The 116,757-nt window shown below is 41.8% G+C and overlaps 2 protein-coding genes across 2 annotated transcripts; both read right to left on the minus strand.

Moving 5' to 3' along the window:
- Window positions 1-1,713: 1,713 nt before the first annotated feature.
- On the minus strand, window positions 1,714-61,345 carry PRDM5 (PR/SET domain 5; the record flags this gene model as incomplete). Its single annotated transcript, XM_082282602.1, has 14 exons — window positions 1,714-1,878; window positions 16,049-16,134; window positions 27,478-27,571; window positions 29,023-29,183; window positions 30,201-30,294; window positions 35,146-35,303; window positions 36,565-36,649; window positions 40,128-40,207; window positions 42,299-42,420; window positions 43,495-43,669; window positions 44,394-44,586; window positions 49,265-49,387; window positions 56,498-56,581; window positions 61,253-61,345. 14 exons carry the CDS (start codon window positions 61,343-61,345, stop codon window positions 1,714-1,716), a joined length of 1,713 nt encoding a protein of 570 aa, XP_082138728.1.
- Window positions 61,346-80,447: 19,102 nt separating this feature from the next.
- NDNF (neuron derived neurotrophic factor) lies at window positions 80,448-94,820 on the minus strand (the record flags this gene model as incomplete). Its single annotated transcript, XM_082282580.1, has 4 exons — window positions 80,448-81,838; window positions 82,647-82,771; window positions 83,725-83,919; window positions 94,753-94,820. The coding sequence occupies 4 exons, from the start codon at window positions 94,818-94,820 to the stop codon at window positions 80,448-80,450; spliced, it is 1,779 nt and encodes a 592-aa protein (XP_082138706.1).
- Between the last annotated feature and the right edge of the window lie 21,937 nt (window positions 94,821-116,757).

Consider the following 116,757-nt stretch of genomic DNA (forward strand, 5'->3'; position numbering starts at 1 on the left):
CAACAACAACAAAGTCACCCACCCTACACACGTCAAAAAATTCACCAACCTAATTCTCCTTGGAGATGATTAAGAATATATAGCTAAAAAACCATCACAGAACTTAGTACATGATACTGGTTGCTTTTGCTAACTGAAAACTTAAAATTATATTACTTTTTAAAATAACTATTTGTAAATTAAAGTTTTCTGGACCTAGAAATAAACTGTTCTGATAAATTGTAACAAAATCTCTAAAAATAAGAAGAGGAAGTATTGTCTACTCAACTTGATAATGTTTATTTCTACTACATTTTCTTACACATAGAATATACTTGATTCAAATGAACAAATGATTTGTGGAATGGAAGTGGCAAAGTCTCCAAGTTTCACCTACCTCTCAGGAAGCAAATAGGGCGTGAAGGCTTAGGATGCTTTTACACATAGGAGGTTGTCACAAACAAGAGAATTATTCATAATTACACTTCTCTAAAATCTGCATTAACCGTATATAGATGTCCCAGTTCATTGTGCAAAACACTTGACAGATCCAAATGAATCTGAACAGTTTGCTAATGCCAGAGCCTTAATATTAACTGCTGATAACTCAGGAATTCCACATGCAATCACCCTCTGAAGTTACAGTTTTACTGTCCTTGTAGATAAGAATTTCTTGGTTATCTGGCTGTACAAGAGGGTCTGTGGGAACTCTTTTGAAGAGTCTTCTGCAGCAAACAACTCACTCTGATAACAAGAAGAATTTGATTGTTACTTGGTTTTAAAGCAGTATTTTTCCCAGTGCTCATGAACAGAATTAAGAAAAAAAAGAAAAAGGTAGTTAAGTGGGATGAAGAAATCCAGGATGTCTGATTCAGCAGGAAGAAACACTATGGGAATCAGCTATTCTCCAGGAAATCACATACATGTAAACTCAACAACTCTAGCTGCAGCTCAAGCCACTCTGTTCAGATGTCTTTCCACTTGCCTTGCCAGCCACAGTGATGGGTATGAACATAGCACTTAAAACTAAATTGCTCAAAATTTTTGCTTCAGTCTTGTTTCATGTAACCAGAAGAAATAAATCCTCCCCAGTCTCATACAGGAATACTGAACGCTGATAGATTTCCACAGTTCTCTACCCACATGTTTTGGCATCTCAAGAACCAATTCAACTTAATGAGTTTCATACAGTAATGAGAAAGCTGCAAATAAAATGAGACAAAATTGTGTTACAACAGAATGCAGAACTATGATATAAATAAAACAAGCCTGGATACAATCAGCAGTCAATTACAATGACAAATTCTGTGTGGTTTCAACTTAAATAATTTTAATGAAGCCTTGTAGATTAGATACAGAAATACAGTTGCAGACAGCCAAGAGTTCAGTTGCAAGTGTCCAGGATTTCCAGGCACTGCTACTAATATCTAAGTTTCTAAAAATGTAATTAACAAAGACAAGTTTGCTTAAAGCTTTTCTTTTAAATGAGGATACAATTTTTCTGAAGTTCTTGTATCTTCCAATTTTTATTTTCAAGCTGTTTTAAACTAGGTGAATGTCTTTGGTTTGGTTTTTTTTTCCTACTACCATATTTTCAACAGAAGTGGGAAAAGTAACACGTGTAGGCATTACAGTTGTTTCTCCTGACTGTGCTTACTGGCCAGGTGGAAAGTCTGGAGTTTGTACACATACAAATGCACCACTTTGGATCCACTCTTCTCACAGAGGCCGTATTTAGCTGTCAGTTTCTCCATGGACATTTTCCATGTGCACTTTGAGGTAGTCATTTCTTGTAAACTTCTTGTGGCAAAGCTGGCACTCTGCCATGGGGCGGTTGGGGTTGTGAGTCAGCTTGTGTCGGATCAGCATCTTCTTCAGGCTGAAGGACAGATCGCAAACCTGAGGCAGTGAGGACAAGACAAAGACAAACGAAGTATTGGAATTTTAAGCATGTATAGCACTCCTTATGCTACCATCACTGAGGCCACAGCCACACATACCTGCAGTACTTAATAAATGAGCTGGTCTTTGGAAGAGTAACTCCTTCTATCAGAGAGCACCTGAGAGATTTTTACTCTGGCTGGTATCTTGTAATGTTGTACATTAGCAATGGTACCACAGGCACAAGGATGCTGTCCGCCTAAAAAAGACCCAATCTTCAAAACACCAACCCCTTGAGGTGTCCTGGTAATGTTGTGTTGGTTTGTTCAGGTTTTTTTAAAGCTATGTTCTATCTGGGATGCAGCAAAAATTATGACAAAACATCACGAGCATCCATCAGTTCAAATGAACTATTTTCTTCCTGACCTCCAGAATGACACATGCAGCTTCCAAAAGAATGAGTTCCAATCGCTCAGTTACAAGGAGGGAGGAGTGAGAATAAAGAGGTTCTGAAAGAATGCAAGAATGCATGAATACATGCAAGAAAAGTTAATTATAAAGGAAACCTCATTGTTCCAGCCTTTCTCTGCCTGGCCAAGAAAATGGAAGACATCTGCCAAATGAAGGTGTAATTCCTTTGCTTTATTATCTGGTGTGCTGCTTTCCTTCCTCCACTGTACTCCAAGCAGTCCAGTTCATTCTTCCATTTGAATAAATGGATAGAGGCATGAGGGACTCTGCCATGCTAAAGCCATTGCTTTATAAAAATCCCTGTACTGAAGTTAAAATGAGAAACGTGAACGGTTAAGAACAAGCTCAGCAAAGAAAAGTTAGAATTAAAAGTTAAGGCAAGACACCAACTCAACAGAAACTGTGCAGTTTTATTGTCACGTTCACCTAGCACGCAAGGAAATACTGTAACACGAATTTCACAAGGAAATGAAGAAAGTAAGTAAAGGAAGCAGCTGCTGATTTTACAAATGAAATAGGCAAGAGTCATATAATTAAACAAGAATGAACATCCACAGGCTTGCACTCTTAAAATTCCATGTTCGTTCCAGACAGTATCTCTTTCATGCAGAAAAAAACTCAAGGAACCCAGGACAATCCCTCTTTAGAAAAACGAAGCTTTTAATTTGTGTTGGCATCGAACTACTGCAAATGCTGAATGATGACTGATTCCTTTTGAAACCACGACAACAAGAGCTGACTATCCAAGGAGATCATCTTGACCTCCAGCATATGTACTTTATGCCAATTAAGGCAAAACCATATAACGACCATAAAATGGCAATGGCCAGAGGCAAGTTTTGTACCCAAAATAATTTCTCCCCACACTGTGTGTGCTGTTGCAATAGAACATTTTTAACTTTATGACATGATGTAATGCTGAGGACTGTCATACAGCAACTGCAGCTCTCCAGCTTTTCCCTCACTGAATAATCACCTCTTTGAGACCCAAGCAACAGCCCCCCTTTTGTTACTGACAGTGAACCCCAATTACAGCACCCATGGGTCAGCTCTTAGCACTGCTTTTGCCAAACACCAGTTTCTGTTTCTCCTCCACAGAGCACATAAAGGGAACCCATAACATTTATCTAATCACAGCCACATATCCCAGCGTGCTGGAAGTGTCACACACTTGTAAATACTCCATGTCTCTTGAGAGCCAGGAAGCCAGTCAGGGATATACACACATACAAGATGCGTGTGTGTTCTGTGTATCTTACACACACCTCTTCACTTTCCCAAAATAAACAGCTTATAACACAGCCTCAAAGTACACTTTTTCATTTATACTGCTCATTAACTAATAGAATGTGTCCTTCTGTTCCTCCAAGGCTCTAGCATGTGGTGCTACCTTCCTTCTTCAAAAAGAACATGGAACACACAGGATTATTAAAGATATGGCACATCCTGTGCAGTGCTTACGCAGAAAAGTTTTGGGTATTTTTTTTCAAGAGTTTGCTTCGTATATCAATTTTGTAAGCAAGACTGGTATTTTATAGATTTACAACCACTCTTGCTGATGTGCACTTGCGCTCTAATCAATCTCTTCAAAATGATCAAAGTTTTGGTCAAGTAGGGAGGATGGAAAAGACTGACATTCGAAAGTAAGTGTAAGGTCAACTAGAGGCAGAGTGGAAGGAAATACTGTACTGGAAAGAAACCAGGACAGGCAGTACTTGACCTTTCTGGCCCTCAAAAATAATCTATTGTCTCTGAGAAACTGAAGTTCAATTGGCCTTCCAGTAAAGAACAGGCCAGTCTGGAGAGGACAGATAGATATCTAATTTACTATGAAAAACTGCATTTCTATTTCCACATTTCAGTTATTTTCACTTTCCTAGATGACATGTACTACAATTGCCATCTTAAAACAGTAATATGCAATTTCCACTATTATCCGTGGGATGTGAGAGCTTTGAGACATTAAGGTCTGAAAATGCTTTTTCTGACTGAAGAGACACAGGAATAGACACAAAAATAAACTGTAGCGCCTTCCTCAAACAGAGTACAAGGATTAGTTTCACATATAACTCAATCCTGCACTGTAATGACTGTTCCATGTGTCTGAGAGAGAGAAGAGTGAGACAGGAAGAGAAGACATGACTTTTATTTCTGATTCTGGAAAAAAAAAATCTATTTTAAAGCAAAAATACAGACTAAAAGAATTGGTATGTGGTATTCCAGAGATAAGAACTTCTGGAAGTTGTTGCCATAAATTATCACTCAAGTCATTATAAGAAAAACAATGTGAACACCTACAGCTATCTTGAGCAGAACAAAAAATTGTAGGTGAAAATATTTGAGTGTAAAAAGGAAATTTCCTATTGGGTAGCCCACAATAAACATCCCCCATAGGGACATTTTTCTGTAATTGTCCACTACTGGTTTTCCTGTAACTTCTGCTAAAACATCTGGAATCATGCAATGTGCAAGAGAGCTCTGGAGGAATGGTCTGCTCCAGGTGACATTTACTGTGTCCCCAGCATGCACAGAACAGGAGCCCAGGTGAAATAAGGAGTAACAATTGAAAACATCAATTTTAACTCTCTCCAAGTGTTCATTAAGCAACAGAGCACAGTGGGCACCTGGCTGACTGAGGAGTGCAGGAATGAACAGTGGAGGCGACTGCTCTTATGTCCAAACCCCAAAAGGTCAGCAGTCTCTGCAGCATGCAGCCAGCAGAAGGCTCCTTCTGAAGAGTAATTTTGGTGAAGCAAGGCAGAAACTTGAAGTACAAAAAAATATCTCCAGTAACCGAAGGCAACCAAAAATTCTCAGAGAAGGACTAGGACTAGACACAGACTATAGCTGTTGCTAGAAATGCTATGGTTTGGGAAAGTACAGCTCTATTTAGTTCATGAGGAAAACTGAAGGAAAAGCTGAAACAGGGAAGTATGTTTTCATACAGCTCCTATTTTTAATTAAAGCAAGGAAAAAGGATAAAATAGAACCACCATACCAAGTCAGTCTGCAAAGCACACTGTGAATCCAAGACCAGTGAATCTTGGATCCACAGTGTGGGAAAAACTGCATTTACCCTGCAAGCTGGCCAAGAACTGATAAACAGTATAGCGATCTGAAAGCTGAAAAAGTTATTGACAATGATTTGGAGTTAGAGAAATCCTCAAGGTACTATCCAGAGCCAGGCTGAGATTATCCCAAAAGAATACAGCAAATCTCCTAACTTGGAGACATCAGCAAAATATCTTAGCTGAACTTTTTCGTGAAATTAATATATTTTATTCTCAATGAAATGACATCAGATCATTCATTAAAAACCAGAACAGTTAACAGACCCTTGAAACTTTCCTGCCAAGCTGTTATTCTAATTTTGCATCTAAGTATATGAAGTTCTGAGCGAATTTACAGCTGCTCAGACTGAGCTATCTAGGATATAACTGAGAGCTGGCAGTCCCCTTGTGACTGCCTCATGAAGAGTCAGTATCACAAAACAAAACACCTACACTAATTCTACACCCACTCTGATGCTTTTCTCTAAATCCTTGAGCAGCAATTTTGGCATTTGATAGTTCTGAAAGACACTATTCCCCAACAGTTTCTACACATTCAGCCTTCCCACCTACCTCCCAGAAGCTGAGAGATGGTGTATACAAGGGGGGCAGGCTGCATAAAAGGTACCCGACAATGATCTATGAACTGTCACAGGATACGCTACATTTCAGTGCTGCGAGCGTGCACAGCATCCCAGATTTCCTCACTGAACAACAAAAAGAGGCTGTGAGCAGATGTTGAAAATATCAGACCAGATTTCACGAGAAACAGGCAGTCCTGAATTCATATTCATGTCATTCAACATCAGAAGCATTCAGATTCCATGTAATAAATGAAATCCTTTTTCCTACACAAGCTAATCTCCAACTATTAACCTGTCATACAATTCATACAGGAACCCAACCAGCATGAATTTGTAAATGGTAACATCCAAATTGCATTACTAATGGTGAAAATAACTCTTATGGGATCCAAAACCATAAAATGAAGGGGTGTGCAAGGCTCTTGGCAAGCAAAGAGGGTACATAAACCTCCCTGAATGGTCTTTCATTCCTTGGACAATTCAAGCCCATGTGAAGTGTAACTATGCCGCAACCAATAGGTGCAAGGCCACAATATCCCTGCAATTAAATCCTGCTGCTGCACTGAGGTTGAGAAGACAAAGGGAAAGGAGGAGAGGAACTCACATCACACTGGAAGGGCTTCTCCCCGGTGTGGGTCCTCATGTGCTCGTCCAGGCCTCGCTTCTGACTGAAAGCCTTGTTACACTCCGAGCACTGGTACGGTTTTTCCTGCATAGAATGACAACAGCGAGTGAAAGTGAGTCAACACAGAGCCCAGGTCATTAAAGGGGTGGAATTCCATGCTGGATGGTGCAAGTTTTATATTCTCTCCAAGGGATTAGAGTCAGTGAAAACAACAGAAAACAACTTTCAAATGATTAAGTGAAAGCTGGGAAAGCTGTGGCCTGACAGTTTCCACTTCAGCACCCACTTATGAATTAATTATCTGTCCCAGTCTTTCAAACCCAGCCATTTGGGGAGTCTGCTTTTTGTCACGTGAAAGGTACAGAAACATAAAATTCCAATGTACTTTCCTTTATCCTCCACAAATGCTTAAAGCATACAGACAAGTAAGATTATCCACAAAAACTTCAGGTTTGTTTGGAGGTTTCCAAGCAGGGGAAGAGGTGAGGGGACAAAGAGGAGGTACAAGGAAAGCTAGTGATAGCAGGAGAACTTATTTTGAAAAGTGGTGACAGAAGGTTAATCACATATTCATTGCAGAATCTCAAAAGAAGTGCAGATGGCAACCAAGCCATCTGTATTTTTATTAGAACTTTTTGTTAGCAGCTACTGTAACACATGATGTTAAAAAGTCGCAATTTCACTGACCTCAAACAAATAATTACAGATACATAAGGAAACCCACTTATGTCAAGACCTGTTCTTTGAAGTTCTTCCTTCATATAGAAATTTATATAGGTGTAATTCCTTCTTGATTCCACTAAAGTTACAAAAAAACCGTATAGAAATCAACAATTAATAAATCAATTAAATGTAAGAATTAGCATTATGGCACTGCACATGGCCTCATTAAAATTTTCATGTCCTAGAGGCACCCTTATTTTTGAATCAACTATAGTTCTTTCACTCTCCTTCTACTTTTTTCTGTGGTTTCTAATTCTGTACTGCTTAAGTTCTGAAGAAGGGTATTTCAAGAAAAGTAAACACTTTTTACTAAATTAAATTGAGAGCAATGACTATAAATCAGTAGGCAAAAAAAAAGAGATAGATCTATGAATTAACAAATAATAGGCAGTAATCAAGTTCTTCTGGGAGATGATGTGGGATCCAAGGATAAGTGAGATGGAACAACTCAGGCATCAAAGCAACAAAGAGAATAGGCTCTGGTTATTGAATTCCTACTCTCAATCTGTGGGAAGCATCAGGTGTCCATATATTGCTGAATCCTGCCAGGGCTCACCAGCATTAACCATACACCTAACACAGTGCACCATCAATTAGTGCCTGGGTATGTCCCAGTTTCTCTCTTTAGGGCAGCTCTTTGCAGGTCCAGACACTTCAGCAGGGGTGAAAACAGGGTTGTTTCATTTCAGAGTCTCCTCCAATCAAGTTTCCTAGAAAACGCAATGTTATTTCCATGATTCTTCAGTAGACAGGAAAACATAACAAATTACCTAAAAAAGATCTGAACCAATCTGTGAAAAAAAAATTATCATCATCTAGACCAAAAAGTTCATGTCAAAGGGAGCTTTGCTGCCCTGACTTCGTGGAGTAGGGTCTGCATTTTTAAGGCAAATGTATGAATAAGCCATACGAAAAGCAGGTTTCTGCAACAAGCCCTTAATTGGTTTTGCATTGTGGTTAACACAAACCACATTTCTGCGAGTTGTCCAAAAGCAGCCTTTTTGTGTGCAGGTTGTTCCCCAGAAAGTGCAAAGTGAAGTATACGATGTGCACATCTTAAACACCTATGAAAGCATTCACTACTGCAAACTGCACCAGGTGTACTCGCTCCCTTTTGATTATCTTGGTCTTCGGCTATCTGAAGAATTGACTTGATAATGACCAGGTTAATCATTTCAGTGCTAAATGGATTTCAGGATTCCAGTTTGGACAAAGAACCATTTTAAACTCTGGGAAGCTGGAGTCACAAACCTGGGCTGCATTATCTTCCCACAGGTTATGTTTGGCTATTTGTATTATTCTCTGTGGCAAAAAAGGGTGTATCTAACATCCCCTTGGCATTTGTATTGAAATTCACATATGTAGTGCATGAAACACATCCAAAGCTGTCTTTGATCTAATTTTAGATCCCTTCATCTGTATATTCCAGTGACTTCAGCAGACATGACTCTGATTCACACCAGCCTCCTCTCCCCTGAGTGAAGCTGCCCTCCATTCACATCTGTGTCTGTTTCAGGAAAATCAGTAGTGCTGTACAGAGCAAAACTTGGCCCTCGATTTATCTCCAGAGAAAGACTTTTTTTTGTTGTTGGTTTTGAAGAAGACATCATCCTCACAGACCAGTTTCTTCAAAACAAAACATTCTGTGCTTTTCCTTTTCTCTCTCCTCCTTCTCCCCCTCGTGTCAAATTTCCATTGCACAATGTTTGGAGAAAGCAACACTTGTAACATGGAAAATATGATGTTTGCTTGGCATAACCATCACTGCTTTAAATGTGAGCAGAGAAAAAAAAAAAGATAAAAAAACCATGGCAACAGGTCTGAAAAAGTTAATACCACCACAAAAGGACAAAAGGGGCCAACACCGAGATGAGAAAAAAGCTGGACAGATGCAAAACATCAAGCAAAGAGAAAAACCTGCTAACTGTCAACAAAACAGGAGCTCACTAGGAAGATCATCCAAGTCTGACTTCAGAGGAGTTAGCAAGTGCTGGTACTATAAATCTGCCCTCTGTTGAAGAAGCATCTGCCAGGCCATGGGCTATGGTGGCAGCCAAGCTGAAGGATTACATGTGTTTTCTTTTATTGATGATCTAAATGACGAAGGGAGCAGGGAGAGCGAGAGGGACAGGACGTGGCTGATACTGCAGTGATTTAATATCATAGTTTTAAGCATGCCAGGTATGAACAGAAATATGCAGATCAGGATTTACAACCTTCCTGCCTCTGAACAAGGAAAGGCCAAGCAGAGCCCAATGGTACTCTGGAAGGTGTAAGCCTGGCACACTAACTCAAATGCTCCCATCTCTGATGGGTTTCACCATTAAAACTGAGAGAAATTCAAGATGTCAACAACTATGTCAAATAAAAAAGTGCCTGCAGTGCACACTCCTGTGTCTGAGGACAGCTGAACCACAAATCACACCTTGGATTCTAAGCAAGTTGTGCTTTGCATTAGGAAGACCTCACTCAGAACATGACAAATCTCAAGGCCATTTGATGGCACCTTCAACAGCTCGACAGAAAGTGTGCACAGAGTGTCCTGCAAGCACAGCAGATGGAAATACTTAAATGCAGAATATTTGAACTGCAAGCTGCTGTTGCAGTTGACTGTACGTCCCTTAAGAAATATGAATACATTATTGTACACTAACTTAGCACTTGTACACGTGGTTGTTTCTGTAAACCTGGTAACATGGGTTACACAGGTGAAACGTCAATGAGTTTGGTAGGAGTGTCTCCAACTTGCTTTCTAAATCTGAATTTAGAATTATTACATGAGCTCCACGGTTACAGCAAGACAAACATAATTTAAACACTATTATTACCAAATAAATCATAGCTCAAGATTAAAATAGGAGTTAAGAACACAACAATCAACTTGATGGATCTGTATTTTCAACATGCTGAAAACTGAACTTTGAGAGAAGTTCAGAGAAAAAAGGAAAAGTTTGACGTGTCGTATTACTTGTAAACATTTACACTTGTCACATGAACGTGAAAATTGACAGACATGAATAATGGTGATGTAACAGGACACAAAAGAAATTTTTTTTTAAAATATTCTTTCTTTTTATTGTTCTAAAATAAAGCTTTCCTTTAGGAGTAGCTTCATAATGCCTACTCATGAGATATAGACACAGTAACACTATCTGCTTTCAAACTGCTTTTTATGAGGCAATTTTGGAAATATCAGTATTACTCTTAATAAATATCATTTGCTGCTACACGTACTTGCATTATCGCCTGAACAGAGGGTTAACAAAAACACTGTTTTGGAAAAAAAAATTTAAAAAAAAAAAAAAAAAAATCAGGAAAATGGAAAAATGTGGCCTCAAATGAACAAACATGACCAGCCAGATAACGTTAAAATATACCAGTCGTGTTTGCACCTACCAGGAGCTCATTACTCTCAAAGAGAAATCTGGAAATCCTACAGCTTTGCCAACCTGAAAATGCAGGAAATCTGCTTACACTTAAAACCACACATAGCCCAAGTTAATGGAGTCCAGTTTTGTATCTAAGCGTGAAAAACGTGCAAGAACTAACAAGATGCTCTCTTTGTAAGTGGAAAGTTTCTGCAAGTTACAGCAAGTGGCTGACCCAGAGACAGAGGCCGACTTAAATTACTAACATAACATTGACACAGGCAGACAAAGGGTGATGAGAATTTACAACTCTATAGAAGTGGTAGGGATTTGAAACTTATAATATTAAACCTCAATTAAAAATCACTTTACAAGTACATGCTTCCTCTGTTGAAAAGCAAAATCCTTTAAAAAAATATTTCCAACAATTAGAGCAGGCCAAGAAACCTTCCTGTTAAAACAACTGTGAAATAATTTTGGCAGATTTAAACAAAAATGTGACTTTTATTAGAAATGGCTAATGTTTTTGTTAGAACAGATCTCAATTAATTCAGTTTTAGGAGTATTAAAAAAATAATCTTTTTTTGCAATAAAATTTGTAATTAAAACAAAAGCATGCATCTTCCTCTGAAATGCCTGCCAGGGAAAAAAAGTGCATTTCTTAAAAAAGATAGAGTATATGCAATTAGCTGGGTTTTACCATATCATTAACTTCCCATTTTCTATGGTACCCCTGCCTATTTGCTACCCATAATCTGAAAAGTTCTTATTTCTTCGTGGTTTTTTTCAGCTGCTGAGGTAATTTCTGCCCCTAAAATTTAATGAAGGAGGGTTTATTTAATCAGCCATGATGAAAATTCAATGGATGTTCACCTGCTCCTGGAAAAAAAATAGTATTGATATAGAAAAAGTACATTTTCACTCCACGAGGAAGGGATGATCATCAGTCAATATTATGTAAAAAAAGTATGAAAATATAGCTGCAGTGGGATTCAAACCTTCCACATTCTGAATGCAAACACAGATTCCAGAGGCAAGGAAACCACAGCCCTGGCAAAGTCATCATCCTCAGGCAGATGTTTGGGAACTCACTCCTATCTCACCGACAGGGAAATATAAACAAAAACCAATATGGAAAAACCCCTCCAAATTCAATCAACACATCATATTATTTCATTACTCACTGTCATGTGCACAGAAGTCTATATTTAGTACAAAAAAGTGATTTTTTTTTTTTGACAACAGCATTCTATGGTGCTTCTAGAACACATGACCCTTGCTCAAACTTTAAAGCCCTAATATTTCCTGGGAAACACAGGAGAAGTGAAATTATGTCAATATTGTCCTTGCATTATTTCTCATTTACTATTATTTTAATATTCTTTTGGGTTAAAAAAGAAGGTGCACTATAAAGTTATAAATGAGTGCCTTGGAAACCCTGTTTAACTCAGGACCTCTTTTTGTACTGTCCTAGCAATGAGCTCAAACACTGATGGGAAGGATCCTCTACAAGAGACTGCCTCACTTCTATACTTACCATGATTTTTCCCTATTCCCACAAAATTCATAAATAAAACCCGAAATTAACTCAAGGTTGGTTAATTCCTGCACACACTGTGGTTTTCAATGTATTTAAATAATACTGTGTTTTAAAATAGTAGGCATTTATGCATGAAACAAAAATGATACACTGAAATTTCTCTACTTTTTAAATTACCTCAGAAATGTACCATTTGAGCCCAGGCTGGCAGCTCCCACCCACTGGAAATCAGATTTTTAAGCAAGCTATAAAAATTAAATATACCTGCTATATGTAAATATGAAAGATTTAAATCAAGTGGTGAAAAGCCTTTTTCAAATAGCTTCGACTCTTTCTGTTTTCCATCACTGAAATCAACTGTAATAAAATCACCATTCTCAGAAGTAATGAAAACATCAATTTAACATGACAATAACTCTGGGCACCTATCAATGGCCGTATTTTCAAACATTACCAATTCTATTGCTGTACCATAAAATAATTTTTCTGCATGTTTAAGTTCAAATGATGGAATGTCAAGTCAGGCACTGAATAAAGCCTTAGGAAGGAGCTGATGTTTCCTGCAGTGTGAGGGTTGGAAGCGTGCATGTATTCCCCCTCAAAGCTGATAGGGTCTGTAAATTCATTTCATCAACAACTTCAATGAGTTCCTCATTTATGTTTTCCTAGGCTGTTATATTTCTCCGTAAGGGAAAAAAAAAAAACCCAAACCCATCAAACCATAAACCAAACACATTTACTTTCATAGAAACAAATCAGTACTCAGGTGACATTTTAATGTCAGGTGGGTGGTGTTTTCTCCCCCTGCCCTGGCCAGCAGGGGTTTGGCCTTACCTTCTCTGTTTACTCCAGAACTGGAGCTGACACCTGTGGCCACCCAGGCTGTGCTCACTTTAGCAGCTGCCAGACCTTAATCAACTTTCTACAATGATTTTTCCAGCAGCCTTCCCTGATCCCCAGCATCAGGTTTGGCATTTAAGCTCACTGGTAAAATACATGGAGATTTAATCTCTCCTGTCTTGGTGAGTGTCACAGTATTACTTTTAAGCTACTTCACAAACTTTCTGGCCAAAAGACCAGATTCTTTTTTTCAAGATATTTATGAGAATAGCCCTTGCATGAGGGTGCTATGATTGTGTTTATTTCCACATTGCTAGGCTCAGCTGATACAAAAATACCTTCAGGATTTATACATCTCACTATTCAGTCCTTGAATAATGATTTTGCATGCAAGAATAAATTTCAAACAAAACATATGTGTAGGAAAGGGTAAAAAAAGGAAGAGCCAACAACCCTACACTGTTTTGAAAAGTCAAGAGCATGGGATGACCGAAAAGAGAAATTTGAAGAGTGACTTCCTGGCTTTTCTTGTTCTTAGAACTGACAAAAGGACCCAGACCTTTGGCAAACAGTACCTTTTTTATTTCCTAATCTTTTGTTTTGTCTTTGTTTACATAGCCTAGGAGCACAGAACACCTTCTAGTGCATTAGTACCGTGCTCAGGGGTTTCAAACTCTTTCTGCACAGGTTTCTTTCCTCGCTGGAGAAGTCCTTACACTGTGCAGTTAGAACACATCTCCTTCAGAGTCAGGATTCAGATCATGAGCACTCACTTCAAAAAGACTCATCTGAACAGCTCAGCAGCTATTTCCTCTGTTGAAAGGGGTTTTGTTTGGTTCCTGTACCCTGCATTACTGACAAGCATCAACCTACTACTAAGATTAACTAAAACTTCACATTCTTGCCAAGCACACAAGTGTTCTTGTAAATAATGGTGTCTTCCCCATTTACCTCTCAGTATCACCTGCTCCCTCTTCCCCCCGTCCAATTCCCTTCACCACTCTGTTCTTGCACTTACATTTGAATCACATCAACTAAAATACGTATTTATACCCCTGTACCTGCACTAATATTTACTCACCTGAACAATAAAATACAGCTCATTATCATACAGTACTGCATGGACAATGTTCAGAACAGACCCAGAATAATTCCTCCTTCAGGCTTGAAAATCCATGGAAATTGGTAATAAACTTTCTCTTCTACTGTTTTTATTAATAATTCTAGCCCATTTTTTCCCTGCTCCTACTAAGACCTCCTTTGATTTTTTTAGTTATCCAGTTCGACTGTAATATTAAATACGGTGAACTGTGAGGAAGAGGGAAAGTTGGGACATACAAGATCATAGCAACAGGCTTCAATTTTAAAATTACTGGTAATGTAAATGTTACCAGTGCTGATTCTTGTTGTCTCAAAGTAAAATAACATTTACATGGAGATAAATGAACATGGAATGCCATTCATATATGAATGTGCCTCACTGTCAAGTTTTGGAATAGGAGCAGCATGACCACAAAAAAACCCAAAAACCTAATCAAGTCTAAAAACCATGTTTTGGCTGCATATTTTAATCCTATAGCTGTGGGAATGACCAGCGGTCTGTGAAACACCTTCACACACAAAAATAGAAAAATCTGAAATGTGACCTTTCACATGTAGATGACCAAGAAATCTCAAGTATATGGAGACACTCAGTGTGAACTGAGTTCTTTGTACCTCTAAGGGTGATACTTGACCTACACAGTACAGCACAGCATTTCCTGAGACATTTTAAACCAAATTTTATTATGTTCTTAGTGCAACACAAAGCCTGTCTAATTACAGCATCTACATATATTAAAAAGAAATGCACTCCTTAAAATTTATTTTCTTAACTCCTCCCTTTCCTATTAACTAAAAAATGCTTAGAAGAAAGACACTTTACACTTGGTGTAAATCACTGTAGACTCTAAAAGCCTACTATTATTATTTTTTTCTCTATTTTTCTCCTACGGAGGCTGGGGGTTTGTTGTTTTTACTCAAACCATATGAAAAATCAGGAAAAAAAATTAAATTTGGCACTGTTTCAGAGCTTGTTTACCCCTCACAGCTATGCAGAACTTAGATGGGTCATGAAATTTCTCCTAGAGGGGACAGTAACAACAGAAAAGAATTTATAGCACTTCTTAAAGTGATTTAACAGCTGGAGAAAAAGGAGAAACAACTAACAACACGGGACTAGCCTGTTCCCAATGAACTACCAAGAAGCATTGCACAAACTACTGCTTACTTGGATAGTTTGGGGTACAAAAGCTAAAACTTCATCTAGGACCTCATAGTTAATATGCTTAAGACCCACATAGAACAGCAGAAATTTAAACAAACAGTTTTTCTTTTTATATTTACTTATTCAGAAAGCAATTCTGTGTGCCCATTTGCATATGGAGACTACTAAGTTAAATGCCACTCTTCCTATTTCCCAATAGATGCAGAACTTTCTTGGTTTGGCCTCAAGGCTTCACTGATCTCTGTGAGCTGTAACAGCTCCCAGTTAAATAAAAGTTATATAAAGTAATTTTGCATCTTAAGAATTGTCATCAGTTAGTAAAGCAGAGCCTCTAGAAAAGCTCAGAGTGACTGGATTTTACAGGCACAGTATGAATCAGAACACTGGATATTGAAGCTTCAGTAACAGTGAAGCCTTTACAGAACCGTTTACTCAGTAAACAACATCAATTTATATCTATAAATAACCACAGGTTAAATGAAGAGGTTAGTACAGCTATTATTCCAACATGAAAGAAATCAAATACAGAAAAAACAGACACTAAGGGAGTCCTAATTAGAATTTATAAGTTAATGACTTGAATCTTTGCCTCTTATTTTGGTAAGTATAAAATACCTTGGTTGGCAGAGCCTAATCTCTACACAAACAGCAATTAATTACTTTTCACCACCCACGAGTCACAGACAATCCTCAAGTAACCATAAAATTGTGGGGGACTTACCCTGGTGTGGGTACGAATGTGCATCTTCAAGCCATCATTCTTGCTGAACGCTTTGTCACAGTAAGGACACTGGTAAGGACGCTCACCTGAGAACAAGAAAAGCATCAGAACCCAGAAATGTGCCCTCAGAGGATGAATGCTTTGCAGCACAGCTCTTTGTCAAACTGAACTACTTTACTCTGGCCTCATCTTCACACTCTGTTCGAAGAACAGATCAAACTTTAGAAAAATTACAAACAATCCTGCCTGAGCAGGATGCAGTGCTGGATCAAAATATTCCTCTTTGCTGACTGGTTTTGCACTACAATATATGAATACACACAGACAGCCTTGGGGGGGGGAAAAATAAAACCAAAAAGAAAACACCTAACGCCCTTGCTCAAACCACATTCTACAGTGATTTACACATGGTCACTTTTATGGTTAGGCACTAAACTGCTCCCAAATAGTTTTTCTATTTCACATCTGGTCATTATTAGAGGCCTCTGGGTGTCAGAATCCCATTATAATATAAAAATAAAATCCACTCTTTTATAATGCTGTATCTGTATTAGAAGGTTAATCAAAAGTTTCTGCAATATTTGTGTCACAATTTATGACTGAAATAGAAACAGAACAATCTTAGCAGCATCCCATATCTGAAAGGTATTTGTTTAATGCTCCATTACCCTGGTGTCATTTGGCATCGATTTTCCCAAACTCACATTAGTGTAATGTGGATAGTGAGCTGTTCAGAGACAAACAGTAAAGAGTTTCTGAGCACCACCATTTGGAAGAAATGCATTTTAATTTTTAACTCTTCAGGCAATGTACTGGAATCTGAGTCTACTGCCTCCTGTTCCTGTATACAACACTTTAAAAGATCAGGTTGTTTCCATTACAAAACACAGATGATAATTTTCTGTTAACAAATTGGATTTTGTTCTACACAGCCGTAATGTTGAAGGTGTCTTCTCAAGTAAAGGTTGGTCACAAGTTAAGCAAAGCCTACTTTATAAAGTCAATGCACAGCTTTCTGTTCACAAAGGCGTGTATATACATATATCTCTCTGCATGCATAGATTTAACATAGACGAAATTTCAAGCACTTATTAACACTCATCCTCAATCTTCTAAAATAGGCAAGTAAGATTAAATACATTTTACAGTTTAAAAAAACCCAAACCAGACTATTTCACCAATATCCCAAAGATACTGACTAGGAGTCACTGCTGGACATGAAGTCTCCATATCCACACGTTGTGTAGAGATTCAAGGGCACCTGAGGTGAGATGATTATTTAAGGAAGAAGATGTACACCCTCCCCTATTTTGTAGACAGATTATTTTGTTGTCTTCTGTCTTTTACTCCTGTATAAATAAGTCAGTGAATGGCAGCTGCACAAGATAGTGCAGCAAGGCACTGTCTGTGAACACTATCTGTGTTTCACTATCTGTGAAACACAAATATTTTTCTCTCTTGTGTTCTGTCATCTCTCAGAAAGCAAAACTGTGTGAATTGGGGTTTGGGGTTCTTTTTTAAGACGATGACAACAATCTCTGTGTCAGAGCTGTGTTTTCACTGAGCAGTTTGATATATGATCCTCCCTCTCCTGACCCTCGATGCCTTTAATTCATGCCTCTGAAATTCAAACACTCCAACAGTTGTCAGTACTCAAATATTTAATTAATTCAGCTGACATTTTTATGTTTGGGGGCTTTTGAATGTAGAATTTAAAGCTTTCAGCAGTTTGTAAGCAGATGAGCGATGACAAGTAGGAGTTGTACCCTACTCCCTCTCTCCCCCACCCCCAAGTCTCTTTAAAGAGAATGACTTTTGCCTTCAAAGGATGGGCTTGAGTTTGTCTGAAACAGATTAACAGTGGCCCTCTGAAATCAACCACGGACACCATGGTGCTTGATGAGTAAGGCCTTAGGAGCTTTCAGCAGATGCCAGCAGAGGGCAACAATATGACTCCACATGAACGTGTCACACCTGAACACGTCAGGCTTCGAGCTGCTCTTACAAACTGTCCATCGTCAAAAATCTTCACTGTTCCGAAAATCAAGTTTACTATGTAACACAGAGTGCCAGCTCTGACTTGACATTCAATCTAGGAGCCATCTTGTTTTTCTAAATTATATGTATTTCTCATGCGCTTGTGTCAATAGCTGCCAGTAAAACTATTTAAAAGATGTTCCCAAGTAATTTTACTGTTGCTTTTATTGTTATTTTTCCTTCACCTAATCTTCACAGGTTGCATGCTTAAAATTTATACAAGTGTCCTAGTGCTTATACAAGCAAGTGTCCACCCTGTGCATGCACATCTTTCAAATGTATATCTTCTTATCTTCTACCTCAAAAGGTTTTAGGATTTTACAAAATTAACAATGGGGCACTTAAAACACATCTGTGCTAGCAATACGTTTCTTAGTAAAAATTTCTTATGAATGGCTCTCTGGAAAGGGCCTCTGTTGTCTGTCTCAGAAGTGAATAAACTGCCCTCTGACAATGCATCTTTTGTGCTATTTACTGTCTCAGGAGCCCAGATAACTAACTTAAGATTAAATATCTGATCTTGTGGACATCAGATCTGGCAAGATTATTACAACCCTACATATTACCTTCTCTACCTCTGGTAAAAATTAACTTCCTTCCTTGCTTCTGAGCCAGGCTAGGCAAACATTATTCATGCTACCAGGCAGTTTCTCATCAGAATGATTCCAGATTCCTCACGGAGATTATTGGGAAGCAGGTTCCCCAAGAGAAGTCTTACACACTCTGTCCCACTCTAAGTCCTGTATGATAAAAAGGAACAGTTTAACTTTCTCTTATCCTGTGAGAAGCAAATGGAATAAGATGCCAACAGGGGAAAAGGGAGATTTGAAACAATGAATGCTAAAAATATTCCTCCCACACATGAAGGCTTGCTGAAGAGCAACATTTCATACAGAACTATGCCAAATGTCCACAAAGGAGAGGGGTTTGTGCTTCCCCAAAGTTCAGAATTGTCAGAGACAAACTAGAGCAAGGCCATGTGATAAAAACTCCTGGGAAGGTGACACTATCTATCAGGGCTTTAACATCCATCCACAAAGACCACTAAAACCCAATTATAAACACTGAAGTAATAAACCTCAGGTCAACTTCTACACAAGAAATTGTAGAGAATTCCAGATGATAAACTTCTCTGATCAGAAAATTAATGGATCCCTAACACAAGATTAAAAGTAAAAATTACTAAGACCACCAAATGAAATATCTTGCAAGGCACAAACCCGTCTTTCTCTTGTTTTCACAAGAAGGAGTTACTAAGAATCAAAGTGAAAGAAAGTGATTTCCCCTACAATAAACTACAATTTCTTCTGGGATTTGCTGCTAGAAGCACATTTTTGAGATGGTGTGAATTTGTGATAACACCGTACTAAGTGGGGGTGCACCTTAGGCAAAGTCAATGCCAATTAAAAACTATGGCATTTCCACTCTGCGGTTTTACATAAACATTTTTTTTATATAGATATATATAAAATATCAAAATATTTTTATGTTTGGGTGTTTTTAAAATCTGCTTTCTAAACAAAACTATTGCTTTCATTAAAATAACAGAACACCCATGCAAGTCAAATGTAACAAATGTCATGTTCACCCCCGAGTTACAGCTGACTCTCATGTCCCTGCTGTCCCAGAACGAACTGCTCAACACATTAATGGCACTTCTGTACAAATAACCCCAAATAAATAATCCTGGGATGGATTTAGCATAATTCAAAGTCTAGACATTCTACTTCCAGATTTTGTATGAACAAAACCCAAAGCTTTTAACACAATAAAAATATATTTAACCTTAATACAAGGATTATGAAAAACAATTCCATGATTGAAAAACATATGAGATTTTGATCTGAAACCATGTCATGACAGAACTGACATCTTTTTTTTTTTGCCTTGATCTCTAGGCTGAGATCACAATACCTAGTGGTATTAATGTAGCATAAGAAGTTAAATACCAGGTCCTTCCATTCCAGTTTGACTCAGGACAGTTTCCTATGAGACATCTGCAATCACAGGTGCTATAAAGCAGGACTTACACTGAATTTAGCACACAGATTTCCCAGACTCAGATACAAAACAATTAAGAAGCAAATCCAAATATACATTAGTTTTTGAAGATTTCAAGATTTCAGTGGCTACAGCTAGACATTTAATAAGGACTTTGATACAGTTAATCAAACTGGTCATATGCATTGCTATTTTCACACTGTATTCTGCATTCCCTGTAGCCAGCCGAGCCACAAAAAAAGAGCTGTTTCTCAAGTTAGGTGGAAACCTGATATAAGCTCCGATGCTAGCGATTACTTCAAAACAATGACCTCGAATAAGATTAGGCAAATATGTACTTTACAGGTGAGAAATAGGTTCCCATCCAATGAGACAAAACATACAACCAAGAAACAGTCCTAATCTGAACAGACTGCAGCAAAAGTCTGAATAGCCCAGCAAACCAAAGCAGCAATCTCACTGCTCTTTCAAACCATACACAGGCATTACTTCTATTTCATCTGTGAAATCTGCAGCCCTGGTTACTGTCCCCGTTCTCCTGCAGCTTGCTTAGTCACCTGAACACAATTCTCAGGTATTCATGTTGGCCTTCATGCAGGAATTCCTTGGCTTGCTGTCTTTATTGGAACTCAACTGCTCTGTTAAGGAATGAAGAATTCTAATAATGCAGCAAAATTATCAAGGTGAGGGTTTTTTATATACTTTTTAATACGTCTCTGCCTGGTCAGCTGGGATATTCAGCATTAATGGTTTTGGTCAACACTCATAAACATCAGAAAAACACCTAAGACAGACTGCAGTGAACATCAGATCGTGTGCAGCATATACAGCTTCAAGAAAATTCCTGTCTTCAGTTTGCTTAAAAAAATTAACAAATATAATTTCAGCAATGTGGTCCCTCAGACTGTTCCACAGGCCATTTACCATGCTCTAAATATAGCTCCCTTTCAGATGGTAAACTTATTATCAGGATTAGAAGATTGTTTCCTAAATAAAAGCTAGGTTTTTCTGTATAAATACATATATACGTGCATTATTTCAAAATATCAGCTTTCAAAACCCTTACAGCAAACTACAACCCTTTTTCAAGTCCTAACTCAAGACTGGGGTAAGGGAGAGGGTTAGAAGGGAGCCTCCACCATCGCCCAACTGCGGTGGAATGAGCACAGTTCACCTGGGGAGGAATTTGGAGGCCATCTGGATCACACATTTAACACTCCTTACCAGATGATCCACAGGGCAGCCCAAAATGGGAATTGCAAAAGGGCTTTTTTAGTCAGAGATAATCTGGGGTGATGACAGCATTCAACAGCAAGTAAGGATGGGCAAAAGGTTAACGGATGTAACAAAATTATAATCTGTGACATCTGCTTTAGAACACTGCTCGTAGAGGGCACCTGGCAGCTTCACACATCTATCCTCAGCTGCTCTTGCCCACAGTGTTTCCATTAAATTAAAAACTTTGTGTCCTTAACTGAACATAATTCCGTTAATGCACTATGCAAATGTGTACACACAAACATAAATAAACCTAAAATACACAGACCTGAATTTCTCCCACATGAAAAGGACTCCATTAGGAATCAAAATTAAATTAAACAGGAACTCAATGAACCCAGTTTTTCCAACAGAACTTAAAGTAGAAGATGCCAGAACACCAATCACTGAGTAAAGATCAAAAATTCACAGGTCAAGGAAACATTCAGTAAATTTCACCACTTTGGTGTTGCAGGCCCCTGAGAAAACAAACACCTCTTCAAAATAATAAACTTCCTCCCATGTAGAGGTGACAATTTTCTACATCCTGAGTAGCATCTTCAAAAGCATTTAGTACCGTGCATCTCTCAGGCATTTCTCTAATTTTGACCAGGGATTCCAGGGAGGGAAAAGAACGGAAGAGTAATCAAGAAGCTTGGCCAACTGCAGCAGCGAGCTGCTTTCTTTATGACATCTGCACTAGTCTTAATCGGGACGAGACAATAAAAAGTGATCTGGCCTGTGCAAAATTTTGGCGTGCCTCCTTTTCAGCCACTAAACACTCAAAATTTAGCACTTGAGAAGGTACAGAAGTCCCCACACAGGAACAGCTCTCTCATGCCAAGAGCTAAGTAAGTTTGTGATCTGAAAGAAAAAATACTTGAGGACATCAGCTGAGACAAGACCCAGAAACACCAAAAGCACAGGTAATTTTATACTCATAGTAGGCCAGATAAAGAAAGGAATAGCTCTGACTGCTCTGAGAACAGTCCTGTTCTTTGAGAAACAGTCCTCAGGTATGGGGCAATTAAGAGATATTTCTTACTTCCTTTTAACCAACATTCAAATCTGGCAGACTCTGAAGACAAGAGATGAAATGATGAAATGCCTCTGTTTTTTCAGATGGTTTCTTTCCTCACTGATGATGAATAACTCTAAGTTTGTGTATTTGTGAATGCTTTCTACCAAAGCTCCAACACTCATTTTCCAGGCACCAGGGAGAACTGGTATTGGTTTCATATAAATCAACTACGTGCATTTCCCACTCACTAAAAATAGTCACATATTTAATAAGAAAAAAACTCAAATCCTATTCTTTCAAAATAAGGGAAAACCAGAAGGCCTGAAACATTTTTTTTCTACTCCTTGTCTTTTTCTAAGTATTTAGCCAGGTTTTAATTTTTGAGATATGGAAGTGGTACTTTCATAGCTGAGGTGATTTGTTTTCTGCAAAGTTTAGGGTTTATTCAAAGAATTCAGATTGTTTCTAGTTAAGACCAATAAAATTTTTGTTCTATCTGGTCCATCAAAATTATCATGATATAATTGAGATATTGGCTATTTGCCATTAAATAAGTCCTAAAGACTAGTAAAAAAACGCTACAAAATAAGAAAGCTATCTGCATCCATGGAGTAAAGCATGGACTACCATTATTACTTATAGACTCTCATCAGTTCTACAGAGATGTCAAGATTTTAGTAATAAATAAAAAACAGACACAACTTTAAAGAATAAACCAGTTGCATTCTTTGCAGCTATCACTGGAATTAAACAATCTGATTTCTCTGAGTGGAAAATGTAACATCTATTACTTCAGTGAACCTAATGGTGAACCGAGTCTTTTCAAGAACATGCATTAATCAATCAATACTCATTTGATCTTGAAATTTCTCATTCAAACAATCTACCCCTCAAAAGAACATTTCCTCATTCATGGGTACAGACAACAAGAAGCTGACAGCTGCATGAAACTTCACAGGTATTTTAAAGATTTAACTGTTGTCTGGAGACGAACAGGACAATGATGTATAAACTGAAAAGTTTAGAAATGCAGAATCCTTACCTCTGAGGCCTTCTGCAAGCTCCTTTTTAAACTGGTTAGATAAAAGAGGGATCATTTATAAGTTATTGAATAGAAAGAACCTATCTGTAGACATCTGCAAGCTGTTCACTGACTAGACACAGATACATTCCTCCACATACTTCATTGGCATATGAGAGGAAGTTCCTTCAAGCTTGCCTTTTATCTTTTCTCCTATGTAAGAAAACATAAATTACTTGTAAGGTAATTTAGAAGAAAATCTGCTGGCATGAGGATCCTGGATGTACATTATTATGTACATGAACAAACAGTTGCTTGTTTAGACATATTTTACACCACAATAAATTAAAAGTTATACTGTACTTGAACTCATTACTTCCTTCAACTACTTTGAAGTCTTCTCTGTTCAGAGATGACTGAACTACATTAAAAACCAAAGATTTTTATTATTATAACTCCACCACTAATATTTTGCTTACTCAGAAATTTGGTCTTAGAAGTGCAGAATTTTAACTTAGACTTTTATATAGTTGGGACTTAAATATGATTTTAAATATGCTCAAAATCTCAGTTAAGTTGTAGATATGGGACTATAATGGCAAAATTAGGTGCATTACATCAGGCTCTCAGTGCAGGAGGCATTTCAAGAAGGCAACTAGCACCAAAAGTTATGTGTTTTTGAAAGCTTATAAAGCAGTTTTTACTTATGGAAGTTGAAAAGGTAGGATTAACTGTGTTGGCACAAAGGATATAGAAGTCTGTTGTTCAAAAGCTTTTTGCTGTTTTAATGTAATCTCTTGGTATTATCTTTTACTTTTACTCATGTATATGGAAGTAAATTTGCAAAGAACCTTCTTAACTCGTGCTTAAAAAACAAAGCTGCTTTTTGCACACAGTAAGTCCTGGCTTTCAAACGACATAGAATTGAAAAATTCATCTTTTCAGAGAACACTTAGGACAGATGTAAAGTTATCTTACTGGCTTCTTATCAGGACTTGGACTAACTGTGATGGCAAAAGCAAAATAAGGTTATATGTCATTTTCCGTAAGACATTTATGGTCATTAGTTGTTCCTCATCCATCCCTAAGTAAGAGTAGGGAAAGGACAGCATAGAAGGGACAGAATTCCAGTAAGCCCCTTAATTCTCCTAACTCTAAAAGAAATTTACCTGCAAATATAAACTGCTTCAGAACAACTTTCACTGTTGCACAACTTGATGTGCTACATCCCAAGGATGGAAGGGATTAGAACACAACTAATTGGGAAAGCAACAGTATAAAAAGCAGACAGATAAAATGTGTGTGTGTGTTTATAGGCAGATCACACAGGCACACACAGATCCATACACACACACCCCACAGCAATTAACACATTTAAATAGCTATGCATAAGGCAACTGAGAAGCTGCACAAACTTCAGCCAGAAACTGTTAACACTGGAAGTTGCTTAAAACTTCAGGGAAGCAATTAACCTCCCGGCCCCTGGTTTTCAAGCCCATGGAGCAGACCATAGGATTTCTTTTACAATTTATGAACAAGCCAAGGAATTTATATCACAGTCAAAGGATTCTTTTGCTGAATTAACCCCAGCTCCCTGTGACCCCAAGAAGTCATAAACCAACAGGATACAGGAGAGGGAGAATGTGCTCTAGTGTTTCAGCTGACCTGCAGAGCACTGTCTCTGTCATGCAAAGGCTGAAACCCAGATGATGAATTACAGAGCAATACTCCAGGTTCAGAGGCAAACATCACCCCCTTCCCTCTATACATGCACATGCAGACATGTTCACTCACCCCAAACCAGCTCAGTTGCTGCAAAAGGCCAAGTACTGTTTGGGCTCATTTACAGAGTCTTATTTGAAGATAGAAGAGGGAAGAAAATTGCTTATCCAGGAGGCATGCATGTCTGTGAGCAACAATATTCAAGAGCACATGCTGCATACTAAATAAAAGACAAAACCTGACTGAGCTTCTGGTTTTGTATATGGATTAATAAGCATATCAAAAATATAATTCCAAAGCAGAACCAGAAAGGTAGCCTAGAACCTCACCTTTTGTAAAGAACAACTTCATAAATACAAGTATGACAAAAAGTGATGCACAACTCTTTAAAAAAACCTCTACCTCAATTTATTTTGTAAATACAGAACAAAACCTCGTACACAAAGTAGCTCGTAAAACAAAGTCCAGCTGACCACACACAGAAAATGGGATAATGCAAATGTCTGGACACAGACCTCAAGCCTCATCATCTATAATCACACTAAGACAAGAAGGGTTTTGCAATATTTACACTTCTTGTGGACTGCTTAGTCGCACCAAAAGCTTAGTCCCAGCTCAAGGCTTATTCAGGAGGATGAATCATCTCCTGAAAACAGACAGTGGCTGCTTGTTTCACTTCCAGCTCACAATGAAAAGTGATAGTCTGAAGTCTGACCAAAGTAAAAAAGGATGGCACAGTTTTGGAATTATTAATTCAAACCCAAAGAATTTAACAGACACCAATAACATGAAGTATTAATCACTTCGACATTAAGAAACCAAACATCCATCTCTGAGTAAAATAAGTTTGTGGCTCCATTATTTGATGAACTGAAAATTTCTTACTGCTCAGAAATTCCCTGAAAAGTGGTCAAGGATTTTCACATTGCAGGAAATTTGAGTGTTCAACCTTTTTTTACCCTGTTTGCAGATGATCTGGATTTCCTTCATCAGCTCTGCTTACGTTCCTTGGGAACGATGAAAGTTATTCCTCAGAAAGCTCTCTTTCCTCAGGCTCACTGAACTCTGGATAACAATTTCCTCTTGTGATCAGTGAGCTTGTGTTAAGACCAAGAATAACATGGCTGAAGCCTTCAGGTACAGCACCAAACAAAACCATCCCTCCAGAATTACAACATGAATCCAAATGCAGCATTTTCTCACTCAGCCTTACGTAAGGCATTTTGCCAGGTAACTTAAAAATATTATTTTTAAACCACAAGTCACAACTTAGCAGCAACTTCCCCCCCATTCTTCATCAGGATAATCAAGAAATGATCAGGAACAATAAAAGAATTACAAAAACTACTATGAAAACCTATTTTGGTTCATTCTCACAGTGAAGGATGCAAACCACCAAAAATGTAATTGACACTGTAATAGCAGCAAGACTGGAAGAGGAAAGGATCAGAGTTTATTTATCACAGGTCACTATAAATGAATTTCGCAAGGCATTTTTCCTGAGTTAGTAACTATAAAATGACTGCTTCTAGCTTCTTGGGTAAAAAAAGAGGCCTTCAAAGTTTCCCTTCTGCAGCATTATTAATTCATAAATTGTTTCCACAATCCATATTCCTGTAATTCCAACCTGTATCATCTCCTGGCAAGGCAGTTTCCCCCCCTGCACTTCATTTACAAAGGTACTAGAAATCTTCAGCGTCCTTCTCCCTCAAGTAAGTACAAAATGTCACAGTCTCCTATAACAGAGGTTACAAATTTTGCAGGGCTCTAAACTCAAGGGTAGAGGTCCCTGGTGTGTGGTTTTACAAAACTCACCTTAGCCCAACTCTTAAATTTAGGGAAGCCTACTTGAGAGAGCTGAAATGTAACTGGTGGCAGCACATGTGTGAAAAGCATTTTTACTTGGACATCTCCAGAGCATTTTCCCAAGAGCCATCTGCACTATGAGCTTGAAAAACTGAGGCTTTCTGCGCCATGCAAACTGATGGGTAACATCAGCAGCACACAGAAATTACTGTCATCTCCCTGCAAGCCAGACTTGGTTATGCAGAGTGAAGAAAATGTCATAGGAAGGCTATTTGTTAACTCATGCTCTGATGCCACAGGCAAATCTACACAGTTTTATGTTGGAAACAAAGTATCACACAGAAACCTCTTTCAGCTGCCTGATGCCACTTCCGTGAATGAAAACGTAAACTTGCAAAATGAAACCTGACAACAGCTTTTACACACTGAGCAGGTGAAACGGCTGACAAAGATAATGTGTTAGGCCTACCTGTAAATTTGCCTGGTTTTAGATAGATAAACTGTGGACACAGAGATACCTTGTAACATATTTAGAAAGTCTTATCTGTTCATTATAATAAATACCTGTATGGCTTCGAATATGAACTCTCAGCGTTCCATTGCTTGCGAACTTCTGTCCACAATATGGGCAAATCTTTTCTTTTTCCCCTGTGTGAGTCTACATGGGGTGGGGAAAGACAAGAATGACTGTTCAGCATTAAATAAAAAAGTGAAATATGGAATATTTAATTGTATTGACATTGACTGCTATTACCTCTATTACGTATTTTACCATCACACCAGGCAAAGATTCTAATTAGCTCTATGTGTTAGAGAATTGATCACAAAAAGAATACTGTAGCTATCACCAGCTTGTCTTTTGAAATCAGGCTTTTAGGGCTAGAAGGTCTCGCTGATAATAAAAAGAACTATTTCAAAATGGGAAAAAAAAAAAAATCACAAACTCTCCCATCCAACCTCTGTGGTCAACAGCCAGATCACCCTGAAATCAATTACACACAAGGTCGCCATCATTTTTCACACTGTACTTTCAACACCCAGTTCTGAACTGAAGATTTATCAGTCTATTGAACTCCTTTTCCTTGTAACTGTGGCTGTTCTTTTAGTGGAGAATTTCTGATTATCTCATTTAAGAATGTTAATTTAAATGAGACAGCAAAGATAACACATTCAGTTATATGTACAGCTGACTATTTCGGTTTCGAGCTAGCACACAACCCTCTTCAGATAGGGACATTACTTCTTATTTTTATGAAAGACACTGAAATGATTCTTCATTACAAATTTCTTCATTACATCATAAAAAACCTATCTCACATAGTACACATTATGCTGTAGCTGAAGGAAGAGTAAATGAGATCTCATTTCAATACTGGATGGACTTGCACTGTTTTCATTCCCTAACATTAAAGATATGAATGTTAAACTTCACCTGATTAGGATACAGTTATTTGGAAATCATTTGTATCTCTACCAGCAATATTGGGATATACCAGACACACAGCTATTAATTCATTCCAAAGTCCCAAATACCAAAGGGATTTCTGGGAGCAATACATGACGACTACAAGGCTCACAAACACAGCCAGTCGTAGTCTGACAGTAGCACAAAGCAAAAGCAATTCCAATTTTACACACACCCATGAAGCATGTAATACATGGCAAGCAATACATGCATGACTTTTTAAATTAATTCTCACAATCTGAATTAGGTGGCAACACCTAAACTGACTTTTCTCAGCTGATTTGCTCTTGATTCAATTATTTTCTTTGCATTTCTTCCCTGTAACATCAATCGTGCCTCAGGCCAAACTAGTGAGCAAGCTTCCTCCTAAAGTTTACCCCAATTCCTTTGCAGAGATTGGTGGAAAGGAGTGTGTTAAGAGCAGTACAGCAAGTCCCACCCTGCCACACACCTGATGCTGGAGCACTGGATTTAACACAAAGCACTTGCTATAGATAGTGCTTGCCACCAAGAACACCACTACTGCAATGAGCATTTCAGGGTAAGCTTTCTACTGAAAACCAGAAATGCAGAAGCAGCTGGGGATTCTACGCTGAATCACAACCTTGAGAGCACACAAGAGACGATCAGTTGATTCTACTCACTTTCTTATGGCTCTTCAGGACTGAGGGTGTCACAAAAGCTTTGTCACACAGGTCACACTTGTATTTCTTATGTCCATCATGTACTACTTGAATATGAACATTCAGTGTGTCCTTTCTTTTGAAAGTGGCATCACAATGATCACACTTGAAGGTCCTCTCACCTAACAAAGAGAAAAACAGGTCATCCTCTTTGGAAAAAAAAGTCCAAGTGTATGTTTTTAGAGAGACCTTCAGCAAAACCTACAATTCTGCATATTGTGAATTATGGATTTTGGATATTATGCAAATCTTTGTTCGTTAGAATACACATTACTGAACAGGTTTTTAACCTTTTCCCTTATCATTTTGAACATTTAACATTGGGAAAAAATTTACAGCAACCAATGCTTTATAAAATTTGCAGAAGCTTTGAAAGACAATTGTAAAAGAACAAACTAAACATGCCAATCCAATAATTCATCTAACAGAAACATTGTTATGCAGGATTATAAAAAGGGTCATGATTTTCTTAGTTATGCCAGTGTGAATATTCCCCAAATCAAAGTACTGCCTTCTGAGGTACGAAGATTTTACATCATGAGTATTTTCTAAAATCTAAACTCCTGATGTTCAGAGGGTTGAATGCTAATCTAGGGGTCTGTAAATACTAGAGATGGAGAAAATTCCACCAAAAAGAAATTGTAACACAGTCAACTAAAAAAAAGGACAGAATGCCAAGAAAAGTTACTCGTGAGGGAAAATGGATACAGCACTTCTCTGAGCAGCTCTAGTTCTATGCCAGGAGCAGCAAACACGAGCCTGGCCTGGCACAGGAGAGACAATCTCAGTGTCAAGCTCTAAACCAGACTGCCTACAAAAGCTGAGCAAGTCACCGACTTATCTCTGTTTCTTAAAATGGAGGTAACACTATCACACTTAATGCAGAAATAAATCTCTTGTCATCAGACCTCAAATCATTGCTGGATTTTCTACAGCGAATTTGGATTTGCATTTAAGTGCATCTCAAGGCAAGCTCTGAACCTGGCTCTGAATTTTTTAACTCCCTGCATATAGAGTTGAATCTTAGTACCAATTTAACACAGCAAGTTGTATATTGGAGCAAGGTGCCACATATTTGTTTTTCTCAGCCCAATGTGAGAAACCAGGAAGCCATTTTTCCTCCCTGACTTTGCACTTACTGTTATGGATTAACAGATGTCTTTGTAGAGAGAAGGGGGTTCTGAACAAGGCTTTGCATTCCTCACACTGGAACGGTCTCTCTTCAGAATGGGTCTGTGGATGAAAGAGAACGTGTGAGAGGAAAGGCTCATGGAAATCAATCAGCTGTCACTGCAGTAACTACAGCAAATTTTCTAGACTGGACTCAGAAAGGGACATCAGAATTGGAAACATCAGGGGATGAAGAATTAAAATAATCATTCTGCCATTATCCAGGATCCTGAAAGCCAGCACAGCAGCTACTGAGTAACTGCGCCTTCCCCGTCCTCACAAGTGTCACATGAGGTGTGCATGTAAACAGAAACAGAAATACAGAACAACCACAGAAAAAAACTACAAGCTCAGCTGTATTGCTTCAGCTGTACTAACACTGGCCTTACATTAATACTTATATGAATAAATGCTTTAAAGTTGAACACACACAACCCTCTTTTTTTTAAGTTTTAAGGTAAAACCAATCTGATTTTCAAAACAGTACCTAAAATTTGGCAAAGAAAATTCCTCAAATCATGAGATGACTTTTATATATAGCTTCTTTTCTTAAAAAAAAATACCAGAAGACAAAAATCACCAGAAAAAAACCAAAGCCATGGAAGCAACAGTACTGAGATTTTTGCTGGCTGTAGAAAAATTCATTGTAGCTGAAAAACAGCCTCAAAGCTATGAATAAAATAAAAGGCTAAGCTCAGATGAATCTCCCAGACCACAGAGTTGTTGAAGCAAATTTCTTTTTTGGAGCTTGGGAAACATCCAGCTTTATTTTACTTTTGTAAATTCCAAAGCACTTTCCCTGTTTCCTAGTGTTATTAACAGCTGTCCCACTGTAGATAACAAGTTGTACTGATTTATTTACTATCTACCCAATTTCCTACTATTTTTGCAAAGGAAAGCAGGTTTTTAAAGCATCAGCATCCAAATACTTTATTAGCTCACAAGGACCTTATTATTAGAAGCTGGAGCACTCAGAGGAAAAGGGGATGGATGGTGTTTTATAATATGCAGGAAATTAGGTAAATGAGTTAATTTAGTAGACTAAGGGCAAATATTAGCACAGCAGGTATTTATATAATCTATTTCTGCTATCCAGAATCCACACAACTGTTATTCTACCCCTTCAACTGTGGGGGGAAAGGGCACTGTGGGGAGACAGCATAATTATTGACAGGTTGGCTGAGGGCCTTGAACCCAGTTTGATTTTAACACCGATGCCCTCTCACATATGCACAGTACCAAAACCTGAGTGTACTGCAATGGTGTAGGGAGGCCTTGGGTTCAAAATAATTCCTTTACCTCAGCCTATGTCACTGCAAGCAAAAATACTGCTGGAGGACCATCAGAGGTGTGGAATATCTCTCATGTTCAAGCCCAGACTCTACAGGTTCCCAACGCAGTTGGCATTAGCTGATACACTGCTCAGCCCCCCTGGCAGTGAGGCCAAGGATTGACAGGACATGAAGAGACTGAACTGCCTTCTCACCTCAACTGGGGGTTCCTCCAGAACAGGGTTGGGACACATTGACGAGACACTGTGGGGAAGCTCGCAGTGCTGCTGTCTGTGCTGTACCTGTTCTGTGGATAAATAGAAGGGTTCAGTCTCCAGAGCTGTCAACCTGGCACCTTTCACGAGCGCAAAATTCATGCTGCTTATTTAAAAAACGCCCTGGTTTGGAACACTCGCCATGTGAGTGACAGTTCTGAAGAGCACAGTGATTTGTACAGAACTCCTCCTTAGCATCTCCTTCATAGCTCTCCTCATCTTTTGATCAGAAGACACAGATTCATCTGCACATCTTAACTTCCTTACAAAGAAAATCACCTAACCAGGCACACCCACATGCAAGGGTAAACAGATCATCCCAGCAACTGAGAGTGGGCTCTTATGGAGCATTTCATGGCAGCATTTCCTACCACAGCATCTGTGGAGGGTTAAGCCCAGCCCAAGGCTACTTATTCCCAACAGATAAACTGATGGAATACAGTAGTTTCAAATCATTATGCTCCCCAGGACCAAACAACCCTGGATTAGCCATAAACCCTTTAAAATCCTGCGTCTGATGACCTATTTCAGCTTCATGTCCTCATACTTTGTTCTCTGAACTCATCTGCTATACATTGCAACAAAGGACCAGATGGAGCAGAAACATCTCCTGTATGGAAGTAATCTGCATTACATGGCTCAGATCATGCACCCTCATCCAATCTACCCTGCATGAAAAGTGACTGCTCTTATCCATAGCACAATCCCTTTGCTACATTTGCCTCTTCATTTCAGATACAACTCTCTTGCCTTGTCACAAAAATGGAATTGTATTCTCCACACGACCATTCAGTCACAGTCTGAGCTCTCACTGAGAACATCTGAGCTGGTTCCATATCCCAGAACACTTCCTAGCCTTGACATCTCCAAGCAAGTGGCAAAGCCAGCTTACACATGCACCTCCACAGAGCATTGCAGCACCTGTTTGCAGGAGCAACAGATCAGAGAGGTACCCCAGTTCCTGCCTCAGATCTGCAGCTCTAAGAACATCAGTGCTCAGTTAAGGTTCACATCCCAATGCTCCACTGAACAGAGCAGATACACTCTTGGCAACTCTGCTGCCATTTCCCAGTGAAATCCTGTGAAATGTGAGGAACTGATCTCCTTCTGCACTTTTGAAATGACCCAACAGACACCCACATCTGAATGATGTTTAAAAACACGTTGTGGGAGCCGTTTTTATTTTGAGACTTCCAACATGAAATCAGGTTAAAAAAACAGGAATTACAGAAACAACAGCAACAAGTTTCCATCTAAAACACAAACCAAGAACCCAAAGGCACAAAATGTATTTGTATTCTCTTAAATGTGAAAAGGATGCAAGCCTTCTATAAAATCCAAAGGTTTTTTAAGCATGTTGCTATCAAACTTAAAGGCATCTGTTGAATTAAGTGTTTTTTTAACTCCTGTACCCATCATTCCTACTGCAGATATCTATGCTCCCTGCTACTATTTCAGTAACCTAATCCTGGAACTCAGAAAAGCACCCTGAAATTATTTAGAGTTCAACTTCTCTTCCTCCAAACGAAAATAAACCTAGGGGGACATCCTACAGGAAACATATAGCTAAAAATCATTAAAAACCCAAGCTGAAGAAATACATAGAAGTACGATACACAACAGACTTTTACATTTGCACTGCTCCTGGAACAACATTCCTGTGAACAAGCAGGAGAACCATTGTCCTCTTTCCCTAGGCATAGCCTTCCCAAAATCATGGTACTCAAAACTATTTTGGCATCCAAAACCACCACATCCTTCAGTTGTGTGGCACAATTGGCTTCTGTGCAGACACATCCAGACTCCCCTCTGCTGTCTGCTACCTCTCCCTTCTGTTGTTTCCTCAATGGAGAGGGGTGTGTCCACAAAAGCAATTCAGGCCATCCATGTCAGTCTCCTGTCTCTCCTGTTCACCTCTTCACTCAGCAAGTGAATTTAGAGACCTACACGTGGATAGGTGAACAGTCACAGCTGTCAGGGTAATCTTTATGCAAAACATAGGAGTAAGTTTCTCTCAATATAGAAGAGAGTGGATTTACAGCCAGTCCTAGGTGCAAACAAGTCCAGGAAACCAGCATTCCAACATGCTTTAAGGAATTCTGTCAAAATTAGATACCCACTAAAGCTGTCTAAATTTTAATATTTTTCCCATTTAGTGGAGGCTCTAATCCTTGCACCATGCTAGTGGTGCTGCTGCTTTAAACACAGAATTGGGTCAAAGTGTTTACTCCTTCATACTTAATCCTGAAGTCCATTTTCAACCCAAACTCCCTACCAGTCATCAGTGGCAAGTTAACATCAGGAAACGTGTAAAAAGTATTCACTTAACATATAGAGCTATCTTTCTAGATAACATTTTACACATTTTTCTCAGAATATATCCAATCTGCAAGGTCCTGTCCAATTTTCTCTAAGTCTAAAACATAAAATATAATGTAGGGCAGCTAATCTTGTCCTTCAGCAGGCTGCTGCATGCCTTCTCGTTTTAGACAGTCATCACCATTTCATCCTGTGAGAGGCATTATTATTGCTCTTACATGATTTATGGCTGCAAGTGCAAGAGATGGTGCAAAGATCCTGTGCCAAATTCCCAGATGGAATATAACATGAGCTACACTGCGAAAGACTTGGAGGTATGGCTGTATCAGGGTTGGGGTTTTTTTCTTTTTTTTTTTTTTTTCCACAGCCTTGTAATTCTGAAACAGCAGTCCTGGATAGAGCCTTGCCATTAGAAACGTAAGCCCAGGTCAGAACTAATGACAGGCATTACAGAAATTAGGCCAACAGATTTGAGGTTCAATCAACACAGGCAGAATATCCCTTTGTGAGCCTGTTTTTCAGGTAATGTTTCTTCTCACATTGTTTTAATGTGTGAACACTGCACCAAGTTCAAATTTAGTGTCGTTTGGAAGCATCTGCTGCTAAGTCCAACAATGACTGCAAGAGTACTACACATAGTTTTATTCAATTACACTATTAAAAAAGATATTTGGAGACATCTTTAAATCAGTAACATTAACTTGGTAACCTAGTACTTAAAAAAAAAAAAACCAAAAAAAACCAAAAAACCACCACCAAAACAAAGCAAAAAATAAAACAGAACAAAAAAGTCAAAATGGGATTTATTAGATGCTTTTAACCAAGCAACTGTGATCTACTTCTGCTTATTTAACAATTTTGTTTACTAGAATTGATTCAGCCTTTCGAGATCTTGGATATAACAAAGAACACTAAAACTACATTCTCCAATACTTTAATCCCATGTTTATAAGCATGGCAGAGCTTAACAATGAACCACTTAAAAGAAAAAAAAAATCTGCAAATCTGAGGCTGGCAGACCTGTAAACAACAACAGCAGAGTGCTTTACCTTCTTGTGATTCTTGTAAACATTTCTGTGGGCAAATCCCTTTCCACAAAGCTTGCATTTATAAGGTTTATCTTCACTGTGTATTATTTTGTGTGCAGTCACTTGATCAAGTCGTTTGAAGGACTTATTGCAAACCTCGCAGGTGTAGGGGCGTTTTTCTGCAGAAAATGAGTGGGGGACATTTAATCTCCTGTTTATACAGGGGGAGAAGATGAAAGGCAGAGACAGTCATCTCCTCAAAGAGATTTCTGCAATTAAGTCAACCCAATTAAGATTAAACCAATTAGAAAGACATCTAATGCCCTTTATGTTAGACAGTTAAGTCACTTCACAAAAGATGAGCCATGGTGTATCTCAAGAAATTGGCACATTCTTTGCAATACTCATTGCTAAACTCAACTCTGTTTAATTAGCTTAAATCAAAAGAGAATGACTTCAAAGAGGAAAACTGTGTTTCCAGATTACAAATGTTAAAGAAGGCATGACAGTTTAAATGTTTTAAAACTTAATTAACAATATACATATTAGCTTCCAAAACCAAAAGTTCCTATGCAAAAAGCCTTTATGCTTCAACTGGTGACTGCAACTTAACTGCACAAATGCTCATCCAAAAAGCCAGGAGCCTCTGAGATACAGATTATGTTGCAAGAAACGAGCTTTTGCCGTGGACTGATACCAAGAAAATAGTTCAATTCTAAGCCTGTGCAGCTGTAAAAACCTGCATTTGTTTAAATGCTAATGCATTTGACAGAACAATGTTTGTGTTTCAAATGTGTTGCTTGATGTTTCTAATCACTGGTGAAAGACACAGAAAACGCTGGATTGCAGTGACCAGAAATCCTGGCAGAGCCAACTTGTGCCACACTCCCAAACCTACAGATGGGACAGTCCCTGCTCACAGTGGCATTGTGCTGGCACAAGGGAACATTTGTGGGTGGTCTGTGGATGGGGTGGACTACGAGCTGCTCTCCTCTAACCAGAAGCTATAAGCCCACTAACACATTTACAGATAAACAGGAAAGCACTCAGTGTGTATCACAGATCACTGACAGCACATCCCAGCTCCCAGCCTCTTCTCCTCAGCATAAAACCTCAACCACTGGTTTTTCACCTCCTCTCTAAGCCATGGAGCAATCTTTTACCTCATCCCAGCTTACTGACCTCATCCACCCCAGCTAGCACAACAAAACAGCTTGACAAAGCAGCAATACAAAGAAGACTACACCACTTCACTTGGATTTTTGGAAGGCTTGGAAAGGCTGGCTTGGATAGTTTCATTGGAACCTGAGATTGGCCTGCCCAGCTCAGGACAATACAGATTTCATCGGGCCTGCCATAAGCAACTAATTCAGGTAAAATTCAATACGTATTAAATACATATCCACACACATACAGCTCTGTGTCATTTCTGTACATTACCTGAATGAGTTATCATATGGCGCTTCAGCTGGTTCGCTGAAATGAATTTCTTGTCACATTCTTGACACTCAAAGATCTCATGGACCTGCAAAATGAGTGTTTTATGATAATTAAATGTGTGTCTGAAACAAGACCATACATCTTACATATACAGAAATTCCCTAGTAGAATGTAGCTATTTACTAGCCAGTAGCTATACTAATACTCATTAATATTCTGTGATTTCCCCCTTGCTTGTCTCTTGCTGAAAAAGAGTATCACCCAAAAAATAAAAATTTATAACTGCAAACAAAAAATTATCATTACACCTATACTGCAAGTTCGTATAACCTGTTTCTAACTACCAGATCCATTTAAAATACCGTTGTTAGGAAAGTATTAAAAAACCAAATGCAGAGTAACTTCTCAGAACGTTTTCTTCTTGTCAATATGACACATATAAAAATAACAAACAAACCACTTCATAGCTTCTATCAGAATTTTAAAAAACAAGTACTATCAAACTCTTGCAGGACTGTTTCTCTTAAAAGCTACTAGAGGCCAGACAGTAGAGGGGCAGCACTGTCTCAAACTACAAATGCAGGATTTTCAACATCACACCACATAATGGCATCTAGGACTAAATGCTGGAAAAAGAGGAGGCAGTTGAGAGAAACTTCTGGCAAACAAACAATAAAGATTGCCCAGTAGAACAAAACACTCTTCAGTTTTGAACAACGCGGTCAGAAATTAACCCAAAAGAGATGCTAGGCACTGGCAGGTAAAAAAAGAGGGCCACGGGTTGAGAAGCAGAGAGGATTTTTAAGTGTGATTCTACTCACAACAATTTTGCAGGAAGTCCAGCTCTACAAAGTTTAAAAAGTTCAGAAAGAAGCAAGGGTTCTTTATACACATTCTCGAATTCTGACCAAAGTAGGATCTACCTTGGTTTGGTCCCTTGTCTCCAGCAGACAGAATTACAGCTGAATGGAACTGTACAGATTTGTGTGAGAAATCTGGTAAGAAATCCAGAGAGGCACCAGCAAAAAAGAGTGCTACCAGTAACCCACAAAACCTGCATTCCCAAAGTCAAAAAAGCCTTCCTGTCCTACACTCAAAGGTGTCCTTAATCATCTTTCTTGAAAGAAGAATGAGCTGCTTTACCATGAAAACACATGCTTACAATAAGAGTCAGGGGCTCAGTCCACAGCTGTACAGACAGAGTCTACCTACAAACACTGGAAGTGCAGCACTATCAACTCTGACTGGGAAAAGAAACCAGCAAGCCTGGGATTTGTTTGAATGTTTCTTCCCTTTCCCCTACAGACCAGTAGAGCATCAGTGGAGAGGCCTGGCAGCCTGTGCTACTCACATGCACCTGCTCACTTTGAAATTTAAGTTCCTGTGAACAATTAAAATCCAAAACATGAGATACTTATATTAAAAGGAATCATTTAGCAGAATCTGCATCAGTGAAGATGAACACTCTCCTTTGCTTGTCTCCTCATTATTATCAAGTGATTTAACTTTGCATTTTACTCAAACTCCAGAATTCAGTATCAGAATCCAGTTCAGATGGTGTTTTGTTTGTTCTACCGGGAGACATCACAAACTTGCAGAAAGGAAATCTTCCAACAGTCTTTTTCATTCTATTACCCTGTCTTCTATAGGCTCATGCACAGCGTTTCTTGAGATGTGTTGCTGGGAATTTAATTTTATGTTATTACACCACTTAGCAGCCCAAATCATGGACTCCTATAAATATAAGATAAAAGGTAGTAACAGTACAGCTGGAGGATAAGACAAAAAACTGGTGGATATACACAGCCCTACGTTTCCTTGAATTTACTGAGATAAAATTTTAAAAAACCCCAAACAACCAAGGCATGTCACCAAAAACTAGCATGGTACAAGCAGCAGTCTGGATGACAACAGCAAGGTTTAATTGTGCATGCCCAAGGAAGGGCTTATCTTTAGCCAGTTAAGTAAGGCACAAGCAGTGCACAAGACACACAAAGCTAAAAATGAGTTCAAATTAAAGATAACATGAATGCCAATGTCTTCAGAAAGCAAACAAATGTCCATCTCCCTAGAGCCACCCTCTTTACCTCCTTTCTCTGTGCTTGTCAGACTTCTTTCTTTCTGTTGTTTGGGCTTGTTTTCTGTTATACTTTATCATTTTATTCTCTACTTTTGTTTCCTTACATTGAAATGGATAGGGAGAAAATTCATCTTTTTCTCCTGGTTTCACCTATTATTTTCTTAGTGGTTTTGTTGCCTGTACAAATATTTTTGGCAATGCTGATGACCCTGCCACACTTCCTACAGAAAGAAATCAATTCAAGCAAACAGCATGAGTACTACTATGTGCAACCTCCTTCACTATCTGATATAAGTGTGTAAATCTGGAATACCCATTTTCTGGATATTTTAAAAGAAAAGCCAATCAAGAAGAGTAAACAAAGTTTTATGCACAAAATCCTCATGGTGATTCTCAAGGTGAGACACAATCAGTGATATATGAGAAGCTTGTTAGTGTGTCACGGTGTCTGCACAAAATTACAACTACTGAAATAGAACAAGCATTTAATAAAATGGGCACACTAACCAGGATATTTTGCATTTTCAAGGCCTGATGTGTAAAACCTGTGCCAATGTGTAAAACTTGTAACGACATGTGGGGCAAGACACACCATGATAACGAAGTACAGCCCTATTAGACAAGAAATGCAGGACATACTAACACAAGCAAGGAGAAAAACAAATTAAAAAGGAGGGGGCCCACCATTTCCTTTGCAACAACATATTTTAATTGATATCATTTATATCCTCAACGGATTCAGGTTACAACCAGGGCATTATTAAAGACTTACAGTTAATCTGATAAACAGTACAATGTATCTTTTTGCAAAAACAGATTCTCCTGGGTTTCAGTGGTTTATCAAATTAATCTTGCAGGGACTTCCTTTGGGTATAATGGATTCAGAATCTCATATTCATGGTCCATCTGTATTTCTACAGGAACACCCTTATTTCCAGTAGATGCTTTTCCAACTGTTAACCCCTCCTGTTCTGGTTATAAAAGATTATGTCCATAAACAAAAAGACATTAAAAATTTGGGGTTGAGGAAGAATTTTCTTCTTACTGCTGCATAACTACAATAGAAATAACTCCCCTAAGTGGTATGTCAAAAAGCAGTAAGGAAATTGTTGTGTTTTGTACAAAAACTGAAAGCTCATGACCTATTTTATGGTCTATATGTATGCTATGATTACATAACACACTTTAGATTTAGCTTAGTGTTTAAGAATGCTGAAGAACAGCAGGCAACTCTGACTTAATGCTGGAGTGCACAAACGTATTTGCATTTGGTAAGAGATGGATGAAAACTTTAGGGAGATACTTGGTTTAAGCAAGTGTGATTACAAAAATAAATACCCACACCGGAACAGGTTGGCTTTGTAACCATGAAAGAGATCACCCAAAGGCTTGCTTTGCAGCAGCTTTCAAGTGACCTAAGCAGCAGAGCCTCACATCTCAGGGAAGTCAGAGCCTGCTGTGAGTCAGCCTTCATCTTACTGACCTTTCGATGCTCCTGGAGATTTGCTGCTGAGGAACATTTCTTATTGCACACTGAACACATCAGCTTCTTCCTAGAATTTCCTGAAACAGAAACAAAATACCACCAACATCTTAAAGAGGAAGTGCTAAGAAAGAACCTAAATATTTCCACTAAGCCTGTGACTTTTCACAGGTCATTTGACTGACATAGGATTTTTACATTTGTATCCCATCTTCAAAGTGCTCCATATCAGCAGTTCTCGGTGGGTGTCCAACAAACCAGTTACTGGTGGAATGTAAATTAAGAAAACCAGAACAATAAAGAAAAAAACCCTTCAAATAGATGTTACCATACACCACCAATCCCACATGAAGACCACAATTCACAACTGAGAACAGCTCGCTTGGCAACTGAACAGTTCGTTTCATCTAGAAATCAATACAGGAGGTAGTGCAGAAACAATAAAAACTCAAACTTAAGTTAAAATCACCATTTCCCATTTTTGTCTATTTAGAAAGCATCCTACTACATAAAATAATATATCATTAATGGTCTTTCACTGAAAAAAACCAGGGAAGTTGTATGACCACCAGATCATGAATTCCAATCTTGTCTAAAATGCAAATTACAAAACAAGCTATAGGTCACCTACCAGACATATTTTCCTTCCCTTTTCACATCTGCTTTAAAAAGTCACAGAGCATTTAACTGAGTTTGTCTTTTCCTTACCTTTAGAGATTCATTTTAGTAACCCACTAAGCTATTTTATTTCAAGACAAAGCCACCATAAACATAATTATTTTATTATCATTTAAGATGCCTATGCAAGACAGTTCCTAGCTTAGGTAAAACATGTTCATACTACATTGAACAGCAAAAAGATTGTAAAAGTACAAAGTTATAAAACTTATGACAAGTATTTATATACACAAACAGATACATAACACAGGAATACACTTAGTCCTTCAACTTAGAAGGACATTAATGAGTCACTTTCAGAGGTAAGGAAGGTGACAGGGAGTGTCTGGTCATAGCTTTGTTTAACAGGCAATACACAACAATCCTGTCCACCTTCCCTTGCCTCTAGGTAACACAAAGCAGAAAGGAATTCTAGAAGTGTCCCCAAACAGTAGTGTCTTCTAGCAGAAGGTTCTTTTCCTTCCTGCACTGACAGCGGTTGTGACTTCTACAACTCCCAAGTGGTAAACTAAAAGCTCTGCTCATTGTGCCAGCAGAGAAAAAAATATTCTGCATGGACCCACTCTCCATCATGTCTGGAGTGATCCAGGAGAACTGTGGAATTCATATACTACTACATAACCAACATAAGCTAAGTCTAAACGTAACAGTGCCCCTCAATGAAAAAAATTCTTACAGACACCAGAAAAAGGAGATAATCTCTTGTAAGAACGACTACAGAAGGTTTTCTCTACACTGCAAGAGTTTGATAGGAGAAAAGAGACTGAAAATCTTAAAAAACATCTCAGTGCTGTCACCATCAACTGAACACTGTTTTCTCTGCACTCTGGAATTCTGCTGTCCCCACACATAATGATCTTCCATTGCCATGGAGAGGGGACACACAGGGAGAGTGCAGAATTCTAGGACTGAAATCTGCATTTTGCACCTGAGAGCAGTATTTTGCCCTTTCATTAGAAGAGAGTGAAGTTTGAGTGAAAACTATGGATTCACAGCGCACAGATACAAACACACCAGGGCCTAAGAGGACCAGTGGATGGTCTGGTCTGGCTTCCTGCACAACAGATGTTATAGGATTTTATGCAACACCCTTACCGAGCCTAATTGTTCTATTAAGCAAAAACAGATGTCCTATTTTGTCCTGAAAATACCAAAAAATCAAGAACTCACCATTTCCTGTAGCAGTTTGTGCCAGTGGGTGATTCTCCTCACTATGAAACCTTTGCTTCATCTACTCTTTGCCTAGTTTGAAGTTGTCAAGATCCCTATTACATTTTCTGCAGGAGACTAATGATTCATCTGGCTTACAATAATTTCTCCCAGGGAGAGGGGAAATAGTTACTCCTGCAATTAGTTACTTCTTAATTTTCTTTTTGATACAAATGAATCCATTAAAAAAGAAACCAAAGACAATATTTACTCTGACTTGCAAATTTAAGGCTAAAGAACATGTCAGAGGGATTTTTCTGAAGAAACATTAAACTCTTTCTTACCACTGTGAACATTTTCTTTGTGTTTTTTCAGGGCATCCTTGCTCTTGAACCTCTTCCCACAGCTATCTGCCTTGCATATGAACCTGGCATCCCCTCTGCACGCCTCCTTGTGCTGCTCATAACTACATGGGATAACACAGAGAGGAAAAAAGCCCCACATCAGGCAGTGTCTCCAGAAACCAGAGCTGTAGCAAGTACTGGGAGCTGAACACATGCTGCACTGCAGAGTTCCAAGGCCACCTCATGCATTACTTACAGCAGAGAGGAATGAAAGCATTTGAGTCCTTGCCCTGTTAGGATTCCCAAACACTACCAAGCTTTTGGAAAGCTAACATGCAAAGGGAGGCCAGCAAGGACATGACAGCAGTCCTGTAACTCGGACACAAAACCTCGATTCCGAGCTGAAGAGAGTATTGCAAACAGAGCACTGGAAACTTCTTGAGGAGTCTCCTGGACTGATATTCTCTGTGCACTGAAGGACACTATGAAACAAAGGAAAAAACCAAGTAAGGACAACACTGTACAACTTACACAGGCTCGAAGTAACTAAAAAAATATATACAGCTTTACAAAAAGTAGGTGAACAATCTGGAACCTGTAATTAAATGTACAATAAAAAGTAATATATCTAATTGTAAGAAAATACATACATAAACAACAAAAGACAAAGCAATTATGTACAGAACCATAATTCTAAGACATATGACTTTAGGGACAAAACTGCCTATTTACTCTCAAGGACAATAAAGATGTGTTCTTAAATCTCACATCTTTCATGTTTCTATTTCTTTTACCATCATCCAAATATTTAATGAAGCAAACATGAAGCACTGGTTTTCTTTTTTGTTCTACATCTTTAGTTCTGTACCAACATCCACAGTTTGAAAATTACACCTCCTAAACTACTAAATATTCTATGGATGAAGACCAGCAGTGCTGCACCAAACTGCTGCTCAGGTCTGGTCTACAGTGTATGACTCTTAACACATAAAAAATTGTCACTATTTTTGCAACTCCCATTGACGTCTACAACAAACGTGAGAAACTAACACATTAAAAGATTAAAGCAAAGGGTAAGGGTATAAATACAGATGCATAAAAATTAAAGCTTAGATTGTGATTAGGTCAACAGAAATAAATGATTGAATGAAATTGATTTAAATGATCCCTGAAAAAACACTCCTGTTTCTACTCACTGTCTTTGTAGAGCTTGTTTAACGGGGAATTTCTTTCCACAATTTCGGCACTTAAATTCCTTTTCCTCACTGGGTTTTTGGTGCAAAGTCTGCAGATGCTCAGCTAGAATCTCCTGGCTGGGAAAACTGGATTCACAGTTTGGGCATGCATGGTCCTGTTTACAGGTGAGGGAATCTGCATGATTGGAAGCAAAACCAATGTAAAGGAATAGTTCCCAGGTTTTTTGGTTACATTAAGAGAGACTCTCTGCCAGAAACAGATTATGCAAAACGGTGGCATGAAACTCACAAAAAACAAAGTCTCTGAAGGGATTACAGACAGCCTATCTTAACTGGATTACCATCAGCATTACTGAAAATGGATGCGAAGTATTAAGATGGGTGTGACTTAAGACTGTTGGCCCAAATGACTCATTCAACTCAACTGGAACCTCAGTGCAATTAGTCATTCATAAATTCATCTTTATGTTTGATAAAGATGCTGAGAATTCCCCAGACAGCTCACCTCACCTTCCTTTTTCTGGACAGCTTACCTTAGCATTGGCTGAACAGCTTTATGGAAAGGTTTGTTTCTCTCCCACCTAAGTAAGAAGGAAACTACCCCTCTTAAGAGCAAAAGCTCAGCATTCATAACCCCGTGTGTCAGGTGAAACAAACTCTGCTTTTAGTTCAGAAATTAATGGCTACTAAAGAAATCCAGGCTCACTCATTCACTCAGTAATTGACTGGCTTCTCCTTATTAGGCAAGGAAGCTCAACTCAAACCCAAATAAAGAGATAAAAATAATGCAAGAACTCAGATTAAACCCCAGGAACCTTCCAGTTCCCCAGTCCTATACAGTCAGTGTTCCCTTTCTTCATTACCACTTTTAAGCTCTCAACTGACCCTATATTTTACACATTGCTCACCTGCAACTTTTTCACCAGCTGGTTGCACTTCTTTATTGCTGCCACTGTCTTCATCTTCCTGGATAACTGTTGCTTCTTCCTCCTCCTCCTCCTCTTCTTCCATGTCACTGTCCAAGTATCCAATCAAAAGCTCTGTGTCTGTTTCAATATCTTCCACAGCCAAATAGAAAATATTTTCCCCTTCCTGTTGCCAACAGTAAGTAGAGGCAATAAACAATTATGTCAGAAAAACAAAAACCTAGACACAAGTATGAGACCCTGAACTAATATTATCCCTCAAGCATGGAAGGGTTGGCTCCATACTTCAGGGAGCACAATGCTACAACAGCCTCGCTAAGACTTCTTTCCCAATGTGGCTGCATGGATAGAGAGCATTTGTATTCTGCTCTTTTGGAAATATTCCCCTGCCTCACCTGTGAGGCTTTTCCACTATTCCCTGTAGTTTAGACCAAGGTGGAGGTGGCATTAAAGTCCTCTCCTGCCACCCTCTACTTGACAAGAACTTCAGAGTTTGAAAAAGAAATATTTGAGGATCAGAAACCCAGCAAAATTTAGATAACCAACACAGCTTTATCTCTCTCCCCAGCTGACTGCAGGAATTCTAACACAGCTTTCAGCACCATGTTTACATAGTGTTATTTTCTCTCTCTCTCTCCTTAAGATCCCCAGCCTTCTCAAACAGGCTTTCACCTCTGCTCAGTTATCTTCACTATCAAATTAACAGGCACATCTGGAAAATGCACTTTAAACCCCGTGCTGGTTTAAATCAGCGTAGCCCCACAAAAGGATCCAGCCCACATTCTGCACGACAGGACAAACTACATAATAATAAGCTCTAAAACCTTCTTGATAATGCCTGAACAAGCTTCCAAATACCTACATAAGCTAACAACTTTGGGCCTGACAACACTCAATTAAAGTTACCAACGCTGGCACAGTGGGGTGTGCGGAGGAATCTGTACATCTGTCCCCTAAAGTGATATTCAGAGATACCTTTTTTCTTTCTATATATGAACCAAGTGCTTTAGGTACTACTACCCAAAGCACTGAAGGAGACTCATTTTTATGCAATGAAGACTCCCAAGTTCCATCATAAATCTTAAAGCTTATCTGATTAACACCCAGAAAAGTTAACTGAAGCTTCTTTACCCTGCATCTAGCCATATATATTTTGTAACAAGCTTCCTTGAGCAAGGACAAGATGATGATTTTTAATTTTTGTAATACGCTAAGATTAATTTAAACTGTCAACAGGGATGTAGCATTCCTCGAGCTGTAGAAGGTCTGTTATATTTTACACAAGATACCGTCACACAAGAGTGAAACCTACTTAATTCAGTAGACTTGACAGAGCTGCTGCTTTCAAGGATGCACCACTTCTCTGTCCTTATCTCAACAGTAGCATTGGAAAACAAAAAAAAGTAGGATTGTTTTTTTCTCAAGATCTATTCTGCAGTCCAGATATCTGAGCATGCAAGCCTAACCTCTGCACACATCTACAGCTTGCTGGTTTTCATATGTCTCTGTCAAGTCACAGAGACCTTTAATTCACTACAGCCTGAAGTCAAAACAAATCATGTACGGAAACTCTTGACATGAGGAAAAGTAAAAGGTCTTTCTACACTCGGTCTCCACACAGACAGGACAAAACCACTGGGGTAAACCTCCAGTACATCACTGTTTAGGACAACCTTATTCTAAAAGCGAGACAACCTCACGAAGGGAGCACATATCTATTAATGGCTTACCAAAAATAATAATGAAAAGAATTTTTAGAAACTAAGATTTTGAAAATTTCAAAATCAAAAAAAGAAAAGTCATGTATCCCAGGCAAAAGCAATGCTCCAAGTACTAAGAACTGTCAATGCCTGAGTGCTCTGGATTGCATTTGCATTGGAAAGAAATTAGCTTTGGTGTCAGCCCAATCTAAACTCATTTCTCCTCCAAGGTTAATTTGTTTGGCTTTTCCAGCCAAACAAATGCTAATAGTCAGGTATTCAGAGCACTAATTAATCAAGATACACCTACACTGTAGTAGCTCCTCAAGGCAGCATTTTGAGTGAAGGCAATGGAAGCTCTCCAGAAACCACAGAAGAATTTACACCTCTGCCTCTACCAGCAGCACCTGCATGAATCACATTAATCTACGTACACGCAGACATCGGAAACACAGTAACCAGTCTTTTAAATAACCCTCCTGTTTCTAAGATCACATCTGCAGCCATGCCACCTGCCCATCTGCTCAGACCATGCTGGCTGTTTTCCTAACATTCATCTGCAGCAGACCACAATGGTCCTTGGGAGAAACTCCAAGTGTTCATCATGGGGGGCATCATAACTTCCCTTCACGTTATTCCTGGTTTATTATTCAATCTTGTTTCCCTCACCTCTGCCTCCACTGTCGTCTTTCACACTGTAAGCCACACAGACCTGCTCAGCAAATACAGTTTTCCAGTTCCCATATCCCTTGCTATCTCCTTTTTGGTCCACTACAGGCACCTCTTCCATGCAAATTCCTGGCTTTTCCATACAGTTACACACCTTCATATCTGCTTTGTAAGAAGGAACATGGAATAACTGACAGTCCATCACACTTCCATCCAAAAGCATAAAACACTTATGTCATCACCCCTGAAAGCTTAAAACACAGGAGGAGGAAGGAGCACATAGTCTTGTCTTACCTGAGGGAGTGTAGGGCTTTTCCATCCTTCAGAGCTTGAGCAGCTGGCTCCAACCCAGCCTTCCTAGTCCTTACCCACTTTCCCTCTGTGCCCACAAAGTGTTACCTGACTTCTCTCTGTATCCAATTCCCTGGCAGCAAACCAGCTCTTCAGCCTACCTATTCTGCCAGCTGTCTCTGGATACCTCTCCAAACAAACACAGTGCCTTTCCCAGTCTTTGCCTGCAGCTCCAGGATGTCAAGTTTGGCAGAGGTGAAACCAATACAGGCAATGTCTGTGAGGGCAACAATCACAATCCAGGAAACGCATGGAGATGATTTCACACACACACACCCCACGCACAGCCCAGGAACTCAGATTATATCTCATCTAAAATACAGCACCTGAACCACACCAAGGAGATACAGAAGCCTCAGCTCTCTCTCCTTATCTATTCCTATAGTCTTATATTGCAGGGAAAGGCAGAAAACCTTTGAGACACAAATGTGAGACAAAACAGAACCCAAGGCTAAACTACTACAGCAATTCTGACATTTGTCCTGTGTTCTTAGACCATACTGCACTTTTTAGTAATAGCTCCTCATGAAGGCTAGAATATTTTTCCAGCTGAATATTCTGTGTTATGATAGGCTTCAAGGTACTAGAAAACCTTATGAGATAATTCAGTAAATTATTGTTTGTTTCTATCACTTTCCCTATGACGAAACCCACTGGTATGCAGTGGATATTCCATTAAAGCTTCTATGCAGAAGTTCAGGTCATTTACTGGAAAGATAGTAACAAACATTAATTGTTCACACTGCTCCCTCTTGTCAACCTTACTTTGCATTTGCTAACAATGACTGTGCACTGATGAGGTGCTAATCACACCTCATGTATGAGAGCCTTTCCCATCTGGTACCATAAGGAGGACAATCAATTACATCAGAAATGAACTTTTGTTTTCTTGGCATGAAAGAACTCAAAATTTTTTGTCTGGCCTCAAAATAAACTATAATTCCTTTGTCAGGGACCTGCAAGCTAGTCCTTGGGGAAAAAAAAAAAATCATCTCACGATGAAAAAGCAGACTAGTAATTTTATGCTGCTAGTTGATAAATAATTCTCCTTTTCATGATTGCTTGCAAATTTGGATTACATCAGCAAATACCTTAAGTTAGCCTGAAACCACATTTTGTTAAGTATACACTTTGAGAAAAAAATTTCACAGAGTCATGTAACTCTTACTTATGTGGGAGTGGCCATTAATTTACTGTGAAACTGAGCTGCTGAAAAAAAAAGCAGATAGCGAATTTCTTTCGTAATCTCCAAAAGAACAACAGCTGGAACTAGAAAAGTATCTCGTCTCTGTTGTATTCTGTGAAGTCAAAGAATACTTCCGAAAGTGAGAAATCAAACAGACTAAGACTCCAGCTTGAGAGAAGAGCCGTCAAATAAGAGTGAATGGGTGTAACAGAACTCTATATAATCAAAGATGGCATAGAAAAATAAAATAACTATTCACTGTTATACCAGAACTAGGGAAACAAGTGAAATTAAGTTTCTAGAAGAAAAACAGAAGCATATTTCAACATAATTAAAGCAGAGCAACTCATTACCACAGCGTGCTGCAAATGACAACTATAAAAATGAAAAAAAATAAGCTCGATAAATTCAGATCAACAGCAAAGACAAGATAATTATCTTTTTTTTATTAATTTATCCTCAGGCACTACATGATCATCCTATCAGATAATTACATTGTTCAATTCTCTTTTCTACTTAAATATTTTCAGCACCATACTTCCTTTCAAATCCATCACAATTTATATTAAATTATATAATATGCATACTATATAATATTAATTTTATTGAACAATAATGTAAATGCATGCTTCTGCTTTGCACACACCTAAGCCCATACCCAAGTTTGGCATGAACCACATACAGGTCTCTAAATCATTAGTCCTTCAACCTTTCAAATAGCATCAGATCCTAAGGACCTCGTTGATCTTTCACCCTACCACTCTTATTTATGGTATTATCTTAAGCACAAGAGTTCTCTTCTAAAAAAGAAAGACAGAAAAACAGTTCACCACTTTACTCAGATCTTGCAGTTTTATTGCAAGAAATGAAGGCCAAGGAGGAGATCAAATTAGTAAATCAGTAAGAGGAAGCAAATGATAGGAGTCCACCAAATCTACCTGGATGGCTGCCAGGTTCTTCTGTTCCTGGGATGGAGCTTCATGGACAAAACGCAGCCAGTTAGAATGGCGTGGGTTGCTGGCATCCAGGATATAAAGGACCTCGCCTTTGCTCCCACGAACCTGAAGCATTAAAAAAAAAATCCCCAAGCAAAATTAAAATACCAAATATGTCCAGGTTTTGTCCACTCAGTGAAGAAAACACTTCAAACATCATATACCTCCATTTCCATATCTAGACCTTATTACAGATCCATCTAATTTCTACAGTTGTAACAAAATTCCCAGCTTATGTCGAAAAAATGAAGACAACAGAAACAAAAACTTTAATGTTAACTAGGTCATTCTCCCCCCTCAAAACACAAAGACATACTGCTGGAAAAATACATCTGTCACTGCCAAAAAACCCTTTTTGTTTCATTTTAAATAATAGATCACTTGAACCTCCACTGATCCAGTCAATAGAGAGCCGTGCAAAAAAGTCATACAGCCACACTATTATTCCATGTGATTTATTTATATAATGAATGGATTTTATTTTCCATCTGTCAACAAGAAGTATCCAAAGCAGGTATTTCCTAAGAGCTAGGGAATTCGGCTATGTAAGATCAAAATTAGATTGTCTTCATGGCTTTGTATATAAATTGCTCACATTCTTGCTATATTTGTTTCTAATAGAATGCAATATCATATTTCTTCAGCATGACTGCTTCAATTACCTAAGCATTTAGGATATTATTAGAAAGAAAAAAACTGTATTCCATTACAATAATAGCTGGTGACAGCACATTGCTCTCAGATTAAGAAAAAAAATAATTACTGTAGTTCTGCAAACAAGCAAGAATCTTCAAAGTTCGTTAGTGCTCTTCTGAAGGAGAAAGGACACATGAAAAGGTGCCAACATTCAAACTTTAAAAGCTATTACTTTCCAACACATGGATTAACCACAGTGAAAAGTGTCAAACCTACACATTGAAATGCATCTGGAAACAATATTATCTGACACTAAGCACTGCAATCGTTTCCCAGAGAGGCTGTAGATGTCCCATCCCTGGAAGTGTTCAAGGCCAGATGGGATGAGGCCCTGAGCAACCTGATCTAGTGAGTGGCAACCCTGTCCCTGGCAGGGGGGTTGGAACTGGATGGTCTTTAAGGTCCCTTCCAACCCAAACCATTCTGTGATACTGTAACAATCACCCAGTTCTACAGAGGCTTTGTGATTTAGCTACCAAAGCACAAGTTACAGGAGCCCACCATGTAGCTCCTATAAAGGCTTCCATCAGATTTTGAGTTGGAATGAGAAGTAATCCAGGTCCTATTATAAAAACTATACATTACACTATCTAACTTTTCATCAATTTTTCTTTATTTGCTTGATCCTTAAATTATGTAAGAATAATTTATATTTGCTGTGATACACAGTCATCTCAGTTATGCTTTCAGAGTCTCTGCCAATCCATAAAGAGATGCCAAACACGAAGCAGAGCTTTAACACATAAGGAAACTATCGATAAAGGAATACGATAAATCCCTTAAAAACATTCTGTATTTTCTACTGCTTTTTTCACCTCGTAAAGAAATAATGCTGCATTGAGTACACACATGTGAGCATGAAAAGTCAAGAAAAACTGCAAAAACACTGTACTTAGCATGGACTAGACTGGTGACATGAACCAATACTTTTCTGGTTGCATGAACAGGGAGTTTCCTAAATGATCAACTGATCATTGAGCACCATAGCAGTGGATCCCAAACCTAGCACTTAAAACAAACAAACTAAACTTAAAACTAAAATGCACACACATATCCACATTATGTACCTCAAACTGAGGTGCCCAAGAATTATCCTCTTGAGAATCAACACAGAAGGTGTCACTGAATGAATTCAGTCAAATGCCTTCACAGTAAGATGACATTCACTGTTACCCCACAGAGTGAGGTGCTACCTCCACGCCCATCAGGACAATTTGAACGATGCCACATTAACAAGCACCAGATCACCACAGAAGAGTTCAGGAAAAAATGTGTCTCTGATCAATTTATAAGCACCCTGTATGAAACCCTAAACGGGCTTAAGTAACACCTCAGCTGCTGGCAATGCCCACCAGCAACAGGCACTATTCCATCTGCCAGCCTTTCATGCCGCAATGGAATTACCCCCCATTTTCAAAACACATCCAAATTTGTCACTTATGCTACTTTAAAATGCTCACAAGTGTATTGCAAATGCTCTACCATGCACACCTGGCAAGAGAAAAACAAAAAAACCCCAAAACTTCGAAGCAAGTAAGCAGACGGTTACCTTTGCTGAAGACAGTAAACTCACTGCCTGCTTTCTGGAAACCATTTTCTAAACATTTCTAAATTGAGACATCTATGTTCATCAAACAATCATGTAGAGAGAAGTAGTGTTGTCTACATTGCTTTTTTTTTTTATTAGCTGAAAATATGATTTTTATTGTTATAGCATAAAACAGCTAGATGCAATACTGCTGCACCCTGAGTTCAGACCATCATAGAGCTCACTGCAGAGCAGGAATTCACATTTTAACACTGCTGGAGAAAGCATTAAAATAACTCTAGCAAAAGAAACCTGAGGCAGCAACTGCTGATTTGCTTACACAGTAAGAAGTCTGGGACAGAGACAGCATGTGACACTTTCCTTCAGCCAAAACACACAGCAACAGTTTTCCATGCTAATGAAGCTCCTTCTGGTGCATGACATTACCTGACCCTGCCAGAGACAGAAGGGTACAGGAAGCTCACTCCTAGACTCCTGCTAACACTCTGTGGAGCTTTCAGAAGCAGGGTCGAACTTCCCTTTCTCTGGAATGATACCCAAATCTCCCTAAGCAAACTGTGTGAGATCTTCTACAGTAAGTTCAGACTGGACTACAAACACCTCAGCCTAGCAACACATGCTTTCCCCAACGTCTTAAATGTATCCCATAACTGAAGATGGAAGGTTAACACTCTCAGTTACTTTCAGCAGTGGGTTCTTCTCACCACCAAAACCAAAAGATCATTAATGAGCCTGCTCCAAAAGTCACTAAAGTTAATACAAAGTCATACACTTAACATGGATAAAGATGACTAAAACAAATTTTAACAGAGTTGCTCATAACAACGTTAATAACTTTGGACTTTTCATCCTTTGGACACCTATCTATCCCAGCTGGGACTAATTTAGCAAAATTGAAAATCTGGGACATAAACTTGAAGCTGAGATAGTGCACCAATTTCTGCCTTGTGTAAAAGCCCAGATCATTTAAGAAATGAGAAAAACAAAAGCATTTCTGAAAATTAAATTAAGATGCACACAAAAAACATTAGAAGCAAACAGTTTTCAATGTAAACTGTATTGGAGCAACAATGACTGGCAAGGTAGTCTTCATACAGAAAAAATAAAGACTATATTGTTCAGAACTAGATTTATAATATTATGTTCACCTTGAAGCAAACACAGAATTCATCAAATTAAGATTTATTTCATCATGAATCTATGGACATAATTTGACTTAATGTCTTGTATGTAAAAGCCTTCCTATGCCAGAAAAGCACATTTTACAGGCAAGATATCAAAGAAAGAAGAAAAAAAAAAAAAAAGAAAGCCACCAAAACACACCAAGCTTAATGTGCTTGACTTTTTATACCTCAATCCTAAACACCACAGCTCTGATCTGAAGCTAGTTGCAGCCAATAGCAGATTTTCTGTTGCCTTCACCAGTTTTCAGGCAGGCTTACTTAACTGAAAACAACTGTCACAGCAAAAGCGATGAGAGTCAAGCAGTAGAAACTAAGTTCACTCCATTTTCTTATATAAATAAACACAAACATTGGCTTCCATTGAAAGACTGATTGCTGATCTCTTTGGTTTTAATGTAACAATGAAGAAAACATGATCCTGGCAGATAGACAGAAACCCAACCTGAAATATGTAACATTCAGCATTACATGGCGTATTATGTTCCATCCAACCCTGACCAACATTTCTTCATGGTATGTCAGAGTATCTGAAGACAGACTAAATCTTTCCAGCCCTCCCTGTTTCAACATTTGCCAAAGTCATCACCAGAAGTATATGCTTGCCACAATCCAATAGGAGTGAAATGAATCCCCCTTTCTTGGTTAGGGATAATGAAGAAAAGGAACTGAACATATATAAAGAAATGAACTGGTATCTTCCCCTCACAAAGGAACATCTGAGCCTCCAGAGCAAAAACATCTGTGAACTTTTAATACCTAAAGATTATTTCCTTCTTGCCTTTAAGCACTTGCTCTTCCAGCAAATACACACAGTTCTGAGCTGCTATGCCAAGTTTACTAATACACACAAAGAAGCATTTAATCAAGGTGCTAGTGGGATGATGCTAAGAGTAAGAAGAAAACTCTCAATTCATCATCAGCAACAAGCTGTGTCCTTCACTAGCACAACAGTCAGAGAGCTGGGGCATAACACAGAGGGCTTTTTATAACAGAAAGAAAGAAAAAGCACAACGCCATTTGCACATTTTCTTGGCTTTTTATTATCACTCCTAACTAAATGGTTACCACAGGTTTGTTCGGTTTTTTTTCTTCCTATCACACCACTCATAAATAAAACATTTTGGCCTGTAGCTCTTTACAAAGATAACAGCAAGATCAAGGATGCTTCCCACCCACCCCACTTCCCTGGAATCTGTTGAATGAGCAAGTATAAACCTTTGATTTCTTCAAAACTATGCACGTTACAGGCAGAGTAATGGCATCCTGCTATATTTAATTTAAAGAGAAACTCTAACATCTTCAGAATTTTTCTGAACAAAATCACTGGGCTCAATAAATTTTTTGGGTCCCATGTTTTGCCCAAGACCAAAAGAAAACATAATGCGTGCAATTCTGTCTCAACGTGATGCCTTAAAGATGCCAGCTCACAATGCTGGTCTCAGAGAAAAAGGAATGGCTTGATCAAAACAGACCACATCACAGAGCACTACTCTGCACAACTACAAATGCATGTGGCCAACTTCCTCACAGAAAAATATTCCATAAAATTGAAGCCTGGATCGCAGGCATCACATGCCAAGGAAAGAAATGCTGCACTAATGCCCATTTTTTTTCCTTGTACTTATAAAAAGCCTCTATACTCAAGCCTTCTTTCTGAAGGTGTTCTCTCTGAAAACGTTTTTGTTTTTAACTGCCATCAGACTGTGAAGTCAGGCTTTAGTGTGCCTTCCTCCAATAGCCTTCAAATTAATTATTTTTAATATCTTTGGTACAGCTGACTACACACAAACTTGGCCGGTCTCTGTGCGTGCCTCCCACAGGCTCTGGAATAACCATCTACTTGGACTGTTCAAGTTCTACTTTCTGCATTCCTGGTCTCAATTCTCAACTTAAGACTACTCCCAGCATGATTTAAATTATATTATAAAGCTCACATTCAGATCAACTTCAGTAAACATGAACAACTTGGGTTAAAACATTCAGGAAGTCATAAAATTTGGTATGCAGGAATCTTTTCAAGGCTCTCAAAACTAGGTTACAGTAAGATATTATGAAATTATTTTAAAACAGCTCATAAAAACCTCATTTTCTGATTTGCTGTCAATGGGGTCATATTAGTGTCACCAGTAAATACATGTATTTGCCTTTTCTTTTCTGTCTTGCAGAAACAGATAAATCTCATTCCAGCATCAGCAGTGAGGAATCTGGAAAATCACCCAGCTTTCCAACAAACGTAAAGACCTTCTCATTGCTGTAATCCACCCACTGTCTTTTCTGAAAGCCTTGTTCTAGCACAAGCATTTCACTGATTTGAAATAACCTGCAGAAACATCAGGAAGAGCCAAGTGAGCCAGGGCCCATTAACATGTACTGTACTCAGCAAACATCTGTAATAAAAGCACATTGTATTGCTCTATTTTCAGCTGGGAACAAAGAGGATGAAACTGGTTGCTCTGAGTACATAACCTAAAGGGAAAGGGGAACAAATGGTCCACACCTCTTCTCTGGGAAAGGGCATTTGAGGCACACCTCTAGATTAAAACAGACAAAAGAAAGGGAAGGGAGAAAACAGGGTTTCACAGGCTGGAGTTAGCACTCACCTAGGAATACTTCACCACTCATGATATTTATACTGAGTTTGGGTTAAATGAGATGGGCTTTTAACATTCTCTCACTCATCCTTCCAGTGTATGGAATCTATTTGTAGCTCTGCTAAGGCTGCATCAATGCTCTGCTCTCTTCATAAGCTGCTCAGGGATGTTAATGCCAAAGATTTTTCAAATGCACTGATAGTACTTTAGGCCAGATGTCAAATATAAGCTTTTTTTGTACAATACCCCACAAAATAAAAGTAACAGTCCTTCTTCCACCTCTAACCAGAGAAAGGTGAAAAGGTAAGAAACGGGTCCCCTCCTCAGTGTCAAAGAGGACTAAATGTGCATTCAATAGAAAACACTTGGCTGAGGAAAAAAGAAATTCTGCTCAAAGAACTACAGCAGTAAATAAAGATTACAAAGACAGAACAGAGGCACCACAAAGAAGGCATTTTTAACAAGTTGGGAATGTTGTTATTGCCAGTATTTTTCAGTTAGTGCAGTCTCCTCAACTGGTAAATTCAGATTTTACTTCAGGCAAACACAGGTACAACAGGAACTAGGATGGGTTGTGTACCTAATTACAAGACCTGGTGTATAAACTACTGTTCCTGCCTAATACATATTAAAAATATAAAGCTGCCCATAGTACCAGGCTTCTCTTTTGTGAAAAATCTCACAACTACTCATTGCATTATAAGCTGCTAAAATTTAAAACTTCACTTATCCAAGTTGCCAAATCCCAACACAAGTATCATACCAGGAAATGTTTTACATTACAGCTGAAGGAAGCCATAAGCTGATAACGTGTCCATCAGCATAAATCTGTATCTCTGTAACTTACAATCTGCCTCCCAATTCAAATTATTTTAATTTTTTCAATTATTTTCACATGTTTTAATACTTTTCCACAGTGTTATTATATTTGTATTTGGCTTGACTTGGTATTTTTTCGCACTTCAGTGATTAGAAACTATCATTTCCTTTTTCTTTAGTTTTAAACAACCCTCCTCCACCCCGACAGTGTAATTTAAAAGTACTAAATCTCACTACAGGATCTTTAAGCTATGGAAAAAAATAGAAAGGATTTGTTACAGTAAAACTTAATTCTGAGAACAGTTCTTGCTAGGTGTGATGATGTCACTTTACTCACTTCCCACATGAGCCTGCAGTCTGTGTTCTCATCCAGTTCCTGCGGCATTCGTTTCTCCCCCGCAAAGGGACCAAATTTTTCACCCTAAGGAATAATTATCAAAGAGAAAGAATCAGTAGGGGTAAAAAAGAAAAAGGCAAGTGAATCACCAATCTCCAACAGAGCAATTTTTAGCTTCAAACAGAAAAGGAGAGTTTTCCTTTATTGTCCTACTATATGCCAAGAAGGTGCACATCCTTGAGGGTTCAACTTGAAGCTCATTCCCATTCTTTTCATACTTTGGAGAATCTCATAAAACCATACCTTCCCTCTGCACGCTTATTTCTCCTTTGGGAAGCCGGATTTTTCTTTATCTTAAATAAGGATGAAATTTACAAGTCAAATTTCTTACATTTCTTACAAAATTTTCAGGAAGCACCTTGCAACAGCCATCCAACTAAAACAAAGAATCTGGCAAGCACCAAGTTTACATTAGATTTATTTGTGAGATTATTTGCAACGCTACTTTTTGAAGTGCCACAAATCAAAACACTGAATAACTGAGGGCTTGATCAGACAGAGAGATTTGTTTAAAAATGTAAGGGAGTATGCACGTGCTTATGAATTAATTTGAGCCTTCATAAACAAAATTAAAATGTTATACCACCTGCTAGTCATAACACCCGCTGTGAAAGCATCCATTGATATGTTCTTCCAAAAGTATTTGGCATCAGGGGTTTTTTCCTGCACAGACGTCACAGGAACAGGAGCAGCAGGGCAAAATAATTAAATAGGACTTTCTTCTTCCACAGGCCCAGCTTCCCCCCACGCACGCTGCCTTGTCCTTATTTGCACGGACAGGCCCTAAAACCTGGAATGCAGGATGCTGTGTTCCTTCAGGCAGCATTCAGATCCAAAAGCATGTATACTTGTAAGTATTGAAGACTATGGGTATATATTAAAAAGCAACTTCGGTGTTTCTTTAAAAAACAACAGAATTTTGGTTAATAAAAGTATTGATCTTGTCCACAAATCCCTTCCTCCAGGCACATTCCATATTCCCAGTAATAGCCTGCTATGTGCTTCCCTTCTTGCTTAGTTTTTACAGGTTGCCTACAGGTAAAAGAGAAAAAAGTGGAATGGAAAACATCCAGGATCATCCCTCTTGGAAACAAATCAAATTAAAAAAAAAAAAAAAAAATCCTTGTATTTAAAATTCAACCTGAAGTGGTAATAAACAAAGGAAAAGAAAATTGGCATTGCAGAATGAAGCAACAGAACTGAGAAGTAAATTTTTAAACGTGTGATGCCTTAGGTTTTAACTTTTATATTTTTCAAATCCTGTACTGCCTACTGTGTAACTCTGAAGTTTTGTGCGGCCTGTTAACTTCTGCTCTCTTTTGCTGGTTAGATGTAACAAACCCCCTCTAAGTTTGCACTTCAAGGACACCTTGTCGTCCCAGGCCCCAAAATATGTAAACAAAAAGCCTTTGAGAGGAGGGGAAAACTTGGGGTAATTACATCATTAACTGAAATTATAACTGGACAATTAACCCTGATACGCAAATGGACCAAACTTACAGAAGTGTGAAGAATCAGTGACACGGGTGTCCATCTTGACTGCCCAAGGTGTACCTTTGAAGGCCCTTCAAATAAATACTTAACTTTATTCTCTTAATCTTCTCTAACCTCTGTTTTTAGGTAGCCACTTCAAGGCATCATGTACACAAAGAACATTTCACTACAAGGAGCCGCAAAGCAGAAGGTAAAAAGACAGGAACAGCGGAATTCAGCAACTGGAGCCCAGAGCAGCAAAGGAGCCAAACAGGGGCAGTGACAGCAAACACTGGCACTCTGGGACTTCATGTCCTTCCTTCTCATTGATTTCCATACCACCCTTCATCATTTTGTTGATAAATAATGGCAGAGTTCCTCCCCTACCAGTTTTTCAAATCCTAGGATTTAATACTGAGGCTGAAACTTCCTCCTTGTCTTACCTCATCAGCAAAGGAGGTGGAAACAGGTAAATACAGCTGTATGTGTACAGCACCTATAGTGTCAATTTCACCCATCCCTGAAGCCCACAGCACGGCTGGGATGAAGCACAGTAACAGCTCAGACCAAGAAACACCACACATCATTCCCATCTCAGCTACTCCAAACCAGGAAATCCCTACTGCAGTATTCAAGACCTTCTGGAAGCTCAGAACCACGGCAAAAGCAACATGTCCACCAACACAGAGTAACTGTAATTACATTAGGTGATGCAGTAGGTGATGCAGATTTCTAAGCACTTTTTATGGCTTCTCAAATTCAGAGGGAAACCAAAACCTGATGTCTTGGAACACAAGGGTCCATGGGGATAAGTGAAATTATTTGTTTAGCCTTTCAGATAATTTTCTTCATGTATACATATATATACACACACACACACACATTATTCCTGGTTAATAAACATGCTGTTATATGCCAACACACATTAATCAAGAACATACTCAAGACTTCAACGTCCCCTCTGATCAACGTGAGGCATACAGCACAGTCTGAAGTCAGAGAAATGATTCAGTATATACAAGCACATTTTTCCAATGCTGAAAAAGCTATATTCAACAGTTGCTTCCAAAAAAGCAGCAATGACTAATCTTCCAGCCACAGCAAAACACTAAGAAATGCAGTGGCTCTCTGATGATTACACCAAGAGCCTCCTGATGCTGGTGCTCTGTAGCCTGAGGCCAGCTGCTGGAAAACAGAAAGTACACAGGAATCATAGCTTTGTTAAGGTAACAAAACAGAAAGTTTCCACCTTTTATGATTACAAACAAAAACCTGAAAGCCCCACATGCCTGAAGGTGCACAAGCAGATGGTAGGCAGCAGCAGTTCAGAATGTACTATTACCAAGACTTTGCTAACAGCAGAATTTTCAGAGGCCTCCACAGCACTTGGAGAGCTGGTACTGCAATTTCTGATTATAAGGTCTCTCAAGGTTTTCTTTTACTTTCAGTTCAGACAACTGCAATTGTGTGACAGCAACGGAGAGAAAACAGTGAAGCATTTCCTACTCAGCAACACAGGCCTTACTTCACAATTAAGTGTCACATTCAACACCTCCTCCCAACCCCAGAACTCCACGGAATTAATTGAACAGCTCTAGGTTACGCTTTATCACAGCCATGAAGTGCAGTTCTTCTGTCTCATTACTCAACAGGAAACATATTAAGAGCACTACAGATGTGAATTTTCTTTCCATGGAAAAGAGTAACATGGAGTCTGGCTGTGTCCAATGTACCACCTGCATTATTTACACACCCACCCTTCACCCAACAGAGAACTCAGTACTTAGGCCCCCAACAAATTTTAGGAGTATCTTCTAATAAACCACAGAGCAACTCAAGAGTCGGTTCCTCTGCCTTTACTTCTGATCAGGGCACACCACAGCCATTTGTGCTACCAGCACAGAAGGTTCCCTGCCAAAGGACAGGTCTGTAACCAACACTGTCATCAGACACTCCCAATACAAACAGACTCTACTACAACTGCCTCTGCCTTTACCTTCTGCAGTCCACATGAAGTACACACCACACCTGCAACACTTTTTCTAGGTGCCTGCACAGCTCTGATCTCACACACTTTGTCCGTATGAAGTTCAAAAGTGAGGTGGAATAATTCAGGCAGGAAAATGCTCTACTTGTCCCAGCATGCAACTCCAATGGTTCAACTGACACCAGTGTGAAGCATGAAAGCTCAGACCCCCACCTCTGAACTCAGGATGCTGATTCCCATAAGTTTCACTCCAGAGCTCACTCTATTTCTGAGTCCAGGGATTAACCAATGCTAACAGTGTACAACCTTCCTTGCTGTGTGAACCCACAAAGTTTTCAAATGAAACTTCAGAACCTCCATAGAGAAGTCTTAAAAACCAAACTATTTAAAATTGTTCCCCTTCCAGCTCTGCCCTTAACATTCAGGGACACCTTAAAAATGTGACACCTCCACCCCATCGTGTCAAAGTCCTGTTGATGAAACCACTGAAAAATTAGAAAAAAAAATTCAGAGCCAAAACGAGGACAAAGATGGAAAGCAAAACACACAAAACACAGAGAAGAGTATACTAATGATAGGTTCGTCGTTTTGGTATGCCTTTATGTGTCCTAACAAGCCACCTAGACAGTCTCAGCTGGAATTCCAGACTATCAAGAGACTTTCAATTATGAGGTGTGAAGGGGCATCACCTGGTTGGGATATGAGACCCGGTTCAGCAGAATGACATCGTTCAGAGGCCTGGCTTTATTATGCCAAAACGAGGAATTAAATCATGATCCCGCCGAGCCCGAAGAGCCGTGAGGGGGGTGACAGGAGCCTGCGAACCCCGGGCGGCTCCCCCTCCCCTCAGAGTGCAGACCGTCAGGGAGGCGGTCCCGCCCGGGGGAGCGCTGCCCTCACAGCTGTGCCAGACACATAAACCAAGTTAAAAAAAAAAAAAAAGTTTTAAAAAAAGTCACAAAACGGGGAAAATAAAATTCCTCAGAGCAAATCCTCCGCCGGCCCCCGCGCCCCTTCCCGCCTGAGGCGGCAGCGCCCCGGGAGGCTCCTTGAAGCGGGAGGGGGGAGCGGCCGGGCGGTGCCTCCCGTGAGCAGAGGGAGCCCGGGCGGGCACAGCGCGGCTGAGGCGAACTTGGAGCGGGGCAGAGGGGCGGGAGAGCCGCCCAGCTCCCCGGTGATACGTGGCAGCCGCTCCCCGCCGGGCCGGGAGAGGCCGTCCCCCCGCCATCACCCACCTTCTTCACTCTGCGGGCCGTGTAGAGCCCCATCCCGTCCTGCACCCGGGACGACTTCAGGGCGAACCTATCCGGCACGTACATGCCCAGCATTTTTGCACCGAACTCGGGCCCCGCCGCCTGCTACCGGGGAGAAGGAAGAGGCTTACGGGGGACTTCCATCCCACCGGGAGCAGCGAGCGAGAGACCGGGGGAGGGGGCAGGAAGAGGGGCTGGATGCGGGGCTCTCCCGGCTCCTGAGGGGAGGGGCCAGCGCGCGGGACGGGGCGGGGCGGCCGCAGGGGGCGCGCGCGCCCGGCGGGGCAGTGGCGGGAACGGCGCCATGGCGGCGTCGTGAGGGGACGGCGGCGGGCGGCGGTGTCCCGCTCGGATTTATCCCCCTTCTTTGTGTTCCACCAATGCGTGAAGGCAGCTTCGCTTCGAAACCAAGTAATCCTTCACTTTCGGGGGTTGGTTTTGAGGGAACGCGGATCTAAAGCCAGAAATTGAGCATCCTTATGAACATGCAAACGTGACACTTCTTGTCTAAAAAATAAACATTTTGTATTTTCTTACAACATACCCAGCAAAGACGTGGTTTTCTCATTAAAACTATACAAAATGCCGTCGAAAAGAGAGGAGAAGTTCGATTTCAGCAGGTGACTAACATCACACCAGTATTTTTTCACAAAACTACAATATAGATTATAAATGTACATTATATATATGCACAATATACACTGACCACCTTCTAGAAAGCTGAATAGCTTTCTTGGAGATTTTTGGGATTTTCATTGATGCCATACTCATATTGTTGGCTCTCTAAACTGAAGTGGGGGTGCAGCTGGGAAAAGGAGTTGGTTATATCTGATTATGGAATTGAAAATAAGTGTGAAGGCATGTGAGGCAACCAGAAGGAAAAGGAAGAAGAGGGGAAAAAAACTATTTATAGATATATTTTAAAATCATGCTGCTAATAACAATAATTAAACCACTGGAGCGTAACAACCTCTTTTCTCTCTACCTCTTTCTACCTTAACAGATGTATTAATAGTAGAAGTTAAATATTAAAAGCTCCTAGTTTTCCACCCAAGCATTTGAAAAAATTTGTGCTGGTGTCATTTGGAAGGAATAAAAAAAATGTCCTGAATTTTAGTTACCACATGACAGTGAACAGATCATCATGAAAGTGCTTTGGATCAGCTGGATTTCTGCCCACCCCTAGGTGGGCATTTAGGGAGAAATTAAATTTTAAAAAGCCAGGTCTAGCTGAACATGCAACTCCCTTTGACTACTTTTTGTTCCTTTCTATATATTTCCACACAATGATGGCTTTTTGTGCTTATCATCTACAGTGCCATAATTTAGCTATCATAAAACTTTATAAGAAAAAATATTTACAAAGGTGATGTATATTCCCACCAACATGCACGTATATACAGAGAAGTTTATATAATACTGCATGATATTCAATATATGAGCAAATGCTCTGGTAAATTTGATGAAACCCTTAATTTGACAAGAAAAAAGGATGAAAGGCTCCAACAACATGGTTGAAAGAATAATTTTGAGAATGAAAACGTGCCAGACACATAGATTTTACACCTTGACTGATAGCCTGGACACTGTCTACTAATTTAGTAATAAAAAGGGAGCATCAAAATCGATAGAAATAAAAATTCTACCATCTCAAAAACAAATAAATTGAACTGACAGAAAATAAGTTGCCTGGGGCAATTGCTTCAGTTTTACAGCTAAGAGCAAAATTTAACTATTCTTTTCATTAAGATCCAGCTCAAAAGGTTTCACACGCATAATTGAACATAATGTTTTTGGAGACCAGAACACTTCTTTGATTGGATGCCAGTCTTTCTTAATATATATCAGATTAAAATGTTGGCATCATTTTGCCTGTCTCTGACCTTTTCCAAAGGTCATGAATATTCTAAAATCATTTTACACTTTATGAAGGCCTCAGTATTTTTCTCTTTAGAAGAGAAAAAAAAAAAAAGCACTTGGGGGTCCTTCATTTTGAAACTCGAAAGATTTCTTCTACATGATGTTCAAGGTAATAATACAGCACAATTCAGATGCATTTGTGTCTTGGTTTTAAGCTCTTTAAGTACACAATAACTGGGGTTTTTTTGTAAATTTCAGCCATTATTATTCTAATGTGGAATGCAGTTACCTGTGTCTTACTCTGTTTGAACAACTTAGAAAAAAAATGCTGTAGCACTGGACAAAACTGTCACCAGTCTTTTCTTTCATAGTGTATTGGTGGTGTGACATTGATCACATATTCACAACTGCCTGTCCACCTGTAGCAAAATACACTTTTCTCAGTTTAATCAGCCATTGACCCTAAAGCTGTAACTCATTTGCAATGCAGCACACAGAAACTGAACACGTTGGCCCTCTCTTTCTGCATGGCTCTATACAGAACCCCAAGGAGAAACACAAGAGCATCCAGCAGCCTTCAGATTTGAAGCCTTACACTGTCAAAATTCATTTGCTTAACTTCCTTGGAAAGGGAACAAGGTATTTTGAGATGGAAGCTCTTCTGTAGTCATGAAAGCTGCTGTGCCCCAAATGAAATGCCGTGGCAGGAATCCACCTGTGTGGACAAACAAAATAATTGCAAGAGTTTTTGTCTGGAGTTACAGTACTTGCTGCAACATCATACCAGAGGCACGGTATGTTGCTCCCTCCACTCGAGGATCAGCTAATTAAGTGTCATACTCAATATGTCACATTCTAACAAACAAAAGGATCTAAGACCGAAACGGTCTTCAAGATGCCAGAAGTAAACGTGCCAGCCCCTGAAGTGTCCAGCAGCTTAGAAGGAAAATGTGTTCTCCAAGAAGAAAGGATGGCTTTTCGCCGCTAATCCCTTGTTTAGATGGTGTAGTATCATCTCTAAAACTTTTCAGGGACTTCACATTTCTATCCTCCCTCCTCCTGCTCGGCAGGCAGTTGGACAGAAATCAGAGAGGCTAAGAGTTTTTTAATCCTTTCAAGGGTTCCTTGCATCAACCAGTATTAAAATATTAACTTTTCCAGCATCCATAGCAATGCCAGAATTAGATTCTGGCAGCTGATACACCTGAGAAAGGGTGTTATTCATGAAAATGGCTCCTCCCTCCCTGTTTGAACGTCCACTAGTCCACAAAACATTTCTGCACTGCAGTTTAATCAAGTTTGCAGGTATGTTTTGAAAACATCCTTCCTGAATCTATGGATCTCCTCTCCAACCTCATCCAATTCCTCTTAACCTGGTATGATCAGGAGCTGCTCTTTCAAAGCAAATCTTTGTCGTATCTGGGTTGTAGCCCAGGTGCAGGACATGTACAATATTGTCAGACTGTTTCCTCTTAGTTCATGTATACCTGCACATTTCCAGTGTGCAAATAATGCTTAGCTTTGACCAGGAATGCAAGGGTTTCAGTCAGGTGTTTCCCTGGAATTTGCCAAGCCCCTTTCTCTGACTAGGTACAAAGTCCTTAACTTCATTTGGGACCATTGTTCTTTTTTTCACGGTGACTTCCCAGACCTTCCACACGGCAGTGCCTGGACCAGGATGGAAATGGGGTTTGCACTGACTCGTTTTGCATTGAAAGTGTTCAGAAAGGAAAGGTTCCAGCTTGTCTCATGGCAGAGTCTCAGTGAAAGATGGGAAGAGGAATAGCATACAGACCTCTCAGGGTTGAGGTTTTTTTCCTTTTCTCAGTTGTACAGAGTTCCACTTAGAAAAAAAATCTACCAGAGCTTAGTAAGACACCTTTAGAGCCCGCCCTGTGTTGGGGACAATGGCACCCTTGCCACCATAATCACCAGGCACAGGGACTCATAAGTACCTGGAACAAATTGTGTTGACATGGAGTCAAACCATATGTCAGACTACCAACTAAAAACTCAATCCCTTTTATGTAAAACAATCTACTTTCTGAAACAATTAAATGTGCCTTTTAAAAATATGACAAAAAGTCCCATCTACTCAGTGTCTTGGGGTTTTTTCCAGTTCTAACAGTGTTTGTTTTGTCTGTGTTTTTTGGTGCTCTGAAAAGCTTAAGTTGTTCTTTTCCTGATGCGCTTTGATTTGCTGAGCAAAATTCCTTTCAGAGCTATTTTTAAGGATTAGTTGGGGTTTTTTTTGTTTGTTTGGGTTTTTTTTTGGGGGGGTGGTTTTGCTGGTTTTTTTTTTTTTTTCTACACTGATTCTTTTGAAGTTTTTTTAATTCAGCAAACACTGCAACTAAAAAAATTATTTCCCTAGCAAAATCTCTCTTCTAATCAATGCACAGTTCATTTTTTGGGTTTTCTGTAAACTAATGTAGACTTCTTGTGTTGTGATGCTCAAGGTCATGCAAAACTTTAAATTATCAGATTGGTTTTAAACTTATGTCTCATTGTTTGCTTACATGCACAGAGTAGTTGCTGTCAGAATATCTCTCTCAGAAATACGAAATTCTAGAAGTTGGTGCCAGGATTACAGAGTTAAATTTTTTCTGCTTCTCCTTTGAATATACTAAAATTCAGACATTTGTATTTAGATTATTTCAGAAATTTGTATTTACATTCCCCAGCTGATGGCATATTAAGTGTTCACTTCTGTTGTTTGAGAGGGTTTTAAACTAGGGTTTAAAAGAAAAAGACAAAATTTAAAATAAGTAGCAGATTAAGCTAGTAATTCAGGTTTCACAGTGATAGACCTAAAAGTGATATAGGAAAGAAGTCTAAAAAGCAAGTAGAGAAGGGTTAAAAATACTTATTTTAAAACATTTAGTGTAAACCATCTCCATTAATTTCTTCAGAGACAGCAACTGACAGAAACACTTTATGTAGTAGCACATGAACTGGGCCACACCATAAAAGTGTCTTCCTCAACTCAGGAACGTCTCATTTCAGCTTGAGAGCGACTTCCCAAATTGACGTATCCCCCTCCCCCATTTTCCCTGTCAGCCCCTTCAGGATCATCTCAGCCTTTCCTTCATTAATGGAAAGTGACTTCCCCGATCCAGCCTCTCCCTGGTGAGCTACTTCCTTCAATCCTAACCATTCCCATACATGCCCTGTTGCATAAAGGTTATTCCTTCCCAGGCCCCATTTCCCATTACAGCCTTCTCTGGAGCTGATCCTGTGCTCCTTCTGGGAGCAATAAGCCTTAAACTTGCCTGCTTCCTCTTCTACTTGCTACCTAATCTTGAGAGGGATCTTCATGGAACAAGAGCTTCATCACCAAGCTGATTCCCGCTCTGTGCATTCTAGTTTTATTTGTTGAAAAAACATTGAAATTAGTCTCCCTTTCAGTACCTGCTCTGTGCCAGTCATTAACTCATCATATTTGGCAGTCCAGCCATACAACAAATTCTTTCTAAAACCTTGAAAGAGCTTTAATGCTGTGAAGTATTTTTCCACCATTCCTCAACAGGACATGAAGCTGGGACACCATGTTGGGTTTTCCTGTAGCAGGAAGACAGCTGACTACTATGAACTCACAGTGGTTTGCTGATATTATTCTAGCAGATGGATGACAAGTCTCATGACTGACCTCTGCCTTTCATGTCTGCCAGGTAGTGGTGGATATTCCTATTTTCACTTCTCCATGAATCTCCACTACTTTGAGTATCATTAAGCTGCTTCACAGAATGTTTTTAAATCCTTGGAGAATGGCTGTGTACACACAGAAGGTATTTCTCAGAACTGCTGGCTATGGAAAATTCATTTTGCCATTCTGAGCACACATTTTCACAATCTGTGCTGTCCATTGCTCAGAGAATTGTCTCAGGTCATCTTTCACATTATTATTATGTGCTTTGGCCTCCCTCTCTTCTTCCCATTCTCAGAAAAACAGCATTTGAGTTACCCTCTTTAACAGGATGAGTGTCCACTACCTTCTTACCTTTCATATTCAGCTGTGCCTGACCCACTGGTGGAGGGCTTAAACCCCCCAATTATCCACACTACAGATGTGTTCATTTCTTACTGAACTGGGAGCTGGAGCAACTTAATTCCCCTGGTCAGGAAACCTGGTCCCAGAAGAGAACAGTTTGCTCTAAGGCCTACAGGCAATGGGAACACCAACAGATCTGCATCACCGTGTTGGGGGGGCTAAACCTAATTCCCAGGTTCACCTAAGAGGCAATAGACCAGATTCTATATTCAAGTCTTGCACTGCAGTTGTCATACCAACTGCTTTCCCTTCTGACCCCTTTCCAGTCTTTTTACTCACATCTTGTCTTCATTTTGGCATTTCAGTATTCCTTTCTGCCGGAAAAACACCCTCAGCTTTCAGCTTCCCCTCATCCCCTTCAAAGAACCTAAAACTTCTTCTGTGAATCCTCTTCAGTGTACCACTTCAATCTTGTACACTTTGAATTCAAAGAGACCATGTTTCAAGGACCAGCACATGCCTCCAGTATTTACAGATCCCAATTATTTATTCCCCCACACACCTCTTTTATGAAGTGTTAAATTCACAGATATCAATGGTATTTGACTTGAGATACTACACAAAACCCAAGTGGCCAAACCATTAGGGGTTGAGGCAGTAGATTTGAAATGCAAGGGGAATTCCCACAGACACCAGGGATCTGGGAACTGGGATATTACTTGTAATGCTGTTGGATTTTTTTTTTTCCCCTGAGTTTTAGTTATTTTTAGAACAGCTGAAATCAACACACCATGTACTTTGACATCCATGTCCTAAGAGGCAATAGCACACACCAAAGTGAGAGCTATTGACTTAAGAATGGACAACAACTACGCTGAACATACCTTAATGTGTTTTTTGCTTCTCACTCTCCTCCCTGCCTGCCCTCTACAGAAGTCACTTTCTCAGTTAACAACATTTTCCCCCCAGAGATACTTCCTTCTCAGGACTCTTAACAAATTCCTCTGGAAGAATGGGAAATTCTTACTACTTTACCACAAGCCTAGAGGACAGACACTTTAAACTGCTCTGTGGATGTTAGCTCCACTCCATCCAAACACGTTCTGTTCTGAGAAAGAGCAGGTAGCTCTGAATATAAAAATTTTAAACGAATCTGGGAGTTTTCTACCTGTAGGCCTCAGCAGAACCAGCTTCAACAATACTTTTGGGCATGAACTGCTTTATAAAGCTTAAGGGCCTGAATAATCAGGGGCACCATATGCATGTTTAAGATGAACTGAGCCTAACAAAAACCAACCAAAAAAAAAATCAAACCACCAACATTTGTCAGGAATTAAGTTCTCATTAAACCGTGAAGGATGAGCATTTGAAAAAGGCTTCTCTGTTGAATTCCTCCATTTAAAAACTCTCATCCTCGTTATGTTCCATCTGACACCAGGGGTACTCAGCAGCTCTGTCCCAAACATCAAGATGTCAGACTAAACTCTAAAAATAGTAAGAATCATCAAGTCTATGACTCTGGCTCAAATGATTTTTGGATATTATTGCCAAGGTCTGCAAGGATCAATTGTAAATTTACTTTTGCACATTGGAAAAACAAATGATAAAGGAAAAATGAAGAAAACCAACAGCTATTTCAAAGATTAAGTTGTGTTCTTACAAATACTTCATAGTGAAATTACTCAGTTTTGAATAATTTTTCTTTATTCCCTTATTATTATGTTTTCGAAATTAAGCCAAAAATTAGAAATGTGTCCTTCCTTACAAGTAAGGATAGCATGATTCAGATAAATCCTCTCTTTCAGACAGAGCCTTCAGTTTAAACTTGACAGGTCTACTCAGCTTCACAAAGCAGAGATGTCTGGAGACTGAAGCGATTGGGGAGAGTGTGTCACGTGTCTCCCTCTCAGGAGCTACCTTCACTGTTCACTAGGAGCAGAAGGCCATTCAAACTCTTGATACACCTGCACTTTGGGGCAGAAGTTGATTTTGAGAGCAGATTAAAGTCCACAAGAAGTTCTGTAAGTATCTGAAATTAGTAGAGTAGGACCAATGGAAGAATGTTTGTGTCTGTATGTACAGATTAATCATTAGATTAATAAGAGCCTAAGTGTACTCTGAAAAGCAGGCTTTTTGAAGCAAAGCAATAGCTATAAAAGACATCTGTGAGATGCCTGCCACTTCCTTTCTGAAGTATTCATCCTTGGTTAACAAAACCCACAACTCCTGGGACTAAAGCTGAAGCTGGTTCTGCTTTTCCATGTGCAAAGCTTGCCTGTCCAAATGCTTCCCCTTAGCTCCAGTGAGTGCTCCTCTCTGGCATTTCAGAGAGCACAATGGCACCCCCCTGGGCCGGGCTGCAGCGAGTTTGGGTTGGAGATTGTTTGTGGGACGCCGTTCTATTTATCACACAATAGGGTTTCTGTTTCTCCCTCTGTTCCATTGTGCTCAATCACATGGGTTTTTTTTAAAGTTATGTTTTAAGTTATAGCCTGTCAGGCGCCCTGAGGCATTTGGACACTGGGTGCACCATAAATTTGAAGTTATTACTGTTCAGGATTGCCATAAATGAGTTAGTCATCTTTTCTCATAAGGCAACAAGGGAATGGGCCGAAAGTACAGGGCAGCTGCATCTTATTTAAAAGTGTGTCTTTCAAGAGGTACAAGACATTAACATGCCCTTTTGGAAATTATATGAAACTCTGCCCAAACTGTAATAAGTCATCACAGAAAGTCTGGAAGAAGCCCTGTCTGCACTCAAAGAGCAGCCACAGTTAGTCCCTGTACAACACGTCTGTGACCAACCTGCAGCCAGGCACACTTCCCTCCTCTGTTACTGGGGATGAAAAGCATTAACCTGCACAGAGTCAAAGGATACATCACAGCTGACATGCTCGTGCCTGAGCGAGGTTATCCTTACAGCACCAAGGGAGCCCTCGGGAGAATTGGCAGGGAAGGAAGCACAGTGAATGCAGAGCACTCAAAGTGCAGTTTCTGGTAGGATCCTGCCTCTCTAACCAGTGGATTTCTGAACCCACCAACCTGGTCCTCCCATAGCCACATCTATACACCCAGAGCCCCCAGGAGAAAACAGAAGCAGAGTCTTCATTTCCCCTGTCACCTTACTTGGAGAGAAACCATCTTTTTGCTCTTTGGAGTTGTTGAATTTCATTATTTGTGCAATACTTCTTGACACTGCATTACTTCCATTTAATTTTCAAACTGCTGTAAGAGTTACAGGGGTATATACAATAGATTTTAATTCTGATAAAACACCATCAAATAAGATTGGCAATAGTTTAGTTTTAGTTTGTTTCGTCTCTCTACAGACTTGGAGACTGTGGGCAGAACCATTACTTATAATGAAATTCTGAGGGTTGGAGAATATTTATAATGACTAACACCGAATTGTGATAAAAGACATAGGAAAAATATACAACAACCTAAAAGGCTTGAAACAAAACACTAAATAGATGTGGATGAACATTTGTCCATCACAGGTATTTTAACTCTTAGTAGTCTATATTTAGTTTAACACGATTAATCTCTAATGCTCTCCAGTTGGCTTTTGAAAATTTATTAATAGATGCTGGTATGAGAGATTAAAGTCACATAATGACCCCTGATTTAAGAGCCAGATGGTTATTGGATCTGATACATCCCGTTAATGAAAGCTGTTAGAAAGAAGTGAGAATTTAAAAGGTTTCAATATACCAAAAAAAAAAAAAAAAAAAAAAAAAACGGAATATTTTCTTCATAAGAAATCTACTGCTTTGAGAGGTCTAGGAAAGAACAGCTACTGATTTTGCTGTCATCCCACATGGTATTTTGTCCATCCCTTCAGCTTATAGTGTTTGCCTAATAGGACAACTCATCCAAAACCCCCGTCATCATATCAATGGAGACATTTATCCATTTCAAATGCAGTATGACACTGATGAGGGCTGCAGCAGCCAAGCATCAGTACAAACTAAAATTCCACACAAGTAGTTTTTAGCACACTCTAGTTTTTAGCATAGACACTAAGCATACCTTTTATGACAAAACATTTACCAAAAATCTTCTTCCCCATCTCCCCTCACTTCCCTTCCATAGAAACAACGAAAAAGATGAAGAAAACATCAAATGTTAAAAATTCACATTGAAATGGAGAGAAGCATAGTGAGGAGCATGGGTTTCCTGCCAGTTTGAGGTAACCTGCAAGCTTTCACTTGTTCCTTCAGGCATCAAAGAGTGTTTACCCCCAGGCCTTGTCCAAGGGACAGACATTTGGATTGCATTAAGCTTCCAGGGGGTATGTGTGCAAAACTCCAGTATGGAACAGTTATTAAAAAGGCTGCATGTTTGCTATTTCTGTGGTTTGTCAGAAAGGTCATTGTTTAAGATGTTTTCATTTAATGACAATGTGCCTCTATTCTTGTTATTATAGTTTGTTTCTTTCATGTCCGTTCCTCCTCCTCAGTATCATTGTTTGTCCCTGTCCTGTGAAGTGTCTTGCTGTTCTGGTGCCATGGGATTGGGAAGATGTTACAGATTTGTGTAACTTCTCACTACACTGGTGGTTCGTTTACAGAGGGGTGTTTCCACCATAGCCACTTCTCTGCGCTTATTGGGAAGATTTAATCTGGAGCAGGAAAAAAGGAACTATACTCATTTATGCAGAGCACTGTGGGAGCTGCATTACTTTAGCAGATGAAGGCTTGTTACAGTTCCCAGGAACTCCTCACCTGATTACCACCTATCAGATCTTTCTGCTTAATCCAAGCCCCTACACTTGCATTCAACACAGGTCTGCAACAGCAGAAAATGGGAGCAGAATTATGCATCCCATGCAGAAAATACACCAAACACTAAACCAAACTCTTCATTATAAGCACATCTCCTGAACTGGCAGAAATAAGCAGTGTAGGCCACCAAAAAAAAAAACCAACACAGGACTCAAAAGCACAAATTCCAGCTGAAATACAAGACAAAGAGATCACCCAGTTATTAACCTTGCACAAACTGGAGGTGTGGGTAACTGCTCATTTTCTCCTTTATACAAGAACTCAAAAAAAATAGGTTTTTATTTTGAGATGGAAAAGAACAGCATTGTATGATGGGAACATCATACATAGAAGCACACAAACAACTTTGAAAAAATAGCAGGAAACATTAACAGATGAGTTAACTGTAGTTAAATATTTATATTGCACATTTCACATTTATCACAACAAACCCTTCTTTTTCCAGAAAAATATCTGGGTTAGGGGCCAGGACAGACAGTATACAGTTTAATTGTTTCTCTTCATATATTTTCTTCCTTTAAAGGGGACAACACAGCAAAGTGGGCCCCTCTGCAGGGGAAAAGATGTGGTATCTTCATTTGTGAGCTACTGGGTGTGATAAGCAGAGGGAAGCAAACAGCAAGGAGACACAGGCACACAGCTCAGGCTCAGGAGATAGCCGAGAGCAGCAGGACAAGCCAGAAACCAGCCCTAGTGACAATGGGAAAAGTTCCCTAGGGGCCAAAATGAACTTGCAGTCTGCTTCAGCCCAGAAAGCCACAGAGCTGACTGAAAGCAAGACTCGGAGCAGGGACAAAGTGAGCAGCAGGGGATTTGTTTATAAGCCCTTCCCCATGTCTAGCCTGTCTTTTCTCTCTTGTCTCTGTTGCAAGAGGTTTGTCTGATGTAGGCTTTGTTCAAAGAAAACCTGAGGTTTGAGTTGAAAAGCTGTTTGAGGGAAGAGCTCTGGAAAGACCTACCTCAATGCTCCTGTCAAAGATTTATATTCTTTAATGACAGAGGTATTTTGGTGTTTCTTTTAATGATGATGACAAAAACTTAGCTGCTATGTGCAGCACATAAGTAGCAGCTTTGTCAAGCTTTACCTCTTACAGAAGGGTGAGTGGGTGCCAGCATCACAAGCTGTGTGCTAGGGCACAATCTGAGCTCAGGAACAGCCATGATCTCGGAAGCAATTCCTGCACACTTGGAAATAAAGGCAGCACAAGGTTCTGGTAAGAAGGATTTCATAACTTTCCTGTCTTCCTCCACTTCTCCTATGCTCCGTCTGAACTAGGAGCTGGCTGATCAATAGCTCTGGGCAGAGCCTCCTACAAAGCCTGTCCTGAACGCTAGACTGAGTTTTTATACAATCAGCTGTGATGCCACTTGGGCAAGGCCAGAGGACAGTGATCAGACAGCTCCAAAACACAATGAGAAAAGGGCCTTTGTCAATACCGACAGGGAACCTATGACTACCCAGGATCCAGAAACAGCTGAGTCTTGCTTTAACCTACTGCTCCCACCAAAGCAGCCTTTTCTCCATGTCCTTCAGCCTGCTCCACCCGCTCTGGAGAGGGCATGAGCTCAATTACCCAGCCCTCAGCAGCCACCAATTACAGAGGAAGAAGAGCCCTTGCATTGTCCGTGCCCTGTCAGGCATCATCTGCCTGCCAAGCGTGCTGCAGCAGCCTTTGTCACCGTGCTGTCCCCCCGGCAGCCAGCTGCACAGCTTGAACGAGAGCGGGAGAGAGCATAAGGAAGCCATTAGAGGTTAGGAGCAGTTGCCCAACATGACTCAAAGAGGGATCTGAGGAAACATAATGGAATCACTCATGAGCAACTGTCCGTCCGGTCCACATCTGCAGGCGGTCTGCAGCTGCTCCGCTCTCTCCACACAGAGCAGGCCAGCTCTCCAGAGCAGCACAATCTCTGCATTAGCTTAGAGTACCTGCCCATTAGCTTTAAATGTGTCAAACGTTAAAAAAAAAAACAAACCCAAACAAAACTCGTGGTCTGTGAAAGAATGGCCATGAAGAGACGGTACTCGGGAAAACAAAAGCCAGGAGGAGGAACAATGATTCCCTATTGAACAACAAATGGAGAAAGTAGGCTCCAGCTTTTAATTGCAACACCATGCCAAGCAACTTGAAGTGAATGTATCTGTGTTTATTTCACATTCAGCTTCCCAGTTGTGCGACGGGAAATCAAGGAGAATGAGCACAGTATTAGTGATGGGGCAGGATCTCAGCTGGCACAGGCATGGGTGCGTGGGAGGAAAAATATCAAGAGTGCCCACAGCCTGGTGTGAGCCCTGCCTGTGCTCAGCAGCGGTCCTCATCCCTGTGTCCTCAAAGAACTAATTCATTCCCCAGGACACAGGGGGCAAGTCCTGATTCCACTAAGGGTCAAAATAAGAACCATGGTTAACTGCCTGAGACACCCTCCCACCATCATCATCCCTCCCTCACGCTATCTGCCTTTGCAATGTAACATTCTTTTTAATAGCCATAGTATTTTATGTCTATAAACAGCAAATATTCAAGTAACAACACTTCCACCTGCTCCTTTTCAGTTTTCTTCATTGTAGATAGGATCAGTAAGGAAAATACTCAGAAGAAAAGAAAATACACAGTGGCTGCAAGATCAGATGCCAGCTGTACACTCATTATTCACTCGTGCCTAGTTTGAGATAGGTAAGTCCCTTTTTTTTCTTAAACAGACAGGTTGTGCTGGGAAGTAATAACTAGCTGCATCCACAAAACTTATCAGTGTTACTGGGTCACTTAAACTTGCATTTATAACAGTTCTCTTCAAAAGAAATGGCTTTAAAAAAGAAGGGAGAGAGGATGTCCCCTGCAGCCTGGTATCAGCAGTGGTTGTCTAGGCAGGCTGAGGATTATGATTATTATAACCAGTGATGTGGACTCCAGAGAAGTGATAAAAGCGTTCTTCCAAAGTAGGCTTTGGAACCATCAAACATGTTAAATGAAGTAAGAATTCGCTTCTCTGACAGGATTAATACCACAAGTTTATAAACCAGTCTAAACACTTATTTAGAAGACTAAACCATCCCTGAATTGTGTCAGTTGCTGTTGTAGCCTTTCATGGATTCACTGAAACTCTAAAGGGACTCTGGAATCCATGGAGCACCTCAAGACAACCCATGAAAGGCTCTCCTCACTAACACAGAGCTACTGGTTTAATATGGAAATGATGTGAAAAGCTCAGCTTCTCTTCTACGTATAGGATTAAATTACACAGCCAGAAACAGCTGCTGCAGCTCAACAAGAAAATCCAACATTTGCAAAACAGTGGCTTGAAAAGGCAGGGAGTGGGGAAGTCAATATTTACAACACACTCGTTTCTACTTAACAGTTAAGGAAATCAGGAGGCAGAGTGAGGGGGACTAAAATAATTTACTTCACAAAATATCTCCGTTTTAGTTCTCTATCCCTCTTTCACCTGAAATACTGTGCAATTCCAAATGTGGAACAGCACAGGTAAAATCAGTATTAATTAGGAATTACATTAAACCCCTGAGTACCAGAATCATATCATTTTATAATCCAGACTCTCTGTTCTTTGCCCCCATCCAAAAAATCCATACTTTGAGAATTAGTAGGATAATTCCTTAACTTTCATTCTAGAAGCAAATCAAGCTGAAACACTGTGTCCCATTTGTGGTGTTACTCCCATCCTACAACCCACTCAGACAGAATCTTCACTACCAGTCTTGCTAGACTTAGAGAAAGGATTTTAACACAATTAAAATGAGAATTTCGGTCTCTTTGCAAGGTATGCATTATAAGATTAATACTTAATAATCCTGTCAGCATTTGTTTAAGCTAAGCCAGTGGAGCAGAAATTTACAGTCACTTTAGCTGCCTGTTGCTACATTTCTCTAAATCAAGTGAAACAATTAAGCATGTGCCTGCTTACCTCTAGCAGATGTTACACACTACATGAATATCCAAACCCAGAATTAAGACACAGCCATAGCGTGTCTCAATACAGCAATAATACCCTCAAAAACCAGCAATTAATTATTTCCTCTCTATCAGCCCTTCAGCAGCTTTGCCATTGTATTTTCCACACACGTTTGTGATATGAAGCACTTACTCATTGTTTGCTCAGAGAACAGAAAAAGACTCGGATAATTCTTTTGCTTTCTCTCTGAAGTCGGACATCATAGCTTAAGTTCAACTTCTTATGCACAAGGTTAGCAGGTTCAGGAGACTTAATACAAGGAAACAGGCTTTTTTCACACTATTCACACAACAGGAAAGAAAAAGAGGGAAATATTTATTTTAATAGGGCCACATTTACTAATCACTCACAAGCAACAGGCTGAAATACCAGTATCACAATACAAAATCAAGTAACTCTCCCTGGCAGAGCTAAAACATAAAAAGAAAGCCTCTGCAGGTCTGAACATTCCTCTTTTACTTAAAAGCAGACTTAAAAAAGCAAAGATAGACTGACCCACCCACCTACCTCTAACAACACACTGCAATCTGTCCTCCTCCTAGGACAGGGACCGGCAAGGCATCTTCCATAGTTGCTGTACAAAGGCTCGTTAAAGGAAGCAGGGTCACCTGCCCCCAGTGATGGGGCTACTAATGAAGCCCAGCTGCATCTTCTCAGGCTCTGGATGAGGTTTCCCTGTGGAATTGGCTTGCACTTTATGTTGCTGCTCAAATAAGTGAAAGTGGGGTAAAAGCAGATGGAAAAAGCCACCTTCTTTGGAGTGGTTTTATTTTGCACCCATACTGCCATTTAAAAGGTCCATGTAAGAGGGAAGGCAAGCAGGGAAAGGTGTTTTTGCAAGGTTTTTCCCAGGTTTCTATAGCCTCAGTTGGCTTTGCTGATATGCCACCGCTCCATGGGTTTTTAACACAATCCTTTTTACTTACCTCCCAGAAGACAAATTGCTCTGAGTTTATTGGGCAAAACTCTGCATCTTACTCTGCTGCACCTTCTACACAGGAGTGTTTGAAAGAAAACCAGCAGCAAGAAGTAAGAGACAAAAAAAGAGCATGTAATAGTCAAGAATAAAAAAGTCATTCCTCTAGCCTCCTTCTAACATCACTGGAATGCCAGGAGACCTTCTAAGTAATAGCAAGTATCATCAAATGGAAAAGGACATCAAGGAAAATGGGAATTTGAATGAAAAGATGTAGAACTGAGAACACAAGTCACCAGCTGTGCTGTGCACGTCTGGGACAATCTCAGTCAGACCAGCTTCATGTATTGCCACAAAACTTGAGAGCTGATCTCTGCTGTCACGAAGGTTTCTGAATAGCTTTCCGAGCAAGGAGAGTAAGAAGAGTTCAGGGTTCCTGGTACACAGTTCCCCAGCATAGCTTACGAATTAATGAATTATGAATTAAATAATATCCATTTTCACATCCCATTTAACTGAATGTATCCAAACATGGTAACCCTAACTAGTCAAAGGACTTTGAGCAGCCACAACTATTGCTTTTTTTGCCAAGTGCTAAGGTAAATGTTTGCTGTTCAAAATAAGGATTTGCTTTGTCCCTGATATGTTACCAGTCTTAAAATTGCTACTTAAAACCCAAATATGGATCTGTCGTTGCTACAAGTAGAATTCTTGAAATGTTTGTGTGTATCACTGATGGATTTTTTCTGCAGCTTTGCCAGCATCATAACCTTACCTTGTGTTCTGTAACTCATGGACCATTTTGAGCTCTCTGAAGCTTCCATGGTAAGGCAGCTTTGTCAGTGAGTAAAGCAGTAGAATTAGGCAAGCCCCCTTGGACTGATGAAGGTGTTGAAGATTATCTTGCTGTGGTTTGCAATGGCTCAGTGACTCTTTAACAGCTTTGAAACAAACCTCATCTGTAGAGGATTTCTCCTCTGTTCCACAGTCATGCACTAGATGAGGCTTAAGGAGGTGCTGCCGTCCCTGTGAGCCACCTCTGCTGCTTTCCTACAGCCCCGTGTGTTCCTCAGCTGCATGTTCCAGCATGGCATTCTGTCCCAAATGGACACATACCATCAGTGTGAATACTGAACTCCATGTAACCTTCCATTTCCCAGCTTAGGTTTCTATTTTAATTAACTCCCCAGCTTTGTGCTTTAAAAAGCCCCTATGTATATTTGTATGTATATTTCTTTATATATTTGATATACTGGCTTTTTTTGACCTTTTACACCAGGTATCCATCTATTACATTCTTCATAAATTCTTTTCATATATGTTTCGATGTTGCCCATGCTGTGACTTCTTACGTGGGCTCTGTGCTTTCATAAACACTCAGTCTGGAGTTTTCTCAGCAGATGAGACCTGTTTTACTTTAACACCTGCTTCAGTCTCCTCTCAGTTAAGGCTGACTTATATTTGCACTGTATAAACCAGTGCCCTTATTTTAACTCTATCCTTCGAAGAATAGCCTTTCTCAGATCATTAAGACCTAATGATTAGTAGATATGGTACTAGTATGGTCTCAGTTTCATCCAGAAGAATAAATAGAGCTAGCTGTTCAGGAAAAGAAGAATTCCAGTGGGAAATAAAGACAACTGTTGAGACATTTTTCTTCAGAGTGTTCAGAAATAGCAGATGCACGCATCTTGGGGAGTTTTTTTAATTTTGTGACATGCTGCAAACATAAGGAGTTAGCAGGCAGAAAAGCCAAGTGGGCTGGGTGAATATCCGAGCAGGGAAATCTGGCTAAAGGGAACAAGCAGAGCTGGAATTGTGGTGGAACATGTGTTTTCAAGTAAACATTGTAATAGGCCAGTGGAAGGAGTGCTGATCCCCACACAACTGGCAGCTGTAAAGGGGAAAATGCTTAAAAAATTTGTCTTTAGCTTAAGGATTCAGTAGCTTTCTGGACAGTGAAATACAGGGCAAGTATCTGCCTGGCAACTGGTGATCTAACCTTGGTACCAGTGTCCTGTTCTTAAGGATTCCCAGCTGGAGTCACCTACTGCTCATGTACATCCTGGCATGATAATCCAGCAAATGTTTGTTACTGAAGCCAGTTCCTTTAAGGAATCAGAGAGATCATCTCCAGAGAAATCTGAATTCCCACTATTCCATTTATTAAATAACCACATGAAACACACCAAGTGTCTTCTGATCAATCTTAATATGGTACCTACCTGTTTCTTGGGAGAATCACAACAAACTCAGCATGTGGAATGGCATGGGAGCTTGTGCAGCCACAAAACCCTGCTGCCACCCACCAGTCTGCAACCTGAAATGTGCTGGGGGCAGTAGAAAGGAAAACCTGAGGAGCTCAGCACTATGGTGCCAAGGAAAACTGCAGCTCACCTTTGCAGGGATGAACAGGTCTGGTTTTCCCTATCAGCAGCCTAAGAGGAATCTGCTTTCAGGCTTCATATGGATTTTGGTCCCTTTCCTTCCTAACTTCACTGCTTGAAATTGGGCTGGCCTAGCTGCTTCTCTGAAGTTTGTTTTCCATTAAGCAGCTGTCTACAGGCTTTTGAGTCAATGGAGGTGACATGGAAAAACAAAGAAGACAATTTAGATAATATGAGATCCAGAAATATAGTATCTTAAAGAAATCTACACCATGGAAATAACTGCAAATTAAATGATAGTACCTGGGGTTTTTGTAGCACTACCATTCTTGTCAATGGAAAAAATACAATCTTTTCAGCTTATTACTACTGTGGTCAAACCCAGCAGCATCCAGAAAGCAAATGCTTCCAATGATAATCTTAGAAAAAATAACAAATGACCATACAAAAGATCTGCATGGCCTCTCTAACTCAGACTCCAAACCACAAGGAAACAGGAAAACTGAATTCAGTTCAAGTTTCAGCCTGTCTCTTCTGTCCCCAAGTCTGTCTGCCTGCTTAGAATGTCAAAAAAAAACCCAACAAGAAACCAACAATATATAATCTAATATTTTTAATTTTATGTACAGGAATATAACGTTATGGCAACTTTGTACATGAAATACATACAGTATTTAAACATGAAAATCAGCTAGGTAAGAATTTACATTAGCAATGAAACTGCTTCATGTGCAGCCCAGTTAATACTTAGTTTAGATCTGTATTTTATTGGGGAGAGATTTTAATAGTTTACAATCATAGAAACATAAACATTTAAAACAAGACTCTATAAAATAATTTACAGAAACCCTACCATCTACACTGAGAGAAAGGGTGTATGTCTGTGAGTTGTGTGTGTGAGTAACAAGGTGGACAAATGATGTATCTCAGCCTTTTTAAGTATAAAATAATTTAGAAGCAGTTCATGCAATATGGAAGCAAAGGCGTGCCAGTTCCTCCAAAGTTTCCTGCTACCTTGGGCATCTACTGAGCATCACATGTGGGTCACTGGACACATGATAACACCGCTGCCAGGTGCCACCAGACAGCACCAGCCTCAGTTCCTCCAAACAATGAGTTATGTAAACATAAATATACAAGTTGATATTTTTTCTACACAGTACAAATACAGGTCACAACTTCTCAGCTGTGCAAGTAGTCAATCCATATACTGGGAAGCAGGATAATGCTCAGTCCGGAGTTCCACGTGTTCCTCTGTACAGGAGCACTAACAGAACTTCCTTGTTTTCACCAGTTTGCTCTGGTATTTCACCGAGTGCCCGCCGTGCCCTATCACATAAACATCCAGCAGGTAGGACTTGCCAGGCTGCAGGCCTCTGATTGTCTCTGTGGTCACTGCTTTCTGGATGTTCTGGCTGTGGAAGTATTTACAGAGAACCTTTTCTGACTTCTTCCTCGTGTCTGGACCCAAGCACTGGTTCTGCTCTCTTTTCTTCTGCTCATCATTGTAGTTGTCATCCACTTCCCTCTTGTAGATGCAGAATTTGTTCCTCTCCTGTGTGCCCAGCCACGCCACTGTGACCGAGGAGCACGTGCGGAGTTTGTCAAAGGCTTTGATCCGCGTATCTTCGGGAAGGGAAGGGAACGACTGCTTGTTAGGCCTCGTTGTAGCCAGGATCTTCAGCATGGAAGCACCTTTCTTGCTTCCCTTCAGCCTAATAAGATATTTAGCTTTTGCTTTCCCCCGGAGCTGGAACTGCCGCACACCCTCCACGCTTTGAGACAAGAGAAGTTTTCCATCTCTCCTAACTTGGATCTGAACAGCATCCAGGCAGGAATGAACGGAAAAGGTGACTTTTTGGTGAGATGAAACAGGGGCAAAACGTAGAAATTTGGCTCCCTTTCTTTTGATGAATACATCTGTAACTTTGCCATCCTTCAGCTCGACTGTTTTCTGCTTCGCCTCCTCCTTGGTCCTGGCAAAGGTGCCGACGTACGCGGTGCTCATGTTGGTGTTGGTGTTCACTGCAAACATGTCGAAGTAGTACTGCGTGTCTGGCTTCAGGTCAGACACGGTGAAGATGTTCTTGTTCCCAATACAAACTCTATGCAGGTCAACTCTCGGCTTCGGGGACATTTGCCGCCCAAACTTCGATGATTTTAGGAAACCACGTTCTTTGCCAGAGTTGTTGTCTGCAGGGAAGCCAAAATGGGCAAAGTCAAAGGGACTGAAATCCAGGCCTGGTTTTGGAGCCATCATGAAGGCATCATCAGAGCTGAGCTTGGCTTCGACGGCGCAGAGGCTTTTGAAGTTGTGCTCTTTGTTGATGACTATGCAGTACTGGATGGGCTGTCTCAGTAAGGAGGCTGTGGGGCTCGGTTTCCATGCCAGCGTCACTGTAGTACGTCCCAGAGAGGTGACATCAATTCTGGGATCATAGGGTAACTCAGGATAAGGCTGGTCTGACTCTGGAGTCGTGGTTGCATACACTTTAAAATGGGTGTCTTTCTCTGTCGACAGCAGATCCAGCTGGTACAGCCCAGACGGGGAACTAGAGGACACAAAGTACTCCACGTCGTTGCCTTTGTAGGAGAAGAGCTCCGTGCCTTCCTCATTGGTAATCTGCTGTTTCTGTTGCTCAAGGGGCTCTGGGTCACCTGGAGTAAAGCAAAGGAAAACATTTGTACAGACACATTTTACTACCTAAAATACAAATGTGAGATGGAAAAGGAAGGTTTTATCTTCTCAGTAAGATGTAATTGATCAACACTTCTGTCAAATAAAGAGGAAAATTGCTTTGGCACTCAGGTTCAAACCAAATGCAATAGAAATTCCACCTGACCAGCATTAATGGAGTCTCATGAATGGTAGCTAACACCTTCCACTGGAGTGTCAGGCATCCCACTTGGAGTTGCCATGCAGTTTTCCCCAGGGGAAACTCACTCACCTGCCTGTTCCCAGATGTGGACCCTTGGCTTTGGCCCTCTGAGTCACACTAAAATTTCATTGCTAAACACAGTGGGGACCGAAGGTGTGTCTGCCCCACCATGTGGTGTGTGTGACAGTTCAGCACACGTGTCAGAGGCTCTGGCAACTCTTGTCTCTCCTGAACAGCAGCTACATGACTCCGTGTCTGGAGATGAGTCCCCTCCAAGGGGTGAGCTCAATCCTGCTGTAGTGCCAGCCCTGTCTCTCCAGTGCTTATCTTGTGTACACAGCTCACAAACTGAGTCACTGGGTAAACACAGTTTGCTGTGGCAGCATCCAGTGCCCCCTGTGACTGTAACCTCAGCTTTTACTTTTGTGTAGCCCTTTTCCTTTTCATGTTGCTGCCTGCTGTCAACCTCCTGCACTGGAAGACCCAAACAGCAGGAGATCATAAAGACAGGCCTGCTGTGAGACTCAGTGTTTGAGGAACCATAAATCCAGGGAAGAGGACAGTGGAAGTCGCTGATGGTTTGTTACCTGAACCTTCTCCACTGGCTTCCTCTGGGAGCTCCTGCACACTCAGTTTCCACTCCAGAGGGGCATCACATGGTGTCACCGTCACTGCTAAGGGAGTGTTGTCCTCTTCAACCACAAAGAAATACCTAGAGGGAGATTAACAGACCCACATGTCAGGAACTCCTGATGGCAGCAGTTGGCAGGGATTGACTTGACACGATCAGGGATGGTCTTGGTGTGGCCAGAGAGTCAAAAGTGTTACTGGTAGGCAGAGGAGGTATGGAAAGGCTGGTGAGCAAGAGCTAAGGAGTAGAGTTCACAGCTCAAGGCAGAGCAGAGGGGTTTCTGGCCTCCTGCCCTCACCTCCACCCGCTTTACTTTCTACCCCTATAGTACCTAGATACAAATAATCACAAAGGCATAAATGAGGGAAACGGGATCTCTCCTGGAACTTAGGGATATGCTCTTCCAAGCAGGACACACATTTTACATTATGTCCAGGTAAGCACATAGAGATACACACACACCCCCAGCTGCCCTCCCACATCCCCCCAAGCCCAACACATCACCGACTGTAAAATGTTCCTCACCAATGAAGGCTGGAGGCAGTCTGTGATATGAGGCAACGCAGCTCTTCCCTGAACTCTCTAGAGCCTCAGATTCTTCCCCAGTCTAACCCTCAGTATTTTCTGACCCATAGGGTGGAGGTTGGGAAGTGGGGAGTTCAGACCAGGCTGCCTTACACTGCTTCTTTAAAGCACAGTATGAGATAATGAAGAGGGACAAGTGTGGTGGGGCAAGCCTGTAGTTTCTAATTTCCTTCCCACTCCCTTTGCCTCCAGACGTGGTTAGTGGCCCCAATTCAGGGAAATTCCACGGTCTGGGAGAGCTCTGGGCTCATCTCAGAAATCAAATAAATTGGACAGACCCTCAGCTGGGGAGGCCAGACTGGGATGGAAGCTCACATAGTTACTTCACCAAACAGAACACTGGCATTTGTATTTTTCTGGTTGGGATCCAATTTTTATCTCAAAGCACCCAGCAACCAGAGCTACTGTCTTCAAAGTATGGCTTTCTCACTTGGGCCAGACAGAAATACCTTTTGGGGGTGTCTCGGAAGAGGTAGCTGCTGATTTCGGCTCCGTCGGGGATGACTGATGAGTCGTGGAAAAATGCCTTGTCCCGGATCTGCATCTGGAAGAGCTCCTCATCCCTGGTGGGCAACTTCTGGGACCTGGAGCCAAGCGGCAGCAGCAGCAGCAGGAACAGCAGCGGGCAGCGCAGCAGGAGCATCCTGCAGCAACGACAGGGAGTCCCACCTCAGGAGGGGCACCACGAGCAGCTCATCTGTGCTGGAACGTGGGCACACCTACAACAAGCACACAGGCACTCTGTGTTTTGCAGGCACCTTCACTGCCACACAAACACCAGGAAAACTACTGTAAGGACAGAGCTCGCACCACCACAGTGCTTGGATAAAGGGTGTCACCAAGATTTTCCCATCCTGAACTGTGACTGAAGCAAGCCCAGGCACTGATTTCAAATTGGAATCTCTCACTACCAAAGAGCAAAAGCCTTCTGCATGCTTTGGTGAGTTACACTTTGATGTTTTGCCACAGCAGAAATGGAGCTCACTGGCCTTGGGAGCTACAGTAAGCACAGAGCAGATGGAGGGTACATCGGCTTCGCTTCCCCTAGGAGATTTTGGTTGGGCTTCCAGCAATCCTCTGGAAAGTAAATATTTCCAGTGAAACTGTTCTTTACAAAAATAGCGAATTAGGAAAACATGTGATACAAACCCACACATATTCAAAGCACATTGGTATTAGCATGCAATTCAGCAGGGCTTAATCCTCAAGCCTGATGGGAATTGCAAAACACAAAAGCAGAGAATCCTTTACAAATTAGGCATAACAATTCATAATCTCAGCCTTTCATTATTATGTCTATAACTAGGTCAGAAATGACTGCCCTAACATATGCAGTGGGACAGGCTGGAAATCTCCTTTCAGTACACTAGATGATCTCATATATAATGGCTCTGGGATGGGGGAGGAAGGGGGGAAACAGCCCATTTTTGGTACAAGTATATCAAGTTTTAATTGCTAAATGGTAAGCTTTTTTTAATTAGAAAAAAAGAGGTTTAGGCCATTACCTACGCTGTGTTAGCTCTGGTTTTGGGGAGAAACATGGTAAAAAGCTGAGCTGGCAGGAACAGTTTTATCTTGTCCCTTGACTGAGTGTGCAGTCACGCACTGCTCCAGGTACTGCACTGTGAAGTAACTACTGCTTTACAGCAAACTCTTTCTTTTACCTTTAAGATCAAATCTGTTGCTTCTGTTGCTGAGATTTTTCTTTTTCCCACCACCCCACTTGACCTTTCTCTAATATTTTATGTAAAAATAGCAAACACAAAGCTCCTTGAGAAGTGGCACACTGTAGTCTAAGCATACTAAAACTGCTCTTCCCAAATCCCTCTCCCTGCTGCCTCCAGCTCCCCCTCTGCCTGTCCTGCTCTCAGTACAGCTAAACACAGCCACCCACATGCTGCCTAGCAGGGCTCCTGACACCAGCAAGGCCATGGAGGGCTATCTTAACTCTCAGATTGCTTCCTCTGCCTCTGACATCGTTTGTATTTAATCATTCCTTCCACCAACATGCAGGTCCCCCCACTCACCCCTCCTCAGCACCTCCTCCCCTTCTCTCTGCTCTTAGCTCATTCCCACCCCCCTTTCTACCATTTTCTCCACATCCTGCTGTCCAGCTCAGTTCCTTCATCTCTCTATTTTCCCACTGAAATTGGTGATGGGAGAAGGAAGAGAAAACACGTAGTAAACTCAGCAGTATCCATAAGCCAGGAGTGATGTGCACTGAACACTCCCTCACAGGATGCAATTTTAGGTCTCCAGTGGTGGGCTCTGTTATCATTTGGGATGGTTTAATGACAGGTTACTGCAGTGCTCTGCCCTACAGAAGGGAAAGGAACCATGGCCTTAGCTAACATATGCAATTGCTACTTACAGGTAAATCCTAATTTAGCTTTCCCAGCCTTTGTCAAAATCTATCCCAACGAGGTCCTGAGTTAGCTTTTGATGACAGTGGACAGATTTCCTTGAATTTAGACTGAAGTGTTGATACTTATCAGCGAAGTTAAAGACATTTGACCTTTTGGAGCAAAGATCATAAGTCGAAATACTTGCTGGCTTGAGTCACCGAAGCAGGCAGAAAGCTCCCCTCACACAAAGCAGGATGAGTTTCGTGTGCTCTACCACGCTGTTTATTGATTTTTCAAGTATTATTGTTGGCCAACAGGGAAGAAATTCCTTCCAACTTAATCACAACAGTTACAGCAGATTATTTGGTTAGGTAAGAAACTCTGACACTTTCTGCAGACAGCGTCCTCCACATGAACCCCCTGAAATTGCAATCCTGTGTATTCCCATAGTCAGTTCCAGTGCAATGTAACCTCTACTAAAATAAACCATTTTGATTATAGGCTAAGCTTCACTTCTTTAAATAATTTCACTAGCTAATGCACTTTCAAAACTCCCATAAACAGTGTTTCTACCCCCCTTAACAACTACAGAGCAGTGACAAGGTACAGATTTGTCTCCGATTTCTTTATCTAATTGTAAAAGCATTTTGGCTTAAAAATAACTCTAAAAAGACACATTAAAATTAGTTCTGTGATCCCTGCCCATCCCACACATGAAATAACTTGCAAAGTTGTCAACTGTTACTGAAAAAGGAAACTTTTATAATCTGTTCTTTGACAAATTAATAGAATTTTGAGTGCTTTCATTTTCACATATCTAACCTCAGAGGCTTAAAATGGGCCCAATTTTCATGCACGACACTTCCAAAAGTGTGACAACAGCAAAGAGGCATCCAAACCTCGCTCACAGTTTTTGGAAGGTGTGCTGTCACTTTCACACCAGTTAATAATCAGATTTTCTCTCTTGCAGTGCACTCATTATAATTTGGCAGTTTCGAGCTAAATCCTCTGTAGTTTACTCATACAAAACATCAAGAGCAAAGCAAAAAGCCCATTTATTCATCCCATGTTTGTTTCTGAGCAAGCTCACCAATGACTTTGACAGAGTCCCTCAGAAAATGCACTTGTTAGATGTGAGCCTGTGAATTTGTGCTCTGCCACCCAGTCCTCAGGAACTTCCAACAAACCATTTTCATGTCCTGGATTTGTTTTTAGAAGCCAGGTACCAGCTGAGGCCTAAGCGCTGCACTGCTAAGCCACACAAATTACGTGAAATATGTTGTGTGAATTTTTGTTCCCTAGGCTGTGCCGCCTCCTTAAATGCCTTTTATTCCGTTTTCTACAAGTTCATCTTGTTTTCTTTTCTTTTAAACTCGGAGTCAATATTTTATTGATATATTCCTGCTGACTGGAGGGATTTGCCTGCTGTTTATCACTGAATTTAAGAGAGTGCCAAAATAAACAGTCCTAAGTGAAATAATAAGCACCGTTTTCCTTCTCCAGGATTGCAAAAGTGCCCTCTAATGGCCCATCTTTACCTCTCACTTTTTCCCCAAACTCTCTCAACTGAGCCTTAAACCCAGAGGGAAAAGTCGTGCTGGCCGACCGACCTTGGGAGTCAGACTGAGCACGGAGCATCCGTGGGGTCCCATCTCCTCCCAGGCAGGGCTGCTCCCAGCGGACAATGCCACCCAGTTATGCCTGGCAGGCAGCAGGCCACTGAACCCGGGCAGGCTGAGCAATGCCAGGGGAGGTGGCCAGGGTTTCCTTGGATTTGAACCTGGAATGCGGCAGTGCTGTCTGCAGGTGAGCAGCTCCCAGGCTACACAAACACTCCGGTAGCTACAGCCACACCTCAGAGGGGTTTGCTTAATGAACCCGGCTGTATTTACCTAAGAAGATCAACAAATGAAAAATGCTGTACATTGGAGAGGGAGATACATGATTTTAAACACCTCAGAATTCACCACCTTGCCAGAGGCTTGGGGCTTTTTCCTTCTTTCACAAAGTATAAATAACCATTTTATAAATGGCATTTTAAAAATTTGAGTTATAAGTGCATACATGAAAATAATCGTTAAGTCAGGTTTTATGATGATTACAATTAATTCCTATATTTTTAATAATCTCTTTACCCAACCTTTCCAAAATCCCACCTACTAAAGCCCTACACAGCCCTCTGTCCTGCCTTTAAGACCTCCAGGTAACAAACTCCATCTGCAAATCTCCAGGTAAACTGCAATTAGGAGCAGAAATGGGGAGGATAATGGGATTTGCAGCTGCCTTAGGTTCTGAGTCGAGGGACAAATTAGCTGGAGCTGTGGCAGCACCTCATGGGGTTTTCCTGCAGGCTACGGGATCAGTGGGGTGGGCACATCCTCAACCCAAGCCAGGAACAGGTGGCCCTGGGGACAAATGAAATCACTCCATTTTTATTTCCCTGCTCAAGCCTACGGTATTTTCTGACTGACCTTTTTTTCCAGCACTAAAACACGGCCGTGCAGGGCATACTCCGTAAGGGATCAGAGGCTCCCTGCCTACATCCCATCACAGAAATCCCACCCAGCAAGCCAAGAGTCCATTTTGTTTGGCTGTTGGGGATCCAAGCAGTTGTGTCCTCCTGTTTGGACTTCACTGTGCATTTTTTCACACAGACACTCACAGGATGGCTCAATATCACTGAACACACCTATGCTCTGGAAAAACGGGAGCAAAGTATTGGATTCACCACATGCCAACACCGGTATTGTTCACAGTCATCTTCCTTGATCTATGGAAATAATTTGCTTTACTCCTCAACTGTCTGCAGGTCACCCAGACCTGTGAAGGATTTACAATAAGAAAACAAAAATGATCTGGGTTTACCTGGAGCAAATGCAGTCTGGAATAACCAAACACTCACGTTAATTACAGAGAGTGGTAAGTGCACGACTGTAATTTAGTGAGGATAATTTCAAGGCACTGCCTGACACAGCGCTTTTGTGTTGCGTTTCTTCTCTTCTTATTGTATGGATGGTTAACTTTTTTCCCTCCTTACATCCTATTTTTAAACTCTGGTGTGCTGGGGGTGGTTTTTTTTTTCTGTTTACATTACCCATGCTGCATCTCATAGTAAGTCTGCAGATTTATTGACGTGATTTAAGTCCAGCTTTGGAAATAAAAGGGCACTGTGTGACTTCTTTGACTTATTATAGCAATGCTGCAAGTAAAGAGGCCGTGAGCTTTCCCATTATACACTCCATTTCCAGAGATCTATGTCACAAATACACGCACCTCAGCACACACAGTTATCACCTGAGTAACAGAGGAGTTTAAAAGCACTTATAAATTTGGATTGTAATGCAATTAGTTATTTTTAATGTGCAAACAAGGAAAAATAACACCTTTGCAATTTAAGCATTTACTGGGAGCTGCTCAGCTTGTTTGTTTAGGGGGAGACCTGAGGGGAAAAGGGAAGGCCTGCTGTTTAATGCTGACTACTCCCTAAAGGATCTGGAAAATGCTTGGTATGCTTTTCATTTGGGCTTTTTTGTGGTTCCTTCTTTTTTAAAAGCATCACTTTTGAAAACTTGTTGTCTGGTCCTGCCTGGTGCCTGGGGAAAAGCATGGGCCAGGCAGGGCCGTGGGACCTCTCCAGGGGCTTGGGACAAGGAATGCAGTCCTGACAGGGATGCAGGGGTGTATCACTGTCTCTGTGGACTAAAAAAGACAAATATTTTTGTGTAGTGCCACAGCCAGCTCGACATGGCAGCTCCCGTTGGCAGGACCAGCTGTAACTGGGAGGGCAGGAGCTCTTAGGGACCTGTAATCCATGGATTAAAGCTCCCTAAGTACTCAGGGACACGATGGACTATAATGGTGCCTTTGAAGCATGGAGGGTCCACTGTGTCAATAATCTGTGGATTAACAGAGCGCCTCTTGCAATTCCAATTCAACCCACGATTGTCCTTTGCTGGGAACGTTGTTTTAGCCAAGCAAATCACTGTAGCGTTACAGGGAAACAAATACAACCATGTAAAAATAGGAAGGTATGAAGAAATAAGGGTACATTTCCACCAAATCTTAATGGACAACAATGGTAGTGAACTACAGCCTGGGGAAGAGGTTAACTCCGAAGGGCCATCACTACAAAATGCAGAGCTGTCTCAAATTAGACATGTTGAAAAGCAAACACACTCGGGGAGATACGGTATCAAAAAATCAAATTTTACATGGACTATTTTGTTTCTAAACTGAGACTTACTTATTTTTCCACTTTCAGTGGAAACAGATTCAACCCTGATTACATTAAAATTGTCACCCTGGAGCTGGTGGCAGCTGGACGCTTCAAAAACCAGCTGAGCCAGGAGATGCCATTTGGGACACTCGAGGAAATGCCTCATAGTTTTCCTTTTTTCAATCGGAGACCACATACCAGCGTTTCTTTCTTTCACAGCCACCTCCGCCCACGAGACTCAGCACTGAGTGTCAAACCCAAACAAACAGCGAGTCCCCGGCGGCCCCTGTTACAATGCTCAGTTGTTCAGTGCCTCTCCTTACAAGGGGGTAGCAGCGGCACGGGAAGAAGGGATGTGCTGGAGCACAGGGTGGCAGCCAGCTGTTAGCCCTCCCCCCCGGACAGATGTTACCTCCCCTGGCCACTCCAGCACTGGCTGGCCTGGATCGCTGCTACTGTCCCTGCTCATCCCCCCAAGCCCGTACAAAACCTCCAGGTGGCTGGCTGTCACTCCTGGAGAGGGCAGGTGTCATGGGATAGGTGACTGGTACCAGCTCTTCCAGAGGAAAATATGTCACACTCAGAGAGTCTGACCCAACTCAGAGTAGAGGAATTTTTTCCATAGCCTCAGCAGGGGTTGAGCCCCAGCAGGAGAAACAAGGCAGAGAAATTTCAGTTTGCACATCTCCAGGCCGTTTAAGATAACCAGCCCTGAATGCCACGCAACTCTACCACAAATCTTTCAGTGCAAGTGCTGGAGGTGTTTTATAATGGAAAGTAATTATTATCCCCTTGTTACAAGCAATAAAAGTAGGGCAGAGACTTTCCTTGTTCAAGGAAATCCCAATATAAGCCTTTCCTTTAATCATAAAACAATAGCTACTTTCCTCGGCCAAGTCATTCCGCCTTCAGCACAGCTCTCTGGGTGTAGGTTGCTCTCTCTCCATAATGAATTTCAGCAAGGGGATTAGTGGGGAGGAACACACGAACAATTACAAATTACAACCAACACCAGCGTGTTGGTATTTGCTACAGTTCCCCACTGCTCCTCTGGAATACTTCAGGATGACATTATGAGCGAGTGCCCTCGCCAAAATCCTCAAGGGATGGGGATGAAATGTCAGGGCACGATACAGAGCAGGAACAGAACCGGGATCTGTGCATCCTGCTGTCACATCCCCAAACTGCCAGGGCTGGAAGACTTTTCTTGGAAAAGAGCTAAAACACAAACCCAAAGTCATTAACTGCATTAACTACGGAAGGGGTTAAAGTTGCTTGAGCCATTCCTAGGGAATACTGCTGGCTGCTCCCGGCCAATACGGTGTTTGCTAACAGGGAGAACACGAGGGGCTGGCACAGGGCAGGGAGCTGCAGGATAGGCAGTGGCAGGCAGGAGCTGCAGGTCCCCAGAGTGACTCGCAGAGCAGGAGCAGGGGAAGCCGAGCTCCGGCAGCTCCAGCAACAACCAGAGCACTCATGTTTTGTGGAAAGCCGTGCCACGAGCACACTGGAATTCTTTATGCACTTCTCCCCTTCTACTTTTTGGTCAATGAATAAAAAAGGGAATATTGCTGACTACTTGGAAATCCTGTCAAGTGCACAGGGGCTGATTTCCACAGCTTCCATCAGCCACCCAGTTTCCTTCGGCATCAGGAACACCACCACACATGTACACAGGCTTACAAACCACAGCCAGCCCATGGGCATTGCTGTTCCTGCTCACTTCCCTACCTCTACGCACACAGTTTTCCCACAACAGTGACTCAGGAATTCTTTGCCATGTTACCCCACTGCCCTTATCACCACCGAGCGTTTCTCACCTGCCACAGCACAGAGAGTAACAGCAGCAGCTTTCCAGAAAGCTGGAAGAGCAGAGCAAGACAGCAGCAGTAACAACCCATGGTGCTTATCCCCAATCCCTGGGGAAGCAACTGCATCCCTGTGCTGCCACCAGAATGGTGTCCTGCAGTGGTGCTGACTCCAAAGGAATGACGACTTTTTTCTACTGAATTGAGAGTTTGGCCCATTTGAGAATTGGTTCGGTAGGAAAAGCGCTCTAAGGCCATTAAGTGCAGTCACTAACCCAGCACTGCCAGGGCCACTGGTAACCCATGTCCCCAAGTGCCACAACTACACATCTTTTAAATACCTCCAGGGATGGTGACTCCACCATTGCCCTGGGAAGCCTGTTCCAATGCTTGACAACCCTTTCCATGAAGAAGTTTTTTCCAATAGCCAATCTAAACTTCCTCTGGCACAACTTGAGGCCATTTCCACTTCTCCTATTTGGGAGAAGAGACCAATAGATATTACTTACAACCACAGTAACATATGTTGTATGGATAGGTGATCCCTCAAAATTTCCAATCCCTGGATTATTATCAGAATCCAAATATATCTGATTGCACTTACTATCCAAAACTGGATTCAGGTTTAGTATTTTCTGCTTTCAGGTTTAAAGGTATGCAAAGGAAACCTTAGGCCCTGCCAGTCCTTAATGAACCCTTAAGGTGCTCTCTCATGATTTGATACTATGATTTGTATCATAGTAATTCACAGATGCTTTGTCTCATTTTCCCTAGCTGGAAAAGGGCTGCTGAAAATATGTAAACATTTGTCAAGTGTTTGAAAATGGAAAGTATCAAATGTAGTGCTGAAGCTGTTGATATTTACATATTTCTACCAGCACGCTCAGCGTTAGAGCCACAGCTACAGCAGCAAAGACTCTCCAAGATCCAGCATGGATATTGTCTGATCCCCACCATCCCCAGGAAGCAGCACACATCATTTCTGAGCTCTGGTCCCTCAGGGGCTGCAGTGGTTGAGAGCACAGGATGGCTCATCCGGGATGAACGGCATCCCAGGGAGCACAATCAGCCTCAGCACTGCTCCTGGGTGTCACTCTTTTGCATGCTCACTTTTATACACTTCATGGATAGGTATGAGGAGCAGGAATGCTCACACTGCCTAAATTTGGTATCTATTTCCTCAGCATCCTGCTTTAAAAAAAAAAAGACACAGATTCCCACAGATAAATTAGTGAAATTAGCTCAATAAATTAGTTAAAGTTGTTAGTGAAGGGCATGAGCTGCTCCAAATTTCTCTACATAGGTACCTGTTAGCCCCCCCATGGTGCCTGACAATTCCCACTGCTTCCAGAGAAAATCCAAAGTTCCCCCAGCTGCTCACCCAGCATCACTCAGTCCCTCCAGCACTAAGGAGCCATGTGACAGAGCAAGGATTTGACTCCAAAGGACAAATGATGGGGAGACAGTGAGGCAGAGCCATGGAGATTGCCTTGGTCAGAGCTGACGCACACACACACACCTGTCTGGAGAGGCTGTAAAACACCACCAGCCCATCACACCAAAGCAAGACAGGGTGTGTTTGGGAGCTGCCAGCCTTCAGTCTTCCTTCTAGCACCTTTTTTGTTTTCTAAGAAGTGGACTTCTACTTCCCAAGCTGGAAAGTCTTTCCCAAGTGCAAAGAGATGGCTGCTCCAAAGGGACATGCTGCCAGAGTTTCAAACCTGCCAGGGTCACCTGCAGAGCTGTGGTAAGGAGTCTGAAAAAACAGATTATTGCAAGGGTTGGTTTCAGCTCCACTTGACTGCTGGGCCAGTGTTTATTTGTCCAGGCTGGCAGGCGAAAGGTTAGCCCTTTATCTGCTGGCTGCCAACAGAAGTGGAGGGAACACATGCGGGCGGGAAGGCCAGGCTGTCATGGGTGAGTGAACATCCAAACAGCCCCAAAACCTCCAGGCCTTCTTATGGCACCCATGCATCCTGGGCTGGCAGAAGGGGAAAGAAGGGAGAAGGGAAGAGTTTCTGCATTTAGAGATGACTGAAATGCACGCCAAGGGCATTTCTTTTCCCAAAGGGGGAAGACATGGTGAGAGCTGTGGTGTTGCATCCGGTGCTGCCTTCTGGGGGTGTCCCTTTGCCAGTGACTGGAAATGGCTACAACAGTCTTGGATAAAAGTTACTGCTGAAGGACAAAGCATCAGTTCAGCATCATTGTTAAACCCAAAAAGCTGTAAATTCCTTAAACAGTATCTGCTCCTTGGTGCTTTGTCCCCTCACAGCATCTCAGCAGAGGCTTGGGCTGGAGCCGTGTGGGGGGCTCTGCCCACGGGGACAATGCCCCCAGGTCCCACTTTGCTCCCACACACATTTCACCGAGGGCCACAGGCTGGGGTCTGCACAGTCCCTGGGTGAACAGACCCACAATGAGCCCACAGTGCCCAGTGGGGATGGTCATGAACTCTCTGAGCAACAGGCTGAGCCAGAGCGTGTCTTGGGCTACTGGAAATACACTTTGCTGAGGAGTATGAATTTCGCATTTTCTAGTTTAAGCCCTAATTACCTGGATTTTCTCATAAACACCTCACAACTGCTTTTTCTTAGATGAGTGGGAATTAGAATGTACTCCATAAATTAACATAGCACGTTTCTTTCCCTGAACCTGCCACCCTGCTACCACACAGTTGCAAGAGATGTCTTAGACTCTTGTTTTAAAATACCTGCTTAATTCAAACATTACATTTAGACTTGTTCACATGATGTGAGAGGGTCTTAAAACCTACTTGTTTTCCCTATTATTTTTTTTCCAACTATTGTACTGTAACAAGATTATAAAAGTTTTAATTGACTGATATTAAATCTTCCCTGCAAAATTGTAACTTTGATACCTCCCAGGATTATTAGACTTTTATTCATTATTTCTCATTACTGAAAAATCAGTTTGAGAGAGCCCCTAGGGTTTTCCCCAAGTAAGGATAAGATCCTATTAGTTGTACAAATCATACTCAAGTAAGTAATTCTTACCCAGGAGAGAAAACCCCCAGGGAATTACACACAGATTTAATAGCCAAAGGAAGGGAAAGAATGGGGACTAGAAACTGTTAATGCTGCTCACTGATGTTTTCCTTTGCATCCAGAGACCAGCTGGCAGCTCCAAGACGCTTGGCTTTCCCACACCATCATCATCCCGATCTGTAAACTGCTTGATTTGCATCAGGTTTCTGGATTTCAGAATGCTGAGGCACGTTTAGACTGTTTGACTATAAACAAATTAGCAGTAAATCTGCTGCACCTAAACAAAGTAGAGAGAGATAGAGAGAAAGAGAGGGAGGGAGCACTTGCTTCTTGACAATATTCTGGCTGCTTTGTACAAACATCTTCCCTGCTTAATCATCCCTGCAAATGTGTGTGAGGAACCCGCGATCCCTCCGCACCTCCCGTCTGCCTCGGCTGGTCTGGCACTGCTCTGTTTTGGTACTGAGCAAGTTAAAGGTGAGAAAGATGAAAAGCATCATTTTTCTCACCCCCTAATAAAGTTTCAACAAAGTTGTGTTTTCTCAAATACAGAAAAAAAAAAAAGAAACAAACTCAATTAGGCAAACAATGCTTTTCCCCTGTAAATCACAGGGAAAGTCTTGGCCTCGGTGCTGTGTCACCTTGGGAGCGTGCGAGGGTCACAGCAGAGGGGCACTCATATCCGGACCCGTGGAGCAGGGAATGAGGTAGGAGAGATAAATTATTGCCTTTGCGTTTCAGTTTTCCAGGTGCTCACAGCAAGTACCCACTGCTTCCTATCTCAGCTGTCACACAAGCAACAAACATCTCTCTAACCACTGAGTTTAATTACCCTGAAGCCAGAGCAGTCCCAGTTCAGGCCAAACCTGAACAACCCTGAGAAATCTGTGAGAAATGCTGAAAATACCTGCCTGGGTGGAAGGCCAGAGCCCACTGAGAGATGCTCTCTGCAGGATCTGCTGCACCCCTCTGGTAACTCAGGCATGTTTGTGTTTAGAGAAGCGGTCGTGGAGTGGGGCTGGCTTCTCGGGCCGCTTGCGTTGCTGATTACTCCAGTGTCTTTTAAAACCCATCCTGTAAAATGCCCTCCACCAGGTTTTTGGTGAATTTGGACTATCAGCTACCTCAGACACGAAGTGACAGGACACACTGCCTGTTTCTGATGTGTCCCACATGACTGATGTGCTCCCTGCAGAGCAATCAAAGCCATCCACGCAGTCATGAGATTTTCAGCTGGTTCCTGTTACAGCTCTGTGTTAACGTCCTTCTCCTGTTCAGTGGGTGTCCTAGCATACAGCAAATGAGAAAATTAATTCTGAAAGAACAAACTCCTTTCTAATATTTACTCTCTTTCTGTCCCCTCTGAATGTATTTCCAGCTTCACACACATTCTCCTGGAGTTATGATTTATTATCCTGACCTATTTCCCGATCTAAGGGCAAATACTTCTCTCCTAATGACATCTTGTTAAAGTTTTCAAACATAACATCTCCTCAGCCTTCAAGCTCCTTCCATCCATCCACGAGCTTATTTGAGTCGTCTTCTCAGGCAGAAACAATCCCTGTTTGATCTAATGGAGATTTTTGCCACAGAAGTACACTTCAGTCACGATGTGAAACAGAACAGTTTCTACGCGCTACCTTTTCCCCAAAGTGAAGCTTGCTCACTCAGTGCTCCACTCATGAGATAGCAGAACTCAAGCACTATTTAAGTCCCTTCTCACTGGTCTTACCTGGGATATTCTTCTTCCTTGGACGTAATTCTGATTTCTTCTGGTTTATGCCTGCCCATACAGTCAGTGACACCAAAATACAGAGCTCACCAGCATTCAGTATCACACCAGCTGCTCCACGATTAAGGTAAACGTCGATCTCATGGCCTGTCTATATGCTCTCACATGGAACTTATATTCCAAACACATATTCCTTGATATATAACTAGCTGGGGTTATCCTCTCTGATGCTGGGGCGTTCCCCCCAGTATGTGCACCTTTCTCTAAGGGCTTGCAAACTTGTTGTCTTATATTAAAGAAGCGGCCCTTCCCTGCTTCAGTCCAGTCTACTCTTCTCTGCATTTTATAATCAAACAGAAAGAGAAAGCAAAACCTCCCCTGTTACTTTAACTCTCACGAGTGGCTGAGCTGGTAGCCCAGAGCAGTTCTATCATCCTCCAGGTTACCAGCCTCAGCTCCTTTGACTGCTCTGAAGGAGAAACGTGCAGCTTTCATCATGCTGCCCCTAATGCAGAAAACGTGCGCGTTCGGCGGGGGCGGATGGAAACCCGCCTGCCCTCCCCGGTGTGGCCATCGCTACAAATTATCAAAGCTGCCTCCCGCGAAAGTGAGCCAGGCACTGAGAAGATAAATACCCACTTAGCACAGCAAAATAAAACCAGCCCCAGAAAGACGCGAGACCCTGAAGGGGGACTGAAAACAGCCCCTTGCAAATAGTGAAGTAATGGGCTTACAGTTTTATTATTCGTATAAAGTTTAGTGACTTCAAAATGAACGCGAAGCCAAGCAAGACTTGTTATCCCACTAAAATCTGTGCTGTAACTGAAGCCAGTGCCCAGATGTTCCGTGGTAAAATCCACCTCCTCGCTGCATAAACGCACCACATACCCTGACGTACAGTCCTGGCTTGCCTTTATCCAAACCTACTTAGATTCTGGATTGTTTTTCTAGCAATTCTTTAAACTGCCATGGGAAGCATAAAAGGTGGTCTCCTACAAAACCACTTGGTACCAGCTTGAAATGTAACCATTTGCCGAAATAAATCAGGATTTCTTTTTAATAAACTGTTTACCGCCAGCCTCTCGGGACATAAATCGTAGAAAAAAAGCAGGGTCTGAGTTTAATAAACATCTCATCTTTTTATATATATTAAGGCAGAAGACCCTGGCACACTTCAGAGTGAAACATCCGGCAAACAGCCTCCATCCAGCCCTGCTGAAGGCATGGGATGGAGCAGAAGGCCACTGCATGGATGGAGCTTTCAGGAAAGGGATTATCCCTTCATTTTTAGGGGACATCTAAGGTAGGCAAACCTTCTAAGGAGGACAAAGGGGACTTGAAGACGCTGTTTCTGCCCCTGCATGCAGTTCTGGTGTGTGAGCTGGGTCGCTTTGGGGCAGCCTGGGCTCTTGGAATGTGGCACTGAAGGATGCTCAGGGCTCCAATGAGCAGGTGGTGCTGCCATGGCACCGACCCTGCCCACAGCACTGCCTCCCCAGCCCGGCTGGCAGGAGGAGGAGAGGGGTGCTGGGAAAGCCCCACAGATGGGCCGGAGCTGCATGCCGGGAGCGCGAACGTCAGACGAACACCCGGTCTGTGGCGAAGGCATTCGAGCCGAGCGGGGAAGGCAGCACAGGCGTGACGTGATTTTGAACAGCTTGCTTGACAGTTTGCACCAGATTGTATTTATAAACACTGGGGAAACCTCAGTGCTTTTCCTCTGCGTTTCTGAAGTGCTCACCCACAACAACACAGGCGCGCGGGGCGATCCTACACAGCTCTGCCTCGCCTCGGTGACAAACTTCTCACAATTAAACAAGGGGGCCCATAGGAATCTTGGTGGGATCAGCATCCCACACAGTGCTCAAATTCCCTCTCATCCGACCACCAAACCCTGACCTTCCCCAAGGTGTCTGAGGAGTGAGGTGACCTGCTGGCCGATGATGCCAGCAGCACGTCACATGTGTGCCACCGCCTGCCAGGTGTGGCTGGTGCAAGGAAGCTGCTGGCAGAGCCCGGCATGTCCCCTCTCATGAGTGGGACATGCACATTGTGTCACCTCACTGGCAGGGCTGCAATGACACGCTGTGGTACCCACCCTCCACAGCAGGAAAATCAATGGGATTTCTGTCCAGGGCCGCACGGAGACAAGGAAGCGTGATGCACCCATAGTCCTCATCACGGAAACGTGACAAAGAATTTTTCACACATTTATAAAGCTATTTCAAAATTAAGAGGGGGTCATTATCCACTGGCACAGAAAGCCCACAAGGAACAGGTATCGCTTTTCTCACAACAGGATGAAACACAGCCACAGGATCCTGGATACATCCATAAGGTACCTGCACGTGATGCACTCCTGCACATCTCACCACATTTTTAATGGTCAAACTAGAACGCAAAAATCTCTCAGTGTTTTAAAACATCCTCTTCTGCTTCAAATATCAGCAAGTTTTAAATTCTAGACATTGCTCTGAGTACTTCAGTGAGAGTTGTAGTGACAGTAGAAAGCTGACCTGGGCAGCTCTCATCCTGCAGGTACGTGTTTCGCTATGAGGTAGGAGAGCGCGGCCGGGAGGATGAGGCATTCCTGACAAGAAGCAATCTGAAATGCCATTCCTAAAATAGTTCAGATTCAGCGATTTTCAAAGCAGGCTGAGCAGAAACACAAAGTTTTTCCCCCTGCTCCCTTACAGCACAGCCAAGGGTGCTGATGGTGTCTAACACCCAAGCTCTGTTTTTACAGAAACCAGGCTATGGTCAAGCCAGCAGTGCCTGGCCAGGGTCACCAATGCCATCAATCACTCGCTGCCAACCGCCCAGGGAGGAATTCACCCTCACATTGCTCTCGCCTCTTCCACTTCTACGGACACAACTCCACTGTCTCGACCAAGCGTGAAATGGGTGCATCAAGGCTGGAAGCCCATCCTCAGTGCTGGATGGGGCTGCCAGAACAGCCTGACTGCGGGATGCTCCACTGGAAACTGTGCCACACTTGTGTCACCGACCATCTCCTGCTGTCTGCTCGCAGCCAGCTGGGATAGGGAGGTCCGTGCATTTACGGCAGGGACCTTGCCTCCCCTCTGAGCTCGCCTCCTGCAGCGAAGTCGAGCCGCAAGAACAGCGATACTGTTTAATTGTTCTAATTAACATCGTAACTAGATGCTAACCAGATCCGTCGGTGGGAAGGGAAAATCCAAGGGAAGCTACAAGCTTCACGACCCGCGCTCTGAAACCAACCTTGCAGAGGCTGCCTAATCCATCCCGGTGTCCACTGGGGTGATTTCCAGAGCAGCCCCAGGCAGCACGGCACAGACAGGATCACGCTCATCCCTGGCACCAAGCTAACCCGTCCGGGGAACCAGGGCATGCTACCGCTCAAATGTTAAATACATCCACAACAAACACACTCAGAGAATCACAGCTTTTCAAAAATCTGCGCTAGCCTTTAACTGTGAAGGTTTAAATGCATAAAAGTTCTATCTGCAAGTGATTAAAAAGCTCTTTGTAGCCATTGTCTCTGCGCTGTCGAAATAAAAACAGAACCCAGGCTGCACGTAGCAAACCTCAGCACTTACATCCCACCGTAGAGTTTTCTGTCTTTTTTTGGTAGTCACTTTTTTTTTTTTTTTTTCCTCCGAGAAGAACGTATGATGCTGGCGAAGCCGGAGCCGCTGCCTGCCTGGCACACACCCGCTCCGCGGCAGCGCCGGACGACGAGCCGGGCTTCCCGGCAGCCGCACGGGCTGTGGGGCACCGGCCGCCGCGGGCTGCAAGAGAGCAAAAACGGGGAGGAAAAAACAAACCTCAAAGGCGAGGAAGGGATCCGAGAGGGCGCCGAGGTTTCTCCCAGCAGCATCCCGCAAAAGCCACGGCGGAGCGGTGCCGGGACGCGGGCTCGGCGCCGCAGCCGCGGCTGCAGGGACGGCGCCGGGGTGGCCGCGGCCCCAGCCCCGCTCCGGCTGAGGGGTCCCGCAGCCGCCGGGGGCACCGCGCCCCACGCCCGCCCGGGGGCAATCGGAGGGGGCTGCGCAGGCGGCCCCGCTCGCCCCCCGCTGCCGGTGCCTTACCTTGCGGTGTCCGGTCCCGTCCCGTCCCGTCTTGTCCTGTCCCTCCCGCGGGGGGGAGGCTTGGGTTGTTTTTTAGGGGGGCGGGTGTTGACCTAGCCCCCCGGTCCGGCGGGGATGGGCTGCAGCGGGGACTGTGTCACGCACGTCCCTTCGCGCTTTATAGCCCCTTCCCTTCCCCACCCCTCCCCGCGGGGAAGACAAAAAAAAAAAAAAAAAAGATGAAAAACAATAAAAAGCAGGGAAAAGAAGCCGGGAGCCCCCCGGGGCACCCACCGCCGCCCGGGGGAGAGGGCACGGCTCCGGCTTCGCCTCCCGGGAGGAGCCGCGGGGCGGCCGAGCGCCGGCAAAAGTTTGGCGGAGGGGGCGCGGAGCGGCGGCACCCGGCGCGTCTCGCTGCTGCCGCCGGGGCGGGCGGGCAGGGGGTGCCCCGCGGGCGCGGCCGCCCCGCCCCGCCACCGCTCCGCCACCGCAGGGGCGGGCCCGGGGGGAGCCCGCGGCACCGCGGGGAGCCCGGCCCGGCCCGCCGCCCCCGCCGCAGCCGCGCAGGGGCAGCGCCGCGCCGCCCGGCTTTGTGCCGCGCTCGGCTGCGCTGCCACAGCCTACTCAACATCCATCTTGGAGGGTTGGATGCTGCCCCAAAGCCGGGACGGGGGAATGCGGGGGCCCGGGGGACGCGGCGCTCCCACTCCTCTTTTTCACGCAGCCGCTGCTCGAAGCGGTCGGGGCTGCGGGAATGCTGCGGAACATCCCAACAGCGATGGAGGCGGGAGAGACCGTCAAGGATGCGTGAGAAATGGGGTTTATTAAACCCCCCTGCATTTCAGGAAATGGGTCTCGAAGCTGAATATTCAGCCTCTCACCTCTCTCATCACGTTTTGGTCAGAGGCAGCTTTCAGGTTTGGGGACCGAGAGACAATTACCTGAGAACTGCAATGAAAAGACGAAAACTATCTTTTGCCATTTAAACACAAACCCATCTCTTTTTTTTTCCCTTCTGGCACATCAGTCATAAAAACATCAAGTACTACATAAGCATTAAACAAATTATTACTGATAGCAGCTGGTGGGTAATTCCCAGAAGGTAATCATTCCTGCCCTACTATTGCAACAGATTTGAGGAGCAAAAATTAAATAAACCTTCTTTTTTTTTTTTTCCTCCTTGCAAGACAGCTGAGCAAATCTGACAGCAAAGCCTCAGTGGAGGGATGCAAATTGTCATATTCTGTAGGGTGACAAACAGCTCCACTCTGTGAAGACACAACCCCCAAACCAGCTCATGTCTTCAGGGACACGTAGCTGTCCAGACCTCTGCTAATTGCCATTAGTTACTGCCACTTACCTCCCACTCTGTCAACTCACAGAGCAGCAGGGTCCAGCCAGCCACCAGCATTCTGCCCAAGGGTCTGCTCAGAAATATAAGTTCACCAAAATAAACCCAGGATTAAGAAAAAGAGCCCCATGGGAGCCCCTATCGAGTTATCCTTCTGTTTTCATGTCCCTGTTTTTACATATTTAACAACTCTATTCATCGTTTTCAAATAGTTTTCAAGGGTAGGAGTTTAGGGAAGGGAGGAAAGACAAGTTTAGGGTTAATTTATGCATGTTTAAGGAGAACCAAACAATACCTGCTATTTGCACACAGCATCCCGACTTCTCCCTTCCTAGAGGATCGTTTGCTTCCAACTGCAACACCTCAATTAAAAAATCTCAGCAAACTGCACGTGCTCCTCTTCTGATGCAGAAGACACAGAGATGCAATCATCCAAAAATGGGAGAAGCTGATTAAATAAGAAAGCCGAAATTAGTGAAGAAAACCTGGTACATTGTGACGAGCTTCCCCCAAAGCCTTCGGAGTGTGCGGGAACCAGCAGGGAGGGATGTGCTCAGGTGAAGGCAGCAGCTACCTCTGGGTACCATTCATGGCACAACAGTGTTTTTTAGAGCCTGCAAAAATGGCTGGCTCGGGTTTGAGGTCATTAGAGGTAAAATATTGCTACCCAGCCAAAGAGCTCTGGACACTGTGTGTCTCACACAGGCAAACCGATTATTTTTAACCCAAGGACAGTTTTAGTGCTATTGTTCTAAGGGTGCACCACTGTCTGTGATTCCAGGGGAAGCAATGTGACATTGCTGGGATATTATTTGCAGGGGTGTGTGAACACCAGCTCCTCTGCACAGATAACTCTTTTTTTGGATGCCTGCAGTTCCACCTCTATCGCCACTGTAAATCTGTGTCGTGATTTAAAGCCTAGCACAGAGCGACTCCCAGACAGAGGTACAGTTAAAGCACTTCCACAACAAGATTCATCTCTCCCAAAATTTATAAGGTACAAAAACATTAAATGCTGATACAGGAAGCGGATTTGGGATTTAGAAGCTGAAAACTACGGGAATGTCTGGAAGGTAGTGAGGCAGCCTCCTAAATGAAAACCAAACCATGAAAGCCAAACACGGTAAATTCTCCTGTGTAGCTGAGTCCTTTGAAATCCATTAAATAGCAGCTAGGATAGTCCCAGCTCCCAGAAAATTGGCATTGAAATACTCCCCCCTTGAACCAGAGATGATTCACAGTCATTTACAGGAACAGGTCCCAGGCATGGTCACATACAACACCCAGGGCAAGAAGTCCTCGACTGTAAAATGCTGTTCTTTATATCTCTGGGGCAAAACTGAGAAACTAAAGGGGCACAAGAGCAACAAAACTCTAAATGATTTCTCTCTGGGCACTCACCTTCTCCTCCCACCCTCTCAGAGGCTTCCAGGGAACTGAGTAACCGAATTACTCATCCACATGGAGACTCAACCTCTGTCTACAGCTGTGGATCACTTCCTTGGGCGCTGAAACTGCTTTGATTCCAGTGAGTAAATAAATATCCCAAATTTGGCACATCACTAATTGGTTCCCAAGGAGGGCTATAAACCATCTGGGTGAAAACTGCACTCCTCACAGCTTCCCCACATTGGGAGACCCTGTTAGAGCGGATGGAGAGGTGCTACCGGGAAACAAGATGCGTGATACGTAGGACGGAGAAAAAGGGCAGGAAATGCTTAATAAGTTATCCAGTGAAAAAAATCCTAAATAATAAATCTTTCCAAAACAAAAATGGAAATGGGCAATTGGATATTCTAGGAGGGGAGAAAGACGGATAATTCATCATATAAATAATTCATTGCAGTTTTAGCAGCCGGAGCTGCTGTGCATTTGGATGACACTGTGAGTGCTTGCGTGTGTGCTTAATTTTGTGTATATGTAATTTTTTTGCCCAATTATATGGTTCTCATTGTGGTGCAGATCTGAAGATTTGTAATCAGTAGTCCATTGATAAGCATTTGTTACTAGGGAGAGGGTATTGCTATTTTTTAACATCAGAAAGTGAGGTGCTAAACCAGCCTTGCCAATTGACGCTGCCTGATAACCAGGCTATGATGGGTTTTAGTTATGCAGCATCACACAGAGCTCACTCTCCCAGAAGAGGGATGGGCGGGACAGCAGGGGCCTCCAGAGGCATCTTGGAAGCATCTGGCTTGGGAGCTGCCACTGCCTTCCCCAGAAGAGCCACACATGGGTGCCCAGGTGGGACCTGAGCAGCGACAGTGCACAGGACGGGATAAAACCGAACGCTGTGAGCATAGAGATCATGCCCCTACTTCCAGTAGGAATACTGATGTTGCCTACAGGTTTCATCTGAAGAAGAGGGGTTTTTTCTGAGCTTTAGGGAGCAGGTGGGTGCTGTTTGAAGCAGTGACCTGTGACAGAGGTGACAGCCTTGTGGGGCCGGGCAGAGCATGGGCCTGAGCCAACACCTTCCCCCCACATGCTGCTGCTGCTCCATGAGCACAGCCGGGCAGGCAGGCAGGGAGCACCATGCCCAGCACTCATGGGTGGCTCCCTGCTAGCCCCAATCCCAGTTTCTTTTCCTAAGAAGAGGCATTTTCCTTCCCCTCTCCTGAGGGAAATCAAAAGCACGTGCAGCGGGGGGCGCGCTGCTCGCAACAGAACCCTGCATTTGTCCTGTGTCCCCTGGAAGTGCTGGCGGGAGCAGGATAAAACGAGGCACCTCAACAGCACAGCACTGTTAATGCAACTCCACAACACCTCCAGGCTTCACCCAGATGCAGTGCAAACTGATGCATAGCCACTGACCACAAGAAATTACACATTTGGGCTGCCCTCAACTTATTACTTGCCTATTTTATCCAATTATGCTTTATTTATTAAGCTACTCTGTAAACTCTTCTGGCGTTGACTGTTCTACACCTTCAGTGCATTTTTTTTATGCTACTGTTTTATGAACTGATTAACAAGACTTACTGCTCCAACAGCACAAAAATACAATACAAATCTAAAATATGGTCCAACTGAGTCCAGCATCCAGCACTGGCATCCTCCATATCACCATTGGAAAACACCTGCTGTGAGACACTACTGCAGCACTTCTTTTATTTTGCCAAATTCAATATAATAAAACCAGTTTGGAGATGAACAATTTCACTCTAAAATCCCAAATATGAATATGAAAAATAATGACAAGCAGAGCTTTCATGCTCCAAGCGTTATTTCTTAATCATTACTTCATTCTACTGGGAAAGAAAAACGATGCTGCTTTGCATAATTTAAATAATCTAATCTACTTTCCAGATAAAATTGTTAACAAACCATTGATTTAATCTCAAGTGCCCAACAGACCCCGTAAACTCTGATGCAAAATATCTATTCTTTTAATTAAAACAAATGAATTTAATAAAGATGAATGGTATGGTAATTAGACATAATATGAAGTATAGGCTACTTTGATCTAGAACATGCATCCTTTAATTCTTGGTAGAAGGTGTTCCCACAGACACAGCCCAGACCCGAGTTCTTGTTATATTCCTGTCTTCAAAGAGTAATTGTTTCAGACATGTCACTGCAAAGTGTTGATTTAAGTCACTATGTTCCCACCACAATTTACACACTCACACAGTGGAGCAACAAGAATCAGCTGTTCAAAAATGGCACTTGAAACTAAATGCTAAATTTTTTAATGGTTTTTTTTGCATTTAATGCTTCACGTGCCCTTACCTTCAGCTCTGCACACATGTGGGCAAATAGGACATTCTGCTCCTCATAAATCCTCAGTGCAAAAGCAGTAATTGCAATTTTTAGGGCCAATTTGAGGACTCTGTAAGTGGTTGCCTGTGAAACACAAAACACTGCAAAACCTAGAAGACTGGAATGGGTTTGAAGAACTGATTTTGGGTTTATATGATGGCACCTGATCGAGAAGGATTTACCTTTACACAGGACAGACAAGGGGAGCCTGTAATCTCCTAATTCCTTCCAGGCCACTGAGAAATCCACAGCATCAACCTCCTCTACTTCTCCTTCCTCCCTCAAAGTGAGGACCAGCTTTTGATATCCTCAGCTCCCATTTCAAGACGGAGACTTCTTCCCTTCTGGTTAACCAATGGCACCCAGGATTCCCAGGAAACTGGAATATGCAATTTATTGAATAGACAGAAAACATGGAGAAAAAAAGAGCAGAAGAGAAATTATCAGTATTGACCAGTGATACCATTACTGGGAGAACCAGAAACACAGCAGAGCTAAGATTTGATTCTTTGTCATTACTGATAGGGAGCAATGAGGGAACAAACCTTTCTCCTTTGGGGAGCCCCAGGTTCCAACTATGACCGTTTTCAAGGTCTGCACTACAGGCTGTAACAACACAAAGAGAGGTTAAATTAAGCATGGTGCCACATCTGGCCACTGCAGAACCACAACCAGCACTCAAAGCACACATCCAGCTCTGTTAAAGCACATATGCTCCTTTTTTCCTACCCAACTACATCCAGCAGCACTCAGCAATTAGCAGGGATGTTTTGTGTGCTGGCATTCACATACACACAGCGGAGGAGAGCTCCAGGCAATGACAGAGTGGGATGGCCAGCTACAGAATGGTTCATCTAAAGGCATTACCGAAGGCAAGCTCATCCTATATGATTTAGAATAAAAGCTCATCTGACTGGTTTTTGTCTCACAAAGCGAGAAATCCCATGGCAGGAGGTCCTGCTTCATGCTGGCTGAAATTAAAGGCTCTTCAGTATGAACACATTTTTTGGTTGGTTGGTGGAGCTTGAAATAAATCTGATAGCAAGTGAGTCAAACTCAGCTTTACCTTACTCCCAGGATGTCCCCAGTGCCACCAGGATGAGTGGCAGGGAACAGAGGTGTACTGCAAGAACTTGTCTGTCTCATCAGGAGGTGAAATGAGTGGTATCCATTTGCTTTGTTTTCCATGCAGAACGTGACTTGTTGACACCTCGGGCTGCGCGAAGTGGGGGCCGAAGCTCACCGGTGCCTGTACCACCCATGCTGAAGATAAGCACCACGTCCTCACAGCCAGAGTGTTTACACTGCTCTCTGATGTATTGCTGGAGCAGTCTGATTACACAAATAACAAATGTACTTCTAAAAACGTGTTTTTAGAAGCTTTTGAAGCACAAGTCTGAGAGGTGACGCGCACACCAAAATTAGCGTGGCAATGACGTGTAGCTGGACCTCTGAATTCATGGACTGCACCTTTCAGAAAACTTTGGAGACTAAGACATGCTTACTTCTGCTTTCTTTGCCACACTCCAAAGTTTTATTAGCTGTCTTTTAGGTAACTAAGTTTAAGGCTGAATACTTTTCCTTTTCACTCCCCAAACGTTTGGGTTTTTTTCCTTTAAAACTATTAAGGAAGTTTTCCACTGCTTTGATTTTACACTGATTTAGTAGCTAAGGGGCATAGTTATAATTATAGATGAGAAGCATACTAAGGGACAGATATATTTGAGGGAATGAGTGCTAAAGCCGTTCTGCAAAATAAGACAGTGACAAGAAAATTAAAACATCAGTGAAAGCTCCAAGCACGTCTAGCTGCAAAAACACATTTCCTTTTCCCGCATCTTTAGCGCTGAACGTTTCCTGTTACAAGCAAGTGCTCGGGAAACTAGGCTTGCTCAGCTCATCCCTGTTACTGAAACAATCCAACAAAAACCAGGTCTATGTCCTGCTCTCCCAGCTCGTGCAGCAGCCCGCTGGAGCTTGATCCGTCAAACACGAGCTCCATCTGGTGGGCTTTCCCAAAAAGTCGAAGCATCCATCCAGCCCTCTCAGGGCCAAATACACGGGCCCCAACACAGGAATTCCAGCCATAACTTGCTTCAGGGGATTGATTTTGGTCCTCAGGGTCAAACCCAGAGGTACAAACAGTTCCAAGGAGAACTCACAGGACCAACCACCCAGCATCAGCCCTTTGCCACAGAGCTGGTCTGGCTTTGGAAATTGAAGCCGCTTCAGTCTCCTCAAGAAAGCACCCAACACCCTCTGAGACACCTCTGGGGGTCCTGTTTGGCCAAAGCTCCCTGCACTGAAGGGCAAAACCTCCTATTGGCCAGAACCATGTCTGCAGATGTTTTGGATACCCAGTGGCATCTCAGATGGCCCTGGGTGACTGTTTTTAGATGCAAAGTGAGCCTGGCGTGGCACACAGCAAGCCAGGGACAGGAACCCAAATCCCTCAGTACCTGCTCCAGCTACTGCACAGAGCTTCATCGATGGGAGACAGCACAGCTCAGGAAGGACAAAGTTCCCAGGTTTGCACTCCAGGACGTTATCACAGTTTTAAATCCTCTCTTATAAAACACGGCGTCCTGTGAAAGACATTTTGCTGTGCCTAAGTAGGACATCTCTTTCAAAGATCTGTAATTGCTTCCCGTCTCAAGTGAAGAGATGATAAAGCCCAGTGCAGCAGATTACAAGTTAATTGTAATAAACTGCATTGGCCAGGAAAGCAAAATTTAAGAACACTTGAGATCGAAATGATAGAGAACACAATTATGCAAAGCTTCAAGCCCAACATCTTATGTAACTGCAGGAATTTGTCTCTGCCTCAAGAACACGGCGTGTGGGAACGCACGTAACCCGTCTGCCTTCGGAAGCGCTCGCTCCTGGTCGGAGCCTCCCCAAACTGGGCAGGGGAGCAGGATTCATAAGGATACAGCCTCAGACGTGCATGTGGAGGCAACAAGCCCCACTACTGTGTCTGTTTTCTCATAGCATTCATATGTTGTGAGGAGCAAAAGGCACAACAGAGGCACTTCTGTTGATTTGCCATTCCCTGGTAGCCGAGCACATCCGACCTATTCAAAGGAAGTTGTTTGCCACTCTGAAGAAGCGCAAGGGCTGCTTTTTAGAAGGTGGGCAATTAGAAGAAAAAAATGCCAGAAGAAGCTGAGTGTCTGTGTGTGGTCCCCAGGAAAGTCCATGGGACAGCTTGCCTCAAGACATCAAGAAATCTGTACAGAAGAGCTGACTACCAAAGGGCCACGGAGGAATTGATGGGATACATTTATTTAATCTTTCCTGTCATTTTTACAACTCCAGCTGGAGGAACACAGGGAATCAACTGAATCAGAGAGCGTGGAAAGAGCACCCCTGAGCTAAGTGGCTGGAAATGCTTTTGGGGTGTTACTATTCCAAGTGGAATTGTTTGCTTAAAGATAATTATTTTTCTCAGCACCAGCTTTAAGGTTTTTCATACAGGCTGATGAAATATTTTCCAGCCCCAGTTTCTTCTCCCACTCCTCCACACAGAACTGGCATTTATTGTCTGTAAACACCCCAACCTGCTACATCTACCCCAAGGACAAGTCTGAGAAAATAAGGCCATCCATTACGCAGCAATATTCCCCGTGTTGCTGAGAAAATGGGTGTTTCAGTGTTCCTTTCTAAGATTTGCCAGTGTTGGCTCAGCAAGGAGAAAAGGAAAGGAAACAGTATTTTAAAATCAGGCAAAAGCCAAACAGGAAACACCCAGCTTAAAAGCCACTTCTTTTCCCCATCACCATCATAATCTTTGAAAGCAGGGTAAGATGCAGTACATTTGTTTTCAAATGGCATTTCACTCCTGTTGAAGAAAAAAGATGGAGCACTGAAGAGAGATGGCTTTAGCACCAGGTGCTTCCTTAATATGTCCCACTTTTCCAGAGAAAAAGGGTGGTTCCTCTGGGAGCCCATCAGGATGATGATGATGAGCATGTCCACAAAAATCCCATTGCCAGATCAAGGGAAGACCAGCATCAAAGCACTTCAGCCTAGCATCAGTGACAACATTTCAATGTATTGACTGGATCAGCTGCCAGCCCATCAGCTCATTTATCATGCACTAATTCATAATATTCTCCTGCTTTATTGATAGCTTTGCAGATTTCCTCTGGATTGGCCTGGATCAGGATTACAAATGTTCCACAATTTATGTGCTCGTTGCCTCTAGAGCCAATAAAGCTCCTTCCCAGCGCAAAGTCACGCGTGCAGTTCTTTGAAGAACTTTGTGACCTCCAAAGCAGAGATGAGTCTGTACAGCAGTGCCTATATTTTGACACCCTTATTCAGACAAACTTCCCACTGATGAAAACAGACAGGTTGGATTCTGTCTCCTGAACACGCCCTGATTTTTACTCATACACACACAAATGTGCACGTGGTATTACTGACGCTTTGTCAGTGTGTAACATACACATCTCACATTTATGTGCTATGGCCTGCCTCCCTCCCTCAGAAAAACCTCACCAGCCTGCACCCTGCAGGAGCAGGGATGGAGATCAAACAGGCAGCGTGGCCTTGGCTCACTGAAGCTGGGGCTCCTGGGGACAGGTCTCACCTGGCTGAGCTCCAGTTTGCATTTTCTGATGTCCAATAAGCCCAGAGAACACGCTGAGATTTCCCTGAGCTAAAAGGTTCCCCTACCTTCCACCTGTCCACCTCTAGGAAGCCAACACCCTTGGAACCTGCTGGCTTTGTATCAAATTTGAAATTTCATAGATGATACAAAGTCACTGGGAAGGCCTGGCAGACACGTGGCCTGCACAGAGCCAGCACAGCTCCATAAACGCTGCTCCCTAGGAAACCAGGCAAAAAGCATGGACCTGCTCTGCCTGGCTCCCTTCCCCAGAGCTCCTAAAAGTACTCTGTTCCTTGTAATGAAGAGTTTGTGCCCTGCAGAAGGAAACCAGCTCTGTGAGGTGAGGAAATGGCCCAGGAAGCCTTTGGGGAAGTCAGTTTTTGTACTGTACTTTCTCACTACAAAAGAGAAGTGTTTAAATTGCCAGGAATGGTTTTTCAGGCTGGTCTAAAATCATGACATTTTGGACAAATCCTTACTCTCAGCTGTGAGCACAGCTCTGCTGGGGAGGCACTGACCTTGTCCCTCCTGCTGAAACCCCACATGCAGTCAAGTGGAGGAGGCCAAGGAGACGAAAGGTGTTCATTGCCCATTCCCATTCCAGTGATGTTCCCAGAGATGCACCACGGGCCTTTCCACAGCCTGCAGGCAGGGAGGAGATGGTGGTTTAGATCCAGAGGCCCCTCATCACCAAAGGAAAAGCAGAAGCAGAGCAACACTGCACTTTTGTGAGCAGGACAGACTGCTTTGGAGCCCAATTAAACTATTCCAGTAAACTGGGAGTAGTCTTATGAAAGAGTAAATAAAACCCCATGGAAACACAACTTCTCCCTCAGCAGTGGATAAACATAAAGCCTGCACTGAGAAAGCAAGCAGGGAAGCAGGGAGTAGGCTCTGCCAGCCCTGAGTGAAACCCATCTAACAGCTACACAGACAAAGCCTGGCAAGACTTGAAAAATTAGACCCTGGTGAAGTTTGAACTCCAGGTTGAAGAGAAATCTTCATTTTCTCTCACTACAACACTGTCCCCTGAGGACACTGACTCTTGTTATGTGGCCAGGTTAAAAGTTTCAGCAATCTTGCTAGACTTCTCTCCTACAGGGGAAGAGCACATGTATGGATATATTTAGCTCTTACACTCAAACCTTCCTAAGTGAACACTTGTTTTCTAGGTGTATAATGGAAACAGAAATATGCAAGTACACACAGGAGCATAGACTGTGCACAAACATCATCACCTGCACGTACAGGCCCTAGACCACCTGGAAGAGCCTGAGTTTTCCACACACGTTTTTCCTACAGAGCGAGGAAAATCCATGCAGTTTAGCAAAGCCAGACTCAGTCTGGGCTCTGCAGAGCCCTGTCTCTGGGGACTTCAGAGGCAGAATGTCTGCAGAATTTCAGGGACTAATATGTTAAAGCTTAAAGTAGCCTGAAGAATTGAATGGGGATTTAGATGCTTGCAACTGAAATGTAATATTTTTGAGAACAGTTGACCGAGATGAATGGCATCTGCTCAGTAGTCTTGAAACATCCTGCCAGTGTCACACCCTCCCAGCACACACAAATTGAGGTGCAATGCCTGCATCATTTTCTTCTCAGAACAAGAAAGGCTGACAGTCTTCATAAGATGAAGCTGTTCCAAACCAAAATGAAACACTGCTCATACACGGTAGTGGTGTTTACATACAGAAACTAAACAAATTTGGGCAGAATAGGCTGAATGAATATGAACAAACAAGGAACTCATAAGGGATATTCCTTCCTTATTAATATCCTCCCCCTCCCTGGTACTACTCAGGTTTTTTGTTTGCATTTCCCACATCTCTTATCTGTGCTTTCAGATACAGAAAGCCACACTGCATGCCATAGCTTGAATGTTTGCATTCATCAAAGTGAAAATGCCTACTAATAACAATTCAATTATTTGGAAAAAGTTTCCTGGCAGTACAGCACCACCTTTCTAAGTTCTCTTCCAATGGGAATTTTACTTTCTCAAAAAAAAAAAACCCCAAAACAACCAATAGATGGTTTGTTTTGACTCCAAAGTGAAGGGCTGCAAAGAAATGAGCATGAAAAGCAGAGCCTGTCACAAGCATCTGTGGAACAGCAAGAAGTTATGGCCAGCTTGTGACAGTAGCACTAAGACTCCACATGGAAACACTATTAAATTAACAGCACATTCAGATTAATTGCCTTTTTTTATTTTTCTGTGGATTTTTTTTTCAGTTGCCCAACAGGTATCTCGCAATGCAGTGGGGTTTGATTTGGTGGGGAGGTTTTCTGGTTTTGCAGCTCTTTCTTAGCTGTGTTTCCAAGTCCTGTGTTATTAATTTATCACCCAGTAACAGAAAAGAAGCTCCGGTGCTCGGTCCCAACCACACCCAGATCCTCAGGGAAGTCAGATGTCTCTTCAGAAGTCATGGGCAGTGAGATAACAACATCACACACACGCTTTGAATTTTAATTAGCACTATCAAGGATTAGGAACAATCCCTGTGAGCAACCAATTTTGCTGGCATTACTAAGCCAGAGTCAAGCCTGCTTTTAGTTAACTGTAATGCAATATTCATGCCTCAAACCTGATTTTAGCGAGTTCCCTTCCCTTCTGGAGCAAATTTATCACTGGAGGCTCCAAGTCCCCTCTTTGCCATCCACACCCTCACTTAACTCTTGACCACAGGGGAATTTTAACAGGGAATAAACTAATCCCTCTCTTGCTACTGCCAACATAAGAGAGTATTGATATTCCAGTTCATAAGAGCTCAGCTTTTCTCCTGTAAAGCTCTTCTTTCTAAATGAAAGTTGAAAATAAAGGGAGTGTGACTGCCCCTCCAAAGCTGCTTTGGTGTCTGAACAGGTCACTTACACAGAAAGAAACTTCTTTGAAATATCCTGGTGCTGATGACGTGTTTTTCTGGTATCATTGCTAATCCCCTCCATTCCATAACTAGGATTGTTTCTTCTGACATTATTTCTACAGATTCCATGCTGGGGCATGGCTATAAAGGACAGGCTGCAAATTTGGCACTGAGGAGAAAGAGGGAAAAAGAATAGGAACTGCAAAAAGACCAGCTCTTATTTTAACCTTTAGAAAAGTGCAGTTCTTCCTAACTTTTAGCACAGGGAAATAACCTGACTGGTGCTTTGTGCCTAGCCTTAAGTAAGAGTTTTAAGTGACTGCTATATTTAATCAAAGAAGGAGCTGGTTTGGTGAGTAACTTGCAAAGAATCTATCCATGTGCCAGCCCTGCAGGGTAATGCCGTTGTCTTAAATGGATTAACGTGGGATTAACATGACCAACAGCTGACACACAGGATGCCTGAACACAGGAAGGCACAACATGAAAACTTCCTCCAAGAAAATTAAAACATCTCCCTCTCTTCTCCCAGCTAAACCAAGCAACTAAATGAAAGGAACCACCCAGATGGCAAAAAGGCCAACAAAGGAGCTTTACCATTCACCAGAACTGTCACTTCTCTCTCAATCAGCTCATGTGCTACAAACATTAGCAGCACACATCCTGCTTTCTCTCCACGAGACTTCCCTTCTCCAAATCTTTTCCCTCGGCTATGGGAAGAGCCTCAGACCGCCCCTTGGTCTGATATCTTCCATTAGACCAAAGTTGAAATCTACAGTCCCACTTTTATGAGATCCTAACTCCTACACTGCTCAACAGACAATGAGGTCCCCTCCCTGGCTGCCCAGCCCTGCTTTCACCACCACCAGCCCATGGCCAGCGTGGACCTTTGGCTCTCACAAGAGCAGCCCTTGGACAGGAAGCACCTGGGTGCTGCCCTTTTATAGGGCAGGTGGAAGCAGGGCTGTTGCTGCTCTAAGTGAAAACACAGCATTAACCAGCATCCTGGCTCCTGGGGGGAGAGTGTTTTATTAATCAAAAAAGTGTTTTCCACCCCATGGTGTCCTGCAGACCTTTAAACTTGCATCTGCACAAATCGGAGAAATTCTTCTGTCATTCTCACAACAGTTAAAATACAGAAACCATTTTTAGAGTTCAGGGTTAAGTTCTTTTTTAAAATAAAGAGAGAAGTTTAACCTGATTAGAATTATCCTCTCAGCTCAGCACAGGGTGCTATGGGCAAGGTAGAATTTCCAGGATACACTCCCTGCCCATTATAGTGGGAAGCTGAGATTGTTTGACCAAAAGGTTTGGTCATATACCACCTGCTTTTTCTCATTCTATTCTAGACTACAGAAAGAGAGAGAGGGGATGAAGACCAGAAATGTTGGGCACCCCATAAACCTAATTACCCAGAAACTGCTGCTGTGACTGAGCAATGACTGGTAGGAGGCTGGGAGGATGATGTGAAGGTAATGAAGTGCAAGTCTTTGGGTGTGGAGACCCAGAGCCAAAGGGTACAGAGCATTCTTTCACCCACAGCATTCACCACGCCTTTCCAGTTCTACTGTTTATGCAATTCATTTCATCTGAGAAGAAAACATTTTCACTGATGGTGTGTTCTTGCTATAATTAATGAGACTATGTATAAAACCAAAACATTTTGCTCCACATTAAAAAAAAAAAAACAGAAAGGGATAAAAATTCCCCAAAGACCCCAAGCTTTTAAGGGAGAACTGGGAGTGTTGATATCCAGTTTTGGCACAGCTCTAGGAAGGAAAAAATCCCTGTTAAGAACACTATGGCTGATTTGAACTAAAATAACTCACCCTCTCAGAGTTGTCTGGGTCACTGCAGAAAGCGTTTCCTTTGGGGGTGTTTGAGCCTGACAATGCTAATTCAGACAGATGACAGCACCTGCATTGGGGAACATACATCATTCCAAGAAAATCAGCGGAAAAGCAACTTACAGGCATTTTATGTGCATTTCAAAAGATACAAACTCTCTATCATACAACACCAGGAATACCCCACACTTGGCGCGATCAGGATTTGTGTGAGCCAAAGTTTACAGTCTTGTGCCCACGCCTGACAAACATTAAAAGCCTGTGACTAAAAAAGATAGCCCTGCAAACACCATTTTCTCCCTGTGAATAGCTCGCGTTCAATCGTCCTTTTGGGCCAGCTAATGCTGTCAGATAATGAGTTAAGCACCACAAATGGCCGGCGCAAACCTTCGCGGATGGTTGGGGAAAACAGTGGAAGTGAATGGAGCGGGGTGGCTGCCCCCACCCCGAGCACACAGAGCTCGTCTGTTCGGGGGATTCCCGGCAGCTTTGAGCGCGGGGTGCTCTGCCCGCAGCGCTGGTCACCTGCTGGGAGCTCCCATTGAATGAGGTTACATTCTAATTGGATTTTCCGAAGGCAGTGCATTAGCATTTTCCATGATCTCACCCTTATTAGCCAAATCACCGATCGGGAGGAGCGCGGGTATATTGTGCGCTGGTTACATTATCTGCTGCTGCAGTGTCTGTAAGTCGGCTCCAAATTAATGCAGAGATAAAAACTCCCCTCTCTAGCAGAGACTCGGGAGTCTATTGTGGAGCTATGGTTGCAGTCAAACTCTACTTTTCAATAGTTTCCCAAAAAGCAACTTCCCTCCAGAGGCTGCCTCGCTCAGGGCTTTGCTCCTGCTCTTCCTGAGTCCATACTGTAAGTTAGGAATGTCAGTTCTTTCACCCCTGTTGGCAGAAGCAGCATCGCTCTACAATGTAAAAGCAGAAATATCCTTTCCCATGGACTGTTCCCCATTGAGTCCAAAATCAAATGCTGGACATGTTTAATCCTGTAAGGTTATTATTTCAATGCACAGGCCTCTGTATATGGAAGGGAATGGAAGTATCTGTTCTAAAAGCAGAAACGACACATGCCGGCAGTCCTGCAGCCGATGACTCTTCTTTGCACAGCTCAAAAAACTGCTTGTGTGAGAACTTAAATCCACATTAAATACTCCTGAGGTACCAGGAAATCAGGCAGGACATCTCATGTCCTGCGAAAATCTGTTTCTTCTTTCAGGTGGGGTCCCAGCAGGTTTGGGTCCCTGTTTCTCAACAGCAGCCTTCTTAAAAGCCTGAAGGGAAGAGACAACCTTGCAAGTAGATTATCAAGAAATGCTTGCTGGACACTCATACACCAAAATTTTCTGAAAAAATGTAATTGTCTAAATACAATTTCACTTAAAAAGCCAGGTTTTATTTCTTGGGTTAGAGGTTACATGACAATGTTCACATTCATCACAAGAATAATTTGGAAATATAAAGCCATATTCACTGAGAAGTTAAACCCATTAAATATTTCTACTAAAATTCTTTCAATACAAATAAGTACACACAGAAAAAAAACACCCTTGTGATTTTGTTTTACATATAATTCTAGAGCCGAAACAAAAGGAGATCTGACCTGGACTCAAAAAGGGGAAGTGGGCACCTTTTACCTGGCCTTGTATTGGTGGTACCCTGATTACAATTACACAAATGTGTTTAAACAGTGAAGCAGATTTCCCTTTTACCAACCAAGAAAGAGAGGACAGAATTCAAGGTGATATATCGAATCATTCCCTGGAATCAAATAAAAACCCCCATAATTCCCAAACAACAACAACAACAACAAAATCACACCACTGTTGGGCTTGTAAGCTCTTGAATTCAAACCAGATGTGACAGTCTGAATCCCCAG

This window comes from Coloeus monedula, assembly GCF_965178545.1.
Source record: "Coloeus monedula genome assembly, chromosome: 5".
Taxonomy (NCBI): Eukaryota; Metazoa; Chordata; class Aves; order Passeriformes; family Corvidae; genus Coloeus; species Coloeus monedula.